The 144,179-nt window shown below is 43.5% G+C and overlaps 1 protein-coding gene across 1 annotated transcript; it reads left to right on the forward strand.

The window, feature by feature from the left end:
* Positions 1 to 22,359: 22,359 nt before the first annotated feature.
* On the forward strand, positions 22,360 to 103,091 carry slc38a4 (solute carrier family 38 member 4). The gene is made up of 18 exons (XM_078567849.1): positions 22,360 to 22,383; positions 58,960 to 59,066; positions 62,368 to 62,468; positions 71,780 to 72,003; positions 73,601 to 73,694; positions 73,866 to 73,981; positions 77,583 to 77,656; positions 77,972 to 78,064; positions 79,144 to 79,225; positions 84,508 to 84,590; positions 85,984 to 86,042; positions 87,363 to 87,647; positions 87,737 to 87,816; positions 88,388 to 88,488; positions 88,728 to 88,852; positions 97,696 to 97,840; positions 97,949 to 98,046; positions 100,066 to 103,091. The coding sequence occupies exons 4-18, from the start codon at positions 71,885 to 71,887 to the stop codon at positions 100,165 to 100,167; spliced, it is 1,656 nt and encodes a 551-aa protein (XP_078423975.1). The 5' UTR covers positions 22,360 to 22,383; positions 58,960 to 59,066; positions 62,368 to 62,468; positions 71,780 to 71,884; the 3' UTR covers positions 100,168 to 103,091.
* Positions 103,092 to 144,179: the final 41,088 nt, after the last annotated feature.

Here is a 144,179-nt window from a genome sequence, read left to right on the forward strand (position 1 = left end):
GGGTGCCCCTGCACTCGTGTAGTGGCCCCAGTAGTCCTGAGCCCTCAAGGCCTCAAACCACCAGAGGATGGCAGCCAAGGTCATCATGTGCAACAGACACTGCTCCCAGCACCCTGCCTCCTCCTCAGCTGCAGATAATGGGGTCACATCAAGACGTAGAGTCTTAAGGGAAAAATTAAGACACATTGAGGGCACAATGATGGCCCGGGTGCTGAGTCACTGTAAAATTATGCACACGTTTATATCTCACATTGATACTCGTGCGCATAATTTTTTGGGATGTCCTAATTCAGAGGGCATATTGCATTGACATGCTTGATGATTCTCAGGCATTGCTGAACGAAAGGTGCTGAGGGTCATCTCACATGGTGTAGGCAACAATGTGACGAGTGTTCAAGGTCAGTCTTTGTTGCACAAGTGAGTGGTAATGTGAGTGGCTTAATTTGTATTCTCAAGACAATGTGACATGGCTGAACATGCAGTCTCTGGTCTCCCCACAAATAACGTGCCAAGAAGATTGCCTGATGTTACTTAATAAATATTGACCTCTCTGTTAACAGAAATGGCTCCTTCCTGTCGATTCTGTCTTGGCCCCTCTTAATTTTACACACGTCTCTCCCCTCAGCCTCCTCTGCTCCAAAGAAAACAATTTCAGCTTACCTATCTTTCCTCATAGCTAAAATTCTCCATTCCTGGTAACGTTCTCATAAATCATCCCGGTACTTTCTCTAGTGCGATCACTCCTTTCTGTAATTCGGCGACCAGCACTGTACACAGTACTCTAATTACGTTCTAAGTAGTGTTTTATACAGTTCCTGCATAACCTCACTTTGAGGCCTCACCCAGTAAAATAAACTATCCTGTATATCTTATTGACTGCCTTATTGATCTGTTCTGTTACCTTTAGGGATGAGAGGATGTGTACTCCAAGTTCCCTCTGTTCCTCTCACTGCACAGAATCTTATCATTTATTGTGTATCCTCTTGCCTTATTTGCCCTCCCCAAATGCATCACCTCACTTCTCTCACTGAATTCCATTTGCCATTTTTCTGCCCACCTAACCAATCCATTGATAGCTTCCTCTAGCCTACAGCTTTCTTCCTCATTATCAACCACATGACCATTTTTTATATAATCTGCAAACTTCTTAATTATACCTCCTACATTAAAGTTTAAATCATTGATATACACCATGAACCGCAAGGAACTGAGTAACTGAGCCCTGCAAAACCCACTGGAAACAGCCTTCCAGCCACAAAAACACCTGTCAAACATTGAGTCAATTTTGGATCCTCTTGCCACTTGCCCTTGGATCCCGTGGGCATTTACATATTTGACCAGTCTGCTATGTGAAATCTTGTCAAAAGCCTTGCTAAAATTCATACAGATTACGCGAATTGTATTGCCCTCGTCAACTCTGGTTGTTACCTCCTCAAAAACATTCAATCCAGTTAGCCAGACGTGACCTTCCCTTAACAAGTATTGTTAAGTATTATGTTTAATTCTGGACACCACATTTCAGGAAGGATTTGAAAGCATTAGAGGGGATGCAGGAAATATTTACAAGAATGGTTCCAGGGATGAGGAACTTCGGTTACGAAAATAGATTGGAGAAGCTGGGGTTGTTCTCCTTAGAGTAGAGAAGGTTGAGAGGAGATTTGATAGAAGTGTTCAAAATCATGGGCCCGAATCCCCACCGACTCTGGCTGCCCTGCAGCCATTTTGCTCAAATGAGCGTTGCTTGGCAGTAGGAGGGACTTCTGCCCTCACTCGGGAAGAAGAATTCCCACCTTGTCCATCCCTGCAGCAACAGCACTGCAGTGGCTGGAAGAGGAACTGCACAAAGCTGCCGGAGACCAGGTCCCGGGAACTGGAGACCCAGGTAAGTGTCAGGGGACCCAGGGTGGGGAGGGTAGGAAAGGCCTGGGGGTTCGCGAGGGGGGCGATCAGGGCCTTGTGGGTTAGGCCGGGGTGGGTGGAGGGAGATCCAGAAAAAAACGGTCCCCGGGCCTTAAGGGGAGGGCACCTCCAGTCCGAAGGAGGTTTCTGATGGATGCACCATCCCACCCATCCCCTTTTGCCACTCAAGATCTAACTTTCTTTATTTTCAGGTTTCCCCCGTGGAGCTTCGATCCACCCACTAACCTAAACATTGAGGTTGGGTGGGAAATGGCCCTTAACTGGCCATTAATTGGCCACTTAATGGCTTCAATTGGGACGGGCAAGGGCGGGCTTCCCATCCGAGGCCTTGCCCGCCCCAGCATAAAATCATTGCGAGGTCAGGGTGGACGGGAACCTGGAGGGAATCCCAGCCCTAAAATTTCACGCTCCACCCCCACTTGCCAAAAATCCCACCGGAGGGGAGGAGGAGCATAAAATTCTGGCCATGGGGTTCTAAACGGGGTAGATAGGGAGAAACCAGAGGACACCGATTTAGTGTGAATGACAAAAGAACTAGCGGTATCATGAGGAAAACCTTTTTTTTTCCCACACAGCAAGTGTTTAGGATCTGGAATGCATTGCCTGAGAGTGCGTAGCAGGCAGATTCAATTGTGGCTTTCAAAAGGTTATTGGGAAAAGAAAGCAATTGGCAGGGCTCTAGGGAAAAGGCAGGTGAATGGGATTGGCTGAGTTGCTCTTAGCGAGAGCCAGCATGGTCACAGCAGGCTGAATGGCCTCCTTATGCGCTATGATTCTACAATGTACAAAATAAGTGCCTTAACATCATAAAATCAAAGAATCTTACAGCCCAATTAGGCACATTTCCACAGTCAGACTTGGATCCCAGTTACACGACATGGCCAACTCTGAGTCCCTGACGTGGTTACAGCTGCACTCAACATTTTTATTGCGGACAAGTGCAGGTTATCTCTCCAATCTTCAACTCACAATTGCATCAAGACAGCCACTGTGGCAATATCTTCCCAGACCAGTAATTTAATGTAATTGTTCTGCAGAAAATAGCCAGCAGTAAGCAACAGCCCCCTCCTTCTATTATGTGGCAGGATTCCCAAAAATGCAGGGAATAATTAACCAGTGATTCTACCCTCAGTGAAACTCCATTCATAAATGGGAAGGGAAACGGTTCCAAGAATATAAAGTTTGTCCGTGACAACAGGAACTGAATCGTGCACATTATTCAATGTCCGGCAAGTGATTCCTTCATCCTGGAGCAGTCACCATCGTTGAAAGTTGATAAAGATTCTGAGGATGGTTGTTTAGCCTCATAGTCAAAGGACCATTGCATCATCTATAGACAAGAGCTGAGGGCAACAGTGAAACACATGTTTGGCATTCTGAAACAGCAATTCCATCACTTGTACAGATTTGGCGAGTGCTACAATATAGCCCAACCTAGACTAGCACCAAGACAGTCAGGAGAGAAAAAGCAGCAAGAAGGAAAAGATGACAGGGCTGACCATGAGACAAGCTGCAAATGGGTTCCTCAATCTGCCAGAGTCCCCATGATGTTCCATAGGACTCTGCTTTTCACCATATATTCATCCTTTAACAAATTTCAGGTGAGAGGCTAAGAATCTTGTGGCATGTAATTCACCTTCTGACTCCCCAAAGCCTGTCTGCCACCTACAAGGCACAAGTCAGGAGTGTGGTAGGATACTCTCTACTTGGCTTGAGTGCAGCTCCAACAACACCCAAGAAGCACGACATTCAGGACAAAGCAGCCAGCTTGATTGGCACCCAATTCACAAACTTTCACTCCCTCCACCATCGATGCGCAGTGGCAGCAGGAAGTCACCGAGCCTCCTTTGATAGCACCTTCCAAACCCATGATCACTACCATTAAGAAGGATGAGGGCAGCAGACACATGGGAGCACCACCACCTGGAAGTTCCCCTCCAAGTCACTCACCATCCTGTCTTGGAAATATATCGCCATTCCTTCACTGTCACTGGGTCAAAAACCTGGAACTCCACCTGCTCCCCTCCTTTTCCCCAAACAACTGGTAGTACTATGGGTGTACCTGTATCACATGGACTGCAGCAGTTCAAGAAGAGCTGGCAGCTCACCACCACCTACTCAAGGGCAATTAGGGATGGACAATAAATGCTGGCCTAGCCAGCAACACCCACATCCCATAAATGAATAAGAAAAATACACCTTGAACATCCCTGGTTTTAATTGTTCCACTACTGGTGGCTGTGTCTTCAGCTGCCTGGGCTCGAAGCTTTGGAATTCCCTTCCTAAACGTTTCTGACTCTCTACATCTCTTTTCTCCTGTACGTACACCCACAGAGCTGTTGGGGAGGAAGTTCCAGGATTTTGAACTCTGGCACTGTGTTCAAATAAATAAAAAAATAATAACAAAACAGAAAACATTCCTCCAGCCCTCGCCCACAGCTCATTCCCTATGCCCCATATATGCCAGCCCATCCCAACCCATGCCTCCACCCACACCCCAGGGCTCCATACCCCCTATGCCAACTTAGTGCCCCCCACCCACCCCTATGGCCTCAATATCTGCTATGCCAACTTAGTTCCCCTCTACCCATCCATTGCCACATATCCCCTTTGCCAACTTAATGCCCCTCACACATCCCCATGGCCCCTATACCCCCATGCCAACCTAGTGCCCCCACAAGCCCCCATGGCCCGCATTCTATGCCAACTCAGTGCCAACTCAGGCCAACCTATGCCCCATCACCCTTTGCCCTTACCCCTCCATGCCAACTCACCGGGTATGCTTGGACAGTTCCTTGGCAGCTTTGATGCTTCCTGGATAGCTCTGACAGGTTTTACAGTTTGACAGCTAGACAGCCCTTTAACAGTTCCTTGACAGCTCTATAACAGTCCCATGACAACTGGACAGTCCTTTGATAGCTTGACAGTTCCAATGAATTTGTGCACAATCATGTTCACTTTCAACAGTCCCAAAGGGTGCCTTGCCACTCCCAAAGATGTCCTGGGACCCTATCCAAAGGAGTACCCTGGCTATCCAAATAAATCCCTCAAGGTCAGACCTCCTCTTACCTGATCTAATCTGCATACTCTGGATTTCACATTCCTGTCCTTCCAAAATCCCACTTCGGTGGTGATTTAAATGGTTCCTCCCTCCGCGAATCACTCATGTGCAAACCCTGGCCCAACTCCAGTCCCACCTCTACAAAGATGGGAAATGCTGGGTCCGGGGGTGGGACTTAGAATTTTTGGCCATTTCCAGGATTTTTGCCACAATGGAGAGTCTCTCCACCATGGTGAAAATCCAGGCCATTGTCTCTGTCTGTCCAGAAACCACAAACAGAAGTCACCTGACTTTCCGATATCCATAGAGGACACAGTGTCCATTATTCCATGTTGCTTTCTCATTTTTCTTAGCAAGTACAGAGTCCCCTGCCCAATTATGTTTACAGGCGTGATGTGGCCATCACATGCCATACACTTTGGATCTGAGAGCAACAAATCAAAATATTTTGTTCAGCAAAGTATTCAGGAGTATCTGGACACAAATCACTAAAAGCTAGTGCCTAAGTAGAATTGGACTGGAAAATTCCATCAACTTTAATTTCCACCCTTCTCTCACTTTCACATGGTTCATCTCTAATTGTTTCCATCCCTTCTTTGTCTCCATTTCTGGGGATAGGCTATCAACCAATATTCACTATAAGCCCAAAGATAAAAGCAAAATAGTGCGGATGCTGGAAATCTGAAATAAAAATAGAAAATGCTGGAAAAACTCAGCAGGTCTGGCAGCACCTGTGGAAATAGAAACAGAGTTTAACATTTCGAGCCCACATGACTCTTCCTCAGAGCTAAAGAGAAGTAGAAATGTGATGGAGCAAAATAGAAGATCAGGGATAGGTGGAAACTCAGGTGAAATTTGACAAAGGCAGGACAAAAGGAGTGTTAATGGCAGTGTTAAAGACTAAAGAAGGTGCTGATAGTGGCATAAAGATAAGATAGCAGAATGTGTTAATGGCAAACCAAGGGTCAGTGCTCTGTGAAAGCAAAACATAAGAACAAGTGACAGATGGCCCTGTGGGGTGGAGTGGTGGGGAGGTGGGCGTGGTGGGGTTGGGGAAAGAATAAAAAAAGAATAAATATAATAAACAAATTAATAATTATATTTTAAAAAGGAGAAAGACGGAGGAATGAATTCATGGTCTGAAGTTGTTGAAAAGGCTGTAATGTGCCTCATTGGAAGATGAAATGCTATTCCTCCAGTTTGCATTGGGCTTCACTGGAACATTGCAGTAGGCCAAGGACATATAGGCACGACAGCAAGATGATGAGGCGAAATGGCAAGCGACAAGAAGGTCTGCATCATGCTTGTGGACTGAGCGAAGGTGTTATGCAAAGCAGTCACCCAGTCTGCGTTTAGTCTCCCCAGTGTAGCTCACCACCACCTTCTCAAAGGCAATTAGGGATGGGCAATAAATGCTGGCCTAGCCAGCGATTTCCATAACCCAGGAACGAATAAAAAACACAGGCTGAATAATCAAACCTATAGATCTCAATACAATGGAATATTTAAAGTTGTCTGATTAGATGTCCAGAAATCTGTTCATTTTTCTTTTCAAAGGCTCAATGGAGTTTCAATTAAAGTAGTCAGGCATTCTGTTGTTTTTTTCAATGTCTAAAGAGTTCTCAGGAATTTAAATCATCATAAAACTTAAATCACCGTGACCTGATAACCCATTTAAATCAGATTCTCAATACAGAAATAAAATTTATCCACTGGATAAAGTACTTTAATACATGTGAACACTTACACAAGGCTAGTCAATTTAATGCTAACCCTTTAAGGAATAAGCCCTATGATCAATCACTGTATTAAAAACATACTTAAATCACCATTCATAATTACATTATGTCATTTAGAGTTAGCAAGTGAACTTACCCGTCAAAAGGTTCCTGAGTCCACAGCAGGCTTCCCCCAAGGCTCCTGAATTGGCTTACCTGGCATGCTTCAGACAGCCTTCAGGAACCCACCTGCCTTAGCGAAAATATCAATATCAAGCAAATTGCATTTGCTGCCGGCACTTAAATGGCTACTCCAAAGTCCATTTGCATGATAATTGGGGCGTGGCCTGGGAAAATGTTATTCATTGGGAATCGATTGGCAAGTTTAAAATTGCAGCCCATCATGCCTTCGGTTTGGGCCTCCTGGCACAGTTTGGTCAGTGTCAGGAGGGGAAAATCCAGCCTTAGAGTCCATGAGGTCTCATAGGCATCGGACATGAGGCTGTAAGCAGGGGTCTGAATGATACTCAGGTGGGGGTCATGACTGTGAAAGGGTTCAGAAGTGGAAGTGCTTTGAGCAGAATTCCCCTCTTCCATGTGCCCTTTCTCTGTCTTCCCTCTTTTGTCTTACCTACATTTCCCTGCTAGCCAGGAGCTGGAAAGCTCTTTGTTGCACTTCAGAGTGAAGTTTTCCTCAATCCTCAATTTGGTGATAGCCTGAGGGTGCAGGTCATTGCGAGGACCAGTGTGCACTCGGTTGCCCACTGCATCTGATTCTTTATGTAGGTTGCCACTGTTTCCTTTGGCATAGACATCAGCATGACAGCCTGAGATGTACTCCTCCGTTCTCCCTCAAATGATGTACAGTTCCTCGCGAAAGGCTGACAGAATCTCTCATATGTTCTGCTGCTGCTCCACAATTAACTTCCTCATTGACAGCTCCCAAGGTTCCGAACCTGCATCTGGCTGAGCAGAGCTTGGGGATTCCTGCCTCCTCCAAAAAAGACTCTCCATTGGTGTGCCTGTCTCCACATCTGTTCTTGCTCACATGTGATGTGTGCTTCACCATGTGACAACCCAAAGACCTGTCTGGGCGACCTCACCAATGCGTATGTGTGTGAGCTAGTGGAGGATGAGCATGAGTCCTATGATGGTGCATCCTCAGAGTGAGTGGACTCTTTTGAGGAGTCTCCATCCTCCTCACACCCCTCCTGAGGAATGCTTAAAGAACCTGTGGGAAATGAAAGACATGATTGGGAGCAGTTTAGAATTCAGCAAAGGAGGACCAAGAGATTGATTAAGAGGGGAAAAATAGAGTAAGAGAGTAAACTTGCAAGGAACAGAAAAGCAGACTGTAAAAGCTTCTATAAGTATGTAAAAGGAAAAATATTAGTGAAGACAAATGTAGGTCCCTTACAGCCTGAAATGGGAGAATTTATAATAGAAAACAAGGAAATGGCAGAGCAATTAAACAACTATGTTAGTTCTGTCTTCACAGAGAAAGACACAATACCTTTCCAAAAATGTTAGGAAACCAAGGGTCTACTGAGAAGGAGGTATTGAAGGAAATTAGCATTACTAAAACAATAATGCTGGAGAAATTAATGGAACTGAAATCCCCAGGGCCCGATAACCTACATCTCAGGGTACTAAAGGAGGTGGCCATGGAAACAGTGGATGCATTGGTTGTCATCTTCCAAAATTCTGTAGATCCTGGAACAGTCCCAGTAGATTGGAGGGGGGCAAATGTAACCCACTATTTTAAAAAGGAGGGAGGGAGGAAACAGGGAATTATAGATCAGTTAGCCTAAAATCAGCAGTAGGGAAAATGCTAGAGTCTAAATATGATAACAGGACACTTAGAAAATATTAATGGGATTAGACAAAGTCAAAATGGATTTATGAAAGGGAAATCATGTTTGACAAACCTACTAGAGTTCCTTGAGGACATAACTAGCAGAATAGACAAGGGAGAACCAGTGAATGTGGTGTATTTGGATTTTCAGAAAGCTTTTGATAAAGTTCTACATAAGAGGTTACTGTGTAAAATTAAAGCACATGGGGTTGGGGAAAATATATTGGCATGGATTGAGAATTGGTTAGCAGACAGGAAACAGAGAATAGGAATAAATGGGTCTTTCTCCAAGTGTCAGGTTTGACTAGTGGGGTACTGCAGGAATCAGTGCTTGGGCCCCAGCTATTCACAATATATATCAATGATTCAGATGATGGAGCCAAATGTAATATTTCCAAGTTTGCTGATGGACACGAAACTTGGTGGGAATGTGAGCAATGAGGAGGGTGTTAAGAGGCTTCAAGGTGATTTAGACAAATTGAGTGAGTGGGCAAATACATGGCAGGTGCAGTGTAACATGGATAAGTGTGAAGTTATCCACTATGGTCGGGAAAACAGAATGGCAGAGTGTTATTTAAATGGTGATAGATTGGGAAATGTTGATATACAAAGATTTCTGGGTGTCCTTGTACACCAGTCACTGAAAGCAAGCATGCAGGTGCAGCAAGCAGTTAAGAAGGTAAATGGTATGCTGGCCTTCATTGCAAGACAGGATTACAGGAGCAAGGATGTCTTGCTGCAGCTGTACAGGGCCTTGGTGAGACCACACCTGGAGTATTGTGTGCAGTTTTGGTCTCCTTATCTAAGGGATATACTTGCCATAAGAAGGAGTGCAGCAAATGTTCACCAGACTGATCAATGGGATGGCAGGATGGTCATATGAGGAGTGATTGGACCAACTTGGTCTGTGTCTGCTGGAGTTTAGAAGAAAGAGAGGAGATCTCATTGAAACATATAAAATTCTGACAGGGATGGACAGACTGGACGGAGGGGTGACATTTCCTCTGGCTGGGGTGGGCCTGGAACAAGGGGTCACAGTCTCAGGATATGGGGTGGGCCATTCAGGACTAAGATGAGGAGAAACCTCTTCACTCAGCGGGTGATAAACCTGTGGAATTCTCTACCACAGAAGGCTGTGGAGGCCAAGTCACTGAATATATTTAAGAAGGAAATAGATAGATTTCTGGACTCTAAAGATGACAAGGGGTATGGGAAGAACGCAGAAGTACGGCATTGAGATAGAGGATCAACCATAATCATATTGAATGGAGGAGTAGGCTCGAAGGGCCGAATGACCTACTCATGCTCCTATTTTCCATGTTTCAATGTGAATTAGAAATGACAAGGGGAGAGGTGTCTCAGTCATCATTGTGCAGATCATCATATTTCAGTGGCTGCTGACATCGAGTGAACATGAGTGAGTGTTGCATGTCATGTGACAGTGTGATATTTAATACAGCCACCAGATAGCTGGGAGACGGCCATCTCTTCATCTTCAGTGCCTCCTCCTCTGCAGCTGTCAAGATGGAGGGTCACCACCAGTCTCCACCTCTCCCTGGTGTTCTGTGTTCTCTTCCCCTGCAAGGTGAGAAAGAAGAGACATATGAATGTAAGAAGTGGAATTTTTGAGACGACAAAAGGACGATATTTGAGGGGGGTCTCTATAAATGTTGGGTGCAACACTGCAATAAGATGAGGATGAGTGTCAGCTGTTCAGATGGGAAGGTGAGGAGGTGCCTCAACAGAGAGGGAGGGGTTCACCTGCAAGGTACACTGGTATGACGAATGATGTGAAGGAAAAGGCTAGGTAAGACAGGGTGAGGGGAGTTCCTACTTGAGTGTGCCATGCTACTCACCTTTTCTGCCTAACCAAGCCATGAAACCTTTTGCGGCCATGCATCCAGGAGGGAGGCACCACACTCCTGCTGCTCACTTCCTGAGCCACTTCCAGCCATGCTTACTTATTTTCTCAGGCTGCCTTCCTCCTCTAGTCTGTGAGGAACAGAATCTCCCTGTGGGCTCTTACAGGACACAGCAGCACCTTCAGGGATGCATCGCTGAAGCACGGTGCTGCCTTACCATGTTGAGTTTCCAGCTATGCAGGCCCTGGCTCTGCTAAAACACATTTACAATGTTTCAATTTTGATCCTTACAAGGTCCCTTTAATTGCTGGAATTGCCTCCTTGCTCTAATTGATTGGGAAACCTGGAAGTCGGGTATAAATGGAATGGCAGAGTTAAAATGCATTGTCAACTGCACTGCTGCAACTTTTGGTTTCCCGACACTCTCCCAACCTCCCCTACTTCAAGCAGGTCTGAAAGTTAAAAGTAAGCCCATGCATTCTGTAGCGGTGAGTTAGTGAATTCAGAGAATAATGCATATAAAGAAGAAAGTGTAGTGGAATTAAAGAGCCAGCTCTGGGTTAATATAAATCCTAAAGGCTCACATCTCACAGGGTCTCCATACAAACATATTTTGGTTGTTCAACATCAGCATTTCTTGGATGTGGGTGTCATGCAATGGATGAATAGATGAATGAATCAGATTGGCAAAGGTAGGCTGGAAGATGAGTTCATAGAGTGTTTTTGGGACAGTTTCTTAGAGCACCATGTTTTAGAGCCAACCAGAGAGTAGGTTATTCTAGACCTGATAACATGCAATGAGACAAGATTAACTAATGACCTCATAGTAATGGAGCCCATAGTTCGCAGTGATCATAACCTGATTGAATTTCACATTCAGTTTGTGGGAGATAAGAGTGGGTCCCAGGCTAATGTTTTAAACTTAAATAAAAGTGATTACAAGGGTATGAAGACAGAGCTAGCAAAAGTAAATTGGGAAATTAGGTTAAGGGCTAGATCAGTAGACGAAGACTTTTAAGGAGACATTTCATAATACTCAGCGAAAATACATCTCAGTGAGAAAGAAAGACTCTAGGAGAAGGATGCATCAGCCATGGCTAACTAAGGAAGTTAAAGATAGTATCAAATTGAAAGAAAAAGTGTACAATTCCGCAAAGATTAGTATTAGGTCAGAAGATTAGACAGAATATAAAAACCAGCAAAGAATTAATTAAAGAATGAGGGAGAAATTAGAGTATGAGAGGAAGGTAGCTAGAAATATAGAAACAGATAGTATGAGATTCTAAAGATACTTAGAGGAGAGTAACTCGAGTGAGCGTTGATCCTCTTGAGATTCTGCAGAGTTAATACTGGAAATGGAGGATGCATTGAACAGATATTTTGTGTCTGTCTTCACTGTAGAAGATACAAATAACTTCCCAGAAATAATTGTAAATCAATAAGTGAAAGGGAGGGAGGAACTTAAAATAATTACAATCACCATAGAATCACCATTAGAACTAAAGCCAAGTTTCCAGGTCCTGATGGACTTCAGTCTAGGGCCTTAAAAGAAGTGGCTGATGAGATAGCAGACACATTGGTTTTAATTTTGCAAAATTCCCTAGATTTTAGAAAGGTCCCATCAGGTTGAAAAATAGCAAATGTAACTCCTCTGTTCAAGAAAGGAGATAAAAAAAAGACAGAAAGGAAGAAACTAGAGGCCAGTTAGCCTAACATCTATGATAAGGAAAATGCTAGAATGTATTATAAAGGAGGTTATAGCCAATCACTTAGAAAATCTTAATGCAATCAGACAGAGTCAACATGGTTTTGTGAAAGTGAAATTCTGTTTGACTAATTTATTGGCGTTTTTTGAGGGAGCAATGTCTAACGTGGATAAAGGGGAACCTTTTATGTGTGCACTTGGACTTCCAAAAGACATTTAACAAGGTGCCACATAAAAGATTACTACACAAAATAAGAGCTCATGGTGTAGAAGGTCACCTATTAGCGTGCAAAGAGAATTAGTAGCTAACAGGAAATAGAGAGTAGGGATAAATGAGTCATTTTTGGGTTGGTAGTAAATCCTGGGAGCAGACTCGGAGGGAAGAGTACCGGAGCGGTGAGTATAAATCTAGCTTACCTCGGGGATTCGCGGCCTTGTCTCCAGCAAGGAGCACCGGAGCAGTGAGTATAAATCTAGCTTACCTCGGGGATTCACGGCCTTGTCTCTAAGGAGCAGACTCGGAGGGAGGAGCACCGGAGCAGTGACCTCGGGGCAAAAAGTAACTGAAGCCAAAACTGAAAAAGTGACGTCACAGTAAAGTTGTGACCTGATTGGTTGGTAGGAAATCTGCACTAAATTTGAAAAAAAAACACTGCAAAGGTAATTAATAAATTAATTATCTAAGTAGAGATGGCTGGGCAGGTGATGTGCTGTAGTTGTATGATGTGGGAGCTGGCAGATCCCATTGTGAGCTGCAGTGACCACATCTGCAGCAAGTGTTGGTTGCTGGAGGAAATCCGGCTCAGAATTGATGAGCTGGAGTCCGAGCTCTGGACGCTGCGGCACATCCGGGAGGGGGAGAGTTACCTGGATGCTTTGTATCAGGAGGCAGTCACACCCAGTAGATTAAGTACCTCAAGTCCGGTCAGTGGTCAGGGTCAGCAGGGTATGACTGCAAGTGAGGCAGGTAGAGGGATCCTGTGTTCAGGAACAGAGGAGCCTCAGCTCTTGACCTTGTCCAACAGGTACAAGGTACTTGCTCCCTGTGTGGATGAGGAAGAGGGCTGTAGGGAGGATGAGCCAACTGACCACGGCACTGTGGCACAGGAGGCCATTCAAGAGGGGGAAGCAAAAAGACAAGTGGTAGTTGTAGGGGATTCTATAATTAGGGGAATTGATAGCTTCCTTTGTAAGCAGGATCTAGAGTCCCGCATGGTATGTTGCCTGCCTGGTGCCAGGGTGAGGGACATCTCTGACCGGCTTGAAAGGATATTGGAGAGGGAGGGAGGATCCAGTTGTTGTGGTCCATGTCGGGACAAATAACATAGGTAAGACTAGGAAAGAGGACCTGTTTGGGGATTATCAGGAACTAGGAACTAAATTAAAGAACAGGTCCTCAAGGGTTATAATCTCCGGATTACTACCCGAGCCACATACAAATTGGCATAGGGACGCGAGAATAAGGGAAGTAAACACGTGGCTAAAGGAGTGGTGTGGGAAAGAGGGGTTCCATTTCGTGGGGCACTGGCATCAGTATTGGAACAGGAGGGATTTGCACCGTTGGGACGGTCTCCACCTGAACCAATCTGGGACCAATGTTCTAGCGAAAAGGGTAAATAGGGAGGTCAACAGAAAGTGGGGGGGGGGGGGAGGAGGAAAGGGTAAAACTCCAAGAAGTATGACTAATGGGAAACAAAGCAGCAGGTTAGCGTGTAGGGGGGTGGATTCAACTTCATGGAAAATTATGAAAAAACTGAAAAGAAAGGAGAGCCCAGGAGAGGCTATTAAAGTCTCCAGAACACAAAATAGGACAGAGTTTTTGGAAAGGGCTAGGAATCTAACTTCAAGCACATCAGATAAAGGGACGACAATGAGAAAGGGGACGGGAAATACAGGACTGAAGGTTTTGTATCTGATTGCACACAGTATACGAAATGAGGTAAATGAGCTTGTGGCGCAGATTGAAATTGGCAGGTATGATGTGGTGGGCATTGCGGAGACATGGCTGCAAGGGCATCAGGACTGGGAGCTAAATGTCCGAGGATATACATCCTATCGAAAAGATAGGCAGGTTGGCATAGGGGGTGGGGTTGCTTTGTTAGTAAGAAATGAAATTAAATCGATAGCAAGAAATGATGTAGGGTCAGATGATATAGAATCTGTGTGGGTAGAGTTGAGGAACCGCAAAGGTAAAAAAAAACATAATGGGAGTTATGTACAGGCCTCCGAACAGTAGTCAGGATGTGGGGCACAAGATACACCAGGAGATAGAAAAGGTGTGTAAGAAAGGCAAGGTTACAGTGATCATGGGGGATTTCAATATGCAGGTAGACTGGGAAAATCAGGTTGGTAGTGGATCCCAAGAAAAGGAATTTGTGGAATGTCTATGAGATGGCTTTTTGGAGCAGCTTGTGGTGGAGCCCACTAGGGAACAGGCAATTCTAGATTTAGTGATGTGTAATGAGGTAGATTTGATAAGGGAGCTTAAGGTGAAGGAACCCTTAGGAGGAAGTGACCATAATATGATAGAATTTACCCTGCAATTTGAGAGGAAAAAGTTGGAATCAGATGTAACGGTATTACAGTTGAATAAAGGCAACTACAGAGGCATGAGGGAGGAGCTGGCCAGAATTGACTGGGAGATGAACCTAGCAGGAAAGACAGTGGAACAGCAATGGCAGGAGTTTCTGGGACTAATTTGGGAGACACAGCAAAAATTCATCCCTAGGAAGAAGAAGCATACTAAAGGGAGGACGAGGCAACCATGGCTGACAAGGGAAATCAAGACAGCATAAAAGCTAAAGAGAAAGCATACAATGCGGCGAAGAGCAGTGGGAAACCAGGGGATTGGGAAGCCTACAAAGACCAAAAGAGGACAACTAAAAAAGAAATAAGGAGGGAGAAGATTAAATATGAGGGTAAACTAGCCAGTAATATAAAAGAAGATTGCAAGAGTTTTTTTAGATATATAAAGGGTAAGAGAGAGGCAAAAGTGGACATTGGGCTGCTGGAAAATGACGCTGGAGATGTAGTAGTGGGGAACAAAGAAATGGCAGAGGAATTGAATAGGTACTTTGCGTCAGTCTTCACAGTGGAAGACACGAGTAACATCCACAAAGTTCAAGAGAGTCGGGGGGCAGAGGTGAGTATGGTGGCCATTACCAAGGAGAAGATGCTAGGAAAACTGAAAGGTCTGAAGGTGGATAAATCACCTGGACCAGATGGATTACACCCCAGAGTTCTGAAGGAGATAGCCAAAGAGATAGTGGAGGCGTTAGTAGTGATCTTTCAGGAATCACTGGAGTCAGGGAGGGTCCCAGAGGACTGGAAAATCACTAATGTAACCCATCTGTTTAAGAAGGAATTGAGGCAAAAGACAGGAAATTACAGGCCGATCAGCCTGACCTTGGTCGTTGGTAAGATTTTAGAGTCCATTATTAAGGATGAGATTTCAGAATACTTGGAAGTGCATGGTAAAATCGGGCAAAGTCAGCATGGTTTCATCAAGGGGAGGTCATGCCTGACAAATCTGTTAGAATTCTTTGAGGAGGTAATGAGTAGGTTAGACAAAGGAGAGCCAATGGATGTTATCTACCTGGACTTCCAGAAGGCCTTTGACTAGGTGCCGCACAGGAGGCTGCTCAGTAAGATAAGAGCCCATGGTGTTAGAGGCAAGGTACTAGTATGGATAGAAGATTGGCTGTCTGGCAGGAGGCAGAGAGTGGGGATGAGGGGTCCTTCTCAGGATGGCGGCCGGTGACTAGTGGAGTTCCGCAGGGATCAGTGTTGGGACCACAGCTTTTCACTTTATACATTAATGATCTAGATGAAGGAACTGAGGGCATCCTGGCTAAGTTTGCAGATGATACAAAGATAGGTGGAGGGACTTTTGAGGAGGCGGGGAGGCTGCAGAAGGATTTGGACAGGTTAGGAGAATGAGCAAAGAAGTGGCAGATGGAATACAATGTGGGGAAGTGTAAGGTCATGCACTTTGGTAGGAAGAATAGAGGCATGGACTAATTTCTAAATGGGGAGAGAATTCAGAAATCTGGAGTGCAAAGGGACTTGGGACTCCTAGTCCAGGATTCTCTTAAGGTTAACTTGCAGGTTGAGTCGGTAGTTAGGAAGGTAAATGCAATGTTGGCATTTATTTTGAGAGGACTAGAATATAAAACAGGGATGTGCTGCTGAGGCTTTATAAGGCTCTGGTCAGACCACATTTAGAATATTGTCAGCAATTTTGGGCCCCGTATCTCAGGTAGGATGTGCTGGCTCTGGAGAGGGTCCAGAGGAGGTTCACAAGAATGATCCCGGGAATGAAAGGCTTAACATAGGAGGAACTTTTGAGGACTCTGGGTCTATACTTGATGGAGTTTAGAAGGATGAGGGGGGATCTGATTGAAACTTACAGAATACTGAAAGGCCTGGATAGAGTGGACGTGGGGAAGATGTTTCCATTAGTAGGAGAGACTAGGACCCGAGGGCACAGCCTTAGAGTAAAGGGAAGACCTTTTAGAACAGAGATGAGGAGAAACTTCTTTAGCCAGAGAGTGGTGAATCTATGGAATTCATTGCCACAGAAGGCTGTGGAGGCCAGGTCATTGAGTGTATTTAAGACCGAGGTAGATAGGTTCTTGATTGGTAAGGGGATCAAAGGTTACGGGGAGAGGGTGTGAGAATGAGGTTGAGAAACTTATCAACCATGATTGAATGGCGGAGCAGATTCGATGGGCCGATTGGCCTAATTTCTGCTCCTATGTCTTATGGTCTTATGGCAAGGTATAATCAGTAGACTGCCACAGGGATCAGTGCTGTGGCCTCAACCATTTACAATCTAGATCAATGACTTTGATAAAGCACTGAATGTATGGTTGCTAAATTTACTGATGACACACAGATAGGTAGGAGAGTAAGTTGCGAAGAGGACATAAGGAGTCTGCAAAGGCATATAGATAGGTTGAATGAGTGGGCAAAAATATGGTAGATGGAATATAATGTGGGAAATGCAAACTTGTCCACGTTGGCAGGAAGGATAGAAAAGCAGCATAATGTTTAAATGGAGAGAGATTGCATAACTCTGGGTACAGAGGGATCTGGATGTTCTGGTACATGAATCACAAAAAGTTAGTATGCAGATACAGCAAGTGCTTAGGAAGGCAAATTGAATGTTGTCATTTATTGCAAGGTGAATAGAGTATAAAGGTGGGGCGTCGATGAGACCACATCTGGTGTATTATTACAGTTTTTGCCTTCTTATTTAAGAAATTATATAATTATGTTAGAAACAGTACAGTGAATGTTCATTAGGCTGATTTCTGGGATGAAGGGATTGGCTTGTGAGGAATTGTTGGATAGGTTGGATCTGCATCTATTGAAGTTTATAAGAATGAAGGGTGACCTTATTGAAACACATAAAATCTTGAGGGGGCTTGACAGGCTGAAAGGGTGTCCCCATATGGGAGAGACTAGAACTAGGGGACATGGTTTAAAAATAAGAGGTCTCCCATTTAAGAAGGAGATGAGGAGATTTTTTTTTCTCTGTGTGTCATTAGTCTGTGAAATTCTCTTCCCCAGAGAGCAGTGGAAGCAGGGTCATTCTATATATATATATATATATATATATATAAGACAGATTTAGATAGGTTCTTGACTGACAAAGGGTATAGGGGGTAGACAGGAAAGTAGACGCCACATTCAGATCAGCTCTGATCTTATCAAGAAGCTGAGCAGGCTCAAGGGGCTGAATGGCCTACTCCTGCTCCTAATTCGTGTATAATCCCTACACTATGGTGTATCCATGGAATACTCAACAATCCATTATTGTGATGTGCTGCATTATGGCCTGACTAAGTTGCGGACTACCATGGAAAACATGGGCACTCCAGGACTTTCTTTAACTGGCTAACGACATTGTCACAGGGAGACCCAAACTCTGACTTGTGCTTTATATATCTCGGGGGCCCTCACCAGCTGCAGTCAATTTGTCTGAATTTGATAAAGATAAGGAAAGTGCCTAACTCTGGGGGGCAGGGGGGTGGTGGTGGTGGGGTTGGGGGTGGGGGGTGGTTCCGGTGGGGTGGGTAGATGTTGACTTTTGTGAAGTCTTTATAAAATCAGATGGAGTTTATAACAGGCAGCTGACCTGGTGCCACCAATCTTCCACACCTGGAGAAGTTGAAAATAACTCCCCGGGGATACACCACAAACTGTCAGATCAAAATAAGACGAAAGACAATTTGTTCGATGAAAAGACAAAAACGCCATGTGAAAACAGGAAAGTTACTTTAATGAGGCATGAATCATCCATATATAAATTAGGAATACCTGAGTGGTTTAGTTCAGCTTGCTAAATGTAATGCATTACTACTTCATGCTCCAGTCAGTCAGCAATTTTCATGACAGTGTAATGGTAAATGACCCAGATAGCAAGCAGGAAATGGAAGTTGTGACAATTTGGGGTTTAGCGGCCACAAATTAACTGAACCTCAAACGATATGGGATTCAGAATTATCAAGGCCAATAGTCAAGCATATAATTTCAAAAGTACTTATATGAGAAACAACTTGATCAAATTTATTGGAATAGGGGTATTCAACAACAGCTTTCCATATTATCATGTCCTTTTTAAAAATTATATTGTAACAAGTTTCATTTCAACATAAACATATTCTAGATTGTTCTGAGGCACCAAATGAGGGGCCTTGAGCAGCGTAAAGTATTGGCATGGAAGGACCCGAAGTCAATCTCTGCATCTCTTTGTCCTAGTTGTATGCCTAGCTACAGAATGCTCACCTTGTTTGCCCACATGTTTGTAACTGGTTACTAAATTTGACTGCAGGACACCAATATTATTTGAATGTTGTCCTTTGGAAATTTGTTACATTCGATTGGTCACTGCCTACAGATGCTTTTTCAAAGCACATTTTCACGCAGGATAAATCGAAAATTGCTTCAACTCCAAGCTAACGAGCCTTGTGTAACTATTATCGGCACCTTAACGCAACAAAGGGACAGGATTTCATTTTTGAATAACAATGGAAGAAAAAAAGTTTTTAAGAGTGTTTAACACCGATAGCTCTCCAGGTTAAAATTTCTAAGAATAAATGCTGAATGCTCCATTTAAAAATAAATTCCCTTTCGTGTTTTTATGAATTGGGCAAAGAAATCCAAAAGCAACTGTTGTGGGATAGAAATCTAAATGACAAATTTTTATATTCTGTGTTTCTGTCAGTGGGCAAATTCAAAATGACTTTTTTCTTTAGGAACATTAGTCAACCATGCCATTTCTCAACCTCAGTCAAGACTTATAGGGAGGCACGGTGGCTATCGGTTTCCCCATTGGTGCAAAGTAAATGTATATTATGTAATGTCAAATTTGAATTGTTATGTAAAGTGCAGTTGCTTTTAATGCAGGTGGCCCACTACACTTGCCATTACAGGTCATAAATATGTAGTGTATATTTGTATTTTATGTCAAACGTTCTCTGGTATATACAGCCGGAGAGGCTTACAGGGCCTCCAGCCCCTTAGTGTACGTTGGCCTCAGACGCTGGCCTTTTCCCATTGAGCCTTATTTCCCCACAGGTCACAAATTGAGCCAGGTTTCAGGTTTCAACTCAAGTGTTGATGAATTCAGGGAAGTGGGTGTGAGGGAGAAAATCAGTTTCCCATTCTTCTACTCTAGCAGTTCAGCACATAATCTAGGTTGACACTTCAGTATGTTGATGGAAAATTGTTGCATTCTTATGGGTGCTGCTTCTCAGAGGAGACTTTAGGAACTAGCTGCTCAATAGATGGAACTGTTAGACAAGAATCATAACATTAAAAGGTTGAACAATTCCTGAACTGATATCCTTAAAAAGGGATACACAGATTTGGGAATCCCTGCAAATTGAACTCCACTCACACGATTACCAACTACAATATGCGTATGACAAAAACAGGAAATGCTGGAAAAACTCAGCAGGTCTGGCAGCACCTATGGAGAGAGAAACAGGGTTAATGTTTCAAGTCCGCAAGACTCTTTATCAAAGCTAAAGAGAAGTAGAAATGTGATGGATTTTATGCTGTTTAAGAGGGGATAGAGCAGGTATAACAAAATAGAAGGTCAGGGATAGATGGGAGCTAAAGAGAGATTGACAAAGATATCATGGACACAAGACAAAGGGAGTGTTAATGAGAGTGGTAAAGACTAAAGAAGGTGCTGATAGTGGCATAAAGGTAAGATAGCAGAATGTTAATAGCAGAACAATATTTCATCTGTAAAAAGACCAGAAAATTAAAAGAAACACTTCTGAAGGTTTACACTCTCACTAATACATTCCTATTTATTGGCTATCGCTATATCATTGATATTCAGAACTATTTGTCAGTCTATGTCCTCTTTACATATATTATTGGTCTGCAGTTGGAGATCAGTCACAGACTGATTGGCATTAAATGTTCAATGCAATATTTGTGCAATCCAAAAATATTGCATTATAATCATCAGAGTTTTCAATGCCAGCATTGTGCACTGAGGAACAGTATCCATGAGTTAGCCTAACATAAAGTGCAGTGAACCTGTTGCACAATTTGGCTGTATTATCTTCTTACTTACAAAAGGGGTTAATGAGGGGCAGTATCCATTGGAAAATCAATGCACAGCACACAAAGTGCAGGAATACAGGATTCATTCCCATTTCTCTGATTTCTCAACCTCAGTCAAGACTTATAGGGAGGCACGGTAGCTATTGGTTTCCCCATTGGAGAAAAGTTGTGAGAAGGATGTGGTGCCAACTCACCCACAGTTGAGTGGGTTCTCACAACCTTCTAAGCAGCAGGTTCCAGAATAGAATTGGTCAAAGCCAGAAGTTTGCTTGAATGTTGTCAATGGTTGGTGGCCTGAGAAAGCTGAATAAGAGGGAAATATATAGAAAAAAACACTTAGAAGTTATAATGCAGAAATAGGCTATTCAATCTAAATAGTCTGTCTTTATCCCCAGCTAAGCAAATAGGCCTGGTGTCATCCTGTTCCGATTTGTACCCCATTTCCTTCATATCGATCTATCCAATCTAATCTTGAAGGTGTTGAGATAGTTTCTTCCACAGCCACTAACCCTGTGAGAGAATTCCACAGCCTCACAACCGCTGGAGAACCACGCCTGCTTTTCTTATCCCAATCATTTCCCAGGTACCCTTCCGAAGGTTGAATTGCTTTCCATAATCTCTGGGTTCAACACCATTGTAGACCAATTAAAAAGTGGATGTATATTCAAACTAACAAATTAAGGGAAATAATTTCGGTTATGCACAAGGAGAACTAGGTCTTACACATTTGCTATCAATGGTCATCTTTATGAAAGCAGAGTTTAGAAGAGTGCAAGTGTTAAAGCAGAAACGCATAAGGAGTTGCTGTGCCGGAACAAAATGGACACAGCACACATATATATATAATAGATATATATATAATAGAATATAATAAAATAGAAAAGAGGTGAAATATAAACTGGTTTAAGGTGGAGGGGGGACATCTCTCTTCTATTTTTCCTTAGTTCTGTTGAAGAGTCATACGGACTCCAAACGTTAACTGTGTCCCTCTCCGCAGATGCTGTCAGACCTGCTGAGTTTTTCCAGGTATTTTTATTTTTGTTTTGGATTTCCAGCATCCGCAGTTTTTTTTTTGTTGTTGCTTTTACACGTATATAGATAGGTGCCTCCTCGCTCTGGCTGTCAGGAAGATAAGATTGTTGCAGGGCAATTGAGATTGAGACGGGCAAGAACTTGGAAAGCGGGAAAGCAGTTTCAAAGCGAAGGATGAAGAGGTAGAAGCGCACCGACGATGTGTGCGCCTAATCACTGGTGCTCTGATGGCTTTTAATGTGCTTTTTTACTGAGACAACGCCTGGCACCTTTTAACACGACTTTTTTAAAGCGGGTCTACCGAAACACTTCGGGGAGGTCAATTTTCCTTTAAGAATCTCACTCCTGCTAAGACTGCATTTGAAGTGTGGATCCTGTGCCCACGGCCCTTTGTGTGTAGCTTGCCTTGGACAGTTCCGCCTTGATTGGTGGCTTCCCGAGGTTCTGGGCGTGTCTCGTCATTCATGAAACATGAAACTGTTTGCCTGCTTCGTTCACATGGTGGAAATTTCCACGATCTCCCCTACACTGTTAAATGCAGAGGATCTCCCCTCCCCACCACCACCACCACCACCACCCCTCTGAAATTACAATTCACTGTTGCTCCCGCTTTGTTGCTTGATTCACGTTGCAATTTAAAGGTGGGTTTCGTCCAAAAAAAAAAGAGCTTGTTAATAAAAAGTAGATAACATTTAAATTGTTTTTGTCAATGTACTGTAATAAAACCCAAATGGTTTCATGCTGAATTTTAGATTTTAAGCGGCCGATGGGTTTGGCCTTTTGATGTTTGAATGCATTCGCTGCTTATTTAAGAAGTAAAGCTACTTGTCGTGGTAAAAAAAAGAGCTATGAAAACATGTGAACGTGTCGAGGACAATGGCAATGAACTGGAAATATGAATTTAAATGCGGGAATATGTGCGTGAGCAAAGAAGGAATTTATTAAGTACTTGCAGAACCTTGTGGGAAGTGAGGGAGTAATGGGAAATTATCTTTTTTACCATCAGACTGCGTTAAAGTTCATTCACTTTTTACCGTTTCTATATTATTCCGTGTGTGTTTGTGCGTCTGAACTGTGTGTTTTTTAACCGCGCCTTTTGTATTGCTTCCTGACAAAGCAGGTTTATTTGCTAATATGGTGCTTTGCTGTAATATTTCCTTTTTAACTTGTCCGGTGGCTCAGCATTTCTACCAATTTTGCTGACCTCATGCTCTCCAGTGAGAATTGTTTAATGTTGTATCAGATTGGAGATGTGGGGTGGGGAGAGCGGTGGGGCTGTGAATTGTGGATAAAACAAACTGCAATTGAATGTCTTTTGAGTCTAGATTGTGTGTGTGTGTGTATGTGTGTGTGAATTTCTGTTGCACATTGTATCCGCCTCTTTAAGTGAATCTGTCTGCAGAGTCGTTTTGGACCTTACAGAGCGCTATGTTGTGGTCTTTTAAGCCATTTAGCAGGGCATCTCCCGGATTCATGCTCGTCCTCTTAGCCACCAAAATAACCTGCTTCCTGGCAGATCGAAGCGGTGTCCGACCACCCGCGGGACTCACTAACCGAGCGCGGGAGGCAACGGGTTAAACCCGCAGCCGAGGGCACACACTGAGCCCGGGTTACATATGGGGAGGGGGGAGGGTTTGCAAGAGTTGTGGGATCTCGCTCAAGGGTGACCAACCCACTCTCTCCCACACAGCCGGGATTGAGTTGACAGACTGGGTGCCACAGGATCTGGAGAGGCTGTGGGTCAGGGTAACGCCCCGCCTAGCTTTCCCCATCACCCAGCCCCTGTCCCCTCCTTCGTCTTCCAGCCATTTAATTGAGGATCTCTTTCTGGCTTGAGAGACCAGCCTCCTGACATAAGCCCCTGCCCTTCACAGTCCCCTCCTTTCCTTATCCATCCTCAAGCTGACGAGTGCCCGTTGTGTTCATCAGGCACTGCAGTGCAAATTCAGACCTGTTACATTTTACTGACTGGCCATTGTTCTTTTGTGCTTCAAGACTGTTTTCCCCAACAAAATACTTGGGATAAATTTATAAAAGTATATGATGTAATGTCAAATTTGAACTGTTACGTAAAGTGCAGCTGCTTTTAATACAGACGGCCCACTACACTTGCCACTACAGGTCACATTTACAGTGTATATTTGCATATTATATCAAACGATCTCTGGTATGTACAGCTGAAGAGATTTATATGGTCTCCAGCCCTTTGGTGTACAATGGCGGGAGGGCCTCAGACACTGGCCTTTTCCCGTTGAGCTTTATTTCCCCACAGGTCACAAATTGAACCAGGTTTCAGGTTTCAAATCAAGTGGTGGTGAATTCAGGGAAGTGGGTGTGAGGGAGAGGATCAGTTTCCCATTCCTATTCAGTGGCTTCCCTCTACTCTAGGAGTTCAGCACATGACCTCGGTTGACACTTCATTATGTTAATGGAATATTGCTGCACTCTTATGGGTGCTGCTTCTCAGAGGAGACACAGTAGGAGCTGTCCACTTGTCCAGGTAGTTGTAAAAGATTCAATTACGATTCATACAAGAATAGATGAATTCTCCCCCTTTGATAAAAGCAAAAAACTGCGGATGCTGGAAATCCAAAACAAAAACAAAAATACCTAGAAAAACTCAGCAGGTCTGGCAGCATCTGCGGAGAGGAGCACAGTTAATGTTTCGAGTCCGAATGACCCTTCAACAGAACTAAGTAAAGCAGATGCTGCCAGACCTGAGTTTTTCCAGGTATTTTTGTTTTTGTTTTGGATTTCCAGCATCCGCAGTTTTTTGCTTTTATCTTAGTGTTTAATTGACCGCCACTTCTCTTCAAGGAATGCCTACCTTGAAGAAGTATTGCTCTTCTCTCCATCAGGATATATTTCACCTCTCTTCTATTTTTACTTAGTTCTGTTGAAGGGTCATTCGGACTCGAAACGTTAACTGTGCTCCTCTCCGCAGATGCTACCAGACCCGCTGCGTTTTTCCAGGTATTTTTGTTTTTGTTTTGAATTCTCCCCCTTTCCTGGCCAACACTTGTCACTCAATGTTAAATTGGGCCTTTATCTCATTGCCTGTTGGTCAGACCTGGCTGTGTGAAAATTGGCTGCTGTATTCTCCTATAAAATGACAAGTCAGTGCACTTCAAACAAAATTAATTGACTGTGAAGTAATTTGGGGCATCTTTGGAATTTGAACAGTACTACATAAATGGGAGTTCTTTCCATCTGCTGAAAAGTGCGTGTGTGTGAATGTTGAGTGAAAATAGCTCAGGCTTAGCTGTGAACACCCCCCACCCCACTTCTCCTCATGTAGAGAACGGTGGTATGTCTTCCAGGAGGACCCTGCATCAGCTGCCCGGCAAGGACCTCTAGCCATCTCAGGCTCCCACCCCCAACCACACCACTCCAGATATGCCTTGGACAGTGGGGTTTCTCACAAATATCAGAATTAGGATTGGCACCACTGACATGGGATCCTGTAGGATAGATGCTTGTGTGGTTTAAACTGTGTGGGCTTAAAATGAAGGCCGGGTAAGAACTGGAATGCCTGTGCAACCAAAACACAGTAAGATGCCTTTGGTGTGGGCAGTGGAGAAATGAAATAATAGTTTGAATTATATTTTAATTTAACTGTAAATGAAACTAACAGGTGGTATATGTTTTTGCTTGGGCCAGATTGTGAAGGTCTGTGGCGTACTTATGATGTTGTATCTATGTATGGGTAAAGTTGCCTGAATACAATAAGTCAAATGCAGGATTAATATAGGTACCTGTGAAATGCTATTGAAGTGAAAGTGTATCCTTTCCATCACACAGACTGCCAGCTTCCGCTCTGTGTGACAATACTCTCCTCTGCCCCAACTCAGATTACCTGCCACTAAAACCCAGACAGCTGCCTTTACCTCCGACAAACTCAATTATTTAAATTCTCTCCTTGATGGCCTTCCATCTTACACCTTCCAAAACTCAGGCTCCTTGAAAACTCTATTGCTTCTTATTTAGCCCACACCATGCTCTGTCTACCTGTTAACTCCCATTCTCACTGACCTACATTGGCTCCCCATTCGTTAAATTTAAAAGTATTGCACCTGTTAAATGTGTTTGTGGCCTTGCCTTTCTCTGTCTGTATAACCACCTCCAGCCCCTGGTTACACCCCAACTTTGGTGGAATTATTTCAGTTGCACAAGCCCTACTCTCTGAAATGTTCTCTCTCAACCACTCCGCCTCACCATCTCCCTTTTTCATAAAGACCCTCCTTAAAGTCCACCTTGTTGACTTGGTTACTAGGTTTATGGAACTTCTTAATCTCTCCTTTAGTATACATTCTGGGTATACATTCTCTTCACTTCTCTGTGAAGAGCCATGGGACATTTTCTTCCCTGTTTAAGGCGCCCTATGAATGCTGTCGTTGTATGTTCTTTCTGACATGAGGCTGGCACACTGAGTTATGTATTTGGAGATGCAGACCAAGGGCCAGGTATTGCTCCAGCTGAAGCTAAGGAAAAGTGAGGGGCAAGTTACCGTGGTCATTGTTGCAAGTATGTCGCACTGGCTTAAGAACAGCATTGGCACAGGATAAGTCAAACCTGCTACCAATGCGTACAGCTTAGAAAAAACACACCTGGCAAAGTAAAACATTTTCAGTTATTTATGTTCTGTGTCACTTTTTATCAGTATGTTTACTGATTTGTTTTCTTAATGCTGTCTGTTATATTCCAACTATGAATCTCCAGCTGCTTCTGAGAATTGAGTAAGTGCTCCAGTTACACAATTAGTGTGCCCTGAATTTGAGATTTTGTTTTGTAAGGATCCACAGCCTGAAAATTAATTAATTTTTTTTTAAAAATCCTACGGGCAGGATTTTCGGATCGTTGAGAGGGTGCAGTGAGCGGGCCTGGGAGCTACTGGGAAACGGGCTGCTGCCAGCGATCATCCTCCAATCGCAATTTCATGCTGGCTGGCCAATTAATAGCCATCCGGTGTGAAACACGCGCTGAAAGACTCAGCGCTGCTGGGGTGGGGACAGGAAGGGGGGTGGGGGGCAAGTGCTGAAGTCTGTGTAGGCGTGGGGGAGTGCACAATGAAAGCTCCCTGAAGGCAGAGAGCTGCCTGAGGGAGCTGAAGAATTTTAAAACCAAAAGTAAAGATTAGAAAATTCTGAAAAAAAATGACCCCACGTAAGAGTCACTTACCTGAACGTATAAATAATAAAAATTCTGTCAAAACATTTTTTTAAATTAATGTTGGAAACCTCATCCCGCCCTTGGATGAGGTTTCCTCAAAAATCCAAAGGCCTCCTGGCCGATTCGCCCACCCGCCAATCGTAAGGTTGGACGGTTAGCGAAAAATCACTCTTAATTAATACATCAATGGCCTTAATAGGTCTCTTAATTGTCGGCGGGCACACTGCTGACTCTTGCACGTACCCATTGACCGAAATATCGCGCAAGTGCGCAATGACATTGGGACGCTCGCCCGATGTTATCGCGCGCTATTTTATGCCCAATTGGGTCTGGCATGCGCTGGACTGGCTGCTCTTTGCTGCTGACCTAGTTGAAAACTAGTTAAAATGGTATTGGGGTCTGAATGACATTTTAATGCATTAACTTTTGCATTTCAATGAGCACCTGTCTGCCTTTCTTGCTGCCCAAAATGTGCCTCTGGCCTGTGCAGTGAGGGATCGGGGGGTGGGGGTAATGGTTTAGGTGCAGACTAAACATGGTGCCTGCCATGCTACCAATATTTTAAGCCTCACAGCCCTGTTCTTGATGGGGTTTAAAATTAAGGCTTCAGCTTATTACAAGGACCAGATGATCATTGCACATTTTATGCCAAATGGCCCGTTGTTGGTTTAATCAACGTTATTTGCATTTTACCAAAAAATATATAGCCTGAACCTTGTGCTATAAAATGGGCCAATTAATGATTTATTCTTGTATATAAACAGTATGTAGCAAATGTAATCCAAAGCCAATCTATCCTATCCTTGTACAGATTGGTTTTGGAAAACAGAATGGTATGTGAGATTCAACATTAAACTGAGCCCTCATCTGCCTCTCCTGGTGCCTCAGGACGAACTGGAAGATTGCATGGCACTAATGGAGAAGGACAGATGAATTCTCCTAGTGTCACAGCCAACATTCCATTCTCAACTAACACACCAAAAATAGATTAACTGATTTATGTTCCTCAAATTTTAGTTCCAATTTTAAACAGAGACCAACACAATATTATTTAATTTGCATTCTTATTCAAGCAATAACCCAATAGATGAATAAAGCTAAAGGTTTTGATCACAATTTATTTAAAGTAGTACTTCAAAAGTGGGTGATGCATTGTGGTCTGAGAAAGCATCTGAAAAATTAACTTATTCTAACAAAAAAAACCTATATTTTTTGTGCAACATTCTCCAATCCACAGTAAAACAAAATAGGTAAGTCAAGCCAAGGACTTTGTTTAATAGGAAAAATGTTTAAAGAGCCATCATGAGATGGTTTATTGGATGTACAGGTTGAACAGAAAGAAAGCAAATGTTTAGCACATTTGGTTACTAGATCTAAACTTAATTCACATTGGTAGAATACATTATTTAAAAAAATCAAAGTATAATTTGCAATACAAATAGTCTACAGTGAATCACAGAAAGAACAAGTAAAAAGCCATTCAGTGTGTTGGTATTGGGCCTGTGCCAATGTCAGTTTTTACTGGTCTTCCAAGTTCCACTGTGCTTCTGTTAGCTGCGGATGGCCACAAGGAAATGCCCTCCCATTATCCCCCATCCCCCTCATTGCCCCAACCCCATGGAATTAACCTGAGGGCCACTATAACTGAGGCAAGTGTACCAAAATCGCATGTATCTATTGGGTTAGCTTCCTCTGTAGGCCAAGAGGATTTAGATGAAATCCAAGGCTGAATTTCAGACGGTCCTCGCACCTGCAGTTTAAAAATGGCCTTGAAGGATTTCCAGGCGGAAAATGAAATAGATTTTATAAGTGCACGTAAAATAATATCAGATTGTTTTGGTTCATTTAGAATAAGACTAACCAATAATACCAATAGTCAAAAACATAAACCAAATGTGTAAATATTATTGCATGTTCAGGACAGTCATTTTGGAACTTGGTTACTAAGTAGTAGGCAATTGGCATTGCACTACAATGATCATATTTTTAAAACTTCAAAATAGAAAGTCAATAAGCTATATATACCTTTAATTTTAAGCACACTTCTCATTTAATGTGATAATTCTTTTGGCAGAACATAGTATAAGTATTCCCAAATGTTGGCTACAGTGTGCCATTTTTGGAAATAGGATTGTATTTTATAGAACTAAGTCTTCTAATATATTTATTAAAGCTTATTTGGATGCATATGTTTTAACAGATAGAAGTTTCCTTGATATATTTTGCTCATGTCTTGCAGTAGTTGGTGGGGTGGCAGGGTGGGGAGGTATGCATTGGGTAGGCAATAACCATTTTGGGCAACTTGTGATCTTTTATATTTAAGGTAGTCTTCTTTTAGTCCTCTGTGTTAATGGCAAAGATAACTGCAGAGACTGTTAGTAAGTTGCCAAACAAGTTTCCTTGAATGAAAGTAAGAAACGGTTACCGGAAATATATCTGTGAAACAACAAACCTTTCCAGTTTTGAATTTAAAAATGCAATACAAGAATTGTGTTTTTGCTGCAGTCATTAGCATTAAGAAAACATGTAAATGATTCAGTGCAGGAGAGAAAACAACTTGAGAGAAGCTGCTTATATAATAATATTCCTAACATTGTTCTGTGAGAGGTTGCCTGGCATGAAGTGCTTGCCAGATACAACTTAATGACTGAATGCTGGAAGGAAATAGAAACAATGTGCAGGGTTACGGGGAAAAGGCAGGAGATTGGCACTAAGTTAAAATGCTCAGAAAGCTGGTGCAGACATAATGGGGCGAATAGCTTCCTGCTACGCTGTAGCAATTCTGTGATTCTGTGAAAATATGTCACTTTTCTGCAGGGACGATGACCCAAAAGTTATTTACTAGCGAAAAGCTTGGAAAGTGAGTTGAAGGTGATTGGAATGCATGGAATTTGTAACCAACTTGTAAAAGGTATAATAATGACTGATGCTTAGTTTTGATGGCTACCTGTTCAAGGGACTTTTTTAATATTCTTTCACAAGATGTGGGTGTTGCTGCCTGAGCCAGCATTTGTTATCCATCCCTAAATATCCTTGAAAAGGTGGTGGTGAGCCGCTTTCTTGAGCCGCTGCAGTCCATGTGGTGTAGGACCACCCACGTTGTTAGGGAGGGAGTTCCAGGATTTTGACCCAGCAACAGTGAAGGAACGGTGATATATTTCCAAGTCAGGATGGTGTGTGGCTAGAAGGGAAATTGCAGGTGGTGGTGTCCCCAAGCATCTGCTGCCCTTGTCCTTCAGGTGGTAGAGGTCATGGATTTGAAAGGTGCTGTTGAAGGATCCTCAGTGAGTTGCTGCAATGCATCTTGTAGATGGTACACAATGCTGTGCTGCCACTGTGCTTCAGTGTTAGAGGGAGTGAATGTTTAAGGTGGTGGATGGGTGCCAATCAAGCGGGCTGCTTTATCCTGAATGGTGTCGGTTTTGGAGCTGTGTCATCCAGGAAAGTGGAGAGTATTCTATCACACTCCTGATTTGTGCCTTGAAGATGGTGGACAGGCTTTGGGGAGTCAGGAGGTGAGCTCTTGCCACAGAATTCCCAGCCTCTGAGCTGCTCTTGTAGCCACAGTATTTATATGGTTAGTCCAGTTCAGTTTCTGGTCAATGGTAACCTCCAGGATGTTGATAGTGGGGGACTCAGCGATGGTAATGCCATTGAATGTCAAGGGGAGATGGTTAGACTCACTCTTGTTGTAGATGGTCATTGCTTGGCACTTCTGTGGCACAAATGTAAGTTGCCACTTATTAGCCCAACCTTGAATGTTATCTGGGTCTTGTTGCATTTGCACAAGGACTGCTTCAGTATCTAAGGAGTCATGAATGGCGCTGAATATTGTGCAATCATCAGCAAACTAAGTTAGTTGTTGGCCACATGTATGAATTGGCTAAGTGGAGATACAGTAACGTTAAGGTGGAAAACTGCATTCGAGATCAAAATAGACAGGCTAACTTGAAAAGTTACTGGAGTTTAGGCTGCTTTGATAAGAGTACACTGTGATGAGTACAGATAAATGATATAGTTAACTGGCAAAATGCAAGGGTAGTATGTCTGTTAGGGCTGTCTGCACAACCCCTGGAGTAGAGCAGAGACATAACTAAGCAGGGGAGATGAACCTGATCTCTAGAAATGCAGAAGATTGAGAAGTAAAGTCAGTGGCATGCTATCTAAAATGTGCAAATATAATCAAGAGATGGTATTAGTGTGCAATTGCTTGAGGAACTCACCAGAGAATGGCAGATGGAAGTTGTAGCAAGACACATCTGCAGCAAGAACACACTGGTGTATCAGTGGCAATTCTAGTTTTCCAAATGTTCAATCTTTAGCAAGATAGCTTTTTAAAATAATTTTCTTCCAATTTTATTAGAAAAATACCAGAAGAATGAATCAAACTCGCCACAGTAGTTTTGTTACATCACAGTTTATACCAAAACAAAGGAGTCGATTGTTAATAATCTAAATTCTGAAGGAAATTTATGTAAACAGGGTAGCTTTTTTCAGTTTCACAATGACTACATGCCTTGATTCCCCCATTCATATTCCATAGCCACTTGCTCTCCTTTGGCAACAACAATGACTTATATAGTGCCTTAAATGTATAGGGTTGCTGCGGAGCATCTTGTAGATGGTACACACTGCTGCTACTGTGTGTTGGTGGTGGAGGGAATGAATGTTTAAGGTGGTAGATGGGGTGCCAATCAAGTGTGCTGCATTGACCTGGATTGTGTCAAGCTTGGATACAGCAAAGTCCAGAGACCCTGACAACATTCCAGCAACACACTGATACACCAGTGTGTTCTTGCTGCAGATGTGTCTTGCTACAACTTCCATCTGCCATTCTCTGGTGAGTTCCTCAAGCAATTGCACACTAATACCATCTCTTGATTATATTTGCACATTTTAGATAGCATGCCACTGACTTTACTTCTCAATCTTCTGCATTTCTAGAGATCAGGTTCATCTCCCCTGCTTAGTTATGTCTCTGCTCTACTCCAGGGGTTGTGCAGACAGCCCTAACAGACATACTACCCTTGCATTTTGCCAGTTAACTATATCATTTATCTGTACTCATCACAGTGTACTCTTACTGGAATGGCTGAAGACTTGTGCTCCAGAACTAGCACTTCCCTAGCCAAGGTGTTCCAGTACAGTTACACACTGGCATTCGCCTGGCAATATAGAAAATTGCCCAGATATGTCTTGTCCACAAAAAGCAGGACAAATCCAACCCAGCCAATTACCACCCCATCAGCCTACTCTTGATCATCAGCTAAGAAATGGAAGGTGTCATTGACAGTGCGATCAAGCAGCACTTACTCAACAATAACCTACTCATTGACGCTCAGTTTGGGTCCACCAGTGCCAATCAACTCCTGATCTCATTACAGCCTTGGTCCAAACATGGACAAAAGAGCTGAACTCAAGAAGTGAGTTGAGAGTGACTGCCCTTGATATCAAGGCAGCATTTGACCAAGTGTGGCATCGAGGAGCCCTAGCCAAACTGGAGTCAATGGGAATCAGGAAGAAAACCATCTGCTGGTTGGAGTCATACCTAGCACAAAGGAAGATGGTTGTAGTTGTTGGAGGTTAATAATTTCAGGACATCGTGGCAGGAGTTCCTCTGGTTAGTGTCCTAGGCCCAACTACCTTCAGCTACCTCATCATTGATCTTCCCTCCATCATAAGGTCAGAATAATGTTCAGCACCATTTACAACTCTTCAGGTTCTTAAACAGTCGGTGTCCATATGCAGCAAGATCTGAACAATATTCAGGCTTGGGCTGATAAGTGTCAAGTAACATTCGTGCCACACAAGTGCCAGACAATGACTATCTCCAACAAGGGAGAATCTAACCATCGCCCCTTGCCAGTCAATAGCATTACCATCGTTGAATCCCTCACTATCAACCACCTGGGGGTTACCATTATCCAGAAACTGAACTGGGCCAGCCAAAAAATACTGTGGTTGGGAATTCCGCAGAGGTGACCTCACCTCCTGGCTCCCCAAAGCCTCTCCACCAGCTACAAGGCAGAAGTGTGGAGTATAATGGAATATTCTCCATTTTCCTGGATGAGTGCAGCTCCAACAACACGCAAGAAGCTTGACACCATCCAGGATAAAGCAGCCCGCTTGATTGGCACCCCACCCAGCACCTTAAATATTCACTCCCGATGCACGGTGACAACAGTGTGTGCCATCTACAAGATGTACTACAGAAAGTTTCCTTTAGCAGCACTTTTCAAGGACAAGGACAGCAGACACATGGGAACACCACCACCAGGAAGTTGCCCTTTGCCGTTCCTTCATCGTTGCTGGGTCAAAACCCTGGAACTCCCTCCCTAACAGCACTGTGGGTGTACCTACACCGCATAGACTGCAACGATTTAAGAAGGCAGCTCACCAGCACCTTCTCAAAGGCAATTAAGGTTGGGCAATAAATGCCGGCTTAGCCAGCGACATCCACATCCCATGAAAGAATTTTTCAAAAGTGTGTTGCTCGATGTTCAGGAGTTAAAAAAAGATAAAGACTTGCATTTATATAGCACAACCACTGGATGACTTGAAGTGCTTCACAGCCAATGAAGTACTTTTGAAGTACTCACTGTTGTGATGTAGGAAACAAAGCAGCCAATTTCTACACAGCAAAGTCCCACTAACAGCAATGTGATAATGACCAAATAAGTTTTTTGGGAGGGCATGTTGATTGAGGGATAAATAATGGCTAGGACATCCCTCAAAATAGTGCCACAGGATCTTTTAAGTCTACCTGACAGGATCTCTGTTTAACATCTCATCCAACAGATAACACCTCTGACAGTGCAGCACTGAAGCATTGGGCTAGATTTTTGTGCTCTCGTCCTGATTTGGAACTTGAACCTTGTGACGCACAGACGGCAGTGCTGCTGCGCCACAGCTGACACCAAGTTACTAAATGAATACCAGGTCTGTCTCCTCAGTTTTCAGGACTTTTTAACAGGGGTGATGCCCAGGCCTCAAACCACCCAGATGATACTAATTGCCCTAATCAATTTCACATTATTGAGTTACTTGGCAACCACCAAATTACTCCGTGAAATTAAAAGCATGGGCAAAAATCAGTTTGATCAATATTCAGTCAGCAGGTATTATTTGTAGCGACTGTAGCATCATCCATATAATAGGGATTCAAGAATTTAAATTTTTGAGGAGAGGGTAGGAGAAATATCTTTACTCAGAGTTGTTTCAAGCATTCCTGGAGAGAGTAGATGCAACAAAGATCATTGCATCTTTTAAGGACAATGTTTGAAGGGCAGGGAGATGCCGGCAGAGAATGCAGGGCAGTGCAATTAGTTTTGGATTGGTCTAGCTTGGCTGTAATGAGTTGAATGGCTCCCTTCTGCGCTGTATCAGAATATATCTCCCTCTCTATCAATCTAAGTAAGACTAGATCAATGTAGTCTGCAGCATGTACCAGACTATAACACCAGCTAGTGATGTGCAGCAACTGCCTCCATGCTCCAGACATCAGCAAACCAGAACTGGGACTGGCCGGCTTCGCCAATCTGCAGCCTGTCAAGTTTGGGAACCAACTTGATTACAGGGGGATGCTAGAGCATGTGCGGGCACGACTGATCGAGGGTGCATGAGTGACCCTAAAGGGATCCTCAAACTATGGAGTAAACATTGGCTAAAGGGAGGATCAAAAGTCCCAAAACAATAGTCCCCAGCATCTTGTACACGTCAAAGTACTTCATCAGCTATGGCACTTTGAGGCGCCTGATGGTCATGTAAATGCAAGTCTTTCTTTCAATCCCCAACCATCCCTATTCTTTGCTTGTGAACACTGGATCTTCTCTTAAAATTGCTTTGCAAATTCCTGAACTTCTCTGAACATATGCTTCCGCACTAGACTACACTGTAAGACTCAACTGCCACGTCTCTGATCTGTTCCGCAGCTGCTTAAGTTTTGAAGCAACTTTGATCAGCTTCCATCACTGCTGCTGCTACCATGTTGCTGGCCCGCTGGTTTCAGTGGTACTTCAGCTTCATCTCTAATCTAGTTCCTGGACAGAAATTGACTGGCCCAGGGCTGGATTTACGTACCCCCGAAGGGCATGTTTTCAGCAAGGGGATTTCACGTGAAATAGGGCAGGTGCCCAGCCCACTACTTTCCCGCCCACCTCCGAACTTCCCCCCCCACACCCCCATAACACAGTAGGTGGGCAGATGCCAAAATTGGCAGCCCACCCGCTATTTATAAATAGATAATCAGAGGTCAATTGAACTTGTTGACAAGCCAATTGACCATGATAGTATGCTGACCACGCATGGTACAGTTGACATGGGCAGTCAGGCAGGAGTGGCAGGCCGAATTGGTAAAAAAGTTTTTAAAAGCACGGGAAGGAAGGGGGATACTATTCCGGGGGGGTGCTCCGTGCGTATTGGAGGGCAGCCCTGCTAAGATAGTACTCCCCCTTTCTTCCTACCCACCTGCTCTCCAAAGCCCAACCCCCTCTCACAAGGCTGGCCAAGCCCTCTCTCCCCACTACCAACCCCACCCCCCCCCTCAGCTCCCAAACAATACCCCGGACATATCCGTTGGACCTCCTTCTTGAGACTGGCTGCAGTCCTAGCAGTGCCCACTGATGAGATCTTGATGCTGCTGGCCAATCGGGTTGGCCGGCAGGTCCCAAGGATGAGACTTCCTCCCCAGTGAGAGGCGGAAGTCCCACACTCCGACAATTTAGCCCGCCTGCAGCGCGTTATGGCTGTGGGGCAGGTTGGCATGGAGTGAGTCGGCTTCCTGCCAACTTTCCTTCCAGGGGCTGGGGGAAAGCCGTCTGTGCCCCCGCTTCACCCCCCCCCCGCCCCATAAAATGCAGCCCCCGGACCGCTTCTGGATCTTATGATGACCTCCAGTGTTGCCAGCGTTTCTTTTTCCTGCCCGCAACCAATTCTGCACACATCCATCTTCATTTCTGTCGAAGTACCAAAGCAATGCATCCTCCAATACTCTATCTTCAAGTACCTTTTGAACTTCACTCACTCTATACTCACTCTGTATACCTATCTCCAAGCTTGGATGACAATACGTCAATACTCCAGGCTGACTCCAGCATCCGCAGTTGCTTTGCTCCTGCTCCCTCGTCCCTATTCCCACTAAACTGCTGACATCCCAACTTCCCTTTCTGGTAATACTAAAGCAAAATACTGTGAATACTGGAAGTCTTAAAAACAGAAAGTGCTGGAAAAACTCCGCCAGTCTGACAGCAGGTGTGGAGAGAGAAACAGTGTTAACCTTTCAGGTCGATGACTTTATCTCTGTAATCTCCTTCAGCCTCACAAACCTCCAGGATATTCTGCACTTCTCCAATTCTGGCTCTTGAGCATCCCCAAATTTAATCACTCCACCATTTGAGGCCTTGCCTTTAGCTGCCTAGGCCCTAAGCTTTGGAATTGCCTCCCTAAATCTCCCACTTCTCTTCCTCTCTTTCCCCCTTTAAGACTGTCCTTAAAACCTATTGCTTTGGCCAAGCTTTTGGTCACCTGTCCTAATATCTCCATGTCAAACCAGGTTTGGCAATGCTCCTGTGAAGCAAGGAAAGTTTACTACATTATAGGTGCTATATAAATGCAAGTTCCTGTTGTTGTCATCCCCAGTTAGGACTTAATGCAAATCCTCTTGTTTACATCTATCACCCTAATTTAGGAACACCGTTAACACTATGTTAGCATACCAAGAACTTCTTGGACTCACATAGCCACTTGCTATATGAGGGTGAGTATAGATAGCTGTGTGTCTTATATTCCCACCCAGAAGCCTCCTGCCTTAAGCTGGTAAACAGACACCTTCAGCAAATCTTCAGGTTAGAAGGGAGAATCAGGCCCACAGTACTGCTCCAGCTGCACTGACAGACAGAAATCAAATCCAGTCACATATTATTCTCTACATTTCTTCACCTTCTCCAGCATCCTCATGTGGCTTATTAACAGCAGCCATAGAGCAGAATTTTACGTTCGGCGTGCAGGCGCGTGCCTGATATGCCCGAGCGTAACATGACGCGCGATGACGTCGGGCATACACCCCGACGCGAACTCGCGCGATATTTCGTTCAGCGGGCATGCGCCAGAGTCGGCTGCGCACCCACCAATAATTGAAAGGCCTATTAAGGCCACCAACAAGCTAATTAAAATCAAACTAATGCTGCCCATCGAACCTTACGGTTGGCGAGCAGGTGAAAAGGCCAAGCGGCCTTTACATTTTTTAGGAAACCTCATCCATGAGCGGGATAAGGTTTCCTAAAGAAAATAAACATGAACTAAAACTTTACTTTTGAATTAAAAAAATGTCCCAGCTCATGTGACAGAGTCACATCAGGGGATATTTTAAAAAAAGATTTTACTGTATTCGTTTTTCAAAAAATCGCTTCAATCTCCCTCAGTCAGCTCTGTGCCTCAGTGGGGCTCCACAGGACTCAGTACCAAGTCCTTTCTTTTTTGTGATACATATCAATAATTTCGATTAAATGTAGGGGGCACAATTAAGAGGTTTGTGGATGATACCATCTGGGGGGTTCTAAAATCAAGGGACACAGCCTCAGATTAAGGGGAAGACCATTCAGGACTGGAGTGAGGAGAAATTTCTTCACTCAGAGGAGGGTGAATCTTTGGAATTCTCTGCCCCAGACAGCTTTGGGGGCTCAGCCATTGAGTAAGTTCAAGATTAAGATCAATAGATTTTTACATATTTATAAAAAATACGGGATACGGGATATTGCAGGAAAATGGTGTTGAAGTGGAAGATCAGTCATGGGGTCTCATTGAATGGCAGAGCAAGCTCGAAGGGCTGAATGACCTACTCCTGCTCCTATTTCTTATACTCTTATGATATGAAAATTGGCCATTTGTTTGATAGTGAGGAAGAAAGCTTTGACTGCTGTGGAGTAGTCAGATGGGCAGAAAAGTGTCAAATGGAATTCAATCCGGAGATGTGTGAGGTAATGCATTTGGGGAGGACAAACAAGGCAAGGGAATACACAATTAATGATTGGATAGAAAGAAGCGTAGAGGAACAGAGGGCCCATGGTGTGCTTGTCCACAAATCCCAGAAGGTAGGTAAGATGGTTAAGAAGGCATGTGGGATATTTTCCTTTATTAACCAAGACATAGAATGAAATGAGCAGGGAGGTTAGGCTAGAACTTTATAAAACACATTAGACCACAGTTACAGTACTGTGTACAATTGTGATCAGGAAGGACATGATAGAGAGGCTACAGAGGAGATTTACAAGGATGTTGCCAGAAATTAAGAATTCCAACGATGAGTAAAGATTGGATCATCTGGCATTGCTTTCGTTGGAATAGAGGAGGCTGAGGGGAGATATAATTGAGGTGTATAAAATTATGAGCGGCCTAGATATATGAATAAGAAAGACCTATCGCTTAGTGGAGAGGTAATAACTGGGGGCATAGATTAAAAGTAATCAGTAGAAGGATTATAAGGGAGTTGAGGAGAATTTCTTTTCTGGAACTCATTGCCTGAAAGGGTGGTAAAGGCAGAAACTCGCATCATGTTTAAAGAAGTGCTAGAACATACAAGGCTATGGACCAAGAGCTGAAAAGTGGGATCACACTTGATAGCTCTTTTTCAGCTGACACAGACACAAAGGGCCTCAGTGCCTTACTGTTTCTGTGTTACTCTGTGCGCCAAACCTAAGGAATGAGGAAAAACTGTTAGCGTATGGACTTATGAATTTGGTATTCAAAGAAATGGTTAGAAAGAGAGTGTGTGCTAGAATTTCTTGTGCTCGGTCTTTCGTGCATGAGGTTCGTGATTTGCAACTTGCCATTCTGACAACCATGTGTAGCATGCAATTTCGCTGCACCAACCTCATCTGCATGACTGCAACATCTGGCCGAGTGTCCCACGGGGCTGTCTTCTTCTTACTGCTGCCGGCTGCCTCTGCGATCAACGTGGGCCCCGAGAAACGTGCTCAGAAACCACTTGGTGCAGTCAGCCTGGTCCTCTTAAAGGCCACCTGCCCCTCTTAAAAGGGAGCTGGAGTGAAAAATAATGCTGCAACTTAAACAAGAATGAAGTGAACACCAGGACAGAGGGAGGGTTCCATAGTGACAGATGCAGCACTGGATTAATGGTGGAGGCAGGCAGGAGGAGAGATGCCATGGTTCTCCGTGGAGCCAGAAGTCCCTCAAGGACCACCCTCAGAAGGGAATGGGAGCGGGTGTCCAAGGAAGTTGACTGCTGGATTCCTGACCCAATGACCTGGCAACAATGCCCAAGATGTCTAATGATCTCGTAGGGGTGGTCAGGGTCAATGAATGCATCTTCACATTACATCTCCCACCCAGCTCTCACACCCTTTAATGCACTACACACCCAATTCTCAACCGACATGAGTCCTTGGCATTCTGAACTCGTGCCTAACATCCAGATAGTCCACCTAACTCACATATCTACCAATACTGTCAGCCTCACACTCATCTCTTGCTGCCTTCGCATACCTTCAGCTGTTCAGCTGTGACAGGCACAACATCCAAACAGCAACACAATTACTAGAATCCTTCCCCCTCTTGCAGGACAAGGAGACACACAATAGAAGGGAGCAGAACAGAACTGGCGGGGAACAAGGTTCCCTGCATTCCTGAGCCCTGTGGAGGAGATGGTTCTCTGCATCATGTGGCAGACTATGATGGGGCCAGTAGCATCTGGCATTGCTGAGAACATTGAAGATGATGGTATGTCCCAGCATTATGCCCCTTCTCAACTCCCAGCACACCTTCATTCCGTTATCTGGCCTGGTGACTGAGCTGCTGATGGTGTGACCATGGACTTCTCATTTTACACCTGACCACCAGCCCCCTGCCCCCCTACCCCCAACCACCCCACTTCCATCCTTTTTGGTTTCCTGCTTTCAGACACACAAAAACTCCCGACCTCCCAGCCACAGCAGCCGAAGGAGGAAGAGAGAGAGCAAGACTATAGCACTTGTTGCTGACACTCTCAGCCGACAGTTCAATATTGGCACTACACAAACCTTGGGGGTTACTATAGAGTTGGCATCAGCATGTGGTGAGTCATGGCTGCAGCTTCACCAGGGGTTGAGGGGTGGTTCATCTACTAACTCAATGGAGGCCGAGATCTCAGGTGAGTTCTGCTGCAGATGAGGACCTCAATGGGTGGTGTATCGGGGGTCACTGATGGGGGCTAACACAGATGTCAGGTATATTGTCTGACCTGTCAGGCAGCCTTTTGTCACTGTCAGGGAGCATGGAGGAGTCAGCTCTAAGTTGGCACAAGGCATGACGCAGAGCTTTCCCTCTCCACAGCCTCTGCTCTGTCTCCTTGTTGTACTGCAGACCCAGAGGCAGTTTTGAAGTTGTGCAAATATAACTTGCTGAGCCAACAAAAAGATTGCAAATAACTTGGGTGTCTGTTCATGACGATATAACAATATTAAACATGTTTCCGTTATGTTTCACACAATACTTGGAACAATTATATGTACCTTACCCAGGCAAGCCTACATATAATAAGGTAATTAACAATCAGTGGATTCATTGCATGAATGGCCTGGATTTTCACCAAACCAGGGTCAAGAGTTATGAAGTTTGGAAATAATCCAGATGATTAACACCTTTGTATCAAATTCTTCTCTCTGCTATTTAAACAGAGGTGTAAACCCATTTTGGTTACGAGTGTAAGCCTGTGAGAAGCTGAGTAAGAATGATGGTGCATTTTTAAGATATTGTGAAATCTGCGGTTGGTGGTATTTTTAAGCTTTTTTTGATGCATTGCTCAATGGACTCCAGGAATTGCCCATATCCTGAAAGAACATATGTTGGAAAGGTGGCGCAGTGAGATGTCATACTTGAATTGTAAGTATAGGACATGCAGGAGAGTGCAGCACCATCAGATTAAAATATTTCTGTTGGCAACAGGTGGTAGTTGGGCAGTAGCAGAAATGAGAAGCTCAAATAAAGGCATAAATGCAGATAATGAAACCATACTGTTTTAAAAACATTGTTACGACCAGTGAGGACACATGTCAGGACTCAGCCTTTCTTTCCTATGCTTCAATTGATTGTAACAGGGCTTTTTGTGATTTATAAGGATGAAGATATCAATTCAGCGTCTGTGCTTAAGCATTTATATGTTGATTGCAAAGAACTCAATCGGACAGGCTTTCTTGGGCTTAAACACAAAAGGAGTTAGCTTTTATACTGCTAAAACCTCACCCAGGTAAAGGTATAAAGATAACTAAAAAGGTAAACACATGTCCCAATCTTTGCAACACACGCACAAGCATGCAAAATTACAAGTTGTGCAGTGGAGGAGGTTAACTTTTGTCCTAACTAAGATTCATTGATAAAAGGCAAAAAAAAGTAGAGAGTTCACTGTTCATGAGTCCTTCGTTGTTATTAGTGGCTGAGGCAGATGTTTTCACAGTGGTCTTGAAATTTTCCAGTGGGATTGAGACCAGTGTAAACTACAGTTTCCGAAGCTAGTCTCTTTTAATCTGTAATCCGTCGTTTCCAAAAGTCGATGCCATTGTACCTTAGGTTCCTGTCAATTGAAATTTTCTGTGATGGATTCCACCATGTAACAGTGTTAGGGGCCTGGATTTTAGCCATTTTGGGAAGCAGGTGTTCTAGTGTTCTAATAGCTGCCTGGGATCTCAGCCAAGTGTACGTAATGAGGTTTCGCTGAGAGTCCAGACAGCTATTATAATACGAGACACCTGCGTCTCAGAGAGAACATTGCTTGATTGACAGCTCAGGCTCTCTTGACGCTGACTTGGTGAAAATCCAAGCCATAGACTCATTTATGGCATGGAAGGAGGCTACTCGGCCCATCGAGTCCATGTCAGCTCCCCTCTATTCAAATAACATACCCATTCAAAGAATATACCTTAACCCCAACCTTAAAAGGACAAATCAGTTGCACCACTACTTTTTTACTTCATTATTAAACTAATAAGTGTGATCACTGCCATTTCATTCCAACATGATTACAGTGATCTATAGGATTAATAACAGTTTAATAGTAACCATGTCTGAGTGAGAATTAGTAGCATAAGATGAATCAGTGAAAGGTCCAGTTTGGAACACTGAACAGTCTGATTATTTTGTGTTCTGTTCTGTACACTGTATACGACTTCTCCTGACGGGCAGTGAACCTTACTCTCCAAAATGTGATTCGTTTGATGTTGATCCATTCACGTTCTGACGTAAGCTTACACTGTCTCAGACACTGTATATTCGAGTCAATGATCCGTTAAACCTGTTCAATCTAGCTCTCTGCTGACGCATACATGGACCTGTTTGTTGAAAGCTAGCTCTGGAGATGAACCTTGTTTATGATTTAAATTGGTTCATTAGTACCCATAAGTATTTTGATCCCCATTGGACCCTGCATACTCTTGCCACCGGTATCATCCCCCTAAATCGCCACTATGTCAGGTTGAAACTTTTTGCAAACCCAGCACCCTATTCAATCCTGAGCTGACACTTTGACCCTCGCTATCACAAAGGCTACCGACTTCCAGGTCTAGAATGTTTTCCCCCTCAGCCCTTTGCATAGTTCATCTGCTGCTAAAACCCTCACCCATTCATTTGTCACTTCCAGACTCAACTATTTCAATGTTCTCCTGGATGGCGTCCCATTTCTCACCCTTTAAAATCAGCCATTCATACTTCTGCTACCCATATCCTATCCCACACCAAGTGCCACTCTGTCATCACTGACCTGCGTTAGCTTCCAATTGTTCAACACCTTTAATCTTCATATCTAAATGGTCTCACCTCTCCCTATCTCAGCAACATCTTACAGCCCTATACAACAACCTCTCAAACTCTCCATTCCTCAAACTCTGGCCTCTTATTCGTCCCACATTATTTTCCAACCCCCACCAATGCCACACTATTAGCCCTGTCTTCAGCTGCCTAGCCCCATGCTTTGGTATTACTGCCTGGAACTCATTTGTCTCTCTGCATCCCTGGAAACCCGCCTCTTTGACCAAACTCTGCACTTCCTATACTTCTCTGGCATCAATTTCTTTTCCTTATGCTTCTGTGAATTACCTTGTTAACCGTACACTGTAAACCCAGGTTGTTGTAATAGATATGTATAAAAAATTTAATCAATGATGTATCCATCACATGCCACACTTCAGGGTGATATTATCACATGTTACTGACGCAAAACAGCCTCCTGAAATTTAGAAAGAGCTAACAGCTGCCTTCTGATTGACCTAAGCACTTTGCAAAGTATGTACAATTACCAGAATGTGCTCATTTTCAACACCTTCCCACAATACTTGAAACACAGCCTTAAGGCAACAGGTCAGGCTAACAACTAAACATCACATACACAAGAGACCTGCATCTAGTGAGATCGGTAGGGATACAGATCCAGACAGTAGACTGCCCAAACATAATATTGTGTGTGATCTGCTTTTGTGACAAGTAAACATACAAGCTTATAACAAGCTAATATACACTTAAGCAAATAAAATCATCTTTGTGGAGCAAGGGGAAATATGGACATTATATTCAAAGAGAGGAGCAGGTGTCATAGAAAAGGGATCACTTCATAATTAAGAGATCAAACAATAGATTGTGGGATATTCAGTCGGTTATGGAGCTGCAGCTTGAGGAGTTATGATACAGTTTTTTTTAATTATCTTGTGCATAATATCAGTTATTGACCACACTTAGTGTGACTAACATAACTTCAATAATGAAACCTGAGTAGATTGTGTCAACCAACCAAAAATAAATGCACTTACGTGATGTTATTTGATCTCTCCTTCTTGTACTTTTTCATGCCACAGATCTCAAATGAGTAATTTGAAATGCAGTATCACTTTTCAACTAATAATTCATCACGAGAGTTAGATGCATTTCCAGCTGTTCCGACGTCAACAAATTTGCATTGACCAATGACTTGAGAGATTGAGAAATCCAAATGAAGAGAAGTTCCTGGAAGGCACAGGAAACATTTTGACACACTAAAACCTCTTATAGTTTCATCGCAGTAGTGTTCCAACATACAGCACTGTGACATTTCTCTGCCCATAGCCAAATTGCACCCAGTTCCCATTCACCTATTACCTTTCTATGCCCTGACCTACATTTGCTCTTGATCTACCGATGTCTCAATTTTAAAAGATCACATCCTCATGTACAAATCCCTCCATGGCCTCAAACCCTTGTAACTTCCCGCCACTCCTACAATCCTCCAACTTTAACCTCTTGTGCATTCCATCCATCGCATTACCATTGACAGCCCTGCCTTCAACCATCTACCCTCTATGATCTGGAATTCCCTCCCTAAAGTTCTCCACCTCTCTTTAAGACATTGCTTAAATCCTACTTCTTTGGCCAAGCATTTGATCACCAGTTTTGATGTCTGCTTCATTGGCGGTCTGATTTATGCTCCTTTGAAAGACAATGGGATGTTTTATTACATTTTAAATGCCACGTAAATGGAAGTTGGTGTTATTTCTGTAACAAAAATAGACTAATGTTTGAATGTCGCCCAGAAACCTATTTGTTTTGGTTACTTTATTCTTCATTTACTGTAGTGTAATAGTAATGATATGTTCAGACAATTTATTTTGATAAGATTGTGCAAAAATCCTTCAGTGTTCCAGTGGCCCTGTATCTATGGTACTAACAATGGAACCAAAATTTGAATCGCTGGCTGATATGACAATTAAATCTTCTCTAGAAACTGAGTTTTGGACGTGTGCCCAGAAATAAGATATCACTCCTCACTTTACGAAAGCACCCACAGCGGGTTGACTAAAGAATGGCACAGCCGTTCAGAGAGTGGTTTGTGCTGAGTCTTGCTTTCTCTCCAGCCAAAGACAATAACAGATGCGAGAGACTAACTTTTGAAGGGAGCTTTGAGCTTACATGATTAATCGGCTTTCCTATGTTTGTTTCTCTTAAATCAAGCTGAGGTACTTTCACCTTACATTTTTTTTTCCAATTTGAGCCTTTGATAACATATATATATATTGATTTGCAATTTGCTTAAAATAAAAGATGTGAATAGATTTTATCCCATTCTGTTTGTTTGAAAGGGATGTGTGGTTTATTTAGCAAGCATTTCCACTTGCATTCTTACTAAATTCGACCCCTTCACAATCAATGTGCCATCTCAGGTTAAATAATGATTTTCAGTTTGCTTTACGTGAAAGATGTTAAGATTCTGTTTCACATTGTTCAGTTTGTGGGATGTGAATTGTAAATTTTGTTGAAAGGTAGATTGGATCTGTCAAGATAATAGGCCTTGAAGGTGTATTTTTTCTCTCTTGAGAAAGCATTTCTTTGGCAAGAAATAACCATAAAAACTATCAAAATACGTGGGGTGTAGACGTTTCCAGCAATTAAATGTCAAACCTGATGCTGTGACTTTATTTTTAATTGCCACAATGGTTATTAAAGAAATGCAGGTTAATATTAATTGCTTATCTGCATACAGTTGTGCAAATGAATCTGCTGTAAGTGAATTGCAACATTTGGAGAGTTGATGCAGGCACAATGGGTTGAGTTGCCTCCTTCTGCACTCTAATGATTCTGTGCTTCAGTTGTTAACTTTCTGATATCAAAATGGAAATTGATGGGGCACAACACATTGCCAGCAATATTACCAGCAATATCAGCACTGCAAAGGAATATATTTTCTTTAAATGTTTGATCATTATATTCGGACTATTTGTTGAGCACTCTAAATTTATCTCTGTCAGCTTGTCTCAGTCATGCTGCTTTTGTCTTGGAGTCAGAAGGCAATATGTTCAAACCTCACCCCAAGGATTTAAGCATATAACCTAAGCTGACTGTGCAGGAATAGAGGAACCTGGGGGGTACATGTGGACAGATCGTTGAAGGTCACAGGATTAGTTGAAATAAAAGCAAAATATTGCGGATACTGGAAATATGAAACAAAAACAAAAATAGCTGGAAAAACTCAGCAGGTCTGACAGCATCTGCGGAGAGGAATACAGTTAACGTTTCGAGTCCGTTTAACTCTTCATCAGAACTAAGGAAAAATAGAAATGAGGTGAAATATAAGCTGGTTGAGGGAGGTGGGACAGGTAGAGCTGGATAGAGGGCCAGTGATAGGTGGAGGCAAAGAAGAGATTGCCAAAGATGCTATAGACAAAAGGATAAAGGGGTGTTAATAGTGGTGATATTAGCTAAGGAATGTGCTAATAGGGACATTAAGGGTAGAAAGCAGGACGAGCAAGTGACAGATAGCCCTAGTGGGGGTGGGGTGGGGGGAAGGGATCGAAATAGGCTAAAAGGTGAAGATAAAACAATGGATGGAAATAAATTTTAAAATAATGGAAATAGGCGGGATAAGAAAAATATATTTTAAAATGATAAATGATTGGAAAAGGGGGGATCGGAAAGAGGGTGGGGATGGAGGAGACAGTTCATGATCTGAAGTTGTTGAACTCAATGTTAAGTCCAGAAGGCTGTAGAGTGCCTAGTCGGAAGATGAGGTGCTGTTCCTCCAGTTTGCGTCGAGCTTCACTGGAACATTGCAGCAGGCCAAAGACAGACATGTAGGCACGAGAGCAGGGTGGAGTGTTGAAATGGCAAGCGACAGGGAGGTCTGGGTCATGCTTGCGGACAGACTGAAGGTGTTCCGCAAAGCGGTCACCCAGTCTGCGTTTGGTCTCTCCAATATAGAGGAGACCGCATTGGGAGCAGCGATTGCAGTAGACTAAATTGAGGGAAGTGCAAGTGAAGTGCTGCTTCACTTGAAAGGAATGTTTGGGCCCTTGGACGGTGATATATTTTTCTTTTCCCACCTATTTCCATTATTTTAAAATTTATTTCCATCCATTTATTTTATCTCCACCTTTTCGCCTATTTCGATCCCTTCCCCCCACCCCACCCCCACTAGGGCTATCTGTCACTTGCTCGTCCTGCTTTCTGCCCTTAATGTCACCATTAGCACATTCCTTAGCTAATATCACCATTGTCAACACCCCTTTGTCCTTTTGTCTATGACAGCTTTGGCAATCTCTTCTTTGCCTCCACCTATCACTGGCCCTCTATCCAGCTCTACCTGTCCCACCCCCCTCAACCAGCTTATATTTCACCTCATTTCTATCTTTCCTTAGTTCTGATGAAGAGTCATACGGACTTGAAACATTAACTGTCTTCCTCTCCGCAGATGCTGACAGGACATGTTGAAAGTTTGGTTAACAAAGAATATGGGATCCTGGGCTTCATACATAGAAATATTGAGTACAAAAGCAGGGAAGCTGTGCTGGGCATTTACAAAGCTCTGGTTAGGCCCCAACTAGAGCATTGTGTCCAGGCGCCACCACAGTTTAGGAAGGATGTGAGGGTCCTCGAGAGGGTGCAGAGGAGATTTAGCAAAATGTTTCCAGGGATGGGAGATTTTAGTTGCAAGGTTAGGTTGTAAAAGTTGGGCTTCACGGGAGATTTAATAGAAATGTACAAGATTATGACAGGTTTGGATAAAGTAGGCAAGGAAACATTGTTCCCATTAGCTTATAGTACAAGGACTAGGGGACAGAGATTTAAGGTTTTGGGCAAGAAATGCAGGGGGAAGGTGAGGAGGATTTTTTTTATACAGCAACTGCTAATGACCTGGAACTCGCTGTCCGTGAGAATAGTGGAAGCGGAAATAATCAATGATTTCAAAAGGAAATTGAATGGGCACTTAAAGGAAATAAACCTGCAGAGCTATAGAGATCAAGCAGGAGAGTGGAGCTGACTGGATTACTCCTTGGAAAGCTGTCATAGACTTGATGGGCCAATTGGCCTCCTTCTGTAGTATTTAATTTGACTTCTTCATTTTGCTACTGAAGGAATGCAACATTGTTGGAAGTGCCATGTTTTGGATGAGATGTTAAATTGGAGTTCTCCTGGAGTGCTAGCTGGCATTTATCTCTGAACTACCACCAATCAAACAGATAAGCTCATCATTTGTGGCTTAGTTGCCAGCATTCTTGTCTCTGAGACAGAAGGTCAAGTATTCAAGTCTGACTGAGAACAGAAATCAAGGCTAACACTCTAGTACATTAATGAAGGAGTACTGCACTGTTGGATGTTAGTTCCAGTAATTGTGTGTAGAGGAAGAATGAGTTTAAAGCAAGCCTGTTCCTTAATACAGGTCTATTTCCAAAACAGCAAATCAAAGTAACAGACTCTCCCATTTATACACTTTTGAACATAACAAATTAACAACAAAGAACAAATAGAACAAATTAACAAATTAATCCAGGGGCAAATGAGTAAATAAAAGGGGGTAGTCCCTTAAAGGAATACTGCAACTAAAAACAAAATCTTAAAGAAAATGTAAATCGAATTTAAATATGATTTTTGGGGTCTATGATGCACTCCAGTCCCCGCGGTGCCCATCGGTTACCTCTCCCATTTATAGATGGACCAATACCCATCACCTATTTAACAATGCAGTTGCCTGAACAATGCAGTTGTTGCCATTAAACCTTTACAATGTAATCGCCATTTAACAAAGTGATTGCCATTGGACCTGAACAATGTGATTAATAAGATGTTGACATCAGAGGTGTAATGTTAAACGAAGACTCTGTCCACAAACTCTTGAAAGCACTTAGCTTGTGTCAACAAACATTGTGAAACTGGCTGCAGGGATCAGAGCGCCTGAGCTGTCAAACAATGTTTCCCCTGGGGTGCAGGTGTTCTATTATTACAATAGCTGTCTGGGCTCTCAGCCGACAAGGGTTTATGATTTGTGATTTTTGAAATTTCGAAGGGCCTAGATGATTGACACTTTTATTAGCTTGGAGACCAGACTGTTTTTTCAAGCAGAGGTGAATGCTATCAATTGATTACTTTTACTGAAAGCTTTTTTTATGCATGCCATTATACACTATGGGGTTCATTGGTCCTAGAAAGTGTGTAGGGGGTCAATGGGCATGGAAGGACCATAGCTTGGCATTGGGGGCATGAGGGGCCATAAGGAGTGGGTAGAGAGGCATCAGGGGGATGTGGGGCCATGGGGGTGGGTGGAAGGACTGAGCTTGGCATAGGGGGCATGAGGGGAACCTTTTGAACTTACCTTTAAAAAGGTCCCCTCATCCCCACCTCTGAGGGGTTGTGAACCACGACTCTTTAACAACCTGACCCGACTCTGTGAAAATTGCGGAGGAGTAGGGCATGCCTATCTCCGCAATGGAGCCAGCCAAGTAGGAAGTGCCAGATCCGGTTTTTTGACAGGAACCAGCCCATACCCTATAACGGCACTCCCAAAAATTAGACAGCCCAGGAATGGGGTCAAGAATCTCGGAATCAGGACACACCTGCCATTTTTAAAAGTCTCCTGAGTCAAAGTGACTCAGTGAAAACCCAAGTCGAGCTGCATACATTTCCATACTGATCAAGAGTGGAGCTCCAGGCTGATTCAACCCCTCTCCCTAGATCAGGGACACCAAGGCACTCAAACCCACTGCTAAGCCAGTGGAAAGTGACAGCCTTTGCATCCAGCAGCTGCTACTTCTGGAGGCACTGGTAGAAATCAATTTCTGCAGCATGAATGGGGTATAAAATCATGAGCTGTTTTATTTGCTGTACCTAATATTTTACTTGTTAATGATGCTGTGTAATTGGAGAGCCTGTCACATTTTCTGAGTGCCTTAAAACCATCACTGGAATTGGGATTCATCTTACCACAATCAGCATTAACTCTATTTTGTGAACAACAGACTGAAATAAAAAGGTTGCAATTTCTGACTTGCAAGAACCAGCAGCTGATATGACGATGGCACATTTATAACAGACGCTCATATACAAGGCTGAATCGGTAGGTAAAGTTAAACGTATGTTCCTACATCACATCTTGGGTGGGTATTGCTTGCACAGTGATGATTGCAGTGTCTTGTTTTCTGGAGATAGCTGCAGAAGGTTGAAGAGAAGCACTGTGGTACGTCTGCAGAATGCTCTCTGATTTTTTTCATGGTGTGTGCTAAAACTCTAATTTAGAATCATAGAGGTCTACAGCACAGAAAAAGGCCCTTTGGCCCATCGAGTCTGCGCCAGTCAAACAAGTACCTAACTATTCTAATCCCATTTTCCAGCACAAGGCCCATAGCCTTGTATGCCATGGCATCGCAAGGGCACATCCAAATACTTCTTAAATGTTATGAAGGTTTCTGCCTCTACCACCCTTTTAGGCAGTGAGTTCCAGATTCCCACCACCCTCTGGGCAGAATTTTCTGCCTGTCGGGCAGATGGGCCCGACCCAATCTCCGGCAGGCGGGGAGCCGATCCCCGACAGAGAAGCGGACCCTGCTGCCATTTTACGTGGGTGGGCCAATTAAGGCCCTTCCAGCGTGATGCCCGGCGGGAAGTGCTATGCACTTCCTGTGCGGGCTAAGTGCTGCCTCAGGGAGATCGCTGACATTTTTTAAAATATTAAAAATAGAAAAAAAAAATTCCCTAACATGTTCCCCTCATGTGATAATGTCACATGAGATTGGACATGTTCATAATGTACATAATAACTTTATTAAAATGTTTAAAACCCTACACGAAACCTCATCCTGCCGGTGGATGAGGTTTCATGTTTTTTCCATTGCCCGCTGGGGCTCCTGGCCTGCCCACCAACCTTAAGGTTGGATGGGCAGGTCCTTTAATTGTTTAAATGATCCTGTCAATGGCCTCAATTGGCCATTGACAGGTCGGCGGGCGCACAGCTGATTTTGCTGCGCCCCCGCCTTCCTGAAAATTTAAATGGGGCGGGATGACGTCGGGGGTTCCGCCCGACATCGTCCCGCGTCATTTTACCTGTCGGTGAGCGGGCCCCGCCCCCTGCTCACAATGGCAAAATTCTGCCCTATGAGTGAAAAAATTCTTCCTCCCATCCCCTCTAAACCTCCTGCCCCTTACTCTCAACTCGTGCTTGTTTATGCCACATGTCAGCCTACATGTGTTTCAAAATGCAGTCGGGAAGGTTGTATTAAGATTGCACCAATATATTTCTAGTTGGATAGTTTGCTGTTTAAATTAAACCATGCAGAAAAGGAAATTATTTTTTAACTTTCTTTCTGGTTCTCCTTGATTATTTTAGGTAAGGCACAGAGATTCCAGTCTGTCATATTGGAGATACAGGCCTGGAAGATGCAGGAAGAGGTCCAATTTAAGGGACCACCTTCACATCTTGAAAATATATCCGTATTAGGTTGGGCACCATAGCGAATTCTGGCACCTGTCTAGCATAGGCACTATGGCGCCCCTTTAATATGCTACTTTGGGAACTAATGCTTGTTTAAGGAGCCAACCAGGAATTGAATGCAGAAGATATTGGATGGAATCTTCCGTTCTGAAGTCTAAGTTCGGTGGCAGGCGCAGAAGTGGGAGCGATTCCCGCTGCTGGCGAGTGCAGGAGATTTTGCCCATTGAGTCCGTGTGCAGCCTAACCAACAGCCTTGAATGAACTGCTGGAACCAGCCAGTAAAAAAAGCACTCACCTGAAGGTGGAGCTGGAATGAGTATTTCGGTTCCTCCTGGTCACATGTTAAAAAATATGGGCCGCTACTGGCCGTGACAAAAATTGCCAACCTGGTACTTTGGTTGCAGGGCAGTATGGGTCATTGGTTTGGCTTTTCCTTGCTGCTGTGGGAAGGCACCAAAGCAAAATAACCTTCTCGGAGGGTGACATGTCATTATGTTGCCCTGGGCGCATTTCCTGGCTGCTGACCAGGGCACATTGGGAGATCTGGGAGCAGGCTGGTTGGCCATCTTCTTGTGGAGCTTGAACAGACTGGTGGAAAAGTATTTCTCATGCTTTCATAACATTTAAATCGTGTGGGAAAAGAGAGCAAAATAAAGATTGGGCCATACACAAAGCAGCTGAAGTTTCATAGAAATTATTTTTTATATTTTACTATATTTAAAAAATCTAGCAACTTTTATTATATTGGGAAGAAATTACATTATACAGTATAAAATTAGTTTTCCAGGGCCAGAGAGGTTTGTCTTCATTAATTGTGACTTAGTAGATGGTTACATGTTTAGTGCATGGTTACAAATAACATCCCAGAAATAAGTGCGCATCAAGAGGTGAAAAGGAAGGACGACTTAAAACAATTATAATCACCAGGGAAAGGGTACTGAGAAAATTGTTAGAACTAAAAGCTGACAAGTCCCCAGATCTGATGGACTTCATTCTAGGGCCTTAAAATAAGTAGCTGCTGAGGTGCATTGGTTTTAATTTCCCACAATTCCCTAGGGGAGAATTTCTCCTATGGCGGGCAGGCTGGGCGGGGGCAGGTGGGGAGCCGATCACCGCCCGCGTTCGGCTGTGCGCCACCATTTTACGCGGGCAGGCCACTTAAGGCCCGCCCAGCGTAACGTGCGGCCAGTAGCACTCAGCACTACCTGTGCGGGCGGGGGGAGTAGGGAGAGTCAGGCCTTGTGCTCTTTCGCGCATGCACATGAAAGAGTGCAGCAATCTCCCTGAGGCTTGGAGCTGCCTCAGGGAGATTAAGTAGATAATAAAACTTTTTTAAAAATAAAGTTAAAAACTATTTAAATATGTCCCCTCATGTGACAGTGTCACATGAGCTGGGACATGTTTGTGAAGTTTGCAAAATTTATTTAATTATTTTATAAAACCTTCAGGAAACCTCATCAGGTTTCCTGAAAAACACGAAGGCCGCTTGGGCTCTTCACCTGCCCGCCAACCTTAAGGTTGGATGGGCAGCTTTGTTAATAAGTTAAATTACTTTTTCAATGGCCTTAATAAGCTGTTGACAGTTCGGCGGGCGCTCAGCTGCCTCTGGTGCACGGCCACTGAACAAAATATCGAAATGACACGTGATGACGTCGGGACGCATGCCTGACATCATTGCGTGTCATTTTACGCGTCGGAGTGTCGGGCCCGCCCCTGCACGCTGACGGCAATATTCTGCCCCTAGATTCTGGAAAGGTCCCATCAGACTGGAAAATAGTAAATGTAACTCCTCTGTTCAAAATAGGAGGGAGGCAGAAAGCAGGAAACTACAGGCCAGTTAGCTCAACATCTGTCATAGATGGAATCTATTATTAAGGGGGTTATAGTGGGGCACTTTTTGAAAACCTCAATGCAATCCGAGTCAACATGGTCTTGTGAAAGAGAAATCATGTTTGACTAATTTATTAGTGTTTCTGAGGAAGTAACAAGCAACATCAATAAAGAGAAACCTGTAGATGTGGTGAACTTGGATTTCCAAAAGGCATTTGATAAGGTGCCACATCAAAGATTACTACACAAAATAGGACTTCATGTTATAATGGGTAACATATTAGCATGGATAGAGGATGGGTTAGCTCACAGAAAACAGAGAGTAGGCATAAATGAGTTATTTTCGGTCTAGCAAGATGTAAAGAGTGGAATGCCACAGGGATCAGTGCAGGGGCCTCAACTATTTATGGTCTATATTAATGACTTGGATGACAAAACCAAATGTATGATTGCTAAATTTGCTGATGACACAAAGATAGGTAGGAAAGTAAATTGTGAAGAGGACAAAAAAGGAGTCTACAAGGGGATATAGATAGGTTAAGTGAATGGGCAAAAAATTTGGCAGATAGAGTAAATTGTGGGAAAATGTGAACTTGTCCACTTTCGCAGGAAGAATAAAAAAGCAGAAAATTGTATAAGTGGGGAGAGATTACAGAACTCTTGAGATACAGATGGTTCTAGGTGTTCTAGTACATTTTTAAAAATTAATTCATGGGATGTGGGTATCGCTAGCTAGACCAGCATTTGTTGCCCATCCCTAATTGCCCTTGAGAAGGTAGTGATGAGCTGCCTTCTTGAACTGCTGCAGTCCAAGTGGCATAGGCATGCACACAGTGCTGTTAGGGAGGGAGTTCCAGGATTTTGCCCAGCGACAGTGAAGGAAAGGCAATATATTTCCAATTCAGGATGGTGAGTGGCTTGGAGGGGAACTTCCAGGTGGTGGTGTTCCCATGTGTTTGCTGCCCTTGCCTTTGGATTCACAAAAAGTTAATTGCAGCAAGTGGTTAGGGAGGCAAATCGAATATTGTCATTTATTGCAAGGGGAATGGAATATAAAACAAAAACAAAAATACCTGGAAAAACTCAGCAGGTCTGGCAGCATCTGCGGAGAGGAGCACAGTTAACATTTCGAGTCCAAATGACCCTTCAACAGAACTAAGTAAAAATAGAAGAGAGGTGAAATATAAGCTGGTTTAAGGGGGGGTGGGACAAATAGAGCTGGATAGAGGGCCAGTGATACGTGGAGTTAACCAAAAGATGTAACAGACATAAGAACAAAGAGGTGTTGACGGTGGTGATATTATCTAAGGAATGTGCTAGTTAAGGGTAGAAAGCAGGACAAGCAAGGTACAGATAGCCCTAGTGGGGGTGGGGTGGGGTGAAGGAATCAAAAAAGGCTAAAAGGTAGAGATAAAACAATGGATGGAAATACATTTAAAAATAATGGAAGTAGGTGGGAAAAGAAAAATCTATATAAATTATTGGGAAAAAAAGGGGAGGATCGGAAAGGGGGTTGGGATGGAGGAGAGAGTTCATGATCTAAAATTGTTGAACTCAATATTCAGTCCGGAAGGCTGTAAAGTGCCTAGTCGGAAGATGAGGTGCTGTTCCTCCAGTTTGCGTTGAGCTTCACTGGAACAATGCAGCAAGCCAAGGATGGACATGTGGGCATGAGAGCAGGGTGGAGTGTTGAAATGGCAAGCGACAGGGAGGTCTGGGTCATGCTTGCGGACAGACCGAAGGTGTTCTGCAAAGCGGTCACCCAGTCTGCGTTTGGTCTCTCCAATGTATAGGAAACCACATTGGGAGCAACAAATGCAGTAGACTAAATTGAGGGAAGTGCAAGTGAAATGCTGCTTTACTTGAAAGGAGTGTTTGGGCCCTTGGACGGTGAGGAGAGGGGAAGTAAAGGGGCAGGTGTTGCACCTTCTGCGGTTGCATGGGAAGGTGCCGTGGGAGGGGGTTGAGGAGTAGGGAGTGATGGAGGAGTGGACCAGGGTGTCCCGGAGGGAACAATCCCTGTGGAATGCCGCCGGGGGGGTGAAGGGAAGATGTGTTTGGTGGTGGCATCATGCTGGAGTTGGCGGAAATGGCGGAGTATGATCCTTTGAAAGCGGAGGCTGGTGGGGTGATAAGTGAGGACAAGGAGGACTCTATCATGTTTCTGGGAGGGAGAAGAAGATGTGAGGGTGGATGTGCGGGAGATGGGCCGGACACAGTTGAGGGCCCTGTCAACCACCGTGGGTGGAAAACCTCGGTTAAGGAAGAAGGAGGACATGTCAGAGGAACTGTTTTTGAAAGTGGTGTCATCAGAACAGATGCGACGGAGGCGAAGGAACTGAGAGAATGGGATGGACCTGGAAAAACTTATTAATTTTGCTTCCAATTTCCACCCCTCCATCATTTTCACATGGTCCATCACTGACACTTCCCTTCCCTTCCTTGACCTCTCTGTCTCAATTTCTGGTGATAGACTGTCCACCAATATCCATTACAAGCCTACCGACTCCCACAGCTACCTCGACTACAGCTCCTCACACCCCACTTCCTGTAAGGACTCCATCCCATTCTCTCAGTTCCTTCGCCTCTGTCGCATCTGTTCTGATGATGCCATTTTCAAAAACAGTTCCTCTGACATGTCCTCCTTCTTCCTTAACCGAGGTTTTCCACCCACGGTGGTTGACAGGGCCCTCAACCATGTCCGCCCCATCTCCCGCGCATCCGCCCTCACACCTTCTTCTCCTTCCCAGAAACATTATAGGGTCCCCCTGTCCTCCCTTATCACCCCACCAGCCTCCGCATTCAAAGGATCATCCTCCACCATTTCCGTCAACTCCAGCATGATGCCACCACCAAACACATCTTCCCTTCACCCCCCCGGCAGCATTCCATAGGGATCGTTCCCTCCGGGACACCCTGGTCCGCTCCTCCATCACCCTCTGCACCTCAACCTCCTCCCATAGCACCTTCCCATGCAACCGCAGAAGGTGCAACACCTGCCCCTTTACTTCCCCTCTCCTAACCGTCCAAGGGCCCAAACACTCCTTTCAATGAAGCAGCATTTCACTTGCACTTCCCTCAATTTAGTCTACTGCATTTGTTGCTCCCAATGCGGTTTCCTATACATTGGAGAGAACAAACGCACACTGGGTGATCGCTTTGCAGAACTTGCAGAACACCTTCGGTCTGTCCGCAAGCATGACCCAGACCTCCCTGTCGCTTGCCACTTCAACACTCCACCCTGCTCTCATGCCCACATGTCCGTCCTTGGCTTGCTGCATTGTTCCAGTGAAGCTCAACGCAAACTGGAGGAACAGCACCTCATCTTCCGACTAGGCACTTTACAGCCTTCCGGACTGAATATTGAGTTCAACAATTTTAGATCTATGAACTCTCTCCCCCATCCCCACCCCCTTTCCGATGCCCCCCTTTTTTTTCCAATAATTTGTATAGATTTTTCTTTTCCCACCTACTTCCATTATTTTTAAATGTATTTCCAGCCATTGTTTTATCTCTACCTTTTAGCCTTTTTTGATTCCTTCACCCCACCCCACCCCCACTAGGGCTATCTGTACCTTGCTTGTCCTGCTTTCTACCCTTAATTAGCACATTCCTCAGATAATATCACCACCGTCAACACCTCTTTGTTCTTTTGTCTGTGACATCTTTTGGTTATCTCCACGTATCACTGGCCCTCTATCCAGCTCTACTTGTCCCACCCCCCCACCCTTAAACCATCTTATATTTCACCTCTCTTCTATTTTTACTTAGTTCTGTTGAAGGGTCATTCAGACTCGAAACGTTAACTGTGCTGCTCTCTGCAAATGCTGCCAGACCTGCTGAGTTTTTCCAGGTATTTTTGTTTTTGTTTTGGATTTCCAGCATCCGCAGTTTTTTATTTTTATCTTAGAATGGAATATAAAAGTAGGGATGCTTTGCTCCAGTTGTATAGGGTGTTGGTGAGACTATAGCTGGAGTATTATGTACAGTTTTGGTCTCCTTTGTTTATAAGGATAGGTTGGACCTGTATCCTTTGGCGTCTAGAAGAATGAGAGGTGATCTTATTGGAACATATAAGATCCTGAGGGGATTTGACAAGATGGATACTGAAAAGATGTTTCCCCTTGTGGGAGAGACTAGAACTAGGGACACAGTATTAAAATAAGTGGTCTCCCATTCAAGGCGGAGATGAGGAAATTTTTTTTTTTCTTTCAGCGGGTCATGAGTCTATGGAATTCTGTTCCTCAGAGACTAGTGGAAGCAGGCCTTTGAATCTTTTTAAGACTGAGTTAGATTCCTGATTGACAAAGGAATCAAAGGTTATCGGGGGTAGGAAGGAAAGTGGAGTTGAGGCCATAATCAGATCATTCATGATCTTATTGAATGGCGGAGCAGGCTCAAGGGGCCAAATGGCCTACTCCTGTTCCTAATTCATATGTTTGTATTTTAGAAACCTAGTTACACCTCATTAACAAGGTAGAGTCTTTTGGGAATTTTTTTACCAGTGGCATTATAGAGTAAAAGAAAGATCTCGTCAATTCAGTGATTTCTACTAGATTGTCAACCGTGGGACTTCAGCAGTGCACCCTATGTTGGAGCACGGAACAGCAACTTTTGGATTTCCACGTTTAGCTGTGCTTGTGCGGAAGTTGCTGTCAGTTTCACTGGGTAATTATAGTGAACACTGACAGTTTCACCGTCACTACAACCTTAAAACCTGGGCTAATATCTTTTCTGGCTGTTGTAGACCAGAGTTTGAGTTGCAAAGTGTTTTTCACTTTGTATTATCGGGTGTGAAGTCTTTGAACTGTTGGGGCATTTTAGCTGAGGAAATCTTGAAGGTGAGTAACTCACCTCCTGACTCTCCAAGGCCTATCCACTATCTACAAGGCACAAGTCAGGAGTGTGATTGAATACTCTCCACTTGCCTAGATGAGTGCAGCTCCAACAACATTGTGGAAGCTCAATACCATCCAGGACAAAGTTGCCCACTTGATTGGCAGCCCATCCACCACCTTCAATATTCACTCCCTCCAGCGCCAACGCACAATAACTGCAGTGTGTACCATTTACAAATGCACTGCAGAAACTCACCAAGGCTCCTTCAACAGCACCTTCCAAACACGTGACCTCTACCACCGAGAAGGATAAGGGCAGCAGATGCATGGGAACACCACCTGCAAGTTCCCCTCCAAGCCACACACCATCCTGGCTTGGAACTATTTCACCATTCCTTCACTGTCGCTGGGTCAAAATCCTGGCAATCCTGTTCTAATAGCACTGTGGGTGTACCAACACCACATGGACTGCAGTGGTTCAAGAAGTTGGTTCATCACTACCTTCTCATGGTTAATTTGGGATGGGCAATAAATGCTGGCCTAAAAAGCGATGCCCACATCCCGTGAAAGAATAAAAAAAGGCATTAGATTGAAATAAAGAGGCTTTACACCTGCTGTAGTATAACTGCAATCAGTTCCAAGTGAAGGGTAAAGAATGAGTGCCTGCAAACTTTATAAACTTTATGTTGAAAGATATTGAGTTGACAAAGAGCCAACTTTCCACTGACAAAATTGAACTACGATTGGCACATGTGTGCAAGGCTATGCTGTCCTTGACTGGTGCATGGTGAGGTACTTGCAGCATAATCTGACCTTTTGTATTGATTTAAAATCTATTTGTTCCCCAGGGGTACCAATTGTTTTGCTAAAGGATAACGGAACCCAAACTGAAATCGTCACGTCTTTGAAAAGGTTACTTGCGGGTTTACAAACAAGCGAACAATGATGGACATGGAAAGACCCACTGGTCAATCCAGCTTGTCTTGTGCTTCACAATACACACACTGTCCGGCACCATGTAATCTCCTGAGAGGGGCAAACCCATTAAATAACTACAGTCAATTAACTGGAGTGGAGGGAGAAAAATTTGCAGAATTCCTCTGACCTCATTAAAAGATTGTAACTAAGTGTTAATGTTATACAGTACCTAGATTTTATACAAGGTGCTCTCTCTATAGAAACTCATCTGGCTCTCACTTAAAGCAATTCAGCAAACAGTTTTCACCACATGAACTGGCAGCCTGTTCTACACATTCACTATCCTTGGGAAAAGAACCACCTATAGGTAGGCTAGTTCCAGCCTTGTATAACTTGATATTATAGTCCGCTGCTCCTCCCTAATGTATTTGTTTGGAACTAACTGTCTACAGAATGAACTGTGTATAGTTACTGGCACCAGATACAGACATGATCAAACAAATAGATATTACTTCTTATCTCTGATATTTCAATCTTAATGCTTCTTCATCTATTAACAGTTTTGAGCTCACTCCCTCTTCTGACCTCAAATAGAAGTCCCACATCGCCATGGTTTCTTCCCTTATAGCAAACACGTAAGTCCTCAACAACATTTAACCATCTATAAGCTCAACATTAACACTTGAGTTCTGCTCTTAGGAGGAGGGGGCTTTCCATTTCTCTTGCATCCCTGCTCAGGATATAAAAATAAACTCATTTTCAGTTAGGGGAGCCCTCTCATTTCTCTGGTTCCCAATCGCTACTCCTCTTGCTGCAATCTTCTGTTGTTAATTTATTGATAGTACTATGATTAGCATTCTCATCTGTTGTCCCTTCCCATTATGTTGTACAGTGTTGCCAACCCTCCAGGATTGGCCTGCAGCCTCCACGAATTGAAGATCAATCTCCAGGACACTGCTGTGTGCATTCCTGGAGAAAAATCATCGGGACGTTAAAGAAATATATTTTATTTTATACACGGTGCTCTTGGTCTAGAAACTGGTCTAGCTCTCGCTTGAAGGAATTCAGCGAATCAGTTTTCACCGCATGAACATTTCTTTTTACTTGATATAAAAATATTGAAAATAGGGGAAAAAAAAGCAAAGGCTGTTTGGCTCATAGCCAAGCTTCAGCCGATTCGGTAATGAGTCATTTTGCTTTCCAATTGCCGTAGGAAGTCAGTGCATCACAAGGATGGATGTGTTGGCCAAATAATGGCTAAACATTGGAGGAAAGCCATGTGATGAAACCTCCAGGAATACATTTAATCACAGTTGGCAACCCTAATGTTGTAGTGTGTGTGTTCCTCTCTATTTCCCCAAGGTGTTAAAATCCAAACTTAGCATACCGTCTCTCACTCTGACTCATTTTCTCCCAGCTTCATAAATCTATGGAGCTCCGGGGTCTTTCCGCCTCCCTATAATCCCAGGTGATTAAAATCTAAGCTTCGTTACAATGAATTAACACTTCCCGACTTACCTAATCTTGGCTGCTTTCAAATCTGATGGTGTTTTCTGTTATCCTTTCCATGAATGTTCATCCATAAAGTACAATATAACTTTTCTGGGATCATTTTGGTAAAAACTGTATGTGCACTAGCAATAAAAATCATGCCACTGACAATGAGATTATTTCTGATCATTGCACTGTACTAGTGTCCAGAAGGTGTTGCTTTTCAATCAGACCTTCTCCTGAATGTCATGTCAGTTGCAGAATTTTGTTTTCATGCCAGATTGATAGGTTAAACAGCGACTGGGTTAATCTTGATTTTGGATATTGCTGATGTAAGCAATCTTTAAATGGAAGTGTTGGGTTTGGTACATTTAATGATTGGCTCTCGTAGTGTACTCCCCCTCTTTTTATTCATCTGCTCACCTGTCTATGTGATGCAATCAGCCAAAGGTCCTATGTGCAGCAGTACAAAAGTTGCCTTTCAGAGTTAAGCAATAATTTGAGAAAGAAGTTTTTTATATGGATTAAGGTAATGTTGGCTTTCATAACTGAACGAATGAGCGTAAATGCTTATACTTTGGTTTGCTTACATATTTTAAACAGGTTGGCTGTAACACTTCTCATTTTTATTTAACATGGTTATGGAATTGTAATAGAATCATTTTTCAATGATTTGGCCTGTGGGATGTATTTAGTCAATATTATAAATGGAAGGGTTGCCAAATCCATTGTTATAAAATGAAATTGAATGCGAGTCAATTTATTCCTGATGGTACTTTTGGAAAACTATCATTTGTTTTCTTGTAATGTGGTAATTTTAGAAAAGAATGTCTTGTCAACTATTGATTAAGCTACGCTGCAGAATAGCACACCCCAACACCATGTTCTTTTGGTTAAAGTTGTCCTCATCATGTTTTGGTTGCTTTCATCCAGCCGTCTTTTGGATGCTAGTGCCAAACAATCATAAGCTCAGAAATGTTAACAGGTAATTTTTCTTCTTTGTTCGATACTTCGATAATAGGATTAAAGAACGGGAGTGATGGAAATTGTTAACATGATGTAAAGTTATCTTGAGCTGTGTCAGTAATTTATGGTGAAAAGGGTATCAAAATATGTACAATGTACTGAATTTTGAAATGTTTTATATCTCAAGTAATATAAATTTGCTTTATTCAAAACCAAAAGCAAATACTGTAAAATAATTTTAAATGGAGACTTACTGGTACTGTTTTGCACTAGGAACTTGCACTAGTAGCTCTTTATACTGTAATACACAACATGGATTTATAACCCGTTAAGATACCTTGAATGATCACAGATATATGAAGATGGATTCTAGTTATTTGAACTTCATTTGTATTTTGGCTGGTTTTCCCAGGCTTATATCAGACTTGATATTAGAACAAGCGGGGCTTGTTTAAAACTGAGCTACGTGCTTCATCTGAAATCAATTGAGCAGGGTACTATAGGGCAGCCAGTGTCTGTGGAATTGTACCTTGGCAAGATTCAGAGCTTTCAAAATAAGAGTGGGCAGAGAAGAAAGAAAGAATTTGCATTTATATAGTGCCTTTCACAACCTCAGGTCATCCCAAAGTTCTTCACAGCCAATTTGCACACGGCAAGTTTCCACAAACAGCAATGGGGATACGTTGGCAATTAAACAGCTCTGGTGGTGTTGGTTGTGGGATAACTGTTGCCAAGGATACCAGAATAGTAAACTTCTCCATTCACCCGCCGCCCTCCGGCAGTACTGCACTGGAATATCAACTGAGATTATATGCCTTCAAGTCCTTGAGTGGGGCTTGAATCCATAACATTCTGACAGAAGTGAGAGTCACCCCTGAGCCTAGGCTGACTCCTTAAGGAAAACCTATTCAATGAAAGTCCTTTTCTGATCAAACTATTCTGCAAATGGATTGAGCACTTTTGGTTAAAAAAAAAAGCTTTACTTTTGCAGAATTGCAATTGAAATAAACAAATAATTAAAATGAATCAAGTTTAAGTTAAGAGGAATAGAATATTTGTGCACACAAAAATTGTTTTTAATGAAATCTCTGCCTATCCAGATAAAATTCAGTAAAGATCAAGAATTAATTGCTGACCTTGACCTAATTTGGATTTTAGTTAATTACTCTACTCATAATGCCTAATTTGTCATTTTGTTTTGTTTATAACAGGCAAGCAAAGATTAATTTCAGAATTATTAAGATTTGATTTTAAAAAATTAAAGAAGCAGCACCTCAGTGTTGAATTACTTGAAGGAACTTGATTAATTTAGGTAAGTACACCTGAGTTGTTCTTAAACTATTATAACTTTGCAGATATTGAAGCATTTTAAGACAAATTCAACCCAGGGAGATTCTAGTTTAATATCTCCAAATCTAATGATTGCAGTTTATGGATATGGTTTATTAATTCATGTACAAAAGACTTCTTCATATTGAGTTATTATATAACACTGATTTTATGTATGTCCTTGGGTGAAGTAGCCTAACATAAATAAATATATAAAGTTTCTACTTCACACTTTAGCCTCAGGACGACTAATAGCTTCTGAAGTTTATTCCCACCTTGAACACAGGAGCCCCAATGAATCTTGAGTTGATGGAAGGGAGTTATAGCTTCCATTAGGAAGTAGAAAATTGCCAATCACAATTAGAAATAAATTAAGCTTCTCCCTCTTTTACTACCTCTGTCTGATAATGAAAACCTTTGTCATTAATATAACATTTTGTTTGCTGAATACATATACTTTTTTTGCATTTAAAAAAAAACAATTTGTTCATTTGCATCAGAATTTCATTTGTACTGTCAAAGAAATATCAATTCAGCTAAGGTTATGTCAACATGGAAGGATTTTGCTCTAACATATACTGAGCTTTGCTGATACTTCAATTCCTGGGCAATTTTCCACATTGCCGGGCAGATGCCAGTGTTGTAGCTGTACTGGAACAGTTTGGCTAGGGACGCGGCTAGTCCTGGAGCACAAGTCTTCAGTATTATTGCCAGAATGTTGTCAGGGCCCATACCCAATGCCTCTAGCCATTTCTTGATATCACATTAAGTGAATCGAATTGGCTGAAGACTGGCATGTGTGATGCTGGGGACCTCGGCAGGAGGCCAAGATGGATCATCCACTCGGCATTTCTGACTGAAAATGGCTGCAAATGTTTCAGCCTTGAAATTTGCACTGATGTTTTGGGCTCCCCCATCATTGAGGATGGGGATATTTATGGATCCTACTCCTCCAGTGAGTTGTTTAATTGTCCACCACCATTCATGACTGGATGTGGCAGGACAGCAGAGCTTAGACCTGATACGTTGGTGTGGGATTGCTTAGCTCTGTCTATCGCATGCTGCTTCCATTGTTTGGCATGCAAGTAGTCCTGTGTTATAGCTTCACCAACTTGACACCTCATTTTTAGGTATGCCTGCCCTTCTGCACTCTTCAGTGAACCAGAGTTGATCCTTCGGCTTGATGGGAATGGTAGAGTGGGGGATATGCCAGACCATGAAGTTACAGATTGTGGTTGTATACAGTTCTACTGATGCTAATGGCCCACAGCACCTCATGCATGCCCTGTTTGAGTTGCTAGATCTGTTCGAAATCTATCCCATTGAGCACAGTGTTAGTGCCACACAACACGGTGGGGGCTATCCTCAATGTGAAGATGGCACTTTGTCTCCACAAGGACTGTCTGGAGGTCACTCCTACCAATACTGTCGTGGACAAATACATCTGCAACAGGTAAGATTGGTGAGGACGGAGTCAAGTAGGTTTTTCCCCCTTGGTTCCATCGCCACCTGCCGAAGACCCAGTTCAGCAGCTATGTCCTTTAGGATAAAAGCAAAACACTGCGGATGTTGGAAATCCAAAACAAAAACAACAACAACAAAACAAAAACAAAAACAATTTTTGTTTATGTCCTTTAGGACTCGGCCAGCTCAGTCAATAAAGGTGCTATCAAGCCACACTCAGTGATAGGCATTGAAGCATCCCACCAAGAGTACATTCTGTGCCACTCTCATTGCTCCCTCAAAGTGGTTTTCAACATGGAGGAGTACTGATTCATCAGCTGAAGGGGGGTGCGGTAGGTGGTAACCAGCAGGTTACCTTGCCTATGTTTAATCTGATGCCATGAGACTTCATGGGGCCCAGAGGCCATGTTGAGGACTGCCAGGGCAACTACCTCCCAACTGCATACCACCTGTGCCGCCACCTGCTGTGGGTCTGTCCTGTTGATGGGACAGGACATACCCAGGGATGGTGATGGAAGTGTCTGGGACATTATCTGTAAGATATGGGCCAGGATTTTCCCATTGGCGAGCGGGGGGCCCACTTGCCGACACGTAAAATGACACGCAGTGATGTCGGGCAGAACTCCCGACATCTCCGCGCCCCCATTTAAATTTTCAGGTAGGCGGGGGCTCAGAAAAATCAACTGTGCGCCCGCCGACCTGTCAATGGCCAATTGAGGCCATTGACAGAGTCATTACAGTAATTAATGGACCTGCCCGTCCAACCTTAAGGTTGGCGGCCAGGCCGGGAGCTCTGGCGGGCTTTAGAAAAAGCATAAAACCCTCATCCACGGGTGGGATGAGGTTTCATGTAGGTTTTTAAAAATTTAATTAAAGTGTTTTTAAAAGTTATGGACATGTCCCAACTCATGCGACAGTGTCACATGAGGGGACATGTCAGGGAAATTTTCTTTTTCTATTTTTCAGATTTTTAATGTACAGCCGATCTCCCTGAGGCTGCACTTTGCTTCAGGGAGATGTGTGCGCTCTTTCGTGCGCATGCGTGAAAGAACACACTCTTGGCTGAGGGAAACCACCCGCTCGCACAGGGAGCGCATAGCACTTCCTTGCGGATGTCACGCTGGGCGGGCCTTAATTGGCCCGCCCACGTAAAATGGCAGCGCGCCCCCAATAGGGGGTACCGAGCAGAGGCACGCCTCCCTGCACCCGCTCTTCAACTTCCCCCCCCAACGGGGGGAAAATTCTGCCCGTGATTCTATGAGGATGACTATGTCAGGCCGTTGCTAGTCTATGGGACAGCTCTCCTAATTTTGGCACAAGCTCCCAGATGTTAGGAAGGAGGGTTTTGCCGGGTCGACAGGGCTGAGTTTGCCGTTGTCATTTCTGGTGCTTAGGTCAATGCTGGGTGGCCCATCCGGTTTCATTCCTTTTAGACTTTGTAGTGGTTTGATATAACTGGGTAGTTTGCTAGGCTATTTCAGAGGTCAACCACATTACTGTAGGTCTGGAGTCTCATATACGCCAGACCAGGCAAGGGTGGCCGATTTCCTTCCCTGAAGGACATTAGTGAATCAGATGGGATTTTACGACAAGTGACAATGGCTTTGTGGTCACTATTAGACTAGTTTTCTTTTAATTCCAGATTTAATAATTGAATTTAAATTCCACCAGCTGCCCTGTTGGGATTTGAACCCATGTTCCCAGAGCATGCATCTGGGTAGCCCTGCTGTCTCCGCTTCATCCTGCCTCTGCAAAAATGGCCCGGGTGTGCCATGGAGCCAGGGAATCGGCATGCTAACCAGCAAGGCCTATTTTTAGTTCCCATCTGTCTTCACCCCCAGTAGGGGCTCAAAACCTGCCCCATTGAGCCTGGTTTAAAATTCATCATCCATATTTTTAGATGATGATAACATGAATTTTCAATGCCAGATTAATGCTTTCCATACCATTCCTGCATTCAATGCCTTCTTTGTTCTTTTTGATTTATTTAAAATCTATATGCACTCTCAGTTACCTAAATATTTTCAAGTCAAGGGATGTTTGTTTTAATAGCCATAATGTCCTGCATCTGAACATATTACTTGGCATTAATGAAGGCTTGCTCTTTTCATATATGATGTGCTGGTTACCAGATAATAAAGTTTCCCAATGTTCTCATTGACAAGCTACTACTAACTTGATCAAGTCCTTACACTGCCTTTAGTGATGAGATCCCTGATTTTGCTACTTTGGTAAGAATGGGTTGGAGCAGACGGTGATGTGGGGTTGCCTGAGCTGCTGGGGTGGATGGGCACTGAATTTTGAGATGCAAGTCCCTTCCCCTTGTTTGAACAGGGCACTTGGACATGAAAAGCTTGCATTGAGAGATTGGCCTACAGTAGTCTTCTCTGGGGATCTAAAATTAGGAGAGGCCAGTTGTTTGGTGGTGTCAAAGGAAGTTGTGATGGCAAAAATGTAGGGCTAGATTTAATCCAGCCCATCGTGTTGGGAACCAAAAGCAGCTGGGCCTACTTAATCATGGGCAAGGCCCCATGTTAGTCTCCCGGCAGCGGCAAAACATCCATCAATTAAGTCGGAGGGTGGAAGGGGCTGACACGGAGATTCCTAGTTGCTGGTGGCAGGCTGTCAGTTAGACTAGTTAATGAGCCAATTAACACCATTATCCCTGAGTCCACTGCAATTTAGTGCCAGCTCAGGGATTAAATGGAGGCCGCATAGCTTTCCTATGCCTCATTACAGCCGCCTGGCAAATCCTGCCAGGTTTGCCAGCAATCTCCTGGAGGATGGGGGGTGGTTCCTTTTTAGCAGGCACTCAGAGGTCCAAGAAGGGGGCGGGGTGTGCCACTGAAAGCCACATCCTGTCCTTGCCTCCGACCCCACCCCCCGGCACCGTCTCCCAACCCCATCCACTGCGATCCCCACCCCACAATCTCCATTTTGCCCTCACTCACTTTTGGCCTGCTTGACGATCCTGGGCTCCTGGTGGGCGCATTGCCGACAGCTGCCACTGCCCCCCGGTGGCACTGGCACAATGGGGAGCTGCCAGCCTCTGATTGGCTGGCAGCTCCCGGCCAGCTGGACTCCTGCCAGCTGGATCTTGAATCTCAGGGAAGGCCCAACAGTGGCCACATCCATCGGGCCCTTTGGGGGGAGGGGGGGGAGCGGGGGTGCAATGCAGGGTAGTTCTCTGACTGGCGGGCGAGACCCACATCGGGCTGAATAAATCCCGCTGATAGACTAATTTGTTCACAGTATCAAAGGAGAGCAACATTGCCCGCTTTGGTGCTGAAGAATTGGATGTGATATTACAGGAGGAACGCCAAAAGAAATTGTCCTTATCGGTGGTTGTAACAATCCCCCAACCATTCCACCCCACACACACCACCCCCCCAACCTGTTATATACACAGATGCAATCTTACCATTTTGTGTGCTACTTTGTAAATGGTGACTGAGATTATCACAGGAAAATGCCCAAAAAAAGAAAAGAAAAGGCTTGCATTTATATAGCTTCTTTCCTGGAGGCGGTACAGTGAAGGTTCACTACACTGGTTGCTGGAATGAGGAGGGGGTTTGTCCTATGATGAGAGGCTGAATTGTGTGTGCCCTGGAGTTTAGAAGAATGAGAGGCGATCTCATTGAAACATACAAGATCCTGAAGGGACTTGATGGGGTAAATGCTGAGAGATTGTTTCCGCTGGTCGGGGTATCTAAAACACTGGGGTGGGGGGGTGGGGGGCACAGTCTCAGGATAAGGGGCTGATTATTTAGGACTGAGATGAGGAGAAATTACTTCACTCTAAAGGTTGTGAATCATTTAAATTCTCTACCTCAGAGGGTTGTGAATGCTCCATTGTTGAATACATTTAAGGCTGAAATAGACAGATATTTGGTCTCTCAGGGGATTAAAGGATATGGGGAGCAGGCGGGAAAGTGGAGTTGTAGCCTAAGATCAGTCTTGATCATATGGAACGGCAGAGAAGCTCGAAGGGCCGAATGGTCTACTCCTGCTCCTATTTTATGTGTTCTTGTGATCTTGTATTAGGAGTACTAACTATTGTATCAAACCCACATGATCACATTGACAAATAGTGCAGTCTGGTTATCAGTGAAGTTTCTATTTAACCTTCTCCCCTTATTGCACAATTTCTAAAGCAGCTAATATAGTGGTTTTGGCCAGTTGCGAAGGTTGATAATACTGGTTGTTAAGGGTAAATATTTGGGGAGTGCTTATTTATTGATATGAGCAGTGTGTGGTATTGAGCACTCATGTGCTGTTAGAACCATAGAACCATAGAAAAGTTACAGCACAGAAGGAGGCCATTCAGCCCATCTTGTCTGTGCCAGCCCGAGGACATCCAGCTGCCCTTTCTAATCCCACCTTCCTGCACCCAGCCCATAGCCCTGCAGCTTACAGCATTTAAGGTGCAGATCCAGGTACTTTTTAAAAGAGTTTAGAGTTTCTGCCTCTACCACCAACTTGGGCAGCGAATTCCAGACACCCACTACCCTCTGTGTAAAAAATTTTTCCTCATGTCCCCCCTACACCTTCTGCCACTTATCTTGAACCTATGTCCCCTGGTTCTAGAATTCTCCATCAAGGGAAACAATTTTACCCTGTCCACTCTATCTATTCCCCTCATAATTTTGTACACCTCAATCAAGTCACCTCTCAGCCTTCTTTGTTCCAAGGAAAATAACCCCAACCTATCCAATCTCTCTTCGTAGCTACACTTTTCTAACCCTGGCAACATTCTTGTAAACCTCCTCTGCACTCTCTTCAGAGCTATTACGTCCTTCCTGTAATGTGGTGACCAGAACTGCACACAATACTCCAGTTGTGGCCTCATCAGTGTTTTATACAATTCCAACATTATATCCTTACTTTTATATTCTATACCTCTGCCAATGAAGGAGAGCATTCCATATGCCTTCTTTACAACCTTGTCTACTTGAACTGCTGCCTTCAGGGACCTGTGTACTTGTACGCCAAGATCTCTCACTTCATCTACCCCTCTTAGTATATTCCCATTAATTGTGTAATCCCTGTAACTGTTTGACCTCCCTAAATGTATGACCTCACACTTCTCTATGTTAAAATCCATCTGCCACTTTACTGCCCACTCCACCAACCCATGTATATCGTTTTAGAGATTATGGCTATCCTCTACACTATCCACTACTCAGAAATCAGGACATTTGAGTTGGGGCAGGGATAAATCAGTTGGCCAGATGGCTAGAGTGTGATGCAGAATGACATCAACAGCACTGGTTCAATCCCCATACTGGCTGTGTTCATTCATGGAAGCCTCCCTCCTTGTCTTTCCCCACACTTGATGTTGAGTGGTGCCCCTCAAGCTATATAACCAATTGTCTGTCTCTAATGGCGAGAGGTGCCATTGGTTCTTCATGGACTATGGCTAATTACCCAACTATCTAAATCAGCACTGCAGAGAAAAACATACATTAGGGCTGATTTTAACTCTCAGCAGTGGTGGAAATTAGCAGTAGCAAATAGCCCATCTGTTATGTACACAGCCCTATTTTCGTCCATGGAGAGAAACACCGGGTGGAGTTTAGAACAGGTTGTTGATCCATCCCCTGCTGAAACCCCCATTCATTCAAAAACACACTAAGCTAAATTGGGGCATCATGCACATCGTAGTATGTTTCATGATGACCCTTATGGTTTCTACACACAGAGAGTATTTGATCTCATCAGAGATGACATGTGGGGTGGGGGATTTAGAATGGGAAATCAAAAATTACCCTCACCCATCAAGTAGTAATTAGGAGGGGGTAGAGTGTTAACCTCCTGATAGCCAGTTGGTGAAGAATGAAACCAGACCCAATCTTTACTCAGTTTAGATTTATTCACAGAGTGAGACATTACACCTCCTAACTCAACCCTCATCCCAGTGTAAGTGTCTCTTTATATATGCTCAAGTAACAACTCAATCAAAGCCTTTCACCCACATGTAGTTAACTGCATTGATCATAGACCACTTAACTGGCTAACTTTTGGACTGTTGGTTAGGCTCTGGACAGGAGAATAAAATAAAACTACTGTTTATGAACATAGATTTTAAATGAATAAATTCAGGGTTTAACTATTTATTTTAAGTACTTCAGAATGTATTTGCATGATTATGTTTTAACAGTACAATCTAAATCCTTTTTATCACATTTTTGAACCATTATACTGCACAGATGTGGACCAGTTGTTCCATTGTGCCTTTGTCAGTTCTTTGAAAAAGCCATCTAATTAATCCTACTTCCCCACTCCTTCCTAAAAGTCCTGCAAACATTTCCCTTCAAAGTATATATCCAATTCCCTTTGAAAGTTATTATTGAATCTGCTTCCACCACCATTTCAGGCAGTGCATTCCAAATCATAACAATTCACTGTATAAAAATAATTCTCCCCTACCCGCCCCCCCCCTCCCCCCCACCCTTTGTTTTGCCAATTATCTTACATCTGGATCCACTGCTTACCAAACCTCCTGCCTGTGGAAGCAGTTTTCCCCTGTCTACTCTTTATCAAACCCTTTGGATTTTAGAACACCTCTACTAAATCTCCCTTTAATCTACCCTGCTGTAACAAACCTAGCTTCTCCAGCTAATCCACATAACTCATTGCTGGCTTTCTGACACAGAGATAGGTCATTTGACTGGTCCTGCATTTCAGATGAAGCTAACTACTCTAATAAAACCTCTCTGACATTTCCCTTTAATATTCCTTCTGTTCAAATTCCTACCCAGTTCCTACTTAAATTGTCATAGACCTGAATTATTCAGTTGGCGTGTGGGGAAGGGCCCAACATGCTGACGCATAAAATGATGCGCGATGATGTTGGGCGTGCGTCCCGACGTCATTGCGATGTTTTGTTCGCCAGGCGTGCACCGGAGTCGGCTACGCGCCCGCCAATATTTAAACAGCCTATTAAGGGCATTAAGGAAGTAACTAAGGACATTGTTTACGCTGCCCGTCCAACCTTAAGGCTGGCGGGCAGGCGAAAAGGCCAAGCAGCTTTCACAGTTTTTAGGAAACCTCATTCACGGGCGGGATGAGGTTTCCTAAAGCTTTTATGAATTAAATTTTAAAAATTTCCGAAATATAAAAACATGTCCCATCTCATGTGACAGTCACATGAGGAAATGTTTCATTAAATTTCCGATCCATTTATTTATTTATTTCAAAAGCGCTTCAATTTCCCTGAGGCAGTTCCGTGCCTCAGGGATACTGAAGTGCTCTTTCGTGCACATGCGCAAAAGAGTGCTGGCCCCGACTCTCCCTCTACCCGCACAGGTAGTGCTACCGCTCACATCTTACGCTGGGCAGACCTTAATTGGCCTGCCCGCATAAGATGGCAGCACGAAGCCAATTGTGGGCGGCGTTCAGCTCTGCGACCGCCCCAGCCTGCTCCCGCCAAGCCCGCCCACTGACTGAAAAATTCAGGCCATAGTCTGTGCCTCAACAGCCTTTTGCGGTAAAGCTTCTAATAGTATAATGTGCAGCGGAAAAAAATCCTTAACTTGCCCTTGTATATTTTATTTACTTGTTCATTAATTGTCTGAACTTTTTATATTGTCTTAATGGTATTATATTCTCACTACATTATGTTTGTAGCCTACCTTTTAGTTTGGTTACATAGTAAAACTGTTGACGTCAATGGAGAGAATAAACGCCCTGACAAATATATGACAACACCTCTTTTAATATTTTACAGAAGGGTAAATGTGAAAGGGCTAAGGCATGAAATAAGGGTGCTATTTGCTACGCAGAGCATATTGATCCAGTGTAATTGTTTTTCTTACTTTTATTCAACAGAACACTCTATATAGGAACTAAATACAGAAGTTGAACATCCTAAAAGATTTGAAGAATCACTGTACTGTTTTTCCTTTTCTTACTGGCTTTGTATTGACAAAAAGAATGGATCGCCTGGAGCTTAAGAGACTTAGTACTGAGGTGGATGATGAGAGTAACAGTGGAAGCAGTATGGATGAAGGCTATACTAAATTGGCAGATTCAGAAAAAGCTACCATCAGCAGGTAAGCGTGAAAGTACAAGACAAACAGATGATTGAAATCAATATTTTACAAGAGTATTTACCTCAAAAGCAGAAGAGAGTTTAAGTAAATCTATTTGAGCTTGAGTTCTGCATTTCAATATTTCACCTGACCTTGAATGTATTAAATGTTATTATGGGAGAGAACTTAAGGTACATAAAGTAACACAGCACCTGAAGGAGACTCATTTTAATTAATGTTAAACTATCTCAAACAAAAGGGCAACTGTTTGCTTGGCTATGTGAATGCTATGGTTAATGATGAATTGACAGCTCTGGAACCAGGCAATGAGTTAGACAATGTGTACATGGATGGAACAACAACAAATATAACTTAATATAGGAAACCATAAAATAATGTAGATAAGGATAAAATTACTACTCCTTGGGCGCTGTTAAAATAGCTAAAGGTGAAGTTGAAAGGGATCATCAACAACAACTTGAACTTATACTGCAGTGTTTAAGTAATAAAACATTCCAAGGCACCTCAAGGAGCGTTATGAAGCAAATTTTGACACCTAGCCACATACGATGATATTAGAGCAGATGTTCAAAGATTGTTCAAAGGGGTGTGTTTTAAAAACCATCTTATGGAAAGAAAGAGAGGTGGAGAGGTTTAGGGAGGGCAATCAAGAGCTAAGGGCCTAGGCAGCTGAAGGCATGGGCGCTAATGAGTGATTAAAATCGGGGCTGCTCAAGAAGCCAGAATTACTGCAGATATTTCAGAGGATCTCAGGATCTTAGGCTCAACATAAACAACTAATATATATCAGAAACCAATAAAACAAACAGAATGCCCAACTATATGGTAGAGTAGAAGTTAGAGCAAGTCATATTCAAAGCTGTATCATCCCCTGGTCAAACCTCAGCTTGAATACTGCGACCCCATCCAATCTTTCCTGTAACAAAAGTAAACACAACATCTGGCATTTGTGTCATTCAAGCCCTCGAGACAATTAGCGAAGAACTATGAGGATTATAGAGTCAGAGGACTGGAGAACCTGAAATTTGAAAGGCTGTAACTGAGAGGTGAATATTAAGGAATTATATAGTGGATAGTAAATGACGTGGAAAATGTAGAATGGAAATCAATCCAAACCATCAGGTTAAAATATGGGATTGCAGGTTCAAAGTAGTAAAAGGAAAGACTTGGGGTTGAGGTTAGGAAGTTTGACCTCACAAAAAGCGATGGACTTTTAATATTGCTGAAAAGAGAGATATGTTGCCAAAGCTTTTCATCTTGCGCTTATCAGGACAATTTATACTACAGGCGGAAAGGAGTATAAATCGCTATGATTGTTTGAAATAATATCAGCAAAATTAAAGTGATGAATGTGTGGAAGGGTCTTCTGGGTAGATTGGGAGAAGAAGGGTTAATAATTTAAAATGCAGTAATGAGGAGAAGGTAGCATCTTCCTGATTGGATGACCAAGATGAGCCAAATGGCCATCCTTATCCATAGTTACCTCACGAGGATGAGGTGCTTCATTTAAAGAGACAAAGATCAGTTTTGCGACCTGTCTTGGGGACTGAAACTCCAGCAAGCTTTTGCCTTACTTTGACTTGCTTCCCTTCCCTAGTCAATTTGTTGATGAAGATGATGTCGAAATCCAGAGGTTCTTAACAAGCGAATTTTCGGGGAAAACAAAATATGAAGATTATCAAGAAGAATATGTGAGTAATACTGTCAGTCCATTGTTGTTTATTTCGTCAGGTTTTTTTTATTAGTAATTAAATCTGTAATGAGTGAAAAGGATTCCTAATTTTTTACTTAATGTAAAATTAATATTAAATGTAGCATGACAATACGGAATTGTACTGACTTGCATCTTTGATTTTGTGCAGCATCCTGGAATGACATCATTTGGAATGTCAGTTTTTAATCTTAGTAATGCTATCATGGGTAGTGGCATTCTTGGCCTATCCTATGCAATGGCCAATACTGGAATCGTGCTGTTTGTGTGAGTACTAAAAGCTGATTTATTTCATAAGATATAATGAATATAATTTGCTGACCGGGATCCAAAATATTGGCCAAGCAGAGAGTAAGACAGAGAAAACTGCATGAACTAAAGCACTAATACAGTTGTCCAAATCATGCCTTTCACAGCCTCAGAATGTCCCAAAATACTTTACAGCCAATGAAGAACTTTTGAAAGTATAATCACACACAGCCAATTTGCACACAGCAAGCTCCCACGAACAGCAATGTGATAGTGACAAGATCATCTGCTTTTAGTGATGTTGATTGAGGGATAAATATTGATCCAGGCAACTAGGGAGAACTCTCCTGTTCTTCTTTGAAAGAGTGCCATAGGTTCTTTTACTTGCCCCTGAGAAGGCAGACGGGGCCTCGGTTTAACATCTCATCGAAAAGCTGTTGCAGGTGTATGATGCTTTATCAGTCATGCCATTTTCTTCAAAAGGGTTGTTTTCTGGAGTAAGAATGAACACAACAACAAAACTTTCTCTTTGAAAGAGCTATGCGATTAGTCTGTTCGTCCCAATCGCCCTTTTATCTTAATAAGTATGAGGAGAATCTTTGACTCATCCCACTAATGCCAAGAGAACAAAGACATACTCACAGGGAAAATGTTTCTGATTATGTACATCATCACTTCAAATTAATTTCAATATCGATAAGGAGACAGTTCATGTAAATCATCAAGACAGATCAAACCTATTTCCGGTTGATCTGTTTTGGAGTTAGTGGACTCTCTGTATTTCCTGAGCAGCTCTATTTCAATTTCAAACCGGTGTTTTTTTATTCATATCTGACCCACAGATTTTCCATTTCACTCATTCCACAGCCTTGTTATGCATCTCACTACTTTAGCTATTCACTTGTCCTGTGGTACTTTAATGCCTTTTACTTCAGCAATGCTATTATTACTTGACTGAAATTGTCTGTTACATTTTTCCACTGATGCTTCCTCCCCATGCTTGTTTTGAAATGTCTATTAACTCATTCAGGCTGAATTTTTCCGGCCCTCTGTAGTCGGATTGGGAGGCAGGAGGACTGGCAATATAGCGGGGGAGGATGTCCAGAGGGGAACCCGACATCTTCCCGCCCCATGCCATATTACCAGCAGCAGGAACTTAGCAACATGGACACATGCTGGGAGAGAAATTGAACCACTCAAGTGGCAAATTAAGGGCATGTTTGTCCCACATTGGGAAGGCCTGCCACTGCGAGGAGATCGTCAGATAAATCCTACTGGCCCCTCCAACAGCCCCCCCACCCCCTTGCCCAAGCGGGTTCGGAGGTGAGGGGAGCCCTCCTTGATGGGTACTCCTTGGCCCATGGAGGGACCTCCAGACGCAATGGTTACCTGGCTACCCCCGCAGCAACGGTGCTGTCTGTGCACCACGACCCCCTCCCAACCCTTCACTGGGATCTGCCTGCCTAGCCCCAGCTTTCCTCAAACAAACACTCCGCTCTTCGAGGACACCACCTTCTCCCTGGTGATGGAGCCTCAGCAATGACCACTACTAGCAGTGGCACTGCTGAGGCTGCCAAGCCTCCCTCTGATTGAGCCAGCAGCTCTCAGTATCAGGCCACCATCCTCAACTGGACAGCAGCCCCAGCGTGTCCCAGGGCCCCGCCACCCACCAGAGCGGGGGTCAGTTCCCTGCTTTCATCACTGGCAGTGGGACTTGGCCATCAACGAAAAAGCATTCAGCCCATAGTTCTGCTTATCCAGAAGGGTATGCATCCTGTCTGTTTGCTCCACAAATGTTGATTGGCCTACTGTGTGTTTACAGCATTTTATTTCTGACCTATAGGGCAGCAATTTTCACTCGGCGGGCGGGCATGCGCCCGACCCGCTCAAGCGTGAAATGACGCGCGTTGACGTCAGCCAAGCGTGCCGGCGTCAATGCACAGCCGCGCGATAGATCAGTGGGCGGGCGCGTGCCCGCCGACAATTAAAAGGCCTGTTAAGGCCATTAAATTAACGTAAGTTTTTCACTGCCCGTCCGACCTAACGGTTGGCGGGCAGGCGAAAAGGCCAAGCAGCATTTGTTTGGAAACCTCATCCACAGCAACTCCATGCCTCAGGGAGATTATGCAGTGTTCACTCCCGCGCATGTGCGAATTTTGCACTCGGCTGGCTTGCAACCCCCCCCCCCCCCCCCATCTCAGGCCCACCAAGCCCACCCGCCAAGGGCAGAATTCTACCCATAAAGTTGTTACTGTTAAATTTTGCATTGGCATTGAAATAGAATGTTCACTACAGTACTATTTGAAACTTAACATTAAGTAGGTTGAAATAAAAACAGAAAAAGGTCGAATAGGTTAAATAGGTTGAACTGATCTACTGCAGGATAAAGTTTGTACTTCCTGGTTATAATTGCTGAAAGAGTTATTAAGAGTCAGCCTCTTCCTTCTGAAAAATGGTGGTGCAGAGGAATGGCATAGCAGACACTCTGAAATATATAGGATAACAATCTTAATGAACAGTGGCAGCTGTTGGTTATTTATGTAAAGAGAGTCGCGATTATATTTCTGCATTCCTGAGCACTCCAGGATCAGTCAATATCTGATTGCTGGACTTTGTAAATGTATGTGAACTCAATATGGAACATTGCTGTTCCTGTATCCACAAAATTATCAATGATCAGTGTATATTGGCACACATTTAATTTAGGTTTTGGAGCTAAGGGCCTAATATTATTGCTTTGATATGTAAGTGTTACAGTACAAACTTTAAGGGAGTATATAGTCCAATGTTTTGGAACAAAATCAGTGTGTTTTCAACTAACCTTTTTGGTCTAATTTTTCCTCATGTGAAAATGTCACACGAGATGGGACACGTTAGTGAAGAACACAAACACTTCATTAAAAGTTTTTAAACCCGATATCAAACCTCATCCCACCGCTGGATGAGGCTTGTAAAAAAATCACTTACCCGCCTGCCCATTGGGCCCGTGCGCCGACCCGAAGTTCGCATGGACCCCTCAAAATCCTGGTCGATTGGAGAGTTAATGGCCTTACCAAGGCCTTTAATTAATGGCGGGCGTGCGTCCCGCTGCATAGCGCGCCCGCCGACCGAAATATCACGATGCCGCGCGCTGACATCAGTGCACGACATTTTAAGCGCTGGCGTGCAGTCTCCGCCACCCTCACGCCAGCCAGAAGATTCTGCTCTACAAGTGTGGAGCAGCCTTACCAGCATCTCTAAGAAACACTAAAGAGCAGACAAGGCAATGCTTCGGCTACAGATTCCTCAGCACTTCACAAATACTGACTGTGTGTTTCCAGCATTTTCTGTTCTTGTATCAGATTTTCAGCATCTCCATTTTCCTTCCTATTTATTTATCTAGATAGAATTGGCCAGGGAAGATTTCACAAGTTAACTACAATGATGTTTTGTATTCAAAACCAGAGGACTAGTAGAAATGAACAAATGAAACTTTAAACCAAGCACTTCTGTTAAATGTTAAAAAAAACTCAATAAGGATTGTTTGGCATAACCAAACATTATGCCTGTCGTTTGTACTCAGGGATATACATAGTTAGTTTTCAATTCTTTTTGTAAACCACCTTTTGTTCGCTTACAGGATCCTGTTACTTGCAGTGGCAATATTATCCTTGTATTCTGTTCACCTCTTACTAAAGACTGCAAAAGAAGGAGGTACATGACTTTTCTGAAATGTAGCAGATACCGTTTAGTAGCGCGTGTGCCAAGATTTAAGGGTGGAAAATCACCTCTGGGTTTCAGTGCTAAATGAGCAGTAGCACATCAGTCACCCATTACATTCTGCACTTGATATTCAGTTCTATTATGAAGCCAATAGAATATTTGACAAGAGTATAAATGGGCACCTGATTTGTCCATTACTGTTTATTTTGCATACTGCCCAGGATGAATTTTTATCCAATAAAACATTTGCCGGTAATGCCATCATTTCGTTGAACTGAAGTTTTTCTTTGTTTCTTTCTCAATCAGGCTCTTTGGTTTATGAGAAATTAGGAGAACGAGCTTTTGGGTTGCCTGGGAAAATTGCAGCTTTTGGCTCTATTACCATGCAAAATATTGGAGGTAATTATTTTTTGGTAAAATCTACATTTAAGTCTGTTTTTTTTTGTAATGACATCCCAATCCATCATCCTCACGTTAATGTTGTTTTACTAAGGATTGACGATTAGATTTTTTAATAATGGGGGTGTCTATTGAAAACTCATTTTCATTCTGTGTTTAACCTTGGTGGAGGGGAAGCTTTAGAAACAATAATCCCAGGAGAAAATTCACATTCACATTTCCCTGAATCCAGCGAATTTTCACAAAACTGCTGGGTACAGACGGGCATCAGAATCGGAATTGCCTGAGACTCCAGCTCAATGGATAGGTCGGCCAAATCCTGCATTTGAGCATACTGGAATGCCTATTTCTCTCTCCATTTAACCCAATAGATGGAAAATTCAGCAAGTTCCTTTTCATGCGTGCATTCATCCCTGCCGGATTCTCATTTTTCACTACCGAGACATTCCACTACCACTAGACCCACCTCCAGAAAAATAATCTAGCCCATTACACCATGCAATGGAGAATTCTTTTTACAGTTCACTGACAAATGCAATCGTACCCTAAGTCTTGTGGTTATTGCTAAGTTGCAGCTTGATTGTCCAGTGCATTAAACATTACCTTGTCCCCTGGAGATTCCCTCTGTAACTTTATGGGCCAGAAAATGCGGCAAACCGTACAAAACTCTATTAACTTCAGCAGGGCAGGAAGATCCTGCCGCTGCCAGGGGCTGTAAAATTCCGCCCATCGTCTTTTTAATCGTCTATTTTTTTTCCATTCTCACATCTCCTGTAGAAGTTGCCTTCTTGCTGCAATACGCAATCATGAATGCAAGTCAACCTCCAATAGCTCACTCCTGTCGTGCTAGCGAAAAATAGCACTGCAAGCTGAATTTGCCACGCAAAAAAAACAGAAAAAGTTTGTTGGAGCGTTTTGTTTGCAAGTACACTGATTCTTTGCCCCTCCCCACCACCACTCCTCAAAAGTAGAGCAAAACTATTTTGCTAAGTTCTTTAATCCTCAGGAAGCCTTTGCTGAAACTGAATTAAATTATACTTATAGCAGCATTTTATCTAATAAAGCTATTCCTGTTACAGCTATGTCAAGCTACCTCTTTATAATCAAATATGAACTACCAGAAGTAATACGGTCATTTATGGGAACTGATGAGATCAATGGGTATGTACCTTGGCTTTAAAAGAAGCATTTTTATATGGCTCCTTACAAAATTGTGTAAAGCAGTAATTGTGTTGAGAGTGAATAGTTGTCCTTTCCTCACCATCTAAGCTTCAGTTTCAAAAATTAACTATTTTCTTTCTAAGATGACCATTCAAGTCTTTTCTCAGTCCCTCTTCTTAGTCACAAATGAAGTTTCACAGCTCAGCTGCCTTCTCACAGACACTCCTGCCAGGAATTATCTCTGCAGTTCCTCCGATGTAATTTTGGCGGAAGAAACTCTGCTTATACTTTTATCGTTGGTTCCTTCCGTATTTACGTCTGCTAATCTGGAAAACACCTTCCCTTCCACATATTTCCCACCCCCCCCCACCCCCACAACAACTGCCCTCCCCCCCACCAACCCCCTCCCCCACCCCGCTACAAATTCCCATTTTTTTGTGTCCGTCCCTGCCTGTCAATTGGCCAGGATTTCCCAGTCACCGGACAGGGGTGAGCGGGAGCATCTGCAAAACGGACTGCTACCTGCGATCGGGTCCCGACTGCAAATTCACGCTGGCTAGCCAATTAACGCCAGCCAGCGTGAATCGCGCGCTGCAGCGCTCAGCGCTGCCGGGGTGGGGGGCGGGGAGGAGGGCGAGCACGGAAGTTCGTGTGTGCGCGTGGGTGTGCGCAGTAAAAGCTCCCTGAGGCGCAGAGCTGCCTCAGGGGGGCTGAAGATTTTTAAAATATAAAATAAAGAATGTAAAAACGTTAAAAACATGTCCCCTCATGTGATTCATGGGACATGGTAGAAAAAAATGGTTTGAAATAAATTTATTTTTTTTAATGACGGATCGAAACCTCATCCCGCCCATGGATGAGGTTTCGCAAAAAACCCACCTGGCCTATACGCCCACCCACCGACCATAAGGTTGGATAGGCTGCGCAAAATTGCTTTTAATTATGACTTCAATGGCTTTAATAGGCTGCTTAATTGTCGGTGGGCACACTGCTGACTCTCACGCGTGCCCACCAACCAAAATATGGCATGAGTGCGCGATGGCATGGGGTCGCTTGCCCAACGTCATCGCGTGTCATTTTACGCTCGTTTGGGTCGGGCGCAAGCTCACCCAAGTGAAAGTTTCTGCCCCATGGTTTCTTAGGGAGTCATGCAATGAAAATCCGATTCTGGAACAGCTCTGTCCAATCTGTGAACCCAAATAAATCCTATCAAGAATAGCTTATTTTTAAAATAATTTTTCATGTTTATTTCAGAAACATCATCATTAATAGGCTTTAAATTTGTCAATCCTACCTGTGAGTATTAGCAGACTAGTCAGTAGTGGGAACTCTTAATAGTCAAGCCTCAACTGACATCCAAACCTGTGAACGTTTTCATCATTGATTTGCTGTTAAGAATGACAACACTGGACAAATTTAATAAATAAAGATGGACACCCATGGTGGAATGAAAACAAATTGTATTCTAAAATATTGCTCAGTCCTGAAACAAAGTATGTTGTGCAGGGCATTTATAGCAATCTGAACCTGGTGCTTTTCGACCAGTATGAGATAGATATTTGCAACAGTATAATCATTACAAAATAGATACAATATACATTACAATAATAGATACAAAATCAAAATATTGATTATTGTACAACGTTTTCAAGTTAGAAAACTGTTACCTTTCACAAGCATCATGTCTAGTAAATATAAATAAAAATTTAATAGGTTTCAATGTACAATTATAAGACTATTGTCTACTCTCCAATTAAGATGCCTTGGTGGGATTGGGAGCTGGAACAATGACAAGCAACAATCATGCATAGAGAGCAGTAAGTTTCATGTAATGTGTGAAGATAGTTCAATATGCTTCCGGTCTTTATATGGATCGAGAGCTGGTGATTGTGAAATCGAAGCATAAATGAGAGTTTGGGAACTGCAGTGATGAGAGAAATGCTGCTGAGTCAAGAATAGTTAGAAGAACAGCAGAATCAAATGAGTAGCAGGGGAATGCACAGCCCAAGATCAGATGCAGGGCCATGCTTCTTCTTCTTCTCCTTAGGTAATCCCTTAGGGTCGAGGATGACTTGCTTCCACACAAAAACTAGTTATCAGGTGAACAAAGAGCCCGATGTGTGACCTAGAGCCTCTGTCACAGGTGGGGCAGACGGTGGTAGGGGGAATGGGTGGGTGGGTTGCCCGGGTTGCCACACACTCCTTTCGCTGTCAACGCTTGGCTTCACCTAGCCCTTGGCGTTGAGACGTGGGGTGTTGCTTCTTTCCAGATGCTTTCCCTCCACTTTGGGCGGTCTTGGGCTAGGGATTCCCAGATGTCGTTGGGGATGTTGCACTTTTTCAAGGAGGCTTTAAGGGTGTCCCTGAAGCGTTTCCTCTACCCTCCTGGGGCTGGCTTGCTGTGTCGAAGCTCCGAGCAGAGCGCTTGTTTCGGGAGTCTCATGTGTCAGGCCTGCGGACGATGTGGTCCGCCCAGCATAGCCGATCGAGCGTGGTCAATGCCTCGATGCTGGGGATGTTGGCCTGACCAAGAACACTGATACTGGTGCACCTATCCTGCCAGTGGATTTGTAAGATCTTGCGGAGGTAGCTCTGGTGGTACTTCTCTGGAGCTTTGAGGTTCCAGCTATACATGGTCCTCATCTCTGAGCCATATAGGAGGCAGGGTATCACTACTGCTCTGTAGACTATGAGCTTGGTGCTGGGTTTGAGGTTTTGGTCTTCAAACACTCTCTCTTCCTCAGTCGGCTAAAGGCTGTGCTGGCACACTGAAGGCGGTGTTGAACCTCATCATCGATGTCTGCCCTTGTTGACATTAGGCTCCCAAGATATGGAAAGTGGTTCACATTGTCCAAGGCCTTGTCATGGATTTTGATAACTGGAGGACAGTGAGATGTGGAGGGGGGAAGCTGGTAAAGGACCTTTGTCTAACAGATGTTTAGTACAAGGCCCAAGCTCTCGTACACCTCAGTGAAGGTATTGACGATGGCTTGGAGCTCGTCCTCAGAGAGTGCACAGACGCAAGCATCATCTGCAAACTGTAGTTCAATGACCGAGGATGGGACGATCTTGGATCTGGCCTGCAGACGGCAGAGGTTGTTTCCCGCTTGTTCTGTAGTTTAACTCCACTCCAGCGGGGAGTTTGCTGAGGGTGAGCTGGAGTGTTGTGGCAAGAAAGATCAAGAAGAGTGTCGGTGCGATGACACAGCCTTGCTTGACCCCGGTCCGAACATGGATTGGGTCTGTGGTGGATCTGTTGGTCAGGATCGCAACTTGCATGTTATCATGGAGCAGGCGGAGGATGGTGACAAACTTTTGGGGGCAGCCAAAAGGAGGATGCTCTATAATCCTTCATTGTTGACAGTGTCAGAGGCTTTTGCGAGGTCAAAGAAGGCCATATTCAAGGGTCTGTGCTGTTCCCTACATTTCTCTTGTAGTTGTCGCCGGTGAAGATCATGTCTGTTGTGCCCCTTTGTGGGAACCTACACTGTGACTCTGGGAGGAGGTCTTCAGCCACAGGGAGAAGGTGATTGAGGAGGATTCTTGCGATGACCTCTCCTGTGGCAGGGAGCAGGGAGATTCCCCAATAGTTACTGCAATCAGACTTATCACCTTTCTTGAAGATGGTCATGATTACGTTGTCTCTGAGATCTCCTGGCATGCTCTCCTCCTTCCAGATAAGGGAGATGAGGCCATGTATTCACGCCCAGAGTGCTTCTCCGCCGTACTTTAGTTCCCCTCTGTCCTCAATGAGCACCTCTCTGTTCTTGGCCAGTAGTGGAGTGGGGCCTTGGATGCTTGGGCCGTAGGAGGTCTTGACTGCGCTAAATAAACCTCACACGTCATGGCTGTCGGCTAACTGTTGGATCTCCTGCGCTTTCTCCACCCGCCGTCTATTCTTTATTTCGCCGGATTTTTGCTGGGCCTCAGCCTTCAGCTGCTATAGAGCTGCTTTCTTGCTCCCAAGTTGGGCTGCTGTTTCAGGTTCAGAAATGCCTTGTGCTTGTGGCTTATCAGCTCCTGGATCTTCTGATCATTCTCATTGAACCAGTCTTGGTGTTTCCTGGTCGAGTGATGTCTTTCTGCAGGAGCTGACGGTGGAGGCCTTGAGGGCAGATCAGGCACTGTGGACACTGTCTCTGGGTCACTGGGAGTCGCCAGGTTGACAGTGAGGCGCTGCTGAATAGGGCTCTCTTAACAGTGTGCTTGAGTGCCTCAGTGCTGATTTTCCTGTGGCATTTTTTCTGTTGCCATTGCTGCTTTGGGGCTACGTTGATGTTGATGACAGAGCGAATTAGGCGATGGTCCATCCAGCTGTCGTCGTCTCCTGTCATGCGCGGGTGATATACGTGTTCTTGCTGTCATTGCTCGGACAATGATGTAGTCGAGCGGGTGCCTGTGCTTGGAGCGAGGGTGTTGCCATGAGGCCTTGTAGTTGTCTCTCTGATGGAACAAGGTGTTTGTTACGACAAGGCTGTGTTCTAGGCATTTTGTCAGGAGCCGGGTACCATTGGTGTTTGATTTCCCTACCCCCTCTCTGCCAATTACATATCCCCAGATGACTGTGTCCTTCCCATTGAAGTTGCCAAGAACTTATCGCCTGTTGGGACTCAGGCCAGGGATTGTTCGAGGCTGCAGTAAAATTCATCTTTGGACTCGTCTGTAACACCCAGTGTTGGGGCGTACGTGCTGAGGACTGTAACACATTGGTTCTGGGCTATGGTGAGCCGAAGGGTCATGAGCTGCTCGTTTATCCTGCAAGAGGTATCTTTGAGACAGCCAACTTGTTCATTTTTAACGGCGAAGCCAACCCCGTGGAGGTGGTGATCTTCTACTGGTTTACCTTTCCAGAAGAAGGTGTAACCGCCACCTTCTTCCTTAAGCTGGCCCTCCTCTGCCCATCGTCTCACACTTAGGGCCATACATCACAATACAATCAGGTCAGCCAAGATCTTATTGAATGGCGGAGCAGGCTTGAGGGGCCGAGTGGTCTACTCCTGTTCCGTGTTCGTACGTTCATATGACTTGTGTATAAGACAGCACCCATTTTCAACCCACAAATAGTCACCAAAGTTTTTAACCTTATAAAACGTTACCTATGATTGTTATCTGAATATTTATTATCACGGGATCTGGGGAGAATTATTACGTTAGCTTTTGAGACAGCATTCCCAGTGGTAAGACATAAAGCAATTTGAACTTGAAGGTTGCAAACGTTCCTCAGTTTTTAGCCTTGTTTATAATGCAATGAAATTATAATGTGATAAAATTTTCTTTTTCAGAGAATGGTATATGAATGGCAACTACCTTGTTGTGATTGTGTCGCTGTGTATTATCCTGCCACTGACTTTTCTAAAGAATTTAGGTAAGCTATTTCTCCTGTACATAACATTCCTGTAGTCTAGCAGCAAGATTTTATTTCTGCTACCTGTGCCAGAAGTATGACAACACTAAATGGAGTGTTAAAATTAAACCGTAGGCAGATGAGGAGAAATTTTTTCTCCGATGGTAATGAGTCTTTGGAACTCTCTTCCTCGAAAGCCTGTGGAAGCAGTCTGAATGTTTTTAAGGCAGAGCTAGGTGGATTCTTGATATGCAAAGGGGTGGAAGGTCATCGAGGGTAGGTGGGAATGTGCAATTGAGGTTACACTCAGATCAGCCAAGATCTTATTGAATGGTGGAGCAGGCTCGAGGGGCTGAATGGCCTACTCCTGCTCCTAATTCGTATGTTCTTATATTATCACAATCCAATTTAGGCATCTTTTTGGTATTTCGCAGTTGAGCTGAAGCATCAGAAAGATTTCTTTCCTTATCGCAGAAAATTACTGTTCCACAGTTGTAACATACATATTTATAAAATTAACCTTTGCATCTTGCTTGGCATGTATTGGCATCTTACTGATGGCATAGCCTTAACAAACTGGTTGTGGAATGGATATACTCAACAAAGGTTCAGAAATTGCTCTGTTTTAGTAACTGCGTTCTGTCCTAGTTGAAATGAAGTATCAAAATTTATATTTTGTTTCAAGATCTGATTTCATAAAGGTACAGTAATTATCACCAGCATAGGCAATAGGATGAACAGGCTGGGTCTATTTTCTCTTGAAAAGAGAAGGCTGAGGGGCGACTTAATAGAGGTCTTTAAAATTATGAAAAATGTTGATAGAATAGCCACAGAGAGACTGCTTCCACTTGTGGAGAAGAACAAAACTAGTAGCCATCAACATAAGGTGGCCACCACCACCCTCTCCAGGGCAACTAGGGATGGGCAACAAATGTTGGCCCAGCCTGCGAAGCCCACATCCCATGAAAAGAAATATCAACTAGGGAATTCAAAAGAAACATCTTTACTCAAGAGTATGATGAGAATGTGGAACTCATCACCACAGGGGGTAGTTGAGGCAAATCATATAAGGCATTAAGGGAAGGCTGAATAAGCATATGAAGGAGAAGTTATTCCGATTGATGGGGAAGGATGGGATGAGGACAGTAAAGTATAAATGCTGTCATGGACTGGTTGGACCTGTTTCTGTGCTGTACATTCTATGTAATTGTATTTAGGTAATATGACCCATTGAAAGCACTCAGGAACAACTGATAATTTATTTTGATGTTAGCATAATGATCAGAATTGTTCACTGACTATATACTCAAGTAATTAATTGTTAAGAAATCATAATTAAATATATGGTTAGTGTGGCCATAGAAGCAAAAAATAGATAACTTAAATCACTATTATTTCCTTTCTGTTTGTGCAGGGTATCTTGGTTACACAAGTGGATTTTCTCTCTCTTGTATGGTTTTTTTTGTTAGCGTTGTAAGTATAAACAGACTACATTCAATAATAAAACAAGGCTAGTGTTAGAATGGGGAGATTCTGTGTAGGGATGCAGACTGGCCAATTGATCCATCAGTTTATGTAAATTCAAGGTCTTTGCTTCAGTAGAGAACTAGCACTTTAAGATCGAATCTGTGATTTAATAGCAGGAATTTATAATCACATGTTCACATCAATTGCAGAGAAACGTTAGAAGGCTCCCATAAATAATGACCATAAGAAACCATTTACTCTTTCTGTATTAGCATTAGAACAGTAGCACCATCAAAGTCAGCATTACTGCCTAGGTTCAATGTCACCCACTGCTAACTTCTAATCAGTCCCTAGTCTGAACGGGGCAAGCAGGGAGCTGTTGGGCAGAAGAGTTCCTCGAGAGGCGGGAAAATTGGATTGGGCCTTCTGCCTGAATGACACGTTGTACCTTGTGACGCCGACCCCTAGAGGGCATCTGCAGAAAGCATATTGTTTGCCCGTTCTTTAGTTAAAGGTGCTGAATAAATGAACTTTGTTCCATCTACCAATTTTCTATAATATAATTTCAGTCAGTTTGAATAAATTGCTTATATATATAAATATATAAAGGCCGAATATTCATGCCCTCCCCCACCCTACCCTCCCCCATGGCTTGTTCGAAGGTGGGGTGGCACAAAAGCCATGGTGGTAGCACCATGCTTGTCCCTACCTTCCGCAGCTGGGATTTTACCTGCAGTGTGGAGAGGTGTTGTGGCATGCCCATGGGCCAACTGAGGCCTTTAAGTGGCCAATCAATGGCACTAAAGGACCTCCTTCTGCTGCTGTTGGGATTTTACCTGCAGCAACTGGTGCCAGGGCCAAGTGTCCAGGCTGCCAGTTAAAACCTAGCAGACTTGTTGCTAGGTTGGGGAGGGGTGGGTGACGGGCTCCTTTCCGGGCACCTGTCCCACCCCCTCCCCTTTCCATCCACCCCACCTGCCCGGATGAACTCGGCGCCCCAACCCCCTGCCAGCCTGGCACTGGCAAAACCCCAGACTTTTAGGTCCGGGTCCGTGACTGTCCAGTAGCTCTCAGAGGCGTGACTTCCTCCCAGATGAAGCCGGAAGCCAAGATCTTAGGCACGGGTATAAAATTAAGTCATGACTCTCCAGTCCAGTGCAGGTGAGCTCGTCCCTGACTTTTTAGCTGGGCGTGTGGGGCTGCTGCCTCCAAGTAAAATTCCGGTCAAAGTCGTTTTTTGTAGTATGGTGGATTGCTTTACACCTTAGAAATATTAATACTGTATATTTACACTAAGTATTAAATACTACTAAAATATTCTTACAGGTAATATATAAGAAATTTCAGATCCCCTGTCCATTGCCTCCACTGGGTCATTATTCAGAAAACCTGACAGCACTGGCAAACACTACAGGGCACTTGGTAACCATGTATCCAATGGTACGTAACAAAACCTCTGATCACGACCTGAACCTCATGATGCCCTATGTTAATGGGCACACAGCAACACAAGATGAAGATGATTCCCGCATCCATACCAATGGTGTCAGTTATGAAGCCCACATTGAAGCCGACATGTGTAAACCAAAATACTTGGTGTTCAACTCGCAGGTATACCAGAATTTAAATGTACTTAGGAAACAATTCCCCTGTATGCTAGTTCAGTGCTTCATGGGGTCAACTTTCTTCATTTTTTTTAGACGGCTTACACCATTCCCATCCTGGCCTTTGCATTTGTGTGTCATCCTGAAGTACTTCCAATCTACAGCGAACTTAAAGGGTAAGAACTTCACACATAGCCTTTTAGCATTGCAACAAGTTATGTTTACAAACATTCCATGAAAAAATTCACAAAGGTGTTGGAGGAGGCTTAAAGTCTAACTGGAGTATTTCCCCATGTTCTGTTCAAAAGAAAATTGAAGAAGTTAGATTTTTTTTGTCAATTTATTTCACCTCTTATGAATTGTCACTTCACATAAAAGCAAAACACTGCGGATGGCCAGAAAACTGAAACAAAAACAGAAAATGCTGCAAGGACTCAGCAGGTCTGGCAGCGTCAGTGGAGAGAGATACAGAGACACTTTCAGGTCTGACGAATTCTGATCAAAGGTCGTTGACCTGAAACGTGAACACTTTTTTTCTCTCTCCACAGACGCTCCCTTACCTGACCCACTGAGTATTTCCAGTATGTGCTGTTTTTACGTCACTTCAGGTGTTTATTCGCAGGTCGGGTTCCGCCAGCATGCGTTTTTCAGGTGCTGGCGTGGGGCCTGAAACAGGAAGAACAAATCTTCCTTTGAGTAGGCAAGGTATCTTGCAGTGAAATTAAAATAATTCTGCTTACTTTTCAGCCGCTCTCAGAAGAAAATGCAATATGTCTCCAACCTGTCGATTACTGCAATGCTCATCATGTATCTGCTGGCTGCTCTTTTTGGTTACCTGACCTTTTATGGTGAGTCAGAATGCAAGGAATGCTGAGGCAAAATCCACCACACTGAGCTTGATAATCCAGACATTTGTTTTTCTTCGAACCAAACGCAAAGGTTGACTGTCAATGCGCGTTTTTGTTTCATTGTTCCAATTAATCTAACTCCCAAAATGTCAAATTGAAGAGTAATGAAGTGCCAATGTTTACCTCTTTGTTTCCAGCCAAGACTAATTGTGATTGTGTTTTTTTTTTCCCACGCACAGGACAAGTTGAAACGGAATTGCTTCATACCTTTACAAGAGTGTACAAGTTTGACATTTTGGTGTTGTCTGTTCGTCTAGCTGTGCTGGTGGCTGTCACATTGACTGTGCCCATAGTGCTTTTCCCTGTAAGTAAGAATATGCCTCATGACGATCCTAAACTTTCAAACACAAGTGGCTACCTTTGTGTTACTTTTGAAGGTTCTCCATGTTTAGCATTTATGAAAAATTCACAATCCATTCATCACCAACTATCACACTCAACACCATGGTGCCAGCGTGTCGAAATTGGAATTCAGAATGATTGTGAAGGAAGTTGAAGTTGACAGATTCATTCAAAGTGCCCATCAAAACACTACTTGTGTTTCTAAAAATGTGTCAACTTAGCCTGTCAGGTAAAATCCATTTTGGGAGGGTAAATGTATCGTTTTAGCCATAAGGACCCAGAAACAAATTTAGGTAATTGCAACAAAGTTCATAGCAGTTACGGCTCAAAGGACTACACACTCCATAATGAGGATAAATGGATGACTGGAATGGCAAATGGAAAATGCAGCTTGGCACACTTCAAAGTAGAGGAAGCCATACTTTGTAATTGATTGTCTATCCCTGACCTAGACATTTTATATTGTCACTCGGGGGAGAATTTTCACTCCTCCAGACCCCACAAGGAAACTTTGGGCCTCCTCTGCCCTGGGCTTTCCCCCACTTTCTGACTGAAATTCCTGTCCAGAATCTCACCAAATTACCTATCTTGTGCCAAGGGTTGTCCCCTTGGTCCCTGGCGTCCTCCGAGCTGCTCGATTTTAGCTCGGCAACTGCTTCTTGCTGCTGTGCGGGCGAGCTGCTTGCTAGGCCTCATTCCCGGCTGGAAGTTAAAATCAGCCCCCCCAATGTCTTGGAATGGAATAATTTGCAATTTTGGCACTAATTTTGGCCTTGAACAAAACTCTTAATGAAATAAAAGCAATAAAAGCACCCTGACATATATCTCTTCTCCTGAAGATCTAATAACGTCTGAACTTACAGGCTTTGTAAGTAGGTTGGATACACCCGTTTGTATAAACCGTTAAACTAGAAAATAATGGCATGTGTTCAGTAAGTTGTGCTGTATAAACAAAACTCATTAAAGGTTCTCTGCTATCTAAAGTTGTGCATTGCCAGCTGTTCACTTTATTTTTATGAAGTAAAATAAAATATGTAGTGGAAAATGTTTCCTTAAATGACAATAAGAGAAATCAGGCTTTTGTTGCTGGAAATAAACTGTTGTTTAAAGATGAAGTAAGGTTTCGGGGACGGAAGGTTTTTCAATGTTTTCTCCCGCTTTTAAAATGTGCCTTGACAATTTTTTTAAGTCAATCCACTGTCGGGTTTCCTTGCCTCTAGCACTTTCTGGTGACATGGAGGAGCCCCTGTGCATTCCAGAACTGGTCTGTTCAATGAAGTCCATTCTGGGAGGTGATCCAGAGCAGGTCAAACCTTTTGGAAAAACTGACTTGTGCTATCTACTTCAACAGCAGTGAGTTTTCCTAGGGTCAAGCAGTGCTGGATCAGACCTCAATCACGTGGTCCAAAAGTTGCAGCTGTCATTGTCAGTAATGATACTGCTCTGAGTCACATTGTCCCCCTCCTTCAAACAATGTCACCAAAGTGGCCAGAGTACGAGGGAATCCAGAAGAGTGGATCTCTCTGCACATAAGACCTTTAGTGTATTTAAAATAGCATCAAGCACATTTTTGTAAACGTTATTAAGCAGATAATGAGTAGCAATGTTGAACAATATTTTCCTTGCCATTAAAGCAAATAAATTGGATAAAGTTGTATTGTTCACTTTATAAACTGAAACCGTTGGCAACAGACTGCTTTTGTTGCTTGTTTCCTAGTAGCTAAATGTTTAAGGAAAAGAAAACAATAACAAGGAAGCTCTTTATGTTGATTTATGACCAAATGAATCTGGGTGTTTGGGCCTGTCCTGACAGGTGTTTATGTGAGTTCTCACTCTGGTTTGATCCAACAGGTGTGAAGAGCAATGACTCTTCAAATCTCTTTCTTACGCTTCTTGCCAGATCAGCCACAGTGGTGGCTTGTGTTTTGCACGCTGGCAGCTTCAACTTTCTGCTTTAGGCCTGCAGGCCATCTCACTTCAGCTTGGGAATCTCGGGTAAGCCAAATCAGGCAGCACAATATCCCTCGTTCTAGCAATCCAGGTTTTCATAATGATGGCAAGTTTTACTGCTCACTCCACCTTTGCTAAAATTAATTGAACTTTTTTTATGATTGACTGCAGTATATCTTACTTTAATTGTATATCAGTGTTTCCAAACTGCAGCTTAATGAAAATCTCCTGTTGATATAACTCTTGGTTAGGCTGAACATGTTTGGTTTCAGGATCTCTAATGTTTGGCTTTGTCCTTGATGCGCAAATCAATTCTCTCACTGTAGATTTGTCAGGGTAGAGAAAGAACTCTCATCTTTGTAGCGCCATATCATGTCATCAGGATATTCCAATGTGCTTTACAATCAGCAGATGACCTTTGAATTGCTGCCACTGTGTTATGTAGGTTAAGTAGTTATATAGGTTATATGTGGCACATATATGTAGTAATATGAATAAGACCTAGAAAAAAAGTTCTAGATTATAAATATGGCTTGCTGAGGAGGTTAAGCCTTTAAGTGCAAGAAGTATAGTTCAAGGATAAATTATGTATGGCGATTTTGTTAGGAATGCATTCAGACAGAACAAAGTAGTTTAATATTCATAAAACATTACTCCCAGAGGTGTCTAAAAGGCACGATATTTGGAGAGTCCTTGGGTGGTCTTCCTCTATTTGGTTTCTTAAAGCAAATCACTTTTTGAGAGAGCACCTGCTAACCACACAGCCATTTGTATTGTTCTATCCTAGTTACTTGCCTCCCAGTGAATTAAATTAATATATGTCAAGCAGTAGGAGGGGTGAAATTAGCAATACCACGAAGCAATATTTTTAAAGCCATGTTTATTTGGGGACTGGGCAGAAGCAACACATTGTTCTGCATCCTGGATTCAAATCTTGCCCAGGCTGGTGGGATGGAAGTTACTCTGGGTGGCTGGGAGGTTTGTATACGAAACAGGTTTGAGTCATAATGGGCTATGGTTTTGTACAAATTGGAACAATACTGTAATATCGCTCTGAGGACATAAGCATGGCTAGCGTGAGAAACGGAGAATCTCCTCCTGATACAAGTTGTGGATGCTCGTCCGATCTCGAATTTAACAGAAGGATTACACATCTCTGCTATACTTAACCTAGGAATATTAATGCTGATGTGAGGTGCCCTAAAGAGCAAAACATTTCATTTTCCTACTGCTGACATTCTTTGAATTAAAATAAAGGTGTTTTTGATGAACTAACCTTCATTGATAATTTGCTTTAATTTACTTGACAAATTAATTTATAATCCTAGAAATGAATGTGTTCAGCCTAGTGGAAAAGACATCTGGATGAACTTTATAATCTTAATTTTTGAATGACCTTTAACAAAACAAATTAAAATGAGATTGGTATCGTTAATTATCCATGTTGCATGAACAAAAACAACTTGCTTTGAGTTCAAAACAGGGAAAGACTAGCATCTGATTAGGGTCTTGTTGCGGGCATGGTTTAAGATTTAACAATGAATGTAATCCAATTTTGTGTGACAGCACTGCCACAAGGTGAAACTTTTGAAAGATCTGGGCTATATCATAATGGTTTTGCCATGCAGAGTTTAATTGTTACCAGAAATCTCCTTCATTATCAACTGTCACGTTATTTGTAAAGACAATGTTGTAGTTCTTTTCGCCATAGGATCTGAGCACTTTATTAGTGAGAGGTGGTTCTTCCAGTCGAGGCCTATAGGCAGAATGTGGGGTGAGTTTAATTGTAAAGTATCTCAGAACCATTACTGTTCTATCACAACAAAAAAAACATTTTAAGGTGCCATTGAGCGCCCTAACCATTGAAATACAGCTTCGCAACATGTTAGTGCAATTTTGCATTGCCTTGCAATTACTTATTTTTGTCTGGTCTTTGCTTGGCTCAGTTTGATTCACACAATCTTTCCAGCCTTTTGTACATGCCAGAAAGAATCAAGTGATCCAGCTTTCTGGTACCACGTTGAAGCATTTGTTTCGTATTATGTGGCATTCTGCAATTGCTTTTTAATTGTGATTCAGCCCAGTTAAATGTACTTTTAGCAATCCTCCCCCACCCCATCCTCTTACGATGTCTGCATCACAAAAAGTATCTGTAGTGTGACTCACCTGGGGCTTGTTGCCCATGCACTGCTGTGTCTATGAAAGTCTTGAACACCATAGAACATTGAGTCTTGATTGATCCAACTTGAGCCGTGGCAGATTTAGATCTTTCCAAGTTCCCTCTGGATTGATTGCCACCTCAGTTTAGGCCATATAAGTGAAATGGGAGACTTTAGAAGAGGTTACAGCTGAAGCAGTACATTAACTGATCTGGAAATCCCTGCCTGGAAAATGTGCTAGGCACTGTTTCGAATGCAAACCTTGGTGTTGACCAGTGTTGTTGTCTTGTGACTAAAGAGTTTAGTTCACCTGCAATGCCTATCACGAAATTAACTTGGGTAGTCTTTAATTCAGTTTTAAAGTGTTTGAGTCAACAGTACAAGACAACTCCTAATTTGATACTAAATTGGCTATCTTGGACAGATGGCTAACGTGGGAAATAGAACATTGTTCTGTTGGTGCAGCAGGATGTCTCTTTTGAATAAGGGCAAAATTTTGCAGATGCTAGAAATCCAAAACAAAAATGCTGGAAAAACTCGGCAGGTCCGACAGCATCCATGGAGAGAAAGACAGAGTCAGCGCTTCGTTTGACTCCTCATATGGATTCGAAGCATTGATTCTGTCTTTCTCTCCACGGATGCTGTCGGACCTGCTGAGTTTTTCCAGCGTTTTTTTTGTTTCTGTATCCTCTTTTGAAGTTAGGGCTGAAGTACAGTGTTGGGTTGAGTTACTCTGCATCTAACTATGTACACCTGACTGGGGAGTGCTTGACTCTGACATCATGGAAAGTATTCCATTTCTCACCTTACTAAACATAAAATGTTCACCAAAAAGTGCATTTCATTGCTTTAAAAAAGGATACATTGGTGGAAAAATGCATGTATAGATTACTTATCATTCATTTTTCTTATTGCTGAAATTTGCTATTCATTCATTCAAGACTCGATAGTGGGATACGTGTCATGCTGAATCCTCCCCATTACTGTAACTAATGCCTAAAAGCATGTCTGTTGCATTGCAAAGAACAGAGATGAAACACTAGAGCTTGCTACTCCACCCTTTAATGCAAAACTTTAAAGATTATCTTTAGAACAGTTGCTGCTGTTGTGAAAGAGCTAACAACCATGCCTTACAAGCTGAAATTTCATAAGCTGTTTCTTCAGAAATTATTGCACTGACCTAGTAGACTAGTTTGCGCTATAGTGATCTCAATACACTTAAAGAATTCTGGCATATAAGGCCTGAGAAACTACTTGAGTGGCATTTTGTGGCCTTCTGTCTGTTAACCAAGAACTTAGAAGTTTGAAATATTGCAATAATTAATCAGGGCTTTATTGCAGCACTTTTTTTAATGAAAGAATAACTTACTGTATCAGGGGAAACTGACTTGAAGCTTTCCTTCAATTCCACCTGTCCTTCATTGCCTGAAGGGCTATATCCTCAAACTATATCACATGATTCACAAGATTAACCAACTCTGAAGGACTGTCCACTTGAATTTATTTAGAAATAATCCAGGCTTTGTAAAGCAACCCCCCCATCCAAATTAAATTAATACTTTTTCCAGCTAATATATTTATATAATGAAGCAATTTGTACCAAGAACCTAAAAGGATACCAAGGAGCGGTGGGAGAGATAGGAGAGATGGCTGGAAGCATGGCTGAAAAGTATGCTTTTTGATGAGGCTTTTGAAGTTGGGAAAGATGGATCCAAGGTGCTGAGAATTAGGGAGGGATGCTTACAACTAAAGGCTGTGAGACAGGGTGGGGAGATGCACAGGAGAACAGAGGGCACAGATGGGGATGTGAGACTGCAGGAAGTTTCAGCATTTGGATGGGCTGAAGCCATGGAGAATTTTATGAAGGCCACATATTTATAAATGTGATGCAGTGGGGACCGGGATGACAGTGAAGGATAGTAGTGATGTGGTGGGCACTGGGATGACAGTGAAGGATAGTAATGATGCAGTGGGGACCAGGATGACAGTGAAGGATAGTAGTGATGCAGTGGGGACCGGGATGACAGTGAAGGATAGTAGTGATGCAGTGGGGACCGGGATATAGAAGGATTTTAATTGGGAGTAAGGTAAAAACAGACAGGGGTAATATTGCAGAGGTGGCAATAAGCAGCCTAATTGATAAGATATGGGAGTCAGACCCACCTCTGTGTTGGCAAGATATTGAGGTTGCACAGCATCTTGTTTGAATTGGGTAAGAAGCAATGGGGGAGGTGGAATCAGTGGCAAAGGTATAGAGCTTTTGGCAGGGTCTAAATAAGGTGACTTCAGTCCTCTCATTGTAGCAGTTGCCACAAAGCGAGTTCTGTCCCATCCACAAATTGATGTTGGAGATATAGCAAAGGGCTGATGGTGGAGAGGAGAGGCCATATGTCCCCAACAAGTATATGTAAATGACTCCGTGATTTTGATTATTACCACCAAGGAGTAATGTTGAAATGAGGAAATGAAGGGGATCAAGGATGGAACTTTGAACAATCTAGAGGACAGGTGGAGGGCAATTGCTGGCGCTGTGCTGGCTGCAATGGAGCAGGTGATAGCAGAACACATAAAGCAAGTATTTTGGAGGCGGACCATGGAGCAGAGGGAGTTAAATACCTTAGAGAGGTCAATGAGTATTGCTGAAATATAGTCACAGTTACAAAGGATGTTGAGATACTTTTGACCAGGGCTATCTTGATTTTAACAGATCATTGTAGGGGTGGTGAGCATCTAACTGGGAGGTACCCATGTATTTGAGGATATTGGAGAGAGAAGGGAGGATTCTAATCTACTGCAGTGTTCTCCTTTTCCATACGTTCTTCCATAGTTTTCAATAATATATCATTTTTCTAGCTTGATTGTATTTAAATATGATGGACAATTTTGAGGGCTTGTAGATGTAATACAATTGCATTGAAATTAAAATAAGGGTATATTACCATGTAATTCGTTAAAATCTTAGAATGAAATTTTGTTATCTGCTACTTTAATAAAGGATTTAACTGACTCAAAACAAGCCAGTTTACATTTCTGTTAAAATAGGAGGTAGAGGAATATCATACAACGGTGTAAAGCTGTCACACTAATAATTTAATTTCAAAGTTTATTAAACTGAAGCAAGAGTCACAGTCTATCCTTGTTGAATTCAAAAATATTTGTAAACCACTTTTTTGAGCTGGCAAGTATACGGGAAAAGGACACTTTTCAGCTGTGAATTATTCTCAAATAAGAGATATTTTAGTTTTACCACTATATCCTTCAACAGACAAAAAAGTCTTTTACGTCTGCATTGAAATATTTTCTTTACATCACACCTACTATTGCACTTGAACTTTCGTGCTATGTATTTCCATGTGTTCATTACAACTGATCCACTGCTCAAAACTTCACATTGGTATTCCTGTTTCAAATAAAGTTCAGTGCAATTTATGTACTGCATCCCATGAGCGGCATTAGCCTTTTAGTTACATCAATGAGGAAACATGTCGCACACGATTTTAACTCCGTTTTTATAAATTTAAAGCCAGGTATGCCAACAAGTCTCTCAGTTTCCCATTCTAGTATTAATGAACTATGAAACCATTGAACAATGAAAGGGTTTTGCCAACATAATTTCCCATTTCTCTCAAAGGTACACCCTGAAATTTCACAGGCGTCCTCCCATTCTCCTGCTGTAGTTCCGGTGAGAGACCAGGAGAGGCCCTGCAGAATTTCAGGGGTCATAAAAAACCAAAACACTTGAGTATTCAAATGCTTATCAGAAATAAATGTTCCAAGCCTAGAGTCAATTTTAAATAGCGCTTGAATAAACTGTGAGACAACATGTTACATAGATATTCCACTAGTGGGAAGTCTAGGACTAGGGGGCCTAGTCTAAAAATTAGAACCAGACCTTTTAGGAGTGTAATTAAGAAACACATCTTCATGCAAAATGTGGTAGAAGTTTGGAATTCTCTTCCACAACCAACAATTGTGTAAGATGAATTGTTCATTTTTAAATGGAGATTGATAGATTTTTGTTAGCCAAACGTATTAAGAGATATGGAACAAAGACAGGTATGTGGAATTAGATCGCTGATCATCCATGACCTTATTGAATGGTGGAACAGGCTCAAGAGACCAAATGTCCTTTTTTAATTCTTTCATGTGATATGGGTGCCGTTGGCTCGGCCAGCATTTATTGCCCATCCCTAATTGCCCTTGAGAAGGTGGTGGTGGGCTACCTTCTTGAATCGTTGCAGTCCAAGTGCTGTTCCTATGTTCCTATGTATTCATTTTTGTTGCAGATTGTGCTTGCAGCGCTAAAAGGATTAACACAATATGATCTTTTTCTAAAAGTTGTTGAATATTGACCGTTGCTTTCAGATTGCAGTTGCTGCTGCTGCATCGCACTTTAATGGCTCACATCAGTTGAAAGCATCAGGTCAAATCTCCATTCATTTCACCCCCAGATCTGAACACTTTGAATTATAAAGTTTAGGAAATGTTGCATCATGTGGTCCTGACACTGAAAACGAACCCGAGTAGATTAGAAATGGGATGCTATAAAATTTCTAATGTTCTGTCGACAAGGGCAGTCCTTAGGATTATTTGTTACTCAATTTTACTTTTAGGTATGTTGAGGGGGAAGGGATGCAGTAATAACATTGTTTGCAAAATGTTTGAAACACTTTTTAATTAAGTTCTGTCTCTACAGATCCGAACATCAATTCAGGAACTGATATTTCCAAGAAGATCTTTCAACTGGATACGACATATTACAATTGGAGGAATCCTGCTGATTTTGGACAACCTTCTTGTGATATTCGTTCCAAACATTAGAGATATTTTTGGGTTTATAGGTAAGCTCACAGGTACCGCTGTGTGACTGACACTGTATATTATTGTTATTAATCAGATGTGATGCATCAATACCATTTTGTTTTTGTCTTTTTTTTTCTGTGTTCCAGGTGCATCTGCTGCTACAATGCTTATCTTCATACTCCCCTCAGCATGTTACATTAGACTTGTGAAGAAAGAATCAATGAAATCCATGCAAAAGATCGGGGTCAGTAAATGATACAGCGTAACACACCAAAGTAGTTTGCGCCAATATTGTTAGGGTAACTTTGTGAAGATGCACTGCCATTCTGAACAGGAAATCGTGGAAATCGTGGCTTGCACACACTAGAAATTTAAAGGATCTGTACTTAGGAGCACGATTCCAGAAATTTACCAATATAACTTAACACTGTACTTCATCGCTGTCTTAGAACCATAACAACTGGAGTAGGCCTTTCAGCCCAGCGATCCTGTTCCACTATCTAGTTAGAATTTGGCTGATCCGTGCTTTTAACTCCATTTATCCATTTGTTTAACATCCCTTGACAGCTTAACTAACAAAAATCTATCAATCCCAGTCTTGACATTTTTAATCAACCACCTTTGTGAGGGAAGAGAGTTCTAGATTTCCACTACCCTTTGTGTGAAAAAGTGCACACTTGTTCTAGATTCCCCACCAGAAGGAATTAGTTTTCTCTATCTAGCATATTGAATACCCCATTCAGCTCTCCCCTCAGCCTACTAACAGAAGGGAATAAAATTCAAGGTTATGCAACATTTCCTCATAATTTAAGCCGTGATATAATTCTGGTAATTTGCACTTTACAGCCAATCTATCATTCCTGAGGTTCCATGTCTAAATCTGAATGTAGTATCTAGATGGGGGCTGATCAAGGCTCTTTACAACAGAAGCATCACTTCCTCACTTTTAGCCCAATTGAGATAATACAACCCAACTAGCCATTTTGATTACCATTTGTACCTGTGCAGTATAAGTCTAGTGATTTGTGTACATGGTGACCTAAATCCATTTGCTCTTCCACAGCTTCTGGTGTCACACCATTAAAGCCATCACAGCCCAAAAATTGGCCAGTTTGTGTTCTTTTAATCTGGAAAATTGACTACTGTAAATAAAAATGGACACAAAAAACTATTAATTGACTTTACCTTGTTTGTTCTGCAATCCTGCAACACAAGGTTACTTTTTTTCACTTGCTGTCCGTTTTTCAGCCTCCATTACCTTATAACTCATTAACAGACATTTTTTTTCCAATTCTATGCTTGCCCTTTATGCATAATTTTAACCTGAATCCAGGTTTCTGTATTCCTGGTGGGCTATGGCACCATCAAGAGTTGGCAGGATAGGACCCTTCTGTCTAACCCCCTCCCAAAGCCTGGCGACAATAAAGGAGACCGGCACCTATGCTATTTGCGATATTTTCTGGGAAATCACCGAACAGAGATGTGAGGAATTTGGGAATACTGACTTGGAGTCCTGTGAGAGGGCAGTCTGTTCCAGGCAAAAGTTTGGATTTTGTTTGGTAACGATAATTGCCATTTGAGAAACAGGCAAATATAATTTAAGTCAATCGCCCTGCCTTTCATTAATCAACAATGTTAACCATCTCCATCCATTTGTAATATTAAGTGTATGCTAGCAGTGTCAGTATCATCCAGATGTACTTTCTGTTGGGGGCAAAGGGACAAAATTAATAGGATTTCTAGCGGTGAAGCAATGCCACCTTCACCTCCTCTTCTGACATAAGCATTTGTAGTGAGGGCGAGTGTGGGGTACTGGTGTAAGAGAGGTTGCCTGCTCACAAAGGAAGTTTGCAGGAGGTTATAAAAAAGGGACAGATACCCAATGTAACTGGGCCCTGTCCCAAATTTTTCCTCCAGTCACCCAGATAGCAGTGGTTTTACATAGACAGAATGCAAAAAGGTCTAGCTCCCTCAATCTAGCATGATTGGGTAGCAGCACCTCCCTTTGTTCCTACTGTTCATCAGACAATGAACTGCTAAGTAATGAAGCCATTATTATCATGGAGGTTGCAGATTCTTTGTGACTGGCACCAGTACCTGAAACCTTTAATTAGTTAGGAATTCCATAATAGTTTCCAGTTCAGTATTGAAATGTGCAATTATTATTGGTACTTTTAGGGATGAACATTTTTTGTTTAGATCACAAAGTAGTAAAAAAAAAGTCATGAAATGTTAATTTTTTTTTGTTCTCCTTGTTTTCTAGGCTACGATTTTCCTTATCATTGGAGTTATTTTTATGATTGGGAGCATGACTCTTATTGTTTTTGACTGGATTCACAACCCACAAGGTTCAGGTGGCCATTAACCAGATGATCAGTGCTACTGAATGGAACCAATCGTTTTGCATCTTATAAAGAGCCCTGGCAGATAGCAACAGCAGGAGTCAGATGCCATTCCTCATTTTTTTTTAAAAGGAAGATTCCAGAGACTTAAACATACAAGAGTTAAGACTAGATGTTGTCTGTAGATAACTGAAGATCTGTTCTTACAAGGGATTGTTTTGCTGATGTTTAAAATATCTTTGGACTTCAAAAAAAAAATCCAGATTCAGGATAGGTAGGATATGCTGTGAACAAATACATAATAGAACAATACTACATAGTGCAACTTAACTGCTTGTTGTAGTTAATTTAGGAAAATCTGTACCCATTGCTCAAATACTGGAAACCCTTTGTCTCTGAAGTTGTATATAATTTTCAAATATTACACCAAGCGTGCATTTTTAACTTACAGGATTTGTTAGGCTTCAGTTGCATTTAGCTTCTTATCTTTTAAGGTATGGAAAGTGCATCTATCTGGTGCAGCCTGCTGGGCCTGGAAAGAGAGAGCATCCCTTTATCAGAGCTTCTTTATTTTTCAGCTAAAGATTAAATTCGAATAAAATGTGCTTGGCTAGCAATTTTCACATGTCTGTAGTTAAGCTCCCAATCCTGTATCCCAACTGCCCTCCTTTTCCTCCTCCCATTTTATGCCACTGGTACCTACCAATTATGGAGCCTGGAACCAGTAGTCTGGAGTGGTGATCAGCTTCTTATTACAAATAAAAGAATCATAAGATTAGGTACAAAATTACACCTTTTATGCTACCTGATTCGAAAAGTTAACTTATTTAATTCTAACCTTTAATCTGCAAAGATATGCAATGTGTCAGAAATCTTTAACTTCACTGAAATATTAGTGTAACGTATACATTATTTATTACTTTTCTTAGAAAAGTAGAAGGTTCATTTCAATCTGAAACTTTTTAACCATTTCACAAGATACATTCAAGTAAATAAGCAATCGCCCCCTTCTCCAAATATATATATTTTTCCATTTTAAAGTCAGAGGATATCTCTCTTATGAATGGTGCTTTGCAAATACTTTAAGAATCACAGAAGAAGTGTTGGTTTTATTAATTGCTTTGTCTTCCATACGTAAACAGAAAGGTGTTAAAGGGCAAAATGTTCTCATAAGAAACTACTTTGTTTAGTTAAACCAGCACCAGCTGTCAAGAATGTTATGCTGCAGGCAACTATGATTTCATCAATGTATATAATTTACATTTTTTTTATGAGTTGATATTTTTGGAATTTAAATGTATAGTACTTTTTTTCTGTCCAGTTACTTTTTTTTTTAAAAAAATCTCTAGAAAGATCAATAATCCAGATTTATTTTTAAACTAGTCTGCTCAGTCTTCGGACGCTTGTTATTTTAATTGTTGGGTTGTAACACAGCTTAACTGTGAGCTGCATTTTAATATGAACCTTTATTCAGTTGCACAATATACTTTGACATCTGCATTAGCTGCTCAGAGGTTGCTCTGATTTACCACGATTAACATTTAACAATCAACAATGTGCTTTGAAAATAGCATTTTAGAAAATGTAACGTGAAACAAACTCACACTTCCTTAGTTTGATGATACTGCTCCAAGTTTTGGTGCCCCAACAGATTTCTAAGGGATTTTTGATACCCCAGAACTTCAAAACTAGTTTGTTTCTATTCCTAGTTTACATGTCAATCATTTTTCTGCATCACTTTACGAGCAAGTTTGTATCATGATGAAGATCTTTGACCACTATGATGGACAAGAAATGCCCAGCAGAGGTATTTTTATTTAACTAGCCAAAGTGGAACTTTATTTATAGACCTAAGTACGCGTGACAAGTGAATATTTCCAATGTTGTGTGGGTGTGTTTGATTACTCAAATGGTGTCTTCACATGAGTATTCTACGTATTGTAAATAGGGATCCCCATGGTAAACTTATGTAAGTTTTATTGTCTGGTGAAACGCGACAGTTAACCTCTACATTGTGAGAGATTTTCTTTTTGCACAAACTTTTCGTCAGTTGGTTTCTGATGGCTTCAGTGTCACCTTAGCTGGTCTCAAGGGAGAAAACTCCACCGGCAGAAGGAGTGGTAAGGGAAGAAGTCAATATATCCCTAGTAACATGAAGGGCTCCCCATGGGCACTGAGGATCTGGGGCCAGATACACGGAGATGGTCCTCGGGATTGTGTCACCTCAGACAAAGTGCTTCACTCCGCCAGCCTCTCTGTGGGATTGGGCATGATGAGCGCCAGAATTTAGGGCTCTGTGGCACTGAGTCATCTGACACTGACTAAGACTCACTCCTAGGACGAATCCTGTCCTTGTAGGCTGGCCTCCGACCATTTGTATTTGCCCTTGATGGGTCAGGAAATCGGACAGCATGCCATATGATGCTTGGACAATAAGCACTTGAGGTAGTGGCATGGCTGTGCATAATAGACCCAGGAGTATTTCAAGCAGCATTTAAAAGCCTGATGAGCAATTTACCCTGGAAATCTTTTAAGGATATTTTTCAATTCAGCATTAGTAAATTTGCCACAAAATGACAACTAACTTTTTTTGTTGATGTTTTTCTCAAGTGTTTTTTTTTTCAAAAGAACAGCTCATACCCGCTCCAATAAAGCAAATCCTGATTGTCCATGACCTCTCAAATGCCTTACCATGATTCTTTCGGAGCAGTGATGAATTCTATTCTGTTTGTTTTGTCTTATGATATAAATTATGCACAGTATTCATGAAGTGACTTATGTTTTTGTACAGGTAGATAAAGCTGCTGTGGCAAGATACAAATTGCTTTCCAGTTTACTTAAAATTGGCATAACCTTTCTAACTTACCATTGCTGGAAAGGCAGGCTTTTTTTGTATCGGAAAAAAATTGTGAAAAAAAATAATGCTCAATAAAGTTGCATAAAGACATTTTTCTCATTTTGTTATGCTGAATTTGTGCAAGCGATCTTTCTGAACCGTGGATAACGAACTGTAAATGAATTAAAATGCAACTTGGCAAATTTTTGTTTGACTTGCATTAGGTGAAACAGATGCAATGCTGGGTCATTCAACAAGAGATTCTGACAAAACTTATGGGTAGGAAATGTATGGATCAGTAGGTTAGATTAGAGTTACCAAATCTGGTTGGACCTATTCCTGAGGGCTTCATCAGGGGCCCTCATGCCTCCAACCTGTCAATCCAGGTCTAACAGCGTTTCTTCCTCTTCTTCTTTCAGTTTCTCCCATTTTACTTGGTGTCACCACAATGTTGGTTGTGCACTATTCTCCATTTCATCCTGTCAGTCACCCATTTCCCTTCCAATCCCCCCACCTCATCCTCCCACCTGATCTTAGGCCTTCCTTCTTCCTCACATTCCCATTTCCATCACTAGCCTCACCCTAGGTTTTCTCTCTCTCTCTCCCTCTCTCTACAACAGATAACCATACCATTTCAATCTCTTCTCAGCTACTTTCTTCAGTGCTTCCACAATCTCCAGTGATCCCTTGATGTGCTGCTTCCTGATCTTGTCCTTCCTCGTCAGTTCATGATCCAGTGACTGGTCCTCTCTTCTTGATGTTGCCAAGTTTCTGCCACGCTCACAACTGTCTTGTAGATTCTTCCTTTCAGTTTCAGATGCACTTTTCTGTCACACAACCATCCACTGAGCTGCTTCCAATTACTCCATCGGACCTAATCCATTGCTTCATTTCCATTTATTTCTTCCTATCTCCAATATCTTTTTAATTAATAAACAAATGTGTTCAATGAAAAATGTCTCCTAGGTCTGTTGGCTGTAACTGTCTTCTGTGCAATGAGTTTTGACAGTGTCAACCCAGTTACAAGTCAATATCGGGCTGGGAATAGAACAAAACCTGTTCTAATTGGCATTGTCACATAAATGAGCCTAAGGACCATAAAATCTTACAGTAAAGGAGGCCTTTTGGCCCATTATGCTTATGTCAGCTCTGAGAGCTATCCAATTAGTCCCACTTCCCTGCTCTTTCCCCATAGTGCCCTACTCAGGTATATATTTATCCAACTCCCTTTGAAAGTTACTATTGAATTTGCTTCCATCACTCTTTTAGACAGTGCATTCCAAATCATCATAACTCTATGTAAAAGCAAAATTCTCCTTGTCTCCCCTTGGGTTCATTTTGCCAATTTCATTTTTCTTTATAATCTTTTGTGTGAAATCTTATCAAATGTCTTCTGGAAGCCCATATGGAAAACATTCAGACACATTCCACAGCCAAAAGTTCAAATTGAGAAATTTTACATGTTAATTGTATTTTAATTAAGCTTAATGCTATGCAGGTGATGGGCATTAACTGGGAATTCACTTGAGCCCCTATAAATGGACACAAACTAAAACTGTGGCCGTTAGGTTAGGAGGTATACGCTTGTGATGTGTAACTCTGTAAATAAATATAAAAGTGTGCAAAGATTGGCTCCAGTTCTATCCTTCACCAGCTAGCTTTCTGGAGTAGACCATTAGCTTAGCTAAGAGTAAAATTCTTTGAAGTACTCCCACAGAACTGAACTTTACTGGTACCTTGGTGGATTATACAACTAGAGGAGATTACAGAGATAAGGAGGGTGACATTGGAAGGATTTGGAAACATGGGTGAAAATTTTAAAATCGAGATATTGCTCCACCAGGAGCCAATTTATGTCAGTGAGCACTGGAGTGATCAGGGAGCAGAACTTGGTCTGGGTTTAGACATGGGCAGCAGAATTTTGGTTAGCCTCAAGTTTATGAAGGGTAGTCTGTAGGTGGTGAGTCAGGAGTGCACTAGAATATTCAAGTCCAGAGATAATAAATGCATGTGTGAGGATTTCAGCAGCAGACGACCTGAAGCAGGGAAAGTGTAATTTTTAAAAATTCATTCATGGGATGTGAGTTTCGCTGGCTGGGCCAGCATTTATTGTCCATCCCTAATTGCCTTTGAGAAGGTGGTGGTGAACTGCCTTCTTGAACCGCTGTGGTCCATGTGGTGTAGGTACACCCACAGTGCTGTTAGGAAGGGAGTTCCAGGATTTTAACCCAGCGACATTGAAGGAACAGCAATATATTTCCAAGTCAGAATGGTGAATGAATTGGAGAGAAAATTCCAGGTGGTGGTGTTCCCATCTATCTCCTGCCCTTGTCCTTCTAGATGGTATTGGCCTTGGGTTTGGAAGGTGCTGTTGAAGGATCCTTGGTGAATTCCTGCAGTGCATCTTGTAGATGGTACACATTGCTGCTACTGTGTGTTGGTGGAAGAGGGAGAGAATGTTTGTGGATATGGTGCCAATCAAGTGGGCTGCTTTGTCCTGGATGGTGTCAAGCTTCTTGAGTGTTGTTGGAGCTGCACTCATCCAAGCAAGTGGGGAGTGTTCCATCACACTCCTGACTTGTGCCTTGTAGATGGTGGACAGGGTTTGGGGAGTCAGGAGGTGGGTTACTCATTGCACGATTCCTAGCCTCTGACCTGTTCTTGTAGCCACAGTATTTATATGGCTAGTCCAGTTCAGTTTCTGGTCAATGATAACCCCCAGGAGGTTGATAGTGGAGGATTCGTTGATGGTAATGCCGTTGAACACCAAGAGGTAATGGTTGGATTCTCTCTTGTTGGAGATGGTCATTGCCTGACACTTGTGTGACTCGAATGATACTTGCCACTTGTCAGCCCAAGCCTGGTTATTGTCCAAGTCTTGCTGCATTTGGACATAGACTGCTTCAGTATCTGAGGAGTCGCGAACGATGCTGAACATTGTGCAATCATCAGCAAACATCCCCACTTCTGACCTTATGATGGAAGGAAAGTCATTGATGAAGCAGCTGAAGATGTTTGGGCCCAGGACACTAGCCTGAGGAACTCCTGCATTGATGTCCTGGAGCTGAGATGACTGAGCTCCAACAACCACAACCATCTTCCTTTGTGCTAGGTATGACTCCAACCAGCAGAGAGTTTTCCCCCTGATTTCCATTGACTCCAGTTTTGCTAGGGCCCCTTGATGCCACACTCTGTCAAATGCTGCCTTGATGTCGAGGGCAGTCAGTCTCACCTCACCTCTGGAGTTCAGCTCTTTTTTCCATGTTTGAACCAAGGCTGTAATGAGGTCAGGAGCTGAGTGGCCCTAGTGAAACCCAAACTGGGCATCATTGAGCAGGTTATTGCTAAGCAAGTGCCGCTTAATAGCACTGTTGATGACCCCTTCCATTACTTTACTGATAATGGAAAGTAGACTGATGGGGCGATAATTGATCAGGTTGGATTTGTCCTGCTTTTTGTGTACAGTACATAACTGGGCAATTTTCCACATAGCCGGGGAGGTGCCAGTGTTGTAGCTGTACTGGAACAGCTTGACTAGTGGCACAGCAAGTTCTGGAGCACAAATCTTCAGCACTATTGCCGGAATATTGTCAGGGCCCATAGCCTTTGCAGTATCCAGTGCCTTCAGCCATTTCTTGATATCACGTGGAGTGAATCGAATTGGCTGAAAACTGGCATCTATGATGCTGGGGACCTCTGGAGAAGGCCAAGATGGATCATTCACTCGGCACTTCTGGCTGAAGATTGTAGCAAATGCTTCAGCCTTATCTTTTGCACTAATGTGCTGGGCTCCTGCATCATTGAGAATATTTGTGGAGCCTCCTCCTCCATTGAGTTGTTTAATTGTCCACCACCATTCACAACTGGGTGTAGCAGAACTGCAGAACTTAAATCTGATCCATTGGTTGTGGGATCGCTTAGCTCTGTCTATCACTTGCTGCTTATGTTGTCTGGCATGTATGTAGTCCTGTGTTATAGCTTCACCAGGTTGACACCTCATTTTTAGGTATGCCTGGTGCTGCTCCTGACATGCCCTCCTGCACTCTTCATTGAACCAGGGTTGACCCCCTGGCTTGATGGTAATGGTAGAGTGGGAGATATGACAGGCCATGAGGTTACAGATTGTCTTTGAGTGCTGCTACTAATGGCCCACAACTCCTCATGGATGCCCAATCTTGAGTTGCTAGATCTGTTCAAAATCTATCCCATTTAGCACAGTGGTAGTGCCACACAACACGATGGAAGGTATCCTCAATGTGAAGGCGGGACTTCATCTCCACAATGACTGTACAGTGGTCACTCCTACGAATACTGTCATGGACAGATACATCTGCAGCAGGCAGGTTGGTGAGGATGAGGTCAACCATGTTTTTCCCTCTTGTTGGTTCCCTCGCCATCTGCCACAGACCGGGTCTAGCAGTTATGTCATTTAGGACTCGGCCAGTTCAGTCAGTAGTGGTGCTACCGAGCTACTGTTGGTAATGGACATTGAAGTCCCCCACCCAGAGTACATTCGGCACCTTTGCCACCCTCAGTGCTTCCTCCAAGTGGTGTTCAACATGGAGGAGCACTGAGTCATCAGCTGAGAGAGGGCGGTACGTGGTAATCAGCAGGAGGTTTCCTTGTCCCTGTTTGACCTGATGCCCTGAGACTTCATGGGTCCGGAGTCAGTGTTGAGGGCTCCCAGGGCAACTCCCTCCAGACTGTATACCACTGTACCGCCAGCTCGGCTGGGCCTGTACTGCTGGTGGGACAGGACATATCCAGGGATGGTGATGGTGGTATCTGGGACATTATCTATCAGTTATGACTCCGTGAAGATGACTATGTCAGGCTGTTGCTTGACTAGTCTGGGGGGAAAGCTCTCCCAGTTTTGGCACTAGCCCCCAAATGGTAGTAAGGAGGACTTTGCAGGGTCGACAGGGCTGGGATTGCCGTTGTCATTTCCGGTGCCTAAGTTGATGCTGAGTGGTCCATCTGGTTTCATTCCTTTTTTGTGACTTTGTAGCGGTTTGTTACAACTGAGTGGCTGTCTCGGCCATTTCAGACGGCATTTAGGAGTCAACCACATTGCTGTGGGTCTGGAGTCACGTGTAGGCCAGACCAGGTAAGGACGTCAGATTTCCTTCCCTAAAGGACATTAGTGAACCAGATGGGTTTTTACTACAATTGACAATGGTTTCATGGTCATCATCAGGCTTTTAATTCCACATTTTTATTGAATCCAAATTCTACCATCTTCCATGCGGGATTCAAACCCAGGTCCCCAGAGAATTACCCTGGGTCTCTGGATTACTGTCCAGCGACAATACCACTACACCATTCGTCTCCCCCTAAACGAACATGGATATAGGTGGCTTTAGTGATGGCGTGGACATATGGTCTGTTCGGGGTCAAATATGATACCCAAGGTTGCAAACAGTCTGGTTCAGCCTCAGGTAGTTGCCAAGGAGAGGGATGGAGTTGGTGGCTCAGGTTCGTGGCGGGAGTCAAGAGTGGTGATGCTGAGCAGAGGTGGGTGTTGTCTGCGTACATGTTGAAATTGATGCTGTGTTTTCGGATGACGTTGCCAAAGAACAGCATGTAAATGAGAAATAGGAGGCAAGTCTCTGGGGTAAGATTTGAACCTTCTCAGAGGTGAGAGTGCAACCTCTGAGCCATAGGCTAACACTAAGATGTGCCACAAAGACCTCACAAGACACCTGGCATACATTAGCAGAGGTAGTAAAACTCCCCACTGCACTCAGTTTATTATGCTACATAGATCTACAAAAGACAAATCAGCTAGATACAAGAATTCTTGGTGGGGTCTTCTGTTTCATCAAATGGAGTTTAGTCTTTGTTTTTTATTTAATATTATATAGAAATTATTTTTTAAACAACCAAACCTAGTCAAGTCAAGATTCATTTGAGACCTGGTCCTTAACTGAGTAAAATTAAACACAGTCAATGATTAGTGATAATGCTGCAAGGAGTAACTAAACTAGTTATTAGTCAGTGGCATTGATTTCTGAAAAGTAAGGTTTCAGGGGGGATGGGAGGGGAGAAACAAAGTTTTCTCCTTATGTTCCAGTCGTTTTATAGTAAAGTTACAGATCCCACTGAATTCACCTAACAGAATCCATCATATTTGAATGCAGTTTGTTTTCAATAAGAGAGAGCAGCCTCTTCAACAGCCAGTGGCTTGAACGAGCGGATCTGTTTTTGTTTCTGCAATGCAGAATGCAGACTCAGTACTCAATGTACCACATTAGAGCTAGTGATGACGTCTGCAGTGCTTTTCAACACTTAAACGTGCATAATCACAGCTGAAGAGTAACTCAAAAACCAACCACTTACACACAGCCAATGACAAGACTCTCGAAAGGTCAAAGTTCCAGCCAGATTGAGGCTATGTACAAATCCACTGTGATACAGCTGCACATTCTAGAGACCACATAAGGAAGGAGTTATATCTTTTGATTGTGATGGGGTTTGCCAATATATAACAATGTGGGAAAATACTGTTAGGGTGTCCAATTATGATATGAAATAATCAGAAGTATTTACAAGTCCCTCTGTCGAAAATCACAATGCTGTTTCACCTGGAAAAAAAACTTACTGGAGTCCTCACATTACTGCTGAAAGCACACAGAAGTGTTATCACTGACCTGTGTTGCTTGAATGCATAGAAAGACAAGAGAAAAAGCCACTTTTTAGGTGTATTTATGGATAAATCCTCTTTTCATGTGGGTGGTTCACTTCATTTGCTAGGCATTGTAAAACCTAAACTAGCCTTGCTTTTCCATTATTGTCAGCTTTGGCTCAATGGTAGCAATTTTGCTTTGCTGAGACAAGCTGTGGCTCCATAACCCCACTCCAGGTACTTGGGCGTACAATCTAAGTTGACATTTCGGTGTAGTACTAAGGGGGTGCCGAGCTGTCGGAGGTGCTGCCTTTCGTAAACCATTAAAGCGAGGCCCTGTCTTTCCTCTCAGGTAGGCATTCCCATGCTATTAATTGATCAAGAGAAGGTGGATTCCTCCAGTGTCCTGGACAATATTTACCTTCCAACCAACATAACTAAAACAGATTATCTGGCCTTTAGTCTCATTGCCCTTTTTGGGGCCTTACTTTTATATTTTGCGATGTTAACACTGAGAATACACTTTAAAAGTGCTTCATTGGCTACGAGGCACTTTGTAATACTTTGGGGGATGCTATATAAAGGTAGTTACTTTCCTTTCATATAGTTTACAGCGCTGCCATGCTTTAGCTTTCTACTTTGACCTCATTTCCCTCCTCTGTACTAAAATCCTTTTGTAATAAAATTGTAAGGGATGCAGGCATCAGAGCGGAATCAGTGATCGGAAAAGAAGTATTGGAAAAGCAATTTATCAACACACCACTTGGAAAGAAAAATACAGGAGTACAAGGTTGAGTTGTGCACCTTTATTAGGTCACTGTGTAAATATTTATGTAATATCCTGGGCCTACCTGTAAGAACATTTTGTCTCAAAAAATATTTTCAAGAAGTTACAAGTCCTTGTGCAGTTTGGGCTGCCTGTTTTTCACAGTTTGTTTCCCAGGCCTGTTCATTACTTATTGGAGAAATAATAAAACTATAATTCGCAGAAATGGGAATAAATTAAAACCTTTCTGAATCGTTGCACGGTTCAGGAAGGACAACTGTGCACACAGAAACAAGTGGGAATTAAGTGAGCTCAGAGGTGCAACCTAAGATTCGGGGCTGGGTTTCCTTCTCCGGTTGGAGAAACGCGAGTCGAGGCAGTTCCAAACTTCACCAACCTGAACCCGTCAGCTCCCCCACCCCACCCCCCCCCCCCCCACCCCCCCCGTACCTGCCATATTTTCATCTTCTAGAGATGTGTATGGGCAAGATATGTCTCATTAGGCAGGCAGTGTCAGAGGAGTTCAGGTGCCGACCCAGCTTTCCACATTATTCTTCTGCCCCCTACCCTTACCCTTCACCCCATCATACCCCCATGCCCCATTCATGCCCCTTCAAATCCTCCATGCCTCCTCATTTCCCCTCCATCCCGCCTCTTTCCCCCTCATTTCCCCTCCCCTCCATCCCCCTCTTTCCCCCTCATTTCCCCTCATGCCTCCTCATTTCCCCTCATTTCCCCTCTTTCCCCCTCATTTCCCCTCCATTCCCCCTCTTTCCCCCTCCTTTCCCCCTCTTTCCCCCTCTTTCCCCCTCCATTCCACCTCCATTCCCCCTCATTTCCCCTCCATTCCCCCTCTTTCCCCCTCTTTCCCCCTCATTTCCCCTCCATTCCCCCTCTTTCCCCATCATTTCCCCTCATGCCCCCTTATTTCCCCTCCATGTCCCCCATATACCTTTCACAGCCGCTATGGGCAGACCTTAAGAGCCATAATAGCAATGGGAAGCTTTTGAAATGAACTTGGGAAAAGTGAACCTCTAACAATCTAACCGAGCTGTCACCCAAACACACATACTGAAAAAACCTCTAGACCCACTGAGAAGAACTTAAACACCCTCAAGTGGTCATTCAGTTGTAAAAACAAGCACACATCTATTTAGAAACCACATCAAAGATAGATAATCCTTTAATAAACTCAAAATGTCAATCAAGCTGTATACACACCACCTGCTGAACTAAGTGCTTCAACAGCTTTTGAAACTCTCCCAAGCATTCTTAACGTGTTCAGCTGTCAAAAAAATACTATTACAACTCCAGACAATGGAGCCTATTGGAAGCAACAGGTTTTTTTTTAAACTACACCAGATGGCCTGTCATTCAAAGAATTCCAGGAGCAGGTGGCTGTTTTTCCCTAAGTTAAACCTGCAGGCCATTTTTTTTTTCTATGTTAAAGCACAAAGGACATCTAAATCACTTCAGATTGTGATACTAGAGTTTCCAAGCACAGTTCCCTACAATTCATTCATGGGATGTGGGCATCGCTGGCCAGGCCAGCATTTATTATCCATCCCTAGTTGCCCCCTAGTTTAGAGGGCATTCCTGTGGGTCTGGAGTCACATGTAGGTTAGACTAGGTAAGGACAGCAGGTTTCTTTCTCTGTGAGCCAGGTGGGTTTCTACAACAATCGTTTCATGGTCGTCATAGGCTTTCAATTCCAAATTTTTATTGAATTCAAATTCTACCATCTGTTGTGACAGGATTCAATCCAGGTTCCCAGAGCATTATCCTGGCTCTCTGGATTACTAGTTCAGTGACAATACCACTATGCTATCGCCTCCCCGTGAATGCACAGTAGCACTTTTTCCAGTGCACCCCCACATTTACCTATTGCTGGTCAATGTAATGCTCAACTTATCTGTTCAGGACAGAGCCCAGTGATCAATCACTGCAGAAGAAAAACATTTAACTTATAATACAGCATCTGATGACATTTGAAGCTGAAGTGGTCAAAACATTTAACACTATCTATCAGAATATTCCCGGCTCCTCAGCAGGCTTCCCCCAAGGTTCCCAAGCTCTCTTACCTGGCGGGACTTCCAAAATCCACCCCACCTGACGAAAATACTTAAGAGATTAAAAACAAATTTCCCTTTGGCCTGTAAATGACATCCCAATGTCATAGGAGGTGCATGTGGGGCTGCAAACCCAGCCAGACTCAAACCTCTTCTCGCCTATTGAAAATTTGTGTGGGGCTCTTTATGAGGGGGAAGTTTAAATTCCCGATCCTGTGGCCTCAGTTTTGCCAATTCCCGCACCCATCCCCGACCTCTTAGAACACAAAAGTCCGGCCCCTAATTGTTGATGCATTGCTTCTGGTGACTGCAGCCAACCAAAGATGTTTTGCTATGTGAAATGCTCCCTGTAGAAGCTGATAACAGTGACAATGAATGTGATGTAAGGAAGGTTTCCAAATAATGACCATGGATGAAATAGTATTGTTAGAATTATGAGGTTTATAAGATTATTACATTTTGGGACTGCGTCTTTGAATTTAGGGTAAATGAAGGGGCCCACCACCACCCCCCCCACCCCCCCAACACCTTAAACCAGCTTATATTTCACCCCTCTCCTAATATTACTCAGTTCTGTTGAAGGGTCATGAGGACTCGAAACGGCAACTCTTTTCTTCTCCGCTGATGCTGCCAGACCTGCTGAGTTTTTCCAGGTAATTCTGTTTTTGTTTTGGATTTCCAGCATCCGCAGTTTTTTGTTTTTATCTCTGTGTTTAATTGACTGCCACTCCTCTTCAAGAAATGCCTACCTTGAAGAAGTACTGCTCCTCTCTCCGACAGGATTTCCGTAACTCTCTTTTGCCTTGTTCACCTTCATTGCTTTCCATTTCTCTCCTGGTGTTTGACAAGGTGTTTACTAAAACCCACTTTCACAGCCATATTTCCTTTCTCAGTGACTGTCTCCATCTCCGACTTACCCCACGTAGATTTCAACTGAAATTCCATCCCTCTTGTTTCGAACCCACCCAGAATTACAGGTATCTCCGGGACATAAAACGTTTCTCGGACTGCTGTTCCCGTCGCATTCTGAGATCCACACTCAGTGCCATGCGCCGCCATATGAACACACTCGACCTCTCCCTCCAGCAACACCGCCGCACCCTTTTTCAAAGCTGCGCGTGCCCCTAGTTTCATTTTATTCTTCGTCTCATCCGACGCCTCAACAAGAAACTTTTTCACTTTCTCTCAAGTACTAAGGAACGCAAGCTCCAGCAACTCATCGACACCAACACCCATCTAGGACCCTCCACCCCTGCCTGTCCCTCCGTCCCCACCCCATCTTCCAATCCCAGCCCCGGCCGTGTATTCACTATACCGCCTGACCTTCCCCTCTCCGACGCTGAACGTTCAGTGGTCAGCAAAGGACTTAGTTTCATACCCTTATGCCCTCATCTCAATTAATTTCGGGCTCGGCACGATGCTGAACTCTTCTTCCGCTGTCTTCGTCTCCATGCTCACTTCTTTGGGCAGGAGTCCTCTCCCTGTTCAACCGATCCTTTTACCCACCTCCAATATTCTCCCTCCACCTGGACCCCTCCCTCTGGATTCTTACCTTCTCTTGATCTTTTCATTGAGAACTGTCGGTGTGACATTAGCCGTCTCAATTTCTCTGCTCCTCTCACCCATTCTAATCTGTCTCTCTCTGAACTCACTGCACTCCGTTCTCTCAGGTCCAACCCCAACATTGACATCAAACCCGCTGACAAGGGTGGTGCTGTTGTTGTCTGGCGCACTGACCTCTACCTCGCGGAGGCAGAGCGTCAACTCGCAGACACTTCCTCCTACCTCTCCCTGGACTATGACCCCACCACTGAACATCAAGCCATTGTTTCCAGGACTGTCACTGACCTCATCTCCTCTGGAGATCTTCCTCCCACAGCTTCCAACCTGATAGTCACCCAACCTCGGACGGCCCGCTTCTACCTCCTACCCAAAATCCACAAACAGGACTGTCCCGGCAGACCGATCATGTCAGCCTGTTCCTGCCCCATGGAACTCACTTCTCACTATCTTGACTCTCTTCTCTCTCCCCTTGTCCAGTCCCTTCCCACCTACATCCGTGATTCCTCTGACACCCTACATCATATCAACAATTTCCAGTTCCCTGGCCCCAACCGCCTCCTCTTCACCATGGACATCCAATCCCTCTACACCTCCATCCCCCACCAGGATGGTCTGAGGGCCCTTAGCTTCTTCCTCGAACAGAGGCCCGAACAATCCCCATCCACCACCACTCTCCTCCATCTGGCTGAACTTGTTCTCACACTGAACAATTTCTCCTTTAACTCCTCTCACTTCCTCCAAATAAAAGGTGTGGCTATGGGTACCCGCATGGGCCCCAGCTATGCCTGTCTCTTTATGGGGTATGTGGAATATTCCTTGTTCCAGTCCTACTCCGGCCCCCTCCCACAACTCTTTCTCCGGTACATCGATGATTACTTCGGTGCTGCTTCATGCTCTCGTCTGGACCTGGAAAAATTTATTAATTTTGCTTCCAATCTCTTCCATCATTTTCACATGGTCCATCTCTGACACTTCCCTTCCTTGACCGCTCTGTCTCAATTTCTGGTGATAGACTGTCCACCAATATCCATTACAAGCCTACCGACTCCCACAGCTCCTCACACCCCGCTTCCTGTAAGGACTCCATCCCATTCTCTCAGTTCCTTCGCCTCCGTCGCATCTGTTCTGATGATGCTACCTTCAAAAACAGTTCCTCTGACATGTCCTCCTTCTTCCTTAACCAAGGTTTTCCACCCATGGTCATTGACAGGGCCCTCAACCGTGTCCAGCCCATCTCCCGTGCATCCGCCCTCACGCCTTCTCCTCCCTCCCAGAAACATGATAGGGTCCCCCTTGTCCTCACTTATCACCCCACTAGCCTCCGCATTCAAAGGATCATCCTCCGCCATTTCTGCCAACTCCAGCATGATGCCACCACCAAACACATCTTCCCTTAACCCCCCCTGCGGTATTCCGTAGGGATCGTTCCCTCTGGGACACCCTTGTCCACTCCTCCATCACCCCCTACTCCTCAACCCCCACCTATGGCACGTCCCCATGCCCACGCAAAAGATGCAACACCTGCCCCTTCACTTCCTCTCTCCTCACCGTCCAAGGGCCCAAACACTCCTTTCAAGTGAAGCAGCATTTCACTTGCATTTCCCCTAACTTAGTCTAATGCATTCGTTGCTCCCAATGCGGTCTCCTCTACATTGGAGAGACCAAACGTAAACTGGGCGACCGCTTTGCAGAACACCTGCGGTCTGTCCGCAAGAAAGACCCAAACCTCCCTGTCGCTTGCCATTTTAACACTCCACCCTGCTCTCTTGCCCACATGTCTGTCCTTGGCTTGCTGCATTGTTCCAGTGAAGCCCAACGCAAAATGGAGGAACAGCACCTCATCGTCCGACTAGGCACTTTACAGCCTTCCGGACTGAATATTGAATTCAACAACTTTAGATCTTGAACTCCCTCCTCCATCCCCACCCCCTTTCTGTTTCTTCCCTTCCTTTTGTTTTTTTCCAATAATTTATATAGATTTTTCTTTTCCCACCTATTTCCATTATTTTTAAATCTATACCTTTTATGCCCTGTTAGTCTTTCCACCCCACCCCCACTAGAGCTGTACCTTGTGTGTCCTGCCATCCATTCTTAATTGGCACATTTGTTTAGATAATATCACCACCTTTAACACCTCTTTGTTCTTTTGTCTGTGACAACCTTTTGATTATCTGCAACAACAAAACAAAACAAAAACAGAATTACCTGGAAAAACTCAGCATGTCTGGCAGCATCGGCGGAGAAGAAATCAGTCAACGTTTCGAGCCTTCATGGCCCTTCGGCAGAACCTATCACTGCTTGCTTGTCCCTACAACCACAACCCCACCCCCCGCCCCCACTTCTCTCCCCCCCCCACCCCCCCCCCACCCCCACCTTAAACCAGCTTATATTTCACCCCTCTCCTAATATTACTCAGTTCTGTTGAAGGGTCATGAGGACTCGAAACGTCAACTCTTTTCTTCTCCGCCGATGCTGCCAGACATGCTGAGTTTTTCCAGGTAATTCTGTTTTTCTCATGGGACCTGTTCTGAAGTCTGCCTGACAGTAAGCCTGGGTGGTTTGATTGTTAAAGATCAAAGGAAGCCTTAGATTGTTTTACTGAGAGAAAGATGCACAGCATTTATGTTTGGAAACAATGGCAACCGTCTCTGAGTTTACCATGAGTAAAGCTCCATGAGAGTTCAAGCCTTCCAGCGTTGTCAGTTTCAGGTTGTAAGCAGTTGTGCTGCAAGTGGTTGAATGTCATCACCCTCAGGCGGCCCTCATGCGGAGTAAGGTGAGGATAAAAGCAGGCCAGCATCCCTAACGGAGAGTGCCAGATGTCAATGTGATGGAGGAGAAGGTGACACAGAGGACTGAGTTATCTCAAAATGGATTAATGCCTGTGGAACTTCCTCGGCTGCCTTGGCCCAAGTGTCACCTATCAGTATCACCATCGAGGTTACACAGAAAGTGTTGTGACGTTGCTGGAGATGGGTCTCCTTGAAGTGTTTTGTCAGACTGAAGGCATACAGCTACAGGCGTACTGAGGATTGTAGAACAGCTCCTGCCTCATGTAGGCTGCCATAGCAACTGGTTTGCTGGAGTGACGCTTGAAGAGGCAGCACCTTCTGACACCTGATGCCGGTACCCCCTCCTCCAGTTAGCACCTCATCTCAGCAAGGCCACGAGCTCCTGAGGCTTCACCATGCTTCAAACGATCAGGACAATGGTGAGCTTGATGTGTAAGTACTGACTCTCAGATTGACCTGAATGGTTGAAATGAGAGAAATAGCAACGCTGGTGTTCATGTTGGCCCATGATGGAGGGCACTTGTCCAAGAGGGTACTCACTGCAACTCGTCATCCTCCTCGTGGAATCTGGTGGCTATGAGGGCCTCATGTGCATGCCTGCCTCATCTGGCCTGTGCTGTGGCCTCTTCCCCTGCAGCCCCAGCTTCCTCAACATCATCGTCCTCATCCCTTTCAATGTCCCCCTTATTGGAGGAGACATGCAAATCCTCTGTGTTGGCATCTGGCAAGTCCTACCCCCTTTGCAGCGCCAGGTTGTGCAGTGCGTAGCAAGCCACAATGATCCGTGAGACCCTTTGGGGAGTGTGCTGGAGTGCTCCGCCAGATTTCTTGAGGCATTTGAATCACATCTTCAAGATGCCAATGGTGTGCTCCAACAATGTTTGTGTAGCACTATGAGCATCATTGTACGTTCTCTCAGCTGGATTCTGTGGCCACTGAACGGGCATCATCAGCCACATCCTTTGTGGGTACCCTTTGTCACTGAGGAGCCAGCCCTGGATCCTGTGTGGTCCCTCGAAGATGAGCAGGATCTACTATCTACTCAAGATGCATGAGTCATGGCAGTTTCCTGGGTATCTCGTGCAAACCTGCAGGATTTTTTTCTTGTGGTTGCAGACCAGCTGCACATTGAGTGAGTGGAAGCCTTTTCTGTTTATGTATTGGAGTGCCTATCGCCAGGGAGCTTTTTTAGCCGCATGAGTGCAGTCAATGACACCCTGCGCCTGTGGGAATCCAGAAATCTCAGCAAAGCCCAATGCTCTGGCGCCCTGGCTTGCTTAATCTCTGTCACAATCAATGTAATGTGGGCCTTGGCAAAAAGGGTGTCTCTTACTTGTGCATGGAAGCTTGAGAGATCCCACAGATGTCCCCAGTGGAGCCCTGGAAAGTGCCACTTGCGTAGAAGTTAAGAGCGGCGGTGACTTTCACAGCCATTGGCAATGGATATCCTCCCAGTCCCCTCCGGGTGTCAACTCCTGCAGAATATGGCAGATGTGAGCCATCAGATCCCTGGATCTGCGAAGGCATTGACGACACTGTTTCTTGTTCATCAGAAAAGAAACATGAGTTCTGTACACCGTTAGTCTTGACAGCCACCTATGCACGACATTTCTGTGAGTGTCATCCTCTGCGTCCGGAGGGGGCCCTGCTACCCCTTGCCCATGAGGATGAAGCTCCTCCCTTTAGTGAGCCTGGCGCTGCCATTGCAATCTTCTCTGCCTTCTCTCCTGCCTGTATGCGATTATGGCATTGCCAATTATTGGCAACAATAAATCCAGCATCCATCTTCCTGAAGGTGTCCACTCTGCAGGATTAATGAGAAAAAGCCATGAGTCAGTATAAGCCTCCAAAGGTCCTATATCTGTTGAGGACTGTGGGTTCAAGGACTTGGTTCCAGTGTCAGCACCTAATGACCACTGAGATCCCAGCCAGCGCAGGGCATGTTTCAAGGTGCTCCTCCCCGTTCGCTACCCCTTTATATGCCCGACTGCTATGAGATTGCTTTGGCCAGTTGCTTGGATGTGCTGCTTTCAGGCCAGTCGCTGGTATCCTCATTCACTGCACTGTAAGAGTACACTGCTTGGAATACACATGAGGGCTCATGTTTAGTGAGGAACTAAGGTTATTTGAGGGGAAGGTGAGGCTTCTCGTCTGTGAACCTGCCAGTGCCAAAATTCTGAGCTCTTGCTTTTAACGTGCATCTGCAACTCGACTGGTCCCCCAATTGCTCCTGACCTCATTATTGCTCTAGGGAATTTCCACGCTGGGAACAAGGGGTTAATGCAAAGAGATCAATTAGTGCCACTATTCGGGATTAGTCTCACATGAATGCACTTCATTGCATCACTCTCCTGATTCCCTGCATTGTCACTGAAAGATTCCTAACATGTCTCAGCTGTACATCTCTCCTCATTTGGGTTCAGTGGTGCCCATTTACTTGGCCTCCCAGCTCAGTGCACCACTCCCCCAAATGGCTTCAGTGCCCTCACCAGCAGAGTTTTTCTTCAGTTTAATTCTGTACTGCGCCATCACTTCAAGTGGTAAAACAGTGGTGCTGAGGTCTCACTACTAGACTAGCTTGGACCCTCCCTGTGTGACTGTGAAAATCCCTCCCAACGTCCTGGAGGATCACACTGTTCAGGTTTCCCGCCATCCAATACCTCTCAAGCCTCCCCCTCCAATCCTTGATCCCATTGTGATTGTGGTGGATATCCCTGTGTTACCCCCCGAGTCGCTTGAGGTGGATGTGCCTATGCCCCATGTGGACATTACCCCTCCCACCTTGCGGCCTATATTACACAGTGAAATATAGAGACTCCCTCCCCACCATGAGACTTTCGAGTGCACCTACACTACCTTTTCCCCATCCATAGACTACAGCTGCCTCCCCTGACTGTGAGTGTGCCATCAGCGACCCGGTATTATGTCAGAAATCCCTCAGAATGGCACGCCTGACCATGCAGTGTGCACAACATGCTGGGCGCGACTGGCACTGAACTGATATGCCCTCCCCCTCCCTGGATTGGGACAAGGACAGTCTTTGCAAAGTCAGCAATGTAAACTAAAGAGCTGCTTCACTCTGCCATCCTCCCATTCTGGCCCAACTCGCTTAAGCCCCTCTGCAAAATACTCTTCCCCATTCTGGCCCAGAGGGCGATCCACTGCGCACCCCACCGCCCCCTAGTCATGTGTCTGAGTGCACCCTTCACCACTCTTCCCCCTCCACCAGTCGAGCCCTTGCCCTGCAGCACATTACAAGTCACCCCCACCTTACTGCTGGCCTGGTAGGTAGAGCCTTGCCTGTGATACCCCACCCCTGAAAATGATGTGGTGCTGCCTGTGAAGCCTGGTGCCGAGCCTGAGGTGCCGAGAGTGCTGCACGACACGAGGAACGAACCCTGAAGTCATGAGCCAAGTGCAGGTTGCCAGGTGCACTTCACTTGTATACAGTTGTGAAACACGTCAGTCTATTCAGACGCTAACGTGGCCTATTGATCCAGCATGGGTGGAGGGAGGGAGGTGATTCCAGTGAGCAGCCATTATAATGAGTATGCATGATATTCAAATATATTCAAATGTCATTCCCAACGTCAAACACGTGTCGCTACTGAAGCCAGGAGCAGACGACAGTAACCTGTTTTCCTGTCGACGTTTAACTGATTCTTTTGCTCTCGCGGGGGTATTTTCCACTCCCGTCCGCCATGACACCTGCCACGTGCAGGAGCAGAAAATCACGGCCAACGTGAAATCATTTTTTACAAACAATCTTAAGGTTTGGCAGACCCATTGAAATCTTCTTACAGTCCCCTAAGGGGCTGCAATCCCCAGGTGAGGCCAATCAAGATAGGAGCAATGTGATAAAGTGCAGAGTTTAGACTGAAACCTGATGCTGTGCTGAGTCCAGACCTCTCCCTTCGACTGCCAAGTGGCAAGTTGGCTATTCCAATGTGAACCAGTACTGGTTAATCAATAACAGCCGCGTTCAATAGCACTCTTCCTGATAGCAGAAGTCCAGTGCAGCATCTACTATAGTCCCTTCATTGGTGGTGAATAGTCTGGTGTATTCCTCATTGGTTGCTGCTCAGTGCATCACCTGTTAAAGTTCATGGTAAGAATTAATTCTACACTAATGCTGCAAATCTGACCACTGCAGACTCTTCAGGGAATATGCTTGAAATGTGCTGTCATCAGCAAATAGGATTCTGTACATCAACTCCTCACTGACCTTGGTGCACACGCAATGTCTGTTCAAGTTGAAAAGCTTGCCAGACAGATGAAATCTGATGCTCACGCTTACATGCAGATGGTTTTTTGATATCATCAATCACTGTTACAAACAGGAATGCAAAGTGTCTCGGTGTAAGAACACATGTCTGGCCTGACTACTGGAAATGTTAAATGATTCCGAAAGGACCTCACCTGCACACACTCCACCCAGCATGCCGTCATACATTTCCCAGGCAATCTGAGGCTAAAATATAAGGCTTTTAAGCTAACTATAATTAATGGTTGTACTATCATTTAGATTGGGACCATGTCTACATTTATGACAAAAATTGTTATTAGCATTGAAATGACAATTAAGAAACTGTAACACTTTAATGTTCATAAAATATCAAAAAAACCTTGCATTCATATAGCACCTTTCACAACTACCAGACAACTCAAAGCACCAATGAAGTACATTTGAAGCATAGTCACGGTTGTCATGTAAGAAACATGGCTGCTAATTTGCAAGCAGAAAGCCCCCTCAGACAGCAATGTTCTTGTGATGTTGTTTGAAGGGATAATTATCGGCTAGGACACTGGGGTAATTCCCTGGCTCTTCTTCAAAATAGCATTCCCTAGGGCAGATGGGGCCTTAGTTTAGTGTCTCACCTGTCAGACAGCACTGCCAACGGTGCAACACTCTCTCAGTACCGTACTGTCAACTTTGATTTTTATGCTCAAGCCCTAAAGTGGGACATAAACCCACTTTATTCCCTCTAGCAATAAAGCCTAGCACTTGGTTTGTTTTTGTATGATTTGCAAATCTGTGGCATAACTTTTAATGATTAATGTATTTGTACTTTGGAATCCCTTTGTTCTTCAACCCCACCTGGGCTTGCACCTTCCAAGTAATAGTTTCTTCTTGATAAAATGTACTACCTCACATTCGTCTGTGCTGAAGATTATTAATGCCCCCTTGTAATACTTTGCAGTCCTCAGCATTGAGAGGGCGTGAGAATGGCGTTTGAAAAGGTCGCACAAACTGGACTATGTCCATTGGACCTGAAACCTGCAACGTTCTGACTCAGAGACAAGTGTTTTACCAGAGAGCCGCAGCAGGAACCTATTGGCTGAGCGGGCTGGAGGATGAGAAAAAGAGATCAGTTGATGCCAAAGCGAGTAATTCCATGGCTGCAATATGCCATCTAGACCAACAACTTTGCAATCAGTGGTTTCCTATGTAATATGATCCCGAAGGAGTTACCCAAAAAATTCCTTGGGCAGGATTTTGCCCTTGGCAGGGGTGCTCGGCGGGGGTGGTCGGGAAGCCAACCGCCAACCCACGATCGGCACCGTGCCACGATTTTATGCAGGTTGGGCTAATTAAGGCCTACCCGGTGTGGAGCATGAGCGGCAGCTGAGCACGCCGCCTGTGCGGGCGGTGGGGGGGAGGGGAGGAGTGCGAGCGGGCCCAGTGCTAACTCCGCGCGTGCACACGAGAGAGCGCTTCAATCTCCCTGAGGCACGGAGCTACCCCAGGGAGATGAAGCGCTCTTTGAAAAAACTTAATGAACAAAATAAAAATGTCATTAAACATGTTCCCCTCATGTGACTCTGCCACATGAGCAGGGACATGGTTTTTAATTCAAGTGTGGAATTTTTATTTTATTTTTATTTGCTTTAGGAAACCTCATCCCGGCCATGGATGAGTTTTCCTAAAAGGTGCAAAGGGCCGCTTGGCATTTGTGCCTGTCCGCCAACCGTAAGGGTTGGACGGGCAGCGGTAAATTTGAATTTAATTACCTTTTTAATGGCCTTAATAGGCCTTTTAATTGTCGACGGGCATGCTGCCGACTCCGGCGTGCCCCCCGCCGAACAAAATATCGCAGGACTACGCAATGACGTTGGGACGCTCGCCCAACATCGTCGTGCGTCATTTTACACTCAGCCGGGTCAGGCGCACACCCGCCCACCAAGCTCAATATTCTGCCCCTTGGAAAGGTTGAGGGCCATCAGGAAGGGAACACTAGGCAGAGATCCCAATCTTCTTCCAGGATCAGCACATAGATCATAGCACATAGGTAAATACTTGCTGAAACCACATCCAGATTAGATTTTGCTTTCACTGAGATATGTGAAATTCCAGCAAGTCTGGTGCTCATAGTCACATGGATGACTGGCTTAAAATTTGTGTACTAACACCACACAATTATTAAGTGGAAAACCTGGCACAACACTAATATAATCTATGGTCCATTGACAAACTTGATCAGAAATTGTGTTAAGTACCAACACAAATTATAATAGTGCCAGTTCACTGAGGGGGAAACTAAGTGAGGTCAGGGAAAAAGGACTGAAAAAGGAAACATTTTTTTCATGGGCAAGTGTTCTTGAAAAATCCTTCTTTAAATGTAAAATCACAAACGTTTACAAACATATTTTCAGATTATTATTTAAATAAATTACCATGAATCATAAATATAATAAATTAACATTTATTTCCTTTTTGTGTTAGTGTGTTGGTTAAAAGAGGGGTGGGGCTTATCTTGTATCTGCACATGCCAAAGTATGAACATCACATGAAGTTTGGAAAAGAATGTAGTACAGTCAAATTGTGGCTGTTTGAGATCATAGGTTAGCTTGACTAATAATAGTGTAATGATGCAGAATGTTTAAAATTAGGAAAGGATGAGACAGGTTACACAGAAGTAAACTGTTTCCAGTAATTGAGAAGTCAAAGACTAAGGTCTATAGATAGAAGATTAAACATAAGAGATTTAGAACAGAGAGCAGGAGAAATTTCTTCACACAAAGAGGCTTTCAAATTCACTTCCAGGTTTAGCAATTGAGGCAGAAAGTACAGCATTCAAGATCAGGGTAGATAGTTGGAGGTAGGAAAAAGGGTTGAACAGACACGGGAATGCGGTGGGTAAAACTGATTAAAAATATCTGCTTGCATGAAGGGCAAATGACAGCAATGGCTGGTTGGTGAAAATGGCCTGCTTCCTTGTTGTGATGTTTTTGCACTTCTATATCATGCCAAGACCTGACAAGTCTAGCTCATATTTTTGTGAATCTTGCTGATAAAAACAGCTCAGTGCATCCCAATAATTTGTGGCAGGGTTCGTTCTTTCTGCTCAGCAGTTTCACTTTTCCCCCAATGCTGATGGTCCTTAACTTCTTCACCATCCAAAAAAACAGTTGACTCATCTTAAGACTCTTCCAATTCTACTCCAGTGCTGGCTAGCAGTATAGGTTGTCACCTGCGCTCTGATTTTCTGCTGTAGTCTCAATTCCCTGTCATTACCTAGGTTAACACATGGCAGTACAGCACAGAATCCCACACTCCATGGTATGAACACAGGCCCAGAGCCTGGTGCCCGAGATCTCAGGTGGCTACATTTGCTGTAGTAATTAAACAGCAATTTTAGCATAAATAAATTTGTGGATTTGTGTGATTAATATGTCGGCTAGAAGCAAAGAAGGGTGGACAACATCTAAGGCTTTTAAAACAAATATTCTTGTGCAATGTTGTAGCAGACATTAAACATATCTTCTCCATGGAAAATGTTTCAAGTCATTCCAAACATTACCTGGAGTGCTTGGCATGGGTTTCTCTCCTTTCAAAAGGAAAAAGTGAAGTAAACAAGCTTCTGCAAATGTGCCTCCAAGGAAATGTTTGTACAATGTTAACCTTGGGCTGTGCAATCAGAAGCATGACAAGAAATGCGTTACCAGCACTAGCCTAACAATCAACACACTGTGGGGCATGGAGAAGAGAAAGGGAGATGGTAAATAAGCTGCAAGCAAATCAATATCAACTATGCCATAAATACTGATCCCACAGTAACTGATTAGTGTGTTTAATGCTTTGGGGGTTGCTTTTGAAGAAAGGGCTTACATTTAGATAGCAACTTCCACCACTTCAGGACATTCAAAGTGCTTTACAGCTAATGAGGCACTTTGAAATGGAAGCAGAAAATGATGGAAGTACTCAGCAGGTCAGCTTGGGCAGCATCTGTGGAGAGAGCAACAGAGTTAATGTTTCAGGTCGATGGCCTTTCATCAGATTTCCAGCATCCACAATATTCTGCTTTTCACAGCACTTTGAAGTGTGGTCATCTTTGTACCCTAGGAAGGTGCAGACTGCCTTTAAGTGAAAACTGATTTCCAGCCCCTGTACGGAGGGGTGTGTTCAAGGAACAGATTGGGTAGTCTGGCTGCAGCCTATATGTATTTCACTTCATCCCTGCAACTACATCAGCTGGTGTGAGCAGCACACGCTGACCCCCCCATCCCATCCCCACACAAACATTTTCGAGCATGACCAAATTTCAGGCTATTGTATGCAATCAAATCTAATTGGCCTTAATCAAATAAGGGCTACTAATCTATGGAATTTTACTGTGATAACTAATCTATGAGCTCCAGTTCACAGCTGATAGTCTTTCAAACATAACTACGCTTATTCACTTTCATTGCCAATCAAGTTTAAGATGGGGGAGGAGGTGGTACTAATATTCCAGAGACCCAGGGTAAAGCTCTGGGGACCCAGTTCAAATTCTAGCATGGCAGGTGGTGAAATTTGAAATCAACAAAAATCTGGAATTAAAGGGCATGATGGTGACCATGAAAACCATTCTGATTGTTGTAAAAACCCATCTGGTTCACTAAAGTCCTCTAGGGAAGGCAATATATTGTCCTTACCTGTGTGAATCCAGACCCACCGCAATGTGGTTGGCTCTTAAATGCCCTTTGAACAAGGGCAATTAGGGATGGGCAATAAATGCTGGCCTAGCCAGTGACGTCCACATACCATGGACGAATAAAAAAAAAGTTGAAGTTCAGCTAAATGAAAAGCTTGATTTATATCAGTATCATTTTTAAACCGGTTTAGCACAGCCTATAAAGGTGTGGCACAACATTGACAGTGATTTTTATTTATTTCAGGTATTTTATAATCACAATGGTATTTTATTCAAGAAACACATCTGCAACCCAAAGGCTGAATTGCAGTGTGACATAAGAACATAAGAGCATAAGAAATAGGAGCAGGAGTAGGCCATTCGGCCCCTCAAGCCTGCCCCACCATTCAATAAGATCATGGCTGATCTACCCCAGGCCTCAACTCCTCTTTCGTGCCAGCTCCACATAGCCCTCAACTTCCCAATATTGCAAAAATCTATCTAACTCCTCTTTAAGTGCTTTCAGTGATCTAGCCTCCACAACTCTCTAGGGTAGAGAATTCCAGACATTCACTACCCACTGAGAGAAGAAATTCCTTCGCATCTCAGTTTTAAATGAGTGTCCCCTTATTCTGTAACTATGCCCCCTAGGTCGAGATTCCCCCCACTAGTGGAAACATCTTCTCAACATCTACCCTGTCAAGCCGCCTCAGAATCTTTTATGTTTCAATAAGACCACTTTCTAACTACTTCTAACTATTAATGAATAAAGGTGTAACCTGTTTAGCCATTCTTGATAAGTCAACCCCTTCATCCTAGGAATCAGTCCAGTGAATCTCTTTTGAACTGCCTCCAATGCCAGTATATCCTTTCTTTAATACGGGGGCCAAAACTCTACACAGTACTCCAGGTGTGGTCTCACCAACACCCTGTACAGTTGAAACAAGACTTCCTTATTTTTAAACTCCAGCCCCCTAGCAATACAGGCCAAAATTCCATTTGCCTTCTTAATTACTTGCTGCACCTGCATGCTAACTTTTTGTGTTTCATGCACAAGAACACCCAGACCCTTCTGTGCTGCACTTTTTGGGAGTCTCTCTCTCCATTTAAATAATAGTCTGCCTTTTGATTCCTCCTACCAAAGTGCATGACCTCACACTTTCCTACATTAAAGTCCATCTGCCAAGTTTTTGTCCATTCACTCAACCTATCCATATCCTCTTGCATATTCCTTATGTCCTCATCACAACATGCCCTCCTATCCATTTTTGTAATGTCAGCAAATTTGGTTTCCTCCAAGCCATTAATATAGATAGTAAAAAATTGAGCCCCCATGACTGATCCTTGTGGCACTCCACTAGTTACGTCTTTCCAACCTGAAAAAGACCCATTAATCTCAACCCTCTGTCTTCTGTGTGTTAACTAATCCTCAATCCATGCAAATACATTACCCCCAATACCGTGAGCTCCTATCTTGTGCAATAACCTTTTATGTGGCATCTTATTGAATGCCTTCTGAAAATCCAAATACACTACATCTAGTAGTTCCCCTTTATTAACTCTGCTTGTTATATCCTCAAAGAACTCTAGCAAATTTGTCAAAACATGATTTCCCTTTCACAAAACTACGTTGATTGCATTAAGCTTTTCTAAATGTCATGCTATTTCTTCCTTAATAATGACTCTAGCATTTTCCCAATGACAGATGTTAGGCTGACTGGCCTATAGTTTCCTGCTTTTTGTCTCCCTCCCTTCTTGAACAGGGGCGTCACATTAGCAGTTTTCCAATCCGCTGGGACCCTCCCGGAATCCGGCGAGTCCTAGAATATTTTGACCAATGCCTCCATTATCTCTGCAGCCACTTCCTTTAAAACCCTTGGGTGCAGGCCATCAGATCCTGGTGACTTGTCTGCCTTTAGTCCCATTAGTTTCTCAAATACTTTGTCCCTCGTGATAGAGACTGTCACAAGATCTTTCCTCCCATTAGCTCCTTATGTATCTGTTATCTTTGGAATGTCCTCCACCGTGAAGACCGATGCAAAATATTGGTTTAAATTATGTGTCATTTCCCTGTTCCCCGTTATTAATTCTCCAGTTGCATCCAAGGGTCCCATGCTCACTTTAGCTACTCTCTTTCTTTTTATATACCCGTAGAAGCTCTTGCTGTTTGTTTTTATATTTCTTGCCAATTTACTTTCATAGTAAATTTTCTCCCTCTTTATTAGCTTTTTCGTCATCCGCTGCTGGTTCCTAAAAAATTCCCAATCCTCTGGCCTACCACTAGCTTTCGCCACTTTGTATACCTTAGATACTCTCCTTGACCACCTTTATTAACCATGGGTGGTTCATTCTTCCCATCGAGTCCTTCTTTTTGACGGGGATAAATGTTTGCTGAGCATTGTGAAATATCTGCTTTAATGTCTGCCATTGCTCATCCACTGACCTTCCCCTTAGTCTATTTTCCCAGCCCGCTTTAGACAACTCTTTCTTCAGACCTCTGTAATTGTCCTTATTTAAGTTGAGAACACTGGTTTGAGACCTGAGCTGCTTGCCCTCAAAGTGAATTTGAAATTCTACCATGTTGTGATTGTTACCCCCTAGAGGATCCTTAACTATGAGATCTCTTATTAATCCTACCTGATTACACATTACTGGATTTAAAATAGCCTGTTCCTGGGTAAGTTCTGCAATGTATTGCTCTAAGAAACAATCCCTATTGCACTCTGCAATCTGATTTGTCCAGTCAATATGCAGATTAAAATCACCCATGACAATTGTAGCATTCTTCTTACATGCCTCCATCATTTCCCTTTTACACTTTGTCCTACGGTGAGGCAACTCTACGGGGGCCTATAGACAACTCCCACCTGTGAATTCTTCCCTTTGCTACTTATTTCCACCCAAACTGATTCCACATCACAATCTATTGCATCTATATCACTACTCACCACCGCACTGATACCTTCCTTTATTAACAAAGCTACTCCACCTCCTTTTCCTTTTTTCCTATTTTTCCGGAACGTCGAATACCCTTGAATATTGAGTTCCCAGTCTTGGTCACCCTGCACCATGTCTCAGTAATAGCTATCAAGTCATATTCATTTATTTCTATTTGTGCTGTCAACTCATCTATCTTGTTACAAATGCTGCGTGCATTCAGATAAAGAGCCTTAAGCTTTGACTTTTTCCCATTATTGCTCATTCTGGTTCTGATTTCTGCTGCGCTCTTCTGCTTACATTTTCTGCCCCTTCCTGTTGCACTTTGATTATCATTCACCTCTTCACTACCCTGCACCTCTGCTCTCTCATTTCTTTTTGATTTTGTAAACTTCCCTTCAATTGAACCCTCACCCCCCCCCCCAACAAATTAGTTTTAAATCCTATCTACATCCCAGTTATACGATTCACCAGGGCACTGGTCCCAACATGGCTCAAATGAAGCTTGTCCCAATGGAACAGTTCTCTCCTTCCCCGGTACTGGTGCCAGTGTCCCATGAATCGGAACCCATTTCTCCCACATCAATCTTTGAGCCATGCATTTACCTCTCTAATCTTATTTACCCTATGCCAATTTGCATGTGGCTTAGGTAGTAATTCATAGATTTTTACCTTTGCGGTTCTGCTTTCTAATTCATCCCCAAGCTGCTCGTCATCCCTCAGCAGAACCTCTTTCCTAGTCATACCTATGTCATTGGTACCTATGTGGGTCATGACAACTGGACCCTTCCCCTCCCACTCCAAGTTCCTCTCCAGCCCAGAAGAGATGCCCTTAACCTTGGCACCAGGTAGGCAACACAGCCTTCAGGACTGGAGAACAGTATCTATTCCCCTAACTATGCTATCCCCTATTACTACGGCATTTCTCTTTTCTCCCCCCTACTTGAATGGCGCTCTGTACCACAGTGCTGTGGTCAGTTCGCTCATCCTCCCTGTAACCTGTGCCCTCGTCCACACCGGGAGCAAGAACCTCGTACCTATTAGACAAGGGCATTGGCTGAGGCTCCTCTAAAGCCAAATTTTGGATCCCCATACCTGCCTCACACAGTCGCACCCTCCTGCCCCTTGACCACAGGCCAAATTTTATGTACTTAATCTAAGGGGTGTGACTGTCTCCAGAAACACTGTGTCCAGGTAACTCTCCTCCTTCCTGATGTGTCGCAGTGTCCACAGCTCGGACCCCAACTCATCAACTCTGAGCTGAAGTCGCTCGAGCAGCCAACACTTGCTGCAGATGTGGTCACTGTAGATTGCACCAGCGTCCACCAGCACCCATATACTATGCCTGCAACACATTGCTTAAACATGTGATAGCCTGCTTTTCATATATACAATCCTGAAAGAAATTCTATAGATCTTTCAAAGAGCTAGCATAGACATGATAGACCAAATATCTTCCTTTGTTGCTATATAAATCTATGTTATATGGAACATGCAGCTAGCAATAAAAAAAATGCTGAGTCAACATTGTGTCAAATAATTCCTTTCACATAAGTTGGATCAGAAAAAAATATGCATTTATTGTCACTTGCCACATCCTTAGGGAATTCTGAGGTGGTTCACAACCAAGTAGTTCCTTTGAAGTACAGTAAAGGTAGTTATCCAATTAGATGGACTCTGAAAACCTGCAATCATCCCAGAGGATTTCCATTATAACTCTGGTGAGAATCTATGCGAAAAGCCAAAATTTAAGCCAGGAGCCGCATGCCGTGAGTTCCAGTCTGAAGCAGGACCTGTTGGAAGCAGGGAATTTACCTACACCACTACCCCTCACCCCTCCCAAACAGGCCAGAACCGAGACCAGGACCTTCCAGATCTGCAGGCAACTATTTTTAATGAACAGTTTTAACAATACTCCTTTTACCATGTCTTCCCCTGGCCCACTGGACTATATAAGGCCTGGAACATGGTGGTTCCTCAATGCAAGGCAATGACTCTCTCCAGCAAGAGAGAATCTAACCATCACCCCTTCACATTCAATGGCATTGCCATCACTGAATCCCCCACTATCACATAAAATACTGTGCCTACAAGAGCAAAGGCTAGGAATCCTGTGGTGGGTAACTCACCTCCTGACTCCCCAAAGCCTGTCCACCATCTACAAGGCACAAGCCAGGAGTGTGATGGAATACTCCCCACTTGTCTGGATGAGTGCAACTCCAAATGCACTCATGAAGCTTGACACCATCCAGGACAAAGCAGCCCGCTTGATTGGCACCCCATCCACAGTGGCGGCAGCGTGTACCATCTACAAGATGCACTGCAGCAACTCATCAAGCCTCCTTAGACAGCACCATCTAGAAAGGCAAAGGCAGCAGACACATGGGAACACCGCCACCTGGAAGTTCCTCTCCAAGTCACTCACCATCCTGTCTTGGAAATATATCGTCATTCCTTCAATGTCACTGGGTCAAAATCCTGGAACTCCCTTCCCAACAGCACTGTGGGTGTACCTACACCACATGGACTGCAACGGTTCAAGAAGGCAGCTCACCACCACCTTCTCAAAGGCAACTAGGGATGGGCAATAAATGCTGGCCTAGCCAGTGACACCCACATCCCATGAATGAATAAAAATAAAATTCACTAATGCCAAGTGGTGGCTGCCATTTGCAGACCAATTAAATAATTTCTCTGTAACCCCAGAAATTGTGGCTCATTCGACATTGGAGCTCCCTGGCATTCCTACCAGATCGCTGCCCTGTGGGTTTTTTTTATCCCAAATTAGGTAGATAATTAAACATTGTAGTTGAAGTCAGATCAATATTCTCGAGTTTTCTTCATTACCTTTTGGGGTGACAGAAAAGGTTTACAGAACATTTGTTTCAGAGATCACATTTAAATTGGTCAGGTAGACTCAGGTAGCCTGTGGAATGACCTGACTTAATACTGAGTGGTAGGTCCAAAATCACAGTCAATTGCTTGGACCAAAGAAAGATAAATTATATTATTTCCTAAGTGGTGAGAAAAGAGCTGTAAATGTGCAAGGAGATTTTGACGTCCATATTCACTAGAGCTGGTAGATAGGTACAAGGAGGCTAATGGGATCTTGGCCTTTATTTCAAGATCGCTGGAATACAGAAGGGTGAAAGTTGTGCGACAATTGTTGAGAGCCTTGGTTAGACCACAGCAGACCCCATTTGGAGTACTGTATTCAATTCTGGATACCACAGACCGGATTTTCATGGTCTAAACAGGACTGAAATGGAATCTTGGCTGGGGAAAAAATGGCTGCCGGGTGTCGGATCTTTAAGTCCCGCCTCGATCCATTTTCACTGGTGCCAGAAAGGGGGTGGGTTGTGATCCCCCTCACCACCACCCCACACCACCCTCCCCCTCCCCACTCCCGGCCACCAGCTGTTTAACTTTGCCAACACCATTTTACAGATGGCAAGTTCAGATCCTGTTCTTCTGTTCTCTACCCGAGGGCAGGCCTGACCCACAACACCACGACCTCCACCGCGAATAGGGAAAGGAAGCAGGTGCCGAATCTACCCCAGCCAGAACGGGGAACGAACCCCATGCTGTTGGCACCAATCTGATCCACACCGGCCGTGCCAGCGAAGCCAACAGAAATGGAGGCGGGGACCAGGAAAAAAAATGGCTGCCAGTGACCTGGAGACAGGGAGAGTGTTTCCTGCTTTTCAGGTCATCAGGAACTGTGGAAACCTAGGAGCATCTGTGTCATCTTATCAGAGCTGGCAGGGCTTTGGATGGGGGAGTTTTTTTTCCCAGTGCCTTATTCAGCTAGTGATTTTTAAAAAAAATTTGACTTCTTTAAGCACAGCGCAAGGGAGGTGGTGGCATAGTGGCTTTGTCAGTGGACTGGTAATCCAGACAACAAGGATAATGCTCTGGGGGCCTGGGTTTGAATCTCACCATGACAGATGGTGGAATTTGAATTCAATAAAAATCTGGATTTAAAAGTCAGATGATGACCATGAAACCCATCAGCAATTGTTGTAAAAACCCACCTGGTTCACTAATGTCCTTTAGGGAAGGGAAATCTGCTGGCCCTACATGTGACTCCAGACCCAGAGCAATGTGATTGACTCTTAAATGCCCTCCAAAACAAGAACAATTAGGGATGAGCAATAAATGCTGGCCTAGCCAGCAATGTTCACATCCCATGAATGAATAAAACATAATTTGAAGGGATTATGATGTGTTACTGTAGGGCCAAAGTGAACGCAGGTGTGTGCATGAAGGGTATAAGGGGAGGATGATAAGGGATGGAGGGCCATAAAACTGGTTTATTTATTGTTTTGAGCTGCGGATACTCTCATCCACAAAGTTGGGTCTCAAAACCGGGCCACATCATCAGTATTGGCCCGTCTCTGCTCTGAGCCTGTTTCTGCCTCTGAACAGCCTCCAGAGGCGGCCAGCTTGTCACCAGCTCATGCCCTGTCATGAGAATAGGGCAGGTGGACTGCCCCAGGACAGAAATGGGTTTACAGGGATTGGGAAAATTCCCAACTCCTGGAACCCAACTCAACCAGGGAAATCCAGGCCCACATCTCAGGAACACTTCACTGACCTTGCAGTGCATAATAATTATGGTTTGTTAGTGTGTAATGTACCCTTAAGAATAATGCTTGTTAGGCAAGATCACATGATCTGTAGTAACCAATGGGAGAGTAGCGGGGGCTACCTCAGCAGTCAGTGTAGAGTTAGAGTTGGAGTTGAAATCACACGTGTAGTTGCTGCTGAGTATATTGTACATAAACTTAAAGCTTCCACTCAAGAAGTGTCTGCTGATCAATTCTATCATTAATAGTACAACTCAGCCACTCTACAACAAACTGGTGACAAGGATAAAACAGGAGAACAGAAGAAATCAAGTTAAAAAGAAATCCGCACTGTACCTCGCCCAGTGATTGTAAGTAGCAAGCTCCAGTAGAATTGAAGAAGTTATCCTCTCTCAAAATGCCACAATTTGGGAGAATTGATCCTTTTGAACCAACCACAGGTGAATAGTCTCAATAAATAGAATGCCTCACATTCTTTTTCAAATGAACAAGATTATGGGGGAAGAGGAGAGGTGAGCAAACCTCCTGAGTACTTATGGAAGCAAAACCTACAATCTGATTTGAAGTTTGATGTACCCAGTGCCCTAGATTCGGAGAATTTCAATGAATTTGTAGATCTTGTGAAGGGTCACCTTCAACCCAAGCCCTCAGTCATGATGCAGAGGTTCAGGTTTAATTCATGAAATAGAGTCCCAGGTGAGACAATTACATGCTACGTGGCAAACTTGAAGCAGTTAACAGAGCATTGTGAGTATGGTATGACTCTGAATGACATGCACAGAGATCGTTTAGGGAGTGGTGTGAAAGAGGACTCTATTCAGAAAAGATTATTGTCCGGAGTGAATCTGCTAGAGATAGTGTTGGCTATGGAAAGCACAGTAAGAGATTCAAAAGCAATAGAGGGCATGCAAAATGATGCCATCCTCCACATTGGGCAGGAATGCTCAACAGCAAGTGACGTGAAAAAGCGAGACTCTGCCAAGAAGCGGGAAACAGCCCCCGCTAGCCGAAGGATACAGAAAAATAACTTAGCAGTGAAATCGAAGAATAATTTTAATAGAAATGGAAACAATCAGACTTTTAGTGATTGGCAATTTAAAAAAATCGAATGCTACTATTGTCACAGAAATGGACATATGATGAGGCAGTGCAAGGAAAGATTCAAGCAGGCTTGTAAACAAAAGAAGAAGCCCAATGAAATCTACAATGTAGAAGAACCTGAAACAACAAATTCTGACATTTACTCATTGTTTAATCTGAAAGTTAGAAAGACAGAACCAATATTTGTCACAGTGAAAGTAAATGGCAAACTTGTGAGAATGGAAGTGGACATGGGAGCTCCCACTGCAGTAATTGGGGAACATACCTTCAGATATCTGAATAATGGTGAACATCAATTAAGTTTAGAAGAAGCAGCCGCCAAGCTAAAAGCATATACGGGTGAAGACATTCAAGTAAAAGGCATAAGCAGAGTAACTGCCCATCATGGTGGCCAATCAGCAAAGCTACCCTTGACGGTGGTAGCAGGTGAAAGGCCAAGCCTCCTGGGGTGAAATTGTTTAAAGGAGATTAAGTTAGAACAGCCTGAAATTTTCCAGTTGAAAGCAAGCGGGTTACCAGAGCTACTTAGAAAGTACACCACCATCTTCAAGGATGAACTGGGGAAAATCCAGTGCCTGGAGGCCAAGATTCATGTGGATCCAAAAGCAACCCCTCGCTTCATGAAGATGAGACCGATAACCTGTGCCCTGCGAGAAACAGTCGACATTGAACTGAACAGGCTAGACAAACTGGGTGTTATACAATCTGTTCAGTTCTCAGAATGTGCAGCACCCATAGTCCCCATCCTTAAAACCGACCAAAGTGTCTGAATTTGTGGAGACTACAAGCTGATAGTTAATAAAGTAGCTAAGCTAGACAGGCAGCCCATTCCAAAAATCGAAGACCTGTATGCCAAGCTGGCAGGAGGGACAACGTACACAAAGCTTCACATGAGTCACGCCTGTCAACAACTAGAATTGGATAATGTCTCCCAGGAATTTGTCACAATTAATACCCACAGGGGGTTGGACCAATATACACGATTGCCTTTCAGTGTCTCCTCTCCTGCACCATCTTTCAGAGGACAGTGGAAAGCTTACTGCAGGGACTGCCCCAGGTTGTAGTCTATTTAGACAATGTATTGGTGACAGGATTCACTGAAAAAGAGCATTTGGCAAATTTAGAAGAAGTCTTAAAGTGTTTCTTGCAAGCTGGAGTGCGTCTAAAGAAAGAAAAGTGCACGTTCCAAGTGAGGGAGGTAATCTATTTGGGCCACTGGGTAGATTCACAGGGTCTCCACCTGGTTGAGGAGAAAGTGAGAGCCATAAGAGAGGCCCCTGCGCCAAAGAACACCTCAGAACTCAAATCATTCCTCGGAATGATCAACTATTATGGGCGGTTCTTACCCAGTTTGCCGACAGTGCTGGCCCCCCTTGCATTCTTCACTCCAAAGTTGGTCTTGAGAGGTGCCCCAGAAAGAAGCTTTCATAAAGGTGAAACAATTGTTGCACTCGTCCAATCTATTGGTGCATTTTGACCAGACAAAACAATTTGTGCTGATTTGTGATGCATCTCCCTACAGAGTGGGAGCAACGCTCTCTCATCGGATGGACAACGGCACAGAAAAGCCAATAGGTTACATATCAAGTGTGCTCACCACAGCGGAAAAGGGATATTCGCAAATAGAAAACAAAGGACTGCCCTTCACCTTTGGTGTCAAGACATTTCACCAGTACATACATGGCCACCATTTTACAATTATTTCAGTCCACAAACCATTGCTAGGGTTATTTAGTGAGGACAAGGCTATACCACCCATAGCCTCAGCAAGAATACAACGATTGAGCCTTAATTCTGGCAGCATACAAGTACACTTTCGTATATAGGCCTGGCATTCAAATCGCAAACGCCGATGCCCTTAGTCATTTCCATTTACAAGAAAATGATGAGCATGTCCCAGTTCCACAGGAACTTGTTTTACTGCAGGAATTCACCAAGGCTCCTTAGACAGCACCTTCAAAACCCACGGCCACTACCATCTAGAAGGACAAGGGCTGCAGACACATGGGAACACCACCACCTGGAAGCTCCCCTCCAAATCACTCACCATCCTGACTTGGAAATATATCGTCGTTCCTTCACTGTCACTGGGTCAAAATCCTGGAACTCCCTTCCTAACAGCATCGTGGGCATATCCACACCATATGGACTACAGCGGTTCAAGAAGGCAGCTCACCACCACCTTCTCAAGGGCAAATAGGGATGGGCAGTAAATGCTGGCCCAGCCAGTGAAACCCACATGCCCTGAATGAATAAAAATAAATTCCTCATCGGTTTGTGCTCAACAGGCCAGAGACTGGACAAGTCAGGGCCTAGTCCTATCTCAGGTACGAGAACAAGTGCTATAAGGTTGGTCACAGGAGACCATATATGACAAAATGAAACTGTACTTCAACAGAAGACATGAAATAACCAGCCAGGATGGCATCTTATTGTGGGGAGCACGAATGATAGTTCCTCCAAAGGGAAGGGAGCCACTTTTAATTGAATTACGCAGTGCCCATCCAGGAATTTCCTGAATGAAGATGATAGCACGCAGCTACGTATGGTGGCCTGGGATGGATGGTGAAATAGAGAGTTTAGTGAACCACTGTGTGCAATGTCAGCAACTGCAAAAGTTGCCAGCGACAGCTCCGTTACTCCCATGGGAGTGGCCAGGTAGACCCTGGGTGCGGTTACACATTGACTACGTTGGACCTTTCTTGGGAACAACATTACTGCTCATTGTCGATGCCCATTCAAAGTGTTTGGATGTACATGAGGTGAAATCACCAATGTCGGCTGCTACAATCAAGACACTACATCAGAATTTTGCCATTCACGGACTGCTGTTTCCGATAATGGCACGGCATTTCAAGTGCTGGGTTTCAATGGTTTATCAGCCTCATCGGTATCACTCATGTGAAAACTGCACTGTACCATCCTTCCTCAAACGGACTGGCCGAAAGGTCAGTTCAAACATTCAAGGCAGGCATGAAAAAGCTAACTGGAGATTCCTTGGCAACCAAGATAGCACACTTTCTTCATCATTCATTACAGGACTACCCCTCACACAATAACAGGTATCACACCTGCGGAGTTATTGTTGAAACGCAGTCTCAGGACGAGATTGATCTTAATAATCTAGAGGGGAAGATGGGAAGGAGTCAGGGAAGTAAAAAACCAGACATGACTGGCAAAATTGTGAGAGGAAATTTACCATGGGAGAGCCGGTATACGTGAAAAATATTAGTGACTGGGCCTCTATCTTACCATGTGGAGGTGGAAGGCCGGATCATCCATAAACATGTGGACCATTTAAGGAAGAGAGAGACAAATCACAAGATTTGGTTCCACCAGTGATCATGACCGGGTCTGCGTTTCCTGTTGGGGGTACTCAACCCAGGACTGACATGGTTGATGTTCCTGTAAGAGTTGAGGATACAGAACTGCAGGTGCCCACTGAAGCACCTGATGTTTAGGCAACTCCGAAAAAGGAGGTTCCTGACAAAGAATCTGAAGTTGTGGAGCTGCGACGTTCCACACATACCAGGAAACCACCCGACAGACTGAACTTGTAAATTCAGTGTAAATATTATGTTGCCTTGAAAAATATTTACTTGTAAATATATATGTATAGCTAAGTTAAAGGGGGAGGAATGTAGTAATTATGGTTGTATTTTGGAATGTACCTTTAAGAATAATACTTGTTAGGCAAGATCACATGATCTATAGTAACCAACAGGAGAGCAGCGTGGGCTACCTCAGCAGTCAGTGTAGAGGTAGAGTTGGAGTTGAAAGCACACATGTAGTTGCTGCTGAGTATATTGTAAATGAACTTAATGTTTCTGCCCAAGAAGAGTCTGCAGATCAACTCTTATCAACAATAGTACAATTTAGCCACCCTACAACACAGGGGGTGCCATGCAAATTCACCAGAACGAGACTGGAGATTACATAAACCAAGCTTATATTTCCTTGAGTGTAGAAGAGTGAGAGGGTGATCTGATTGTGATGTTTAAAAAGTTAAAAGGATCCAGTAGGGGAGATATGGAGAAACTATTTCTTCTGGTGGAGAGATCAAGAGCAAAAGGTCATAATCCTAAAGTTAGAGCTTGGTTAGTCAGGAATGAAGTCTGGAAACCCTTCATTGCACAATAGGTGGCAGAAATCTGAACTGTTTTCCCCCAAATTGTTATGAATGCTGGGGTGATTGGAGCTGTCAATACTGAAATAAATATATTTATGCTAAGAATAGGTATCAAAGGTGCATTGTGGAGGATGCATGGTCAGGGACTGAATGATCTTTTAGAAGTTATGGGCACATCTGTGACTTAAGGACAACGAAAAGTTTAAAGAAACAACTAGTGAAGTAACAAACAGTCCATGACTTTGATTTGAATTTTACATCAGAAGAAACGTGTTTTGAAATAAAAACCAAAAGTGCTGGGAATGCACAGCAGGTCTGGCCACATCTGTGGAGGGAGAAATAGAGTTAATACTTCAGATTGACAATCTTTCATCAGAACTGAAAGATGTTAGAGCTGAAAAGATTTTAAGAAGGCCGGATAAAGGATGGGCAAGGAAAGGTCAAAGGGAAAGGTCTATGATAGATAGAATGGAGGACAGGAGAGATTAATTGACGAATGGGACGCTTTGGAAGAAAAAATGTGATAATGCAGCAAGTAAAGAAACAACTGATGGGTCCAGAGGTGGTGTAAATGGTCATGGCATTTCAGAGCAGAAAGGCAGAGTAAATGAATCATTCATTTATTATTCATCTATAGGTCTAAGCAACTGTGAGCTTTCTATGGTGAAGGAAATGCTGAAAACTAGATTTAAGACATGACATCACTCCAATCAAATCGGGAAGTTGGGTCTGTTATTCACTGTCTCACCAAAGGCGCTCTGCTCTGTGACACACTCCAACCCTCTCCCTACCTGAGCCAGCAATCAGTAAGGTCAATCGATCCACTGACAACTTCCTCTTCTCCAACTTAATATCACTGATAAAAAACCCCATGAAAAGATAAGCCTTGTTCACTGAGGCATAACAGGATTTTTAATGGTGATCTAAGCAGTAACTGCTGCTGGGCAACTGATTAGACCCTGGAATATTGCAAAATGTCTCTATTATGATTCATTACTAGTCCTTCTTCTAATAATTTTTGTTCATGCCGTTACACCTTCTACTTTTACCCCATGTGCGTGTTCCGATCTTTATTTCAATCTCATTTCTTTTTTTTTTTGGACAAAGTCATTTTCTGGTTAGCCGACTGTGAGAATCCTTCAATGCAATAGGCTGCTTGGACAGCTTGATGACATCACTGCTGCCCCACACTGGGAATCGCCATCAAACAGCACTACAGCCGACAGCATGTTGAGAGAGTTAAAGTTCACACTACAGAGATCTCTACATCTCACTGAGTCTTTCCTTGAGGTCAGCAGCGAACATACTACTTTGCTGCTGACTGCAAAATCCAGGTCAATATGTATCGCGCTGCGTGTAGGGCAAATTACCTTAGGCCCAGTGTTCCCAGTTACGAGCACCACTAGTGAAGTGAGGATCAATCCCGGGAATTGATCCTCCCAAAAATACTCCGATAGAGCAGCATCTTTGCATCCCTCGTGAACACATCAGGGGCGTACCTCAGAGACTTGGGCACAAAGGTCAGCGAGATTAATTTGTGGCATTCCTGATGATCCAGTGATAATAGCCCAGATGATTATTTTTCCAAAAGTAACTGCCAAATTGATCAATTTTTTTTCTTCCAAATTATATGTAACTGCAGGACACAGACAACAATTCAAAAGCTCAAGGGATTGTGCATGGGCATAGTTTGCTACACACACAAAAAAAAACAGCCCCTAGTGGCTGCTAAGCAAGAATGTGTGATTCTGTGTTTAACAGTGCGACACTCCCATCTGCTGGTAATCAGGAAGTACTGCAGGGACACATTCCTTTCAGTAAATAGACATGGTCAACTTCTCTTTTAAGGGAAATAAAATTCAAACTTCTTATAGTTTTTCTCACAACCCTACTTCAAAACATCGCCGTAAACTTGGTTTGTTGGTTGGTGACTCATTTTCAAAAAAAACCTTGTTTTTAAACAGATTTTAGTTGTATGGGTAATGGGAAATGTGTAAATTTTAAATGGGAAGTTGCGCATATTTAAATAAATTAGGGGGTTTGGGACAGAATTTAAGCCTCATATTTTCAGACTGAACAAATAATAAATATAAACAAGGACTTTATTTTAGATAACTGGTTAGATTATCTAAATGGTAAAATATGAAGCTAAGGGTACTTTATACTCTAACGTTGTTCCCCCAAACCACCACCACCCCTCCAACCAAGGTAACAGTGTTTAATCTGAACAAAAAAAAAACATAAATACAAACCATATCAGCACTAGAAATCCTGAGGATTAGATATGAAAGACCATACACTGACCGCTGTCAAAATTAGAAAGGATTGAAGCATTACAATTGTGAGCAGAATGTGACAAAGAATAATGTTCAGAATGCTAACTGATTGGCAACGGAAATGAAAGGCAACGGAAATGAAAGGCAGCAAGTGGTAACATTGCATGTATTTTTCAACCGTCTAAAGATAGCAATGTTTTGGAAAACAATAGCTCATACTATCATTAATATTCACTTATAAATTACTGGGTAGCATAGCATTGATGCTTTATATCACCGTTAGTTAGCATGGACTCAATGGGCTGAATGGCCTTCTCTGTGTCGTAATGACTTTTGACACTATGACTCTAGTTTGTTTTTAAAATATAACTTGGCAGATATAAAGATCCTGGGCTTTGAAGCAGCAAGTTTCTTATAGTTTACAAACATATGCTTCACAACCAGTACATATCATTTCATAGAATCATAGTATGACACAGAAGGAGGCCATTTCCACCCATTGAGTCTGTGCCAGGTCTCACAAAAAGGGGCATTCCAGTTGGTCCCACTCCTCCTCACTTTCTCAATATCCCTGCATTTCTTTCTCACCAACAATTAAGGTGATCGGTGGATTGAGAAGCAAAATGAACTTGGTGATTGGCGTCTACAATGAATGGCCAATCCACTGGCATTAATGGCAGCTTCAATGCTACGAATATATCATTTAAAAAACTAAGCAATGTAATACTGTATTTCAACATCAACTATCACTCTTGAAAATGCCCAGTGCATTAATAGTATTAAAATGCCTAATCTGCTTTCAAATTACAGTGTAATTTTGAGCTATAAAGTTACAAACATTCCATTGATCAGAAGGCTGTGGTTCCTATTTTGTAATTAAGAAATTTCCTGAAAACGACCTTGCCCATGTATTTTTAATTTTTAATTAATTTTCAGTCAAATCAGTAATAGTCATAAAAGTTTAAAAATGAAACCTCCCCTTTCCTTCACTTTGCAGGTAACTGAGAGCAAACTGTTCATGGGTGAAGATGTTTCCTCATCACCCTCAGTCACAGTCAGAGAGCAATGGGGGTGAGTAAGAGGGTGAGTGATTTGTTATTCAATCACTATCTTCACTTTGTGCAGTGATCTAGTTGATCACTTCACTGAACAAACTCAGGCAGGTGAGGTCAAACTAAACTTAAACAGAACTGTTGTTCTGTGTTTTATTTTTATTAACTATAAAATGAATAGTAAAGCACGTTCAAAATATTTTGGTATAAAAAGTTTGCATAGGATATATGGCACAGAAACAGGCCATTCGGCCCACTCCATCCATGCTGGTGTTTATGCTCCACTTGAGCCTCCTCCCATCTTTCCTCATCTAAATCTATCACAGTGACCCTCTACTCACTTCTCCCCCATATGCTTGTCTAACTTCCCCTCAACTGCATCTATACTCTTCACAATACCTGATACTTGATACCTGAGCATTAAATACTTAAAATGACATACTCAATATAAATCAGGAGGATATGGGGGTGAATTTTACACCCCCACCCCCCAACCCCAGGGGGTGGGTTGGCAGTTGAGGGAGGGGGAGTCTGCAAAATTGGGCAGCCTACCATGAATGCCATTCCCAGTGATTATCTGACAGTCCCCGCCATAATTTTACCAGCATTTGGGGAGATGTCATGAGACCCGTCAGCCCGTGGGCCAGATGAAGCCCTTAAAGGCCTTCCTCCTCTGTCACTGGGATTTTACTTGTGCCGAGGGAGGCCAACGCCAAGTGTCTATCCCGATAGGTCTCACTGGGCAAGCTGTTAGCTGGTCAAGGTGCGGTGCCACCTTTACAGGTCCCCTGTGCCCATCAGAGAGACCCTCCCCCCCGCAAACCCGGCCGCAAAGTCTTCCCACTCCCGTGTTTCCCCACCCGCCCTGCATTTTCCAGCCAAGCCCCCATCCCCCTACCCCCAACCCCCTTAGCTGGGGCCTGCCAACCAGGCCTCAGAGAGACGGTGGACCTGTTTTAAAGTCCAGACTCCATGGCAGCACGCCTACTTTGAGACTGGCTGTAGGCCCAGCAGTGTCCACCACTCCCCCAGTGGCGTTGCTGCTGGGGCCAGACAGCTGCCGGCCAGCAGCTCTCGGAGGGGCAGCTTCATCCCCAGAAGGGGGCAGCAGGCCCACCCCAAGCTAATTAACCAACCCCCTGACAGCCATTAAATGGCTAGGGAGGGGGGCGAGTCAGCGGGTCGTATGCAGGCAGCCTCAGCCCAGACATTTACACCCTCCCCCCGCCTCACAAAATCCAGCCCCTGATTTTCAAGGAAATATATTGCATCTAAATACCCAAGGAAACATCGCAAATGCTGGAAATAAAACAGAAGTGGTAGAGATTGAAAGCAAAGTGTGCATAAAGAGACAACACAGGTCATTTGGGGAGAATACTCGTCATTAGGACCGAAAACTAAAAGTTTTTTAGCCCGTAGTTTTGATAAAGGATTCAACCCAAAACATTATATCCTGCCTGCTCTGTTTACAGACGCTGACTAATCTGCTGTACATCTTGGGCATTTCTGTTGCTATCTGAATAATGTTTGGTCACTCTGCAATGTCCTTTAAATGTCAGTGTTTCCAAAACTCAACTCTTTTCCTTTTCCTGGGGAGATGAAAATCAAGACCAGGGCTTCAATCGCAGGCTCTGCCATTAAACCCCCACACAATCTCAGGTTCCTTTTCAGTTTGAAAATGGTTGTGCAAGGGCTTACTATCTCACTCGGTAAAGATAGGAGGTGTACTATGGACATTAAAAATGTGAGCTAGCAAAAGGCCTCCCTAAGCAGATTAGGAAACACCATTCAGTTTTACAAATAGGTTTGACATTTACCGAAAAAAAATTGCATTGCTGTAGGCTTCAGTGCAGAGGCAACAGAATTTTTTGTGTAAAATGAATAAAAAAGATTGAACGTTTACATACCAGGAAGGCAGGAGTAGGAAATGGTATGAGGTATGTTATAAGCATGGACCGATAAGCTAGGGCGAGGCATAATTTTCTGGTCCTAATCCAGAATTATCGCCAGCACAACTGTACACCCTGTGTGAGGCTTGTACTATAATATATCCAACGATAACCCACCCACAGTATTGTGAATACAAAGTCAAGGTCATGCACGTGCCATTTAAAATACACCAGAAACAATCACAAAGCACTTGAAGTGAAATACTGAGAGAACACCCCTTTCAAATAAGAAACATTTTGGGGTGCGTAACACTGACCTAACACCCGTACAATACCTTAATAACTTACCTCAATATATGTGGCTTTATGTTTAAAACTAGGGGCCAAGTGTCTACATTTGGGGAAAGTCCACTTAAAATGTGCTCTTTTTAATTTGTTAACTTAATCTGAAGCCAGTTTAGAATACTTGTGATGAATGTTCCCTTCTCAGGTTTAACTTCATTAACATTATTCTAAA

Source organism: Cetorhinus maximus, chromosome 22 (assembly GCF_964194155.1).
Source record: "Cetorhinus maximus chromosome 22, sCetMax3.hap1.1, whole genome shotgun sequence".
NCBI classification, from domain to species: domain Eukaryota; kingdom Metazoa; phylum Chordata; class Chondrichthyes; order Lamniformes; family Cetorhinidae; genus Cetorhinus; species Cetorhinus maximus.

Excerpts from the sequence above, each read along its gene's own strand:
- slc38a4 (XM_078567849.1), top strand. The coding sequence starts at position 71,885 with ATGGATCGCCTGGAGCTTAAGAGACTTAGTACTGAGGTGGATGATGAG. Across the intron at positions 73,695-73,865 it reads AAGATTATCAAGAAGAATAT|CATCCTGGAATGACATCATT; the intron begins GTGAGTAATACT and ends GATTTTGTGCAG. Across the intron at positions 78,065-79,143 it reads TACCATGCAAAATATTGGAG|CTATGTCAAGCTACCTCTTT; the intron begins GTAATTATTTTT and ends TTCCTGTTACAG.